General features: G+C 41.5%; 11 protein-coding genes across 14 annotated transcripts in view; 2 read left to right on the top strand and 9 right to left on the bottom strand.

The window, feature by feature from the left end:
• vcana (versican a) overlaps positions 1 to 39,083 on the bottom strand; it is a 40,280-nt gene extending 1,197 nt beyond the window's left edge. Inside the window, exons 1-11 of the mRNA XM_072433875.1 lie at positions 39,074 to 39,083; positions 38,404 to 38,787; positions 37,408 to 37,582; positions 37,207 to 37,334; positions 34,054 to 34,347; positions 9,987 to 10,100; positions 9,797 to 9,910; positions 1,289 to 1,447; positions 1,115 to 1,197; positions 288 to 432; positions 10 to 192 (exon numbers count right to left, since the gene is read on the bottom strand). Coding sequence (XP_072289976.1) covers positions 10 to 192; positions 288 to 432; positions 1,115 to 1,197; positions 1,289 to 1,447; positions 9,797 to 9,910; positions 9,987 to 10,100; positions 34,054 to 34,347; positions 37,207 to 37,334; positions 37,408 to 37,582; positions 38,404 to 38,787; positions 39,074 to 39,083 — 1,789 coding nt within the window. The remainder of the gene's footprint in view (positions 1 to 9; positions 193 to 287; positions 433 to 1,114; positions 1,198 to 1,288; positions 1,448 to 9,796; positions 9,911 to 9,986; positions 10,101 to 34,053; positions 34,348 to 37,206; positions 37,335 to 37,407; positions 37,583 to 38,403; positions 38,788 to 39,073) is intronic.
• A 6,406-nt stretch (positions 39,084 to 45,489) lies between these two features.
• On the bottom strand, positions 45,490 to 64,431 carry LOC140347374 (DNA repair protein XRCC4-like). 2 transcript variants are annotated; one of them, XM_072433800.1, is made up of 8 exons: positions 64,288 to 64,431; positions 63,024 to 63,173; positions 62,139 to 62,323; positions 48,488 to 48,654; positions 47,785 to 47,949; positions 47,617 to 47,693; positions 46,323 to 46,406; positions 45,490 to 46,043 (listed from the first exon to the last, which is right to left on the bottom strand). In XM_072433800.1, the coding sequence occupies exons 2-7, from the start codon at positions 63,160 to 63,162 to the stop codon at positions 46,324 to 46,326; spliced, it is 816 nt and encodes a 271-aa protein (XP_072289901.1). In that variant the 5' UTR covers positions 63,163 to 63,173; positions 64,288 to 64,431; the 3' UTR covers positions 45,490 to 46,043; position 46,323. The 2 variants fall into 2 exon arrangements, with proteins under 2 accessions (XP_072289901.1, XP_072289902.1); XM_072433801.1 differs by lacking the exon at positions 64,288 to 64,431 and adding an exon at positions 63,670 to 63,819.
• A 651-nt stretch (positions 64,432 to 65,082) lies between these two features.
• On the top strand, positions 65,083 to 66,233 carry tmem167a (transmembrane protein 167A). Its single transcript, XM_072433768.1, has 3 exons — positions 65,083 to 65,250; positions 65,396 to 65,430; positions 65,513 to 66,233. Exons 1-3 carry the CDS (start codon positions 65,099 to 65,101, stop codon positions 65,581 to 65,583), a joined length of 258 nt encoding a protein of 85 aa, XP_072289869.1. The 5' UTR covers positions 65,083 to 65,098; the 3' UTR covers positions 65,584 to 66,233.
• Positions 66,234 to 84,321: 18,088 nt separating this feature from the next.
• LOC140347111 (arrestin domain-containing protein 3-like) lies at positions 84,322 to 86,201 on the bottom strand. The gene is made up of 6 exons (XM_072433447.1): positions 85,910 to 86,201; positions 85,779 to 85,839; positions 85,529 to 85,700; positions 85,363 to 85,450; positions 84,794 to 85,050; positions 84,322 to 84,689 (listed from the first exon to the last, which is right to left on the bottom strand). Exons 1-6 carry the CDS (start codon positions 86,166 to 86,168, stop codon positions 84,561 to 84,563), a joined length of 966 nt encoding a protein of 321 aa, XP_072289548.1. The 5' UTR covers positions 86,169 to 86,201; the 3' UTR covers positions 84,322 to 84,560.
• Positions 86,202 to 87,076: 875 nt separating this feature from the next.
• On the bottom strand, positions 87,077 to 93,524 carry LOC140347437 (uncharacterized). The gene is made up of 12 exons (XM_072433874.1): positions 93,189 to 93,524; positions 92,237 to 92,297; positions 92,005 to 92,152; positions 91,736 to 91,826; positions 91,543 to 91,673; positions 91,277 to 91,368; positions 88,797 to 89,086; positions 88,333 to 88,393; positions 88,113 to 88,260; positions 87,703 to 87,796; positions 87,365 to 87,624; positions 87,077 to 87,234 (listed from the first exon to the last, which is right to left on the bottom strand). The coding sequence occupies exons 1-12, from the start codon at positions 93,481 to 93,483 to the stop codon at positions 87,139 to 87,141; spliced, it is 1,767 nt and encodes a 588-aa protein (XP_072289975.1). The 5' UTR covers positions 93,484 to 93,524; the 3' UTR covers positions 87,077 to 87,138.
• Positions 93,525 to 94,163: 639 nt separating this feature from the next.
• LOC140347436 (arrestin domain-containing protein 3-like) lies at positions 94,164 to 96,716 on the bottom strand. The gene is made up of 6 exons (XM_072433873.1): positions 96,463 to 96,716; positions 96,329 to 96,393; positions 96,103 to 96,246; positions 95,827 to 95,917; positions 95,377 to 95,633; positions 94,164 to 94,268 (listed from the first exon to the last, which is right to left on the bottom strand). Exons 1-6 carry the CDS (start codon positions 96,713 to 96,715, stop codon positions 94,164 to 94,166), a joined length of 915 nt encoding a protein of 304 aa, XP_072289974.1. The 5' UTR covers position 96,716.
• Positions 96,717 to 97,767: 1,051 nt separating this feature from the next.
• On the bottom strand, positions 97,768 to 100,816 carry LOC140347281 (arrestin domain-containing protein 3-like). Its single transcript, XM_072433671.1, has 6 exons — positions 100,541 to 100,816; positions 100,414 to 100,474; positions 100,152 to 100,299; positions 99,987 to 100,083; positions 98,580 to 98,836; positions 97,768 to 98,267 (listed from the first exon to the last, which is right to left on the bottom strand). Exons 1-6 carry the CDS (start codon positions 100,797 to 100,799, stop codon positions 97,968 to 97,970), a joined length of 1,122 nt encoding a protein of 373 aa, XP_072289772.1. The 5' UTR covers positions 100,800 to 100,816; the 3' UTR covers positions 97,768 to 97,967.
• Positions 100,817 to 106,058: 5,242 nt separating this feature from the next.
• On the bottom strand, positions 106,059 to 110,218 carry LOC140347051 (arrestin domain-containing protein 3-like). Its single transcript, XM_072433373.1, has 7 exons — positions 109,848 to 110,218; positions 108,831 to 108,875; positions 108,695 to 108,755; positions 108,333 to 108,483; positions 107,915 to 108,011; positions 107,582 to 107,838; positions 106,059 to 106,575 (listed from the first exon to the last, which is right to left on the bottom strand). Exons 1-7 carry the CDS (start codon positions 110,125 to 110,127, stop codon positions 106,261 to 106,263), a joined length of 1,206 nt encoding a protein of 401 aa, XP_072289474.1. The 5' UTR covers positions 110,128 to 110,218; the 3' UTR covers positions 106,059 to 106,260.
• Positions 110,219 to 111,996: 1,778 nt separating this feature from the next.
• On the bottom strand, positions 111,997 to 117,856 carry LOC140347050 (arrestin domain-containing protein 3-like). Its single transcript, XM_072433372.1, has 7 exons — positions 117,562 to 117,856; positions 116,548 to 116,592; positions 116,412 to 116,472; positions 116,050 to 116,200; positions 115,632 to 115,728; positions 113,964 to 114,220; positions 111,997 to 112,473 (listed from the first exon to the last, which is right to left on the bottom strand). Exons 1-7 carry the CDS (start codon positions 117,839 to 117,841, stop codon positions 112,159 to 112,161), a joined length of 1,206 nt encoding a protein of 401 aa, XP_072289473.1. The 5' UTR covers positions 117,842 to 117,856; the 3' UTR covers positions 111,997 to 112,158.
• A 1,054-nt stretch (positions 117,857 to 118,910) lies between these two features.
• LOC140347435 (uncharacterized) lies at positions 118,911 to 133,762 on the bottom strand. Its single transcript, XM_072433871.1, has 19 exons — positions 133,342 to 133,762; positions 133,184 to 133,256; positions 132,703 to 132,847; positions 132,495 to 132,597; positions 132,152 to 132,417; positions 131,974 to 132,068; positions 130,246 to 130,607; positions 129,837 to 129,897; positions 129,614 to 129,764; positions 129,441 to 129,537; positions 128,554 to 128,810; positions 128,274 to 128,489; positions 125,055 to 125,415; positions 124,256 to 124,300; positions 124,120 to 124,180; positions 123,758 to 123,908; positions 123,340 to 123,436; positions 121,672 to 121,928; positions 118,911 to 120,181 (listed from the first exon to the last, which is right to left on the bottom strand). The coding sequence occupies exons 1-19, from the start codon at positions 133,604 to 133,606 to the stop codon at positions 119,867 to 119,869; spliced, it is 3,378 nt and encodes a 1,125-aa protein (XP_072289972.1). The 5' UTR covers positions 133,607 to 133,762; the 3' UTR covers positions 118,911 to 119,866.
• An 8,507-nt stretch (positions 133,763 to 142,269) lies between these two features.
• The window catches only part of LOC140346814 (single-stranded DNA-binding protein 2), a 42,251-nt gene continuing 42,250 nt past the window's right edge, over position 142,270 (top strand). For all 3 annotated transcript variants that reach the window (XM_072433016.1, XM_072433014.1, XM_072433015.1), the window contains exon 1: position 142,270. This exon is cut by the window's right edge and continues 230 nt beyond it. The gene's annotated coding sequence lies outside the window, so the exon portion shown is untranslated.

Raw genomic sequence — 142,270 nt, 5'->3', positions numbered from 1 at the left:
TTTACTTACGATTTATACACGTTATTTTAGGAATATCCCATCGGCCATTTCCGTGGCACCGAATAGTGGGTACATGTCGTTGAATAAAGCCGGCTCGGCACTGGTATCTCACTAAAGAGTTGATCTCATATCTCTCCTGTTTCTTGCCAAAGGTCCTTGCATTTTCCACAAGAGGAGGTTGGCTACATGCCACTTTAAAACAACACATATGAATTGGCCTCCATAAAATATGTGCTATTCTAAGCTAATATTTTCATTTCAGTTCAGTTTATTATTATTATTATTACCTGTGCCTTTCTTGCATGTGTATGTAAGATGATAGTTGCAAGGAACATCATTCCACTGGCCATCCTCATGCCAAATCATCACCACACAGTCCTCACCCGAGGAGAAGAAACTGTCAGGCTGATTGGGCCTCCAATTTTCATATTGCTGAAAAAAGTGTATTTTGACATTGTCATTTTGTATTTAAAATAATCATCCACTAAACCAAAGCAACTTCATTTTACTTTTGATTTAATGGGCAGCCACAAGACGGAGGTATTAGATATGTGACTGGAGTGTTCAGATGGTAATAAGGTTTTATTAATATGTTGTCTATTTAACATGTATTTGATAAGCACAACTGGCATTACTGAAGTGAAATTACATTTCAAACCACAACAGGGTTAGGTTTAATGTAAATCCCTGTGCAGAATAAGCTCTTAATGGTGACTAATTTGTCAACAGATGACGCCTATGACAATTCACTTTGCTTACACATGTACAGTATACACACAGCTGTGCTGTCGTCCACCCACAGGCTTTACTCCATCAGCAGGATTTAAGGTTCAAACGATCTCTGACAAGCTGCGACCGAGGGGAACATGGACACACACACATACTGCATATTCATTCATTTTCTACCGCTTGTTCCTGTTAAGGGTCACAGGTGACTGGAGCCTACCCCAGTGACTTTGGGCCTTAGGCGGGGTACACCGTGGACAGGGTTAACACAGAGATATAGACGCACAGAAAAATATTTACTCTCACATTCATTCACATATATTCACACATATATATATATATATATATATATATATATATATATATACACATGTTCGTGTTTTCTTACCACATGTCTGCCATCAGTCCATCGGAAGTCATTATCAAACATTTTGTCGTTCAGGCCAATCCACTGGTAGTCTTGCCCAAGACCTTGAAACATTTTGAACTTTTTATAGTACATGGTGTATGTATATTTTTGAAAAAGTGAAATAAATAGTTTCATGGTATAGTTTTTACTCACGATTCACAAACTGTTGTTCCTCATGAGCCAGGATGCTTGTGAGGTGAGCGCCATGCATACGACACTCTCTCTCTGCTGTGTCCCAGTTTCTTCTCTGAGGAAAGTACTTATAACAGTGTCCCTGGAACTTGTGCCAGCCGTAGTCGCAAGTTTCTGTATCTGAAGATACATGAGGCCAAAGTTATGTTTCATTTCACCAAACAATGACCAAACCACAAATCAGGGCATAGTGCAATGCCTGGAAAACCCCATAATATTACCATGGAAGTTATTCATGATTATGCTTATTAGGCCCGAGTGCCACAAGCTGGCGAGAGGCCTATTAATCTCGTAAGGCCGTGCGAAGCACGGCTGCGAAAGTGCGCACATAGTGCGCACGAAATCGAGCGCGAAGCGCTCGCCCACTTCCAAACACTCAATAACGCACTCCTTCACTCACGCACGCCCCGTGCATACTAATTAGTAGTAGGAAAATGGAACATTACCGTTGTAAACGGGCGAAGCCCGTGCAAAAGTGCGCACTCGCGGTCGTCATCCCCATATAAAGCACTCATTTGCCCTAAGTAGCTCACAAATACGTTCCCCATCGCTTGCATGTTCCGTGCATATAAGCATGTAATGCAAAAATTGAACATTATTACTGTATAGAGGGCCAAAAACACAAAGTGGGCGGAGCCCACTCAAAATTAACGAAAGTACCCGTCAGTGACCAGGGACCCACACCAAATGTATAGTTTATGATATTTGAAAAATGGGAAACATCGTTTTCGCATCGGAATATTTAGGCCCGAGCCCCAGCAGGGCGGAGGGCCTATTGCTCCCGCAACGCTGCCGAAGGCAGCGTTGCAACTGTCTGACCAAACATGCGGGCTGCGCCCGCATGTTTGGTACCCCGTCGCCCCTGGCAAGTACAGTGAACTAGCCCATGCCGAAGGCATGGATCATGCATACTTACTCCTGCTATGACAGAAATAGTTGACAATGAGTGAATGGGCGTAGCCCATTCACTCATTGTTGACAACAGCAGCGCGAAGCGCTGCATTTCTCCAAAAACCCTCCTGGCACCGTCCTGAACGCGAGAGTCCATGCCGCAGGCATGGGCCATGCTTGTATCTGCTCAAATCAATGGAAGTCTATGGGGAGTGGGCGGGGCATCCCGACGGAATAGGGAGTGACGAGCGCGTAAGCGCTCGTAATGATGATTCCTCCCTATGGCGACATCGGGAAGGCTTAGAGCTTTCAAACGATGTATAATTTGTTGTTATAGTGGAAACGGCTATATTATTTTTGCTAAAAATATTATTATTAGGCCCGAGCGCCACAAGCTGGCGAGAGGCCTATTAATCTCGTAAGGCCGTGCAAAGCACGGCTGCGAAAGTGCGCACATAGTGCGCACGAAATCGAGCGCGAAGCGCTCGCCCACTTCCAAACACTCACTAACGCACTCCTCCACTCATGCACGCCCCGTGCATACTAATTGGTAGTAGGAAAATGGAACATTACTGTTGTAAACGGGCGAAGCCCGTGCAAAAGTGCGCACTAAACGAGCACTTTACATTGAGATGACGACCGCGAAGCGGTCGTCATCCCCATATAAAGCACTCAACAATGGGAAACATTGTTTTCGTATCGGAATATTATTCTTTCTTTCTTTCTTTTGCACACCTCTAAAAATCGTGCCTCTCTACATTCTGGCTATTTCCCTTTTCTAAAATTAAAAAAATTGGCGTGTCAGCGCCCCCAAATGTACCAAAAATGCATTGAGAGATGGGAAATGACCCAAAAAAAATCTGATCGTAGAATCATGAAATTTGGCGCAGAGGTAGATGGTGACAAGAGAAGTAAAAAATATTATTACGGCAACGCCGTCCGCCCAACCAAATGTCGGCCATATTGCTTCAAAAATGGCTAAACATGACTTCGGAGTTTTTCCAAACGTCGTACTTTTACGAACTCCTCCCAGGGCGTTGGCCCTAAAAAGCTGAAATTTGGTGAAAATGCTACTGAGGAGTGGGACATCAAAAGTTATCCAAATTACATTGATACCTGTCACGGTCTGTAGCAAGAATTTCAGAAATCTCCCAAATTTAACATTTCTGCCGTTTGCGCAGATAAAGTCCGAATTGCGTTAAATTAGAATCAGTTGTTAAACTCTTTGCCCTAAACCTACTTGAAGTGAAATAAATTAATTTGGAGCCACAGCGCCCCCTACAGATTATATATGGAGGTTAAATATTTAGTTTTGCGAAATTATATGAAATTTGACACACAACTCAATTTTGGCCCCATCAAAAAAGTCAATGAGACCCATGTCATAATTGTTATGGCTTTGCCGTAACGATGACCGAAACCTTCCATGTTATTCCAATGGGGAAATCGCCAGAACATGTTTACACTTTAGACTTTTACAAACTCCTCTTAGGGCGTTAGACATATTACCTGAAATTTGGTGAGACTCATCTTCAGGGGTGGACCATCAAAAGTTATCCACATTTTTATTCAAAGAGTCACGGTGTCTGTGCAGCAAAGCCGCACATTTTGCCAAGAATTCAAAATAAAATAGCTTTTTGATGGTAAAACAAAGGGGAGAAGATGTGACAGCGTCACAGATTCAGCAGTAGGCGTAATAAAAGGACAATTGGGGCGCGTTAGCGCCCCCTCCTCTTGCGGCGTGGCGGCGGCGTAGCGAGGGCCGATCATTGCCGCTTGCGGCTACATTTTTTATTAGGCCCGAGCCCCAGCAGGGCGGAGGGCCTATTGCTCCCCAGCGTTGCAACTGTCTGACCAAACATGCGGGCGCAGTACCCCGTCGCCCCTGGCAAGTACAGTGAACTAGCCCATGCCGAAGGCATGGATCATGCATACTTACTCCTGCTATGATAGAAATAGTCAACAATGAGTGAATGGGCGTAGCCCATTCACTCATTGTTGACAACAGCAGCGCGAAGCGCTGCATTCCTCCAAAAACACTCCTGGCATCGTCCCGTACGCGAGAATCCATGGCGCAGGCATGGGCCATGCTTGTATCTGCTCAAATCAATGGAAGTCTATGGGGAGTGGGCGGGGCGTCCCGACGGAATAGGGAGTGACGAGCGCGTAAGCGCTCGTAATGATGATTCCACCCCATGACGGCATCGGGAAGGCTTAGAGCTTTCAAACGATGTATAATTTGTTGTTATAGTGGAAACGGCTATATTGTTTTTGCTAAAAATATTATTATTAGGCCCGAGCGCCACAAGCTGGCGAGAGGCCTATTAATCTCGTAAGGCCGGGCGAAGCACGGCTGCGAAAGTGCGCACGTAGTGCGCACGAAATCGAGCGCGAAGCGCTCGCCCACTTCCAAACACTCACTAACGCACAGTCTTCACTCATGCACGCCCCGTGCATACTAATTAGTAGTAGGAAAATGGAACATTACCGTTGTAAACGGGCGAAGCCCGTGCAAAAGTGCGCACTAAACGAGCACTTTACATTGAAATGACGACCCCATATAAAGCACTCATTTGCGCTAAGTAGCTCACGAATACGTTCCCCATCTCTTGCATGTTCCGTGCATATAAGCATGTAATGCAAAAATTGAACATTATTACTGTATAGAGGGCCAAAAACACAAAGTGAGCGGAGCCCACTCAAAATTAACGAAAGTACCCGTCAGTGACCAGGGACCCACACCATGAGGTAGGAAAGCGCGAGCGCTTTCCGAAAATGTATAGTTTATGATATTTGAAAAATGGGAAACATTGTTTTCGCATCGGAATATTATTCTTTCTTTCTTTCTTCTTCTTCTTCTTCTTCTCGGGACCAACCCCCCTATTTTTCACCCAGTGAACATTGACGAAAAGTCACAATAATTTGCACGCCTCTAAAAATCGTGCCTCTCTACATTCTGGCTATTTCCCTTTTCTAAAATTAAAAAAATTGGCGCGTCAGCGCCCCCAAATGAACCAAAAATGCATTGAGAGATGGGAAATGACCCAAAAAAAATCTGATCGTAGAATCATGAAATTTGGCGCAGAGGTAGATGGTGACAAGAGAAGTAAAAAATATTATTACGGCAACGCCGTCCCCCCAACCAAATGTCGGCCATATTGCTTCAAAAATGGCTAAACATGACTTCGGAGTTTTTCCAAACGTCGTACTTTTACGAACTCCTCCCAGGGCGTTGGCCCTAAAAAGCTGAAATTTGGTGAAAATGCTACTGAGGAGTGGGACATCAAAAGTTATCCAAATTACATTGATACCTCTCACGGTCTCTGTGCGGCGAAGCCGCAAACTGTAGCTAGAATTTCAGAAATCTCCCATATTTAAAATTTCTGCCGTTTGCGCAGATAAAGTCCGAATTGCGTCAAATTAGAATCAGTTGTTAAACTCTTTGCCCTAAACCTACTTGAAGTGAAATAAATTCATTTGGCGCCACAGCGCCCCCTACAGATTTTATATGGAGGTTAAATGTTTAGTTATGTTTAGCGTAATAAAAGGACATTTGGGGCGCGTTAGCGCCCCCTCCTCTTGCGGCGTGGCGGCGGTGTGGCGGCGGCGTGGCGAGGGCCGATCATTGCCGCTTGCGGCTATATTTATTATTTTTCTTGTACTTCATCGCTTTGAACTCTAATTTGACCCCCTGAACATGCTCAAAAACTTACCAAACTTTGCCCAAAATTCAGAATCGGCGAAAAATTTTGTTTTTTCTGGGCCATTTTTTTTTTCCTAAAAAAATGGCGCGACAGTGCCACCGACAAAAGTCAAAATACATTGCGCCTATGGGAGACGCCCCGAGGTCAACTTTGGCGTAAAGCTACGAAATTCGGAACACGCATTCCTCTTGTGAGGACAAAAAACAAATATTATTGTGGCCACGCCCCCAGACTTACCCTATGGCCGCCATCTTCCTTTGAAAATGAAAACACGCTGTGTTAGCCATTTTGTTCACGTCAAACTTTGACGAACTCCTCCTAGGGCGTTTTGCCCAACAACTTCAAAATCGGTGTACGTCCTCTGGACAAGTGGGGCATCTAAAGTTATCCAATTTTTTGAGATACCTTTTACGGTCTGTGTGCGGCGCAGCCGCAAAGTTGGACAACTTATTTTGGGATATTGCAGATCTAAAAATTGTTCCCATTTGATCAAAACAAGTCCGATTAGGACCAAATTTGAATCAGTTGTTCAACTTTCTAGTTTGGACCAGTTTAGGCTGACAAAATTGAAATGGACGCGATAGCGCCCCCTACAGAGTGACCTTTAAATTAACATTGAAGGTCAAAAATTAGTTTTACCAAAATTGTCTAAACTTTACCCAAAATTCTATTTTGCCGTCCCGATCACAAAAGCCAATCACAAAAATGCCTACATTTTTACGGCGTAGTCGTAGCGATGACAGAAACCTCGCATGTTATCCCTATGGGAAAACCACAAAATCTCTCAAATTACCACATTTTTATGTTTTACACTTTAACGAACTCCTCCTAGTGCGCTTTGCCCACCAACCTCAAAATCGGTGTACGTCCTCTAGACAAGTGGGGCATCTAAAGTTATCCAAATTTTAAGGATAACTTTTACGGTCTCTGTGCGACGGAGCCGCAAATGTTTCCCTGAATTCTGACTATTTGGCCTTCAGAGTGGCCTATAAACAATAGAGTTTTTCCAAATGACATGACATTTTGCACTAAATTCTAATTTGCCATCCTGATCATACAAGTATGAGAGCCAAAGTCATATTTTGTACGGCGTAACCGTAGCGATGACAGAAACATCCCATGTTATCCTTATGGGAAAATCGCAAAATCGCTCAAATCACCACATTTTTACGCTTCACACTTTAACAAACTCCTCCTAGGGCGATTGGCCGATCAAACTAATATTTGGGGAAAATCATCTACACAAACGGGGCATCAAAACTTATCCATATTTTGATTTTAAGTGGTACGGTCTCTGTGCCGTGGAGCTGCAAATATACTGTCACAAATGGGAAAAACGCCAAATCCTTGAAATGTTCACATTTACGCTTCACACTTTAACAAACTCCTCCTAGTGCGTTTGGCCCACCGACCTCAAAATCGGTGTACCTCCTCTAGACAAGTGGGGCATCTAAAGTTATTCAAATTTTATGGATAACATTTACGGTCTCTGTGCAGCTGAGCCGCAAACTTTTCGCAGAATTTGGACTATTTGGCCTTCAGAGTGGCCTATAAACAAGAGTTTTTCCAAATGACATGACATTTTGCACACAATTCTCATTTGCCATCCCCAAATTAAAAGTCTGGGAGCCAAAGTCATATTTGGTAAAGCGTAGCCGTAGTGATGACAGAAACATCCCATGTTATCCTTATGGGAAAATCGCAAAATCGCTCAAATCACCACATTTTTATGCTTCACACTTTAACAAACTCCTCCTAGGGCGATTGTCCGATCAAGTTCATATTTGGGAAAAATCATCTCCACAAGCGGGGCATCAAAAGTATTCATATTTATATTCTAAGTGGTACAGTCTTTGTGTGGCGGACCCGCAAATAGATGTCACAAATGGGAAAACAGCGAAATCTCTAAAATGTTCACATTTATGCTTCACACTTTAACAAACTCCTCCGTGGGCAATAGCTCGATCAAGCTTAACTTTTGGGAATATCATCTACACAAGCGGGGCATCAAAAGTTATCCATATTTTTATTCCAAGTGCTACGGTCTCTGTGCGGCGGAGCAGCAAATTTGACTGACACTTGTGTTCATTTGCACTGGATTGGCCATGTCCAATGTGTCGCCGTCTGTCAAGTTCTTTTTTAATTCAACACACAATAAGGGCGCCATCTTTATCAAGTCGAAAGCGCAGAGTCGGAAGGCCGGCGGCCCGCGAGGGCCGTTGGATGCCGCTTGCGGCTTTAATATTCTTTCTTTCTTCTTCTTCTCAGGACCAATCCCCCTATTTTTCACCCAGTGAACATTGACGAAAAGTCACAAAAATTTGCACACCTCTAAAAATCGTGCCTCTCTACATTCTGGCTATTTCCCTTTTCTAAAATTAAAAAAATTGGCGCGTCAGCGCCCCCAAATGTACCAAAAATGCATTGAGAGATGGGAAATGACCCAAAGAAAATCTGATCGTAGAATCATGAAATTTGGCGCAGAGGTAGATGGTGACAAGAGAAGTAAAAAATATTATTACGGCAACGCCGTCCGCCCAACCAAATGTCGGCCATATTGCTTCAAAAATGGCTAAACATGACTTCGGAGTTTTTCCAAACGTCGTACTTTTACGAACTCCTCCCAGGGCGTTGGCCCTAAAAATCTGAAATTTGGTGAAAATGCTACTGAGGAGTGGGACATCAAAAGTTATTCAAATTACATTGATACCTCTCACGGTCTCTGTGCGGCAAAGCCGCAAACTGTAGCAAGAATTTCAGAAATCTCCCAAATTCAACATTTCTGCCGTTTGCGCAGATAAAGTCCGAATTGCGTCAAATTAGAATCAGTTGTTAAACTCTTTGCCCTAAACCTACTTGAAGTGAAATAAATTAATTTGGAGCCACAGCGCCCCCTACAGATTTTATATGGAGGTTAAATATTTAGTTTTGCGAAATTATATGAAATTTGACACACAACTCAATTTTGGCATCCCCATCAAAAAAGTCAATGAGACCCATGTCATAATTGTTTGCCGTAACGATGACCGAAACCTTCCATGTTATTCCAATGGGGAAATCGCCAGAACATGTTTACACTTTAGACTTTCACGAACTCCTCTTAGGGCGTTAGACATATTAACCTGAAATTTGGTGAGACTCATCTTCAGGGGTGGACCATCAAAAGTTATCCACATTTTTATTCTAAGAGTCACGGTGTCTAAATAAAATTGCTTTTTGATGGTAAAACAAAGGGGAGAAGATGTGACAGCGTCACAGATTCAGCAGTAGGCGTAATAAAAGGACAATTTGGGCGCGTTAGCGCCCCCTCCTCTTGCGGCGTGGCGAGGGCCGATCATTGCCGCTTGCGGCTATATTTTCATTTATTTTTTCATATCTAGTTGTTAACAGTATTCTAAGTTTTAGATCATTTGTCAAGAATGACTTTATCATGACAGAGACGGTATTGAAGACAAGCAGCTGTGTGTGAGTACACAAGGGTGTGATTAAGGAATGACTGATCTTGACAATATGTGGGGTGTAGACCATGGTCAATATACTTCACTTCAAGCTCTGGTTTTAATATGATGGAACAAATAGGTCAGTAATTCTGACTTTATTGTAATATTAAAATAGCAAAAAAGGCTAAAAGATGCTCATTATAATTTACCAAATGACTTGCATAAGTGTTAAGAACCTTAGTTGACATGGACTGTTAGTTGATAGAATTATTCCGCCTTTGTTTCTGTTACTTAATTATTACATTGTAAGATCTAAAAACATAGTCGAAGAAAATATACCTAGTTTTAAAGTCAGAAAGAACAAATAAGATAAATAACTTTAACTTGTAAAGGAGTTGGAGAAATGTAAAAAAAAAAAACTTTGCAAAACGTACCTTCCTCGCAAGACAGCCCAGAGTAGCTTGGGAGACACACACACGTGAAGCTAGCCACGCCATCAATACATGTGCCTCCATTGCGACAAGGGTTGGAATGGCACTCATCAATTTCTATAATATACAGTGAGAATGAGAATGATGTTGCAAAACCAGACAAGTATAACATGGAATGCAAAATGGAGCCTACCTGTTTCACAGTTAGCACCATTGTAACCCGGGGCACAGCTACATGCACTGATGCTGCCGGTCTTGTAGCAAGTTCCACCATTGAGACAAACATTTTCGGTGCATGAGTAAATCCCTTGGAAAGAAAAACACAAAATCATAGCATGAATGGAATACGATTAACATAATGTGTACTTTAAAAAAAATATGAATATGTAATGTACCTTGAATTTCAACAGGTTCACCAATAACTGTGTGGTGCAAAGCCGGCACTGGTACTGTTGTATCCTCTCCTTTTGATGCTAGTTCACCTCCAGCAAGAGATGTGTTCTTAGTTCCATTGATGTCATCAAGCTCCTCCATGGAGAACAAATGAGTGGTGGGTTCAAATGCAACTGTTGGTTTGGTCTCACCTTCTGTGGTCTGTGATATTGTTATAGACACTAAAGTTGGCACAGAGATTTCTGATTTCTTCAAAATTGTGGTTTGGTCCTTGAATATTGTCTGAATTTCTTTTTGGGATAAAGAGTTATTTTCTAAAGGTGTCCCTATAGTCAAAGCCTGTTGTGTTGCCATATCCAAGACAAATGGTGACTCAGTTGTTTTATTGTCGCCATCCACATCAGAGGTTGTTGCAGTTGCCAAGTTTTCCTCTGAACTACTGCTCTCAGAGCTGGAGGACTCCGTCGTCATAGTAAATGTTTTAGATGCCGTTTTTGCAGTAGCAGGGTGTTCTGGCAGTGCTTCAATCTGGCTATTAGTTCCGTAATCTGGGGCTTCATTAATATCCAACATGTCATATAAAGAAGTGGTGTGAGGATGTGTGTGAGGAGGCTTTGTTGTTTTATATGCATTGTCTGATGTATCTTTCTGAGTAGTTATTTGTTTTGAAGAAGTGGTATGCTCAGTATTGGATTCTATTTTCATAATTCTAGGTGACAATGTTATTGTCTCTTCAGAAACATTACCAATGAGTGTCACTGGTGTTTCAGTGCTGGGAAATTGTGATATGTCTGTGTCTGTTTCAATCGGACTTAAAGAGGACAACTGAAAAGCAACAGCTTCTGTTTTTGTATCTTCTAATCTTTGATCTCTTGACTGTATATAAAGGGTAGAGGGTTGACTGGGCAGAACTGTGCTTTGTATAGACGGATTTGTTTTCTCAGAAGAGCTTTCAAGTGAAGGGTAGTGAGTAGATGCAATTTCTGACCTAGCTTGTTGGAAGGATACAGCTGGTGGTGTTACCTCTAATTCTGGAACAAAAGTAGTTAAAAACTGTATTTCTATCTCATTTGAAGGGGTTTGTTTTGAAGAAACAGCCATTGCAGAAACTGTTTCTGTCGCCACATGATTAGTTGTTAAAGTAGAGAAAGTCTTATGACCTGTGATCTCTGGATATTCTGTGATTGGTAAAAATCCACTGAAAGAAAGACTTTGTGATGAGATTGTCTTACTCTCAACCATGGGCACCTCTGTACTGGACACAGGTGACACTGAGGTAACTACAGATCCATCACTTATATCTGGAGTGACTGTACTTTTCAATGAAATTGTGCTGGAGACAAGTGAAATTGTATCTTTTCCTGCCGTAGCAGTTGATGATTCAGTGATTAGCTGAGAAGTAGTTGCACCCATCTCTTGTTTTTCTGATCGCTCATTAGCTGAATAAACCTCTGTGGTTGTTTTTAGAGTGATGTCATCAATTGGAGATAGTTTACTGGTCAATTTTGGTGAGCTGGATTCAATAAAGGCAGTGGCATGTGATGAAACACTGACTTCAGGTGTTATGGTGCTGACAAGCACATTCTTAGGGCCAGAAAGCTGTTGTGTGGTTACTTCCTCAGATCTGGACTTAGTGGATACAGCAGGGAATGGTGTAACCTGAGCTAATGTGGATTCTCTTTCGTCTTCACTTGAAAGGTCCAGTTTTGTATAATCAACAGCCACAGATTGCAGTGGTGCATTAGGGGTGGAGGATAAATCTGATTTGGTAGTGAAAAAGTTTGTGGCATCAGATGCAGATCCCTCTTCTACTAGAAATGTATGAGTTGTTGTAACTGCTTCAATACCCAGACCTTCCTCTGTTTGGATTGTAGGGTACATGTGGGCAGAGGCACCACCAGAAACTCTATCTGCAATATGAGTTAAAAAAACCTTATCTTCATCTGTACTTTCTTCTGTAAATATTATTGATGTGCTTGTGAACGGATGCAGAACCATCGTAGATGTTTGATCACTTTCGTCATTTTTAACATGGCCACCTTTGGGATTAATTATGACAACTTGCTGGTCTGTGAAACCATGGTATGTAATCGAGGGAATGGGTGAAGACATTGAGACCTCCTGTGTGTGGACAGTGCCGGGTTTTACAGTAGCTATGTCTCTAGTTTTATTATCGGAAATGGTAGAAGCTTGAGTTCCAAGTGAAAATTCCGTTGTGCCCTCAGTTGATGGCTTATTTAAAATACTTTCTATCTCTTGAGAGGAAAATCGCTCTGTTGTTTGTGAAACAAAGGTTTCTGTTTCACCTGTTGCTTCTCCAAATGTCACTGAGATTTCATCTGCTTTGTGGGTAGATGGTAACATGGCATCAGCTGGTGGTTCAAAAATCCCTTGTGTTATTGTTGATTCTTTTGTACTGCTTTGCTCTACTTTTGGAAGGGAGGAAAATATGGAATCCGGGAATATAGTAGAAGGCAGTGTAATTCTATGAGGCTTTGCTTTTATTGTTACAGTACTAGGACTGTGAGATGTCATCTTTGGAAGTGAAGTGTGGTCATCAGATGGTGAAGAACTTAATAATGAAATTGTAGGTATTACAGGACCAGTATATAGTACTGATTTTTCCGTAGTGACAGCAAATGTTGTTGATCCCTCATCATCTTCAGAAGTATTATCATCAGTAAATAAACCACTGCCAATCTCCATTACAGAAGTGGATGGAGATGTGGTGACAGAACTCTTTGTTAGGTGTTTGGGGGGAAGTGTACTTGATGAGAAAATGCCGTTTGAAGTCCTAGTGCTTTTGTCCATTTCAGTTTCGTCTGTAGTCACGGTAAATTTCACAAAAGGATTTGTGCTTGTTTCAACAGAGATATCTCCACCTGAACCGTCTTGACTTGTTTCTAAATCACCATCTTCTTCTGTACTGGTAGAACTCTCCATATCTGTGTCAGTAAAATGGAATTTTGATGTTGATATACTAGGGCTTGGCAAAGGGGTAGAGGTTTGAAGCTCAAATGAACTAGTTGTAAAAGAGGTTGATGATGATTTAAAAGGCTCATGAGTTACAGGAGAAAAAGGTTCCCGAGAGAATTGTTGACTGTTGACTGAGGATTCTGTTCCATGTGTAACTATCATAGTAGTTTGATTTGTAGTTTGCAATAGCTTTGATAGCCCAACAGTTGTCTCATCAGAGTAAACAAGGTCAGGTTGAAGGGTGGCTAATAAAAATGTACTTTTACTTGCATGGTCAGGAGTGACAAGTGTTGATGACTGAACAGTCTCAGGAGAGAACGTCAGTTCAGACTGGGGAGCTGTTTCTGTTACTGATAAATAGACAAGAGAACCTGTAGTGGCAGATTCCTCAGCGATTGTAAATGTGGGTTCCGTTTCTTGTGTTACGGCTGAATCTGTTGTTGATTTTACTGTAGAGTCCTTTGATGACGATGGAGAAGTAATCCCAACAGAAATAGTTGGCCTCGACGAAAACATATCGGGAGTTGAGTTTCCTGATCCAGATACTTCTGATGAAGTGATAGTAGAAGCTACAGATGCCAAAGTTTGTTCACTTTTGGTACCAGTATCAGTTTCTTCAGAAGATGGTGTCGGTTTCTCAGTGCTGTACAGTGAAGACACGGGAGTGACTGTAGGCTGTAATGAAGTCGCTGTTTCAGTTGATGTTATTTTTGCTATTGAGTGGCTAATAGCTCCAGTTGAAATTCCTGCAGCTGTGGATGTGAACAAGCCTGGAGTAGTAGATGCAGTCAGCAGTGACTCTTTTGTTAAGTCATCAGTACTCTCTCCTGAACCCTCTGGCGTCATACCGCTGAGAAATGACGTTCCTTCAGGAAATAATGTTGTGCCGCTTGAAGGTGGGAGGGATTCTACCATTGAAGTTTGTTTGGAAATGTCATCTGTAAGAGTGGAAGTTTTAACGGAGGCCGCACTGAAGGATACAGTCCCATCAGACTCCCTAGAAAAATCCTCACTTGTGTCAACGGTGATTGTGGATTTGGTGGTCTCACCTGTAGTGACACTAACAGTTGGAAACACTGATGTCTTCTCAGAACTCATGACCACTGAACTAGTTGGAGACGCAGTGCCTTTGCTGGAAATATCGCTTGTGCTATCAGGTTGAAGTGTGGACAAAAACATTGTAGTTTTACTTGAACCATCAGCAGTATCAAACGTAGATGAGTGAACTGTTTCGGTCCTTGGAGACACAGTAACTCCAGACTTAGGGGAACTTTTTGGCACTTGAGTATATGATGTCGAGGAAAATGTATCAGGTAAAATAGAAGGGACTGAAACTTGATGTGACAAATCAACATGTTTACTAGTGGGGGAAAACGTAGATTTTTCAGTACTAAACAAAGATGAACCTGTGGGAGTTATTGAGCTTTTGCTTGATGTTTCACTTGTTGACTGGCTGGAAGTCTCATTGTCTGTTACTGAAGAAGAGTCAAAAGAACCTGTAGTGGCAGAATCCTCAGCAATTGTAAATGTGGGTTCCGATTCTTGTGTTACGGCTGAATCTGTTGTTGATTTTACTGTAGAGTCCTTTGATGACGATGGAGAAGTAATCCCAACAGAAATAGTTGGCCTCGACGAAAACATATCGGGAGTTGTGTCTCCTGATCCAGATACTTCTGATGAAGTGATAGTAGAAGCTACAGATGCCAAAGTTTGTTCACTTTTGGTACCAGTATCAGTTTCTTCAGAAGATGGTGTCGGTTTCTCAGTGCTGTACAGTGAAGACACAGGAGTGACTGTAGGCTGTGATGAAGTCGCTGTTTCAGTTGATGTTATTTTTGCTATTGAGTGGCTAATAGCTCCAGTGGAAATTCCTGCAGCTGTGGATGTGAACAAGCCTGGAGTTGTAGATGCAGTCAGCAGTGACTCTTTTGTTAAGTCATCAGTACTCTCTCCTGAACCCTCTGGCGTCATACCGCTGAGAAATGACGTTACTTCAGGAAATAATGTTGTGCCGCTTGAAGGTGGGAGGGATTCTACCATTGAAGTTTGTTTGGAAATGTCATCTGTAAGAGTGGAAGTTTTAACGGAGGCCGCACTGAAGGATACAGTCCCATCAGACTCCCTAGAAAAATCCTCACTTGTGTCAACGGTGATTGTGGATTTGGTGGTCTCACCTGTAGTGACACTAACAGTTGGAAACACTGATGTCTTCTCAGAACTCATGACCACTGAACTAGTTGGAGACGCAGTGCCTTTGCTGGAAATATCGCTTGTGATATCAGGTTGAAGTGTGGACAAAAACATTGTAGTTTTACTTGAACCATCAGCAGTATCAAACGTAGATGAGTGAACTGTTTCGGTCCTTGGAGACACAGTAACTCCAGACTTAGGGGAACTTTTTGGCACTTGAGTATATGATGTCGAGGAAAATGTATCAGGTAAAATAGTAGAGACTGAAGCTTGATGTGACACATCAACATGTTTACTAGTGGGGGAAAACGTAGATTTTTCAGTACTAAACAAAGATGAACTTGTGGGAGTTATTGAGCTTTTGCTTGATGTTTCACTTGTTGACTGGCTGGAAGTCTCATTGTCTGTTACTGAAGAAGAGTCAAAAGAACCTGTAGTGGCAGAATCCTCAGCAATTGTAAACGTGGGTTCCGATTCTTGTGTTACGGCTGAATCTGTTGTTGATTTTACTGTAGAGTCCTTTGATGACGATGGAGAAGTAATCCCAACAGAAATAGTTGGCCTCGACGAAAACATATCGGGAGTTGTGTCTCCTGATCCAGATACTTCTGATGAAGTGATAGTAGAAGCTACAGATGCCAAAGTTTGTTCACTTTTGGTACCAGTATCAGTTTCTTCAGAAGATGGTGTCGGTTTCTCAGTGCTGTACAGTGAAGACACGGGAGTGACTGTAGGCTGTGATGAAGTCGCTTTTTCAGTTGATGTTATTTTTGCTATTGAGTGGCTAATGGCTCCAGTGGAAATTCCTGCAGCTGTGGATGTGAACAAGCCTGGAGTTGTAGATGCAGTCAGCAGTGACTCTTTTGTTAAGTCATCAGTACTCTCTCCTGAACCCTCTGGCGTCATACCGCTGAGAAATGACGTTCCTTCAGGAAATAATGTTGTGCCGCTTGAAGGTGGGAGGGATTCTACCATTGAAGTTTGTTTGGAAATGTCATCTGTAAGAGTGGAAGTTTTAACGGAGGCCGCACTGAAGGATACAGTCCCATCAGACTCCCTAGAAAAATCCTCACTTGTGTCAACGGTGATTGTGGATTTGGTGGTCTCACCTGTAGTGACACTAACAGTTGGAAACACTGATGTCTTCTCAGAATTCATGACCACTGAACTAGTTGGAGACGCAGTGCCTTTGCTGGAAATATCGCTTGTGATATCAGGTTGAAGTGTGGACAAAAACATTGTAGTTTTACTTGAACCATCAGCAGTATCAAACGTAGATGAGTGAACTGTTTCGGTCCTTGGAGACACAGTAACTCCAGACTTAGGGGAACTTTTTGGCACTTGAGTATATGATGTCGAGGAAAATGTATCAGGTAAAATAGTAGAGACTGAAACTTGATGTGACACATCAACATGTTTACTAGTGGGGGAAAATGTAGATTTTTCAGTACTAAACAAAGATGAACCTGTGGGAATTATTGAGCTTTGGCTTGATGTTTCACTTGTTGACTGGCTGGAAGTCTCATTGTCTGTTACTGAAGAAGAGTCAGAAGAACCTGTAGTGGCAGAATCCTCAGCAATTGTAAACGTGGGTTCCGATTCTTGTGTTACGGCTGAATCTGTTGTTGATTTTACTGCAGAGTCCTTTGATGACGATGGAGAAGTAATCCCAACAGAAATAGTTGGCCTTGACGAAAACATATCGGGAGTTGAGTCTCCTGATCCAGATACTTCGGATGAAGTGATAGTAGAAGCTACAGATGCCAAAGTTTGTTCACTTTTGGTACCAGTATCAGTTTCTTCAGAAGATGGTGTCGGTTTCTCAGTGCTGTACAGTGAAGACACGGGAGTGACTGTAGGCTGTAATGAAGTCGCTGTTTCAGTTGATGTTATTTTTGCTATTGAGTGGCTAATAGCTCCAGTGGAAATTCCTGCAGCTGTGGATGTGAACAAGCCTGGAGTTGTAGATGCAGTCAGCAGTGACTCTTTTGTTAAGTCATCAGTACTCTCTCCTGAACCCTCTGGCGTCATACCGCTGAGAAATGACGTTCCTTCAGGAAATAATGTTGTGCCGCTTGAAGGTGGGAGGGATTCTACCATTGAAGTTTGTTTGGAAATGTCATCTGTAAGAGTGGAAGTTTTAACGGAGGCCGCACTGAAGGATACAGTCCCATCAGACTCCCTAGAAAAATCCTCACTTGTGTCAACGGTGATTGTGGATTTGGTGGTCTCACCTGTAGTGACACTAACAGTTGGAAACACTGATGTCTTCTCAGAACTCATGACCACTGAACTAGTTGGAGACACAGTGCCTTTGCTGGAAATATCGCTTGTGCTATCAGGTTGAAGTGTGGACAAAAACATTGTAGTTTTACTTGAACCATCAGCAGTATCAAATGTAGATGAGTGAACTGTTTTGGTCCTTGGAGACACAGTAACTTCAGACTTAGGGGAACTTTTTTGCACTTGAGTATATGATGTCGAGGAAAATGTATCAGGTAAAATAGTAGAGACTGAAACTTGATGTGACACATCAACATGTTTACTAGTGGGGGAAAATGTAGATTTTTCAGTACTAAACAAAGATGAACCTGTGGGAATTATTGAGCTTTGGCTTGATGTTTCACTTGTTGACTGGCTGGAAGTCTCATTGTCTGTGACTGAAGAAGAGTCAGAAGAACCTGTAGTGGCAGAATCCTCAGCAATTGTAAACGTGGGTTCCGATTCTTGTGTAATGGCTGAATCTGTTGTTGATTTTACTGCAGAGTCCTTTGATGACGATGGAGAAGTAATCCCAACAGAAATAGTTGGCCTTGACGAAAACATATCGGGAGTTGAGTCTCCTGATCCAGATACTTCTGATGAAGTGATAGTAGAAGCTACAGATGCCAAAGTTTGTTCACTTTTGGTACCAGTATCAGTTTCTTCAGAAGATGGTGTCGGTTTCTCAGTGCTGTACAGTGAAGACACGGGAGTGACTGTAGGCTGTAATGAAGTTGCTGTTTCAGTAGATGTTATTTTTGCTATTGAGTGGCTAATGGCTCCAGTGGAAATTCCTGCAGCTGTGGATGTGAACAAGCCTGGAGTAGTAGATGCAGTCAGCAGTGACTCTTTTGTTAAGTCATCAGTACTCTCTCCTGAACCCTCTGGCGTCATACCGCTGAGAAATGACGTTCCTTCAGGAAATAATGTTGTGCCGCTTGAAGGTGGGAGGGATTCTACCATTGAAGTTTGTTTGGAAATGTCATCTGTAAGAGTGGAAGTTTTAACGGAGGCCGCACTGAAGGATACAGTCCCATCAGACTCCCTAGAAAAATCCTCACTTGTGTCAACGGTGATTGTGGATTTGGTGGTCTCACCTGTAGTGACACTAACAGTTGGAAACACAGATGTCTTCTCAGAACTCTTGACCACTGAACCAGTTGGAGACGCAGTGCCTTTGCTGGAAATATCGCTTGTGCTATCAGGTTGAAGTGTGGACAAAAACATTGTAGTTTTACTTGAACCATCAGCAGTATCAAACGTAGATGAGTGAACTGTTTCAGTCCTTGGAGACACAGTAACTCCAGACTTAGGGGAACTTTTTGGCACTTGAGTATATGATGTCGAGGAAAATGTATCAGGTAAAATAGTAGAGACTGAAGCTTGATGTGACACATCAACATGTTTACTAGTGGGGGAAAACGTAGATTTTTCAGTACTAAACAAAGATGAACCTGTGGGAGTTATTGAGCTTTTGCTTGATGTTTCACTTGTTGACTGGCTGGAAGTCTCATTGTCTGTTACTGAAGAAGAGTCAAAAGAACCTGTAGTGGCAGAATCCTCAGCAATTGTAAACGTGGGTTCCGATTCTTGTGTTACGGCTGAATCTGTTGTTGATTTTACTGCAGAGTCCTTCGATGACGATGGAGAAGTAATCCCAACAGAAATAGTTGGCCTTGACGAAAACATATCGGGAGTTGAGTCTCCTGATCCAGATACTTCTGATGAAGTGATAGTAGAAGCTACAGATGCCAAAGTTTGTTCACTTTTGGTACCAGTATCAGTTTCTTCAGAAGATGGTGTCGGTTTCTCAGTGCTGTACAGTGAAGACACGGGAGTGACTGTAGGCTGTGATGAAGTCGCTGTTTCAGTAGATGTTATTTTTGCTATTGAGTGGCTAATAGCTCCAGTGGAAATTCCTGCAGCTGTGGATGTGAACAAGCCTGGAGTTGTAGATGCAGTCAGCAGTGACTCTTTTGTTAAGTCATCAGTACTCTCTCCTGAACCCTCTGGCGTCATATCGCTGAGAAATGACGTTCCTTCAGGAAATAATGTTGTGCCGCTTGAAGGTGGGAGGGATTCTACCATTGAAGTTTGTTTGGAAATGTCATCTGTAAGAGTGGAAGTTTTAACGGAGGCCGCACTGAAGGATACAGTCCCATCAGACTCCCTAGAAAAATCCTCACTTGTGTCAACGGTGATTGTGGATTTGGTGGTCTCACCTGTAGTGACACTAACAGTTGGAAACACTGATGTCTTCTCAGAACTCATGACCACTGAACTAGTTGGAGACGCAGTGCCTTTGCTGGAAATATCGCTTGTGCTATCAGGTTGAAGTGTGGACAAAAACATTGTAGTTTTACTTGAACCATCGGCAGTATCAAACGTAGATGAGTGAACTGTTTCGGTCCTTGGAGACACAGTAACTCCAGACTTAGGGGAACTTTTTGGCACTTGAGTATATGATGTCGAGGAAAATGTATCAGGTAAAATAGTAGAGACTGAAGCTTGATGTGACACATCAACATGTTTACTAGTGGGGGAAAACGTAGATTTTTCAGTACTAAACAAAGATGAACCTGTGGGAGTTATTGAGCTTTTGCTTGATGCTTCACTTGTTGACTGGCTGGAAGTCTCATTGTCTGTTACTGAAGAAGAGTCAAAAGAACCTGTAGTGGCAGAATCCTCAGCAATTGTAAACGTGGGTTCCGATTCTTGTGTTACGGCTGAATCTGTTGTTGATTTTACTGCAGAGTCCTTTGATGACGATGGAGAAGTAATCCCAACAGAAATAGTTGGCCTTGACGAAAACATATCGGGAGTTGAGTCTCCTGATCCAGATACTTCTGATGAAGTGATAGTAGAAGCTACAGATGCCAAAGTTTGTTCACTTTTGGTACCAGTATCAGTTTCTTCAGAAGATGGTGTCGGTTTCTCAGTGCTGTACAGTGAAGACACGGGAGTGACTGTAGGCTGTGATGAAGTCGCTGTTTCAGTAGATGTTATTTTTGCTATTGAGTGGCTAATAGCTCCAGTGGAAATTCCTGCAGCTGTGGATGTGAACAAGCCTGGAGTTGTAGATGCAGTCAGCAGTGACTCTTTTGTTAAGTCATCAGTACTCTCTCCTGAACCCTCTGGCGTCATACCGCTGAGAAATGACGTTCCTTCAGGAAATAATGTTGTGCCGCTTGAAGGTGGGAGGGATTCTACCATTGAAGTTTGTTTGGAAATGTCATCTGTAAGAGTGGAAGTTTTAACGGAGGCCGCACTGAAGGATACAGTCCCATCAGACTCCCTAGAAAAATCCTCACTTGTGTCAACGGTGATTGTGGATTTGGTGGTCTCACCTGTAGTGACACTAACAGTTGGAAACACTGATGTCTTCTCAGAACTCATGACCACTGAACTAGTTGGAGACGCAGTGCCTTTGCTGGAAATATCGCTTGTGCTATCAGGTTGAAGTGTGGACAAAAACATTGTAGTTTTACTTGAACCATCGGCAGTATCAAACGTAGATGAGTGAACTGTTTCGGTCCTTGGAGACACAGTAACTCCAGACTTAGGGGAACTTTTTGGCACTTGAGTATATGATGTCGAGGAAAATGTATCAGGTAAAATAGTAGAGACTGAAGCTTGATGTGACACATCAACATGTTTACTAGTGGGGGAAAACGTAGATTTTTCAGTACTAAACAAAGATGAACCTGTGGGAGTTATTGAGCTTTTGCTTGATGTTTCACTTGTTGACTGGCTGGAAGTCTCATTGTCTGTTACTGAAGAAGAGTCAAAAGAACCTGTAGTGGCAGAATCCTCAGCAATTGTAAACGTGGGTTCCGATTCTTGTGTTACGGCTGAATCTGTTGTTGATTTTACTGCAGAGTCCTTCGATGACGATGGAGAAGTAATCCCAACAGAAATAGTTGGCCTTGACGAAAACATATCGGGAGTTGAGTCTCCTGATCCAGATACTTCTGATGAAGTGATAGTAGAAGCTACAGATGCCAAAGTTTGTTCACTTTTGGTACCAGTATCAGTTTCTTCAGAAGATGGTGTCGGTTTCTCAGTGCTGTACAGTGAAGACACGGGAGTGACTGTAGGCTGTGATGAAGTCGCTGTTTCAGTAGATGTTATTTTTGCTATTGAGTGGCTAATAGCTCCAGTGGAAATTCCTGCAGCTGTGGATGTGAACAAGCCTGGAGTTGTAGATGCAGTCAGCAGTGACTCTTTTGTTAAGTCATCAGTACTCTCTCCTGAACCCTCTGGCGTCATATCGCTGAGAAATGACGTTCCTTCAGGAAATAATGTTGTGCCGCTTGAAGGTGGGAGGGATTCTACCATTGAAGTTTGTTTGGAAATGTCATCTGTAAGAGTGGAAGTTTTAACGGAGGCCGCACTGAAGGATACAGTCCCATCAGACTCCCTAGAAAAATCCTCACTTGTGTCAACGGTGATTGTGGATTTGGTGGTCTCACCTGTAGTGACACTAACAGTTGGAAACACTGATGTCTTCTCAGAACTCATGACCACTGAACTAGTTGGAGACGCAGTGCCTTTGCTGGAAATATCGCTTGTGCTATCAGGTTGAAGTGTGGACAAAAACATTGTAGTTTTACTTGAACCATCGGCAGTATCAAACGTAGATGAGTGAACTGTTTCGGTCCTTGGAGACACAGTAACTCCAGACTTAGGGGAACTTTTTGGCACTTGAGTATATGATGTCGAGGAAAATGTATCAGGTAAAATAGTAGAGACTGAAGCTTGATGTGACACATCAACATGTTTACTAGTGGGGGAAAACGTAGATTTTTCAGTACTAAACAAAGATGAACCTGTGGGAGTTATTGAGCTTTTGCTTGATGCTTCACTTGTTGACTGGCTGGAAGTCTCATTGTCTGTTACTGAAGAAGAGTCAAAAGAACCTGTAGTGGCAGAATCCTCAGCAATTGTAAACGTGGGTTCCGATTCTTGTGTTACGGCTGAATCTGTTGTTGATTTTACTGCAGAGTCCTTTGATGACGATGGAGAAGTAATCCCAACAGAAATAGTTGGCCTTGACGAAAACATATCGGGAGTTGAGTCTCCTGATCCAGATACTTCTGATGAAGTGATAGTAGAAGCTACAGATGCCAAAGTTTGTTCACTTTTGGTACCAGTATCAGTTTCTTCAGAAGATGGTGTCGGTTTCTCAGTGCTGTACAGTGAAGACACGGGAGTGACTGTAGGCTGTGATGAAGTCGCTGTTTCAGTAGATGTTATTTTTGCTATTGAGTGGCTAATAGCTCCAGTGGAAATTCCTGCAGCTGTGGATGTGAACAAGCCTGGAGTTGTAGATGCAGTCAGCAGTGACTCTTTTGTTAAGTCATCAGTACTCTCTCCTGAACCCTCTGGCGTCATACCGCTGAGAAATGACGTTCCTTCAGGAAATAATGTTGTGCCGCTTGAAGGTGGGAGGGATTCTACCATTGAAGTTTGTTTGGAAATGTCATCTGTAAGAGTGGAAGTTTTAACGGAGGCCGCACTGAAGGATACAGTCCCATCAGACTCCCTAGAAAAATCCTCACTTGTGTCAACGGTGATTGTGGATTTGGTGGTCTCACCTGTAGTGACACTAACAGTTGGAAACACTGATGTCTTCTCAGAACTCATGACCACTGAACTAGTTGGAGACGCAGTGCCTTTGCTGGAAATATCGCTTGTGCTATCAGGTTGAAGTGTGGACAAAAACATTGTAGTTTTACTTGAACCATCGGCAGTATCAAACGTAGATGAGTGAACTGTTTCGGTCCTTGGAGACACAGTAACTCCAGACTTAGGGGAACTTTTTGACACTTGAGTATATGATGTCGAGGAAAATGTATCAGGTAAAATAGTAGAGACTGAAGCTTGATGTGACACATCAACATGTTTACTAGTGGGGGAAAACGTAGATTTTTCAGTACTAAACAAAGATGAACCTGTGGGAGTTATTGAGCTTTTGCTTGATGTTTCACTTGTTGACTGGCTGGAAGTCTCATTGTCTGTTACTGAAGAGGAGTCAAAAGAACCTGTAGTGGCAGAATCCTCAGCAATTGTAAACGTGGGTTCCGATTCTCGTGTTACGGCTGAATCTGTTGTTGATTTTACTGTAGAGTCCTTTGATGACGATGGAGAAGTAATCCCAACAGAAATAGTTGGCCTTGACGAAAACATATCGGGAGTTGAGTCTCCTGATCCAGATACTTCTGATGAAGTGATAGTAGAAGCTACAGATGCCAAAGTTTGTTCACTTTTGGTACCAGTATCAGTTTCTTCAGAAGATGGTGTCGGTTTCTCAGTGCTGTACAGTGAAGACACGGGAGTGACTGTAGGCTGTAATGAAGTTGCTGTTTCAGTAGATGTTATTTTTGCTATTGAGTGGCTAATGGCTCCAGTGGAAATTCCTGCAGCTGTGGATGTGAACAAGCCTGGAGTTGTAGATGCAGTCAGCAGTGACTCTTTTGTTAAGTCATCAGTACTCTCTCCTGAACCCTCTGGCGTCATACCGCTGAGAAATGACGTTCCTTCAGGAAATAATGTTGTGCCGCTTGAAGGTGGGAGGGATTCTACCATTGAAGTTTGTTTGGAAATGTCATCTGTAAGAGTGGAAGTTTTAACGGAGGCCGCACTGAAGGATACAGTCCCATCAGACTCCCTAGAAAAATCCTCACTTGTGTCAACGGTGATTGTGGATTTGGTGGTCTCACCTGTAGTGACACTAACAGTTGGAAACACTGATGTCTTCTCAGAACTCATGACCACTGAACTAGTTGGAGACGCAGTGCCTTTGCTGGAAATATCGCTTGTGCTATCAGGTTGAAGTGTGGACAAAAACATTGTAGTTTTACTTGAACCATCGGCAGTATCAAACGTAGATGAGTGAACTGTTTCGGTCCTTGGAGACACAGTAACTCCAGACTTAGGGGAACTTTTTGGCACTTGAGTATATGATGTCGAGGAAAATGTATCAGGTAAAATAGTAGAGACTGAAGCTTGATGTGACACATCAACATGTTTACTAGTGGGGGAAAACGTAGATTTTTCAGTACTAAACAAAGATGAACCTGTGGGAGTTATTGAGCTTTTGCTTGATGTTTCACTTGTTGACTGGCTGGAAGTCTCATTGTCTGTTACTGAAGAGGAGTCAAAAGAACCTGTAGTGGCAGAATCCTCAGCAATTGTAAACGTGGGTTCCGATTCTCGTGTTACGGCTGAATCTGTTGTTGATTTTACTGTAGAGTCCTTTGATGACGATGGAGAAGTAATCCCAACAGAAATAGTTGGCCTTGACGAAAACATATCGGGAGTTGAGTCTCCTGATCCAGATACTTCTGATGAAGTGATAGTAGAAGCTACAGATGCCAAAGTTTGTTCACTTTTGGTACCAGTATCAGTTTCTTCAGAAGATGGTGTCGGTTTCTCAGTGCTGTACAGTGAAGACACGGGAGTGACTGTAGGCTGTAATGAAGTTGCTGTTTCAGTAGATGTTATTTTTGCTATTGAGTGGCTAATGGCTCCAGTGGAAATCCCTGCAGCTGTGGATGTGAACAAGCCTGGAGTTGTAGATGCAGTCAGCAGTGACTCTTTTGTTAAGTCATCAGTACTCTCTCCTGAACCCTCTGGCGTCATACCGCTGAGAAATGACGTTCCTTCAGGAAATAATGTTGTGCCGCTTGAAGGTGGGAGGGATTCTACCATTGAAGTTTGTTTGGAAATGTCATCTGTAAGAGTGGAAGTTTTAACGGAGGCCGCACTGAAGGATACAGTCCCATCAGACTCCCTAGAAAAATCCTCACTTGTGTCAACGGTGATTGTGGATTTAGTGGTCTCACCTGTAGTGACACTAACAGTTGGAAACACTGATGTCTTCTCAGAACTCATGACCACTGAACTAGTTGGAGACGCAGTGCCTTTGCTGGAAATATCGCTTGTGCTATCAGGTTGAAGTGTGGACAAAAACATTGTAGTTTTACTTGAACCATCGGCAGTATCAAACGTAGATGAGTGAACTGTTTCGGTCCTTGGAGACACAGTAACTCCAGACTTAGGGGAACTTTTTGGCACTTGAGTATATGATGTCGAGGAAAATGTATCAGGTAAAATAGTAGAGACTGAAGCTTGATGTGACACATCAACATGTTTACTAGTGGGGGAAAACGTAGATTTTTCAGTACTAAACAAAGATGAACCTGTGGGAGTTATTGAGCTTTTGCTTGATGTTTCACTTGTTGACTGGCTGGAAGTCTCATTGTCTGTTACTGAAGAAGAGTCAAAAGAACCTGTAGTGGCAGAATCCTCAGCAATTGTAAACGTGGGTTCCGATTCTTGTGTTACGGCTGAATCTGTTGTTGATTTTACTGCAGAGTCCTTTGATGACGATGGAGAAGTAATCCCAACAGAAATAGTTGGCCTTGACGAAAACATATCGGGAGTTGAGTCTCCTGATCCAGATACTTCTGATGAAGTGATAGTAGAAGCTACAGATGCCAAAGTTTGTTCACTTTTGGTACCAGTATCAGTTTCTTCAGAAGATGGTGTCGGTTTCTCAGTGCTGTACAGTGAAGACACGGGAGTGACTGTAGGCTGTGATGAAGTCGCTGTTTCAGTAGATGTTATTTTTGCTATTGAGTGGCTAATAGCTCCAGTGGAAATTCCTGCAGCTGTGGATGTGAACAAGCCTGGAGTTGTAGATGCAGTCAGCAGTGACTCTTTTGTTAAGTCATCAGTACTCTCTCCTGAACCCTCTGGCGTCATATCGCTGAGAAATGACGTTCCTTCAGGAAATAATGTTGTGCCGCTTGAAGGTGGGAGGGATTCTACCATTGAAGTTTGTTTGGAAATGTCATCTGTAAGAGTGGAAGTTTTAACGGAGGCCGCACTGAAGGATACAGTCCCATCAGACTCCCTAGAAAAATCCTCACTTGTGTCAACGGTGATTGTGGATTTGGTGGTCTCACCTGTAGTGACACTAACAGTTGGAAACACTGATGTCTTCTCAGAACTCATGACCACTGAACTAGTTGGAGACGCAGTGCCTTTGCTGGAAATATCGCTTGTGCTATCAGGTTGAAGTGTGGACAAAAACATTGTAGTTTTACTTGAACCATCGGCAGTATCAAACGTAGATGAGTGAACTGTTTCGGTCCTTGGAGACACAGTAACTCCAGACTTAGGGGAACTTTTTGGCACTTGAGTATATGATGTCGAGGAAAATGTATCAGGTAAAATAGTAGAGACTGAAGCTTGATGTGACACATCAACATGTTTACTAGTGGGGGAAAACGTAGATTTTTCAGTACTAAACAAAGATGAACCTGTGGGAGTTATTGAGCTTTTGCTTGATGCTTCACTTGTTGACTGGCTGGAAGTCTCATTGTCTGTTACTGAAGAAGAGTCAAAAGAACCTGTAGTGGCAGAATCCTCAGCAATTGTAAACGTGGGTTCCGATTCTTGTGTTACGGCTGAATCTGTTGTTGATTTTACTGCAGAGTCCTTTGATGACGATGGAGAAGTAATCCCAACAGAAATAGTTGGCCTTGACGAAAACATATCGGGAGTTGAGTCTCCTGATCCAGATACTTCTGATGAAGTGATAGTAGAAGCTACAGATGCCAAAGTTTGTTCACTTTTGGTACCAGTATCAGTTTCTTCAGAAGATGGTGTCGGTTTCTCAGTGCTGTACAGTGAAGACACGGGAGTGACTGTAGGCTGTGATGAAGTCGCTGTTTCAGTAGATGTTATTTTTGCTATTGAGTGGCTAATAGCTCCAGTGGAAATTCCTGCAGCTGTGGATGTGAACAAGCCTGGAGTTGTAGATGCAGTCAGCAGTGACTCTTTTGTTAAGTCATCAGTACTCTCTCCTGAACCCTCTGGCGTCATACCGCTGAGAAATGACGTTCCTTCAGGAAATAATGTTGTGCCGCTTGAAGGTGGGAGGGATTCTACCATTGAAGTTTGTTTGGAAATGTCATCTGTAAGAGTGGAAGTTTTAACGGAGGCCGCACTGAAGGATACAGTCCCATCAGACTCCCTAGAAAAATCCTCACTTGTGTCAACGGTGATTGTGGATTTGGTGGTCTCACCTGTAGTGACACTAACAGTTGGAAACACTGATGTCTTCTCAGAACTCATGACCACTGAACTAGTTGGAGACGCAGTGCCTTTGCTGGAAATATCGCTTGTGCTATCAGGTTGAAGTGTGGACAAAAACATTGTAGTTTTACTTGAACCATCGGCAGTATCAAACGTAGATGAGTGAACTGTTTCGGTCCTTGGAGACACAGTAACTCCAGACTTAGGGGAACTTTTTGGCACTTGAGTATATGATGTCGAGGAAAATGTATCAGGTAAAATAGTAGAGACTGAAGCTTGATGTGACACATCATCATGTTTACTAGTGGGGGAAAACGTAGATTTTTCAGTACTAAACAAAGATGAACCTGTGGGAGTTATTGAGCTTTTGCTTGATGTTTCACTTGTTGACTGGCTGGAAGTCTCATTGTCTGTTACTGAAGAGGAGTCAAAAGAACCTGTAGTGGCAGAATCCTCAGCAATTGTAAACGTGGGTTCCGATTCTCGTGTTACGGCTGAATCTGTTGTTGATTTTACTGTAGAGTCCTTTGATGACGATGGAGAAGTAATCCCAACAGAAATAGTTGGCCTCGACGAAAACATATCGGGAGTTGAGTCTCCTGATCCAGATACTTCTGATGAAGTGATAGTAGAAGCTACAGATGCCAAAAATTGTTCACTTTTGGTACCAGTATCAGTTTCTTCAGAAGATGGTGTCGGTTTCTCAGTGCTGTACAGTGAAGACACGGGAGTGACTGTAGGCTGTAATGAAGTCGCTGTTTCAGTAGATGTTATTTTTGCTATTGAGCGGCTAATAGCTCCAGTGGAAATTCCTGCAGCTGTGGATGTGAACAAGCCTGGAGTTGTAGATGCAGTCAGCAGTGACTCTTTTGTTAAGTCATCAGTACTCTCTCCTGAACCCTCTGGCGTCATACCGCTGAGAAATGACGTTCCTTCAGGAAATAATGTTGTGCCGCTTGAAGGTGGGAGGGATTCTACCATTGAAGTTTGTTTGGAAATGTCATCTGTAAGAGTGGAAGTTTTAACGGAGGCCGCACTGAAGGATACAGTCCCATCAGACTCCCTAGAAAAATCCTCACTTGTGTCAACGGTGATTGTGGATTTGGTGGTCTCACCTGTAGTGACACTAACAGTTGGAAACACAGATGTCTTCTCAGAACTCATGACCACTGAACTAGTTGGAGACGCAGTGCCTTTGCTGGAAATATCGCTTGTGCTATCAGGTTGAAGTGTGGACAAAAACATTGTAGTTTTACTTGAACCATCGGCAGTATCAAACGTAGATGAGTGAACTGTTTCGGTCCTTGGAGACACAGTAACTCCAGACTTAGGGGAACTTTTTGGCACTTGAGTATATGATGTCGAGGAAAATGTATCAGGTAAAATAGTAGAGACTGAAGCTTGATATGACACATCAACATGTTTACTAGTGGGGGAAAACGTAGATTTTTCAGTACTAAACAAAGATGAACCTGTGGGAGTTATTGAGCTTTTGCTTGATGTTTCACTTGTTGACTGGCTGGAAGTCTCATTGTCTGTTACTGAAGAGGAGTCAAAAGAACCTGTAGTGGCAGAATCCTCAGCAATTGTAAACGTGGGTTCCGATTCTCGTGTTACGGCTGAATCTGTTGTTGATTTTACTGTAGAGTCCTTTGATGACGATGGAGAAGTAATCCCAACAGAAATAGTTGGCCTTGACGAAAACATATCGGGAGTTGAGTCTCCTGATCCAGATACTTCTGATGAAGTGATAGTAGAAGCTACAGATGCCAAAGTTTGTTCACTTTTGGTACCAGTATCAGTTTCTTCAGAAGATGGTGTCGGTTTCTCAGTGCTGTACAGTGAAGACACGGGAGTGACTGTAGGCTGTAATGAAGTCGCTGTTTCAGTAGATGTTATTTTAGCTATTGAGTGGCTAATAGCAGTAGGAGTGACTCCAGCATGTAATGAATGGCTGGATGATGTACTTTCTAGTATACCAGATAAGTTAGGTTTCATAGACAGCCATTGCTCTGTGGATACTGTGAACTGTTTTGAAAAATTTGCAGATATTGTGGTTTTTACACTTGTTTTTATCTCTTCCATTACATTCTGAGTAGTTTTGGAAGAGTCAGTAGTTAGCGACTGTTTTGTAATACTCTCAGAAGATGTGTAGAGAGTCTGTGGAGTAGCTATTTTAATTTCCTCTGCAGCTCTGGGGCCAGGTGTGACTTTCAGGGCTATTGTACTGTCAGCTCTGGCTGTAGAAAACTCCACTACCGAAGACTCAGAGGACACATCTACCTTGTCTTTTAAAGATGTGGCAATGACAGTGGTAGTTTCCTTATCCATCATCACCACTGGAGATGTGGAAACCAGTAATTCAGTTGCTGTTGTGGAAACAGAATCAGGAGAGGTTGCAGTAACATCACTCAATGCCTCTGTGTCAGCCGCGAGAGTAGATTTCAGTGAACTAGATGTAGTGTACAATTGTGTGTGCCCTTCTGTGATTGGCTCGTTCGATTTAAAGGAGGTAGTTGGTTCAACAAATGGTGATGAATGCGAATCATAAACTTCTGTTGATTGCTGTGCTGATACAGTGGATCTTTCAACAATAGCGTCAGTCCAACTAAAATCAATCCTGGTAGATAATGTTCCTAGAGGGGTAACATTGGTCACTATTTGTGTACCTTTGGCTTCCTCGTTTTCTGATGTAGGTTCCAGGGTAATCTCATAGGTGTCATTTATAAAGATTATATTTTCAGTATTAGACACGGCAACTGGGGACATAAACTCTGGTTCTTGACTATCCATAACAGGCTCACCATCGGCTATAGAGGGTGTGCGATGATCAGACACAATTGGTATAGTGTGGGAATGTGGTTGATCAAATACATCTGAAAAAGAGATAAACCAACATGATAGCACACAGAAAAAATACATATTATAACTAATACTTAATTTGACATTTCTCGTAACATGAAAAAAACAATTCTGTTTAAAACGCATAATAAAGGTTGTATTCGAGGCAAACTTTAAAATAGTAGTAAACAGTAGTCAAGTCTAACACGTTCTTTCTTCTCTGTGTAGCTCTCACCACTCCTTCCCTTACCCACAAATTGGGACCTCATAGATTATGGGTTGTGAACTGGAACACCTGTAAATGCTTGCCTCTAGAATTAAGACACCTGTTAACAACCTAAACATGTCCTGGGAACTAAAGTAACTGTCCTAGTTGACCATACACCACACAACATATTGTATCAGGTAACAACAAATTTACAATAAATATTATTACTATTATCATTCAGTAATAGATTTACATTTATTGCAGAGCAGTAAGAACGGCTGACAATTCACCCCGTCACTATTCGCAATGTGTTGAAACCATATGTAACTCGTAAATATAATTTCATTTTGATCCATGGGTTTCAGAATTATGAGAAATTAGGATACTTTCCAAACCAATTACATTACATCAATTGTCAATATGAAAAAGAACTTAAGGAGGGAAAACATTTAGAACAAAATATTGTGTATCGCCTTACCTGAGTGTGTCTGGTGCAGGCCAAATGTGACTTGGCTTGATGACTCTTGACTGACCAGGAAAGGTGGGGATGTTGTCTGGGTTACCTGGGCAGAATACGTCTCTGTAGAGGTTGTGGATTCATCAGCAACAGGAATTCTACTATCAGACGTTATAGGCAAAGTTGTAGACTCAGTGGAAGGAATTCTTTGTGATGATGTAGTTGTTATTATGTGGAAGGGGTCCAGAATAGGAGGATTTTCATTCTCATCAAAGGAAACAGTGGTTGTCAAAGGAACTTCAGAAGATGAAGAAGACGTTTCGATCATCTCACTTGTCACTTCGGCTGATGATGTTATGTTTGCAGGGTCAGAGGTCAGATCTGTGCTATTAGCCGGAATAGCTTTGTCTAATGTGCCCTCAGCAGACATGGGTTCAGTATTATGTGAATCATCTGGCAAGAGGACATCAGGTTGCAATGTGCTTATTTCGATCACTGAGTGGTCATCCAGATCAGACACAGGCTCTGTGATGTCTGTAGTGTGTGAAGTTTCAGGGAATACGTCACCGCGAGGAACAGAGTCCACAAAGATTACCTCTGTAAACTCGTCAATATCAAAATCTGTAAAACTCTCTGTCAATGTCTCAGTCGCCTCCTCATACTCGTCTCTTATGGTGGGGGCAGATGTGGTGAATAACTCTTCTTGTTCTGTGGGAGTGGGACGGGCCGGGGCCATACTGGTCGAAAACATAGACGGTGGAACTGAGCTCTCAGGGGAAGGTGTTTCTTCTGTGGTGGTCACGGTGGTGGTACTTGCCTCCAATAGAGGGATTGAGGTGCTGGCAGTGGTACTGGGTGCCGCAATGAAGACATCGACAAGTGAAGTTTGATTTATAGTTTCACTCCATCCTGTAAAAATAGCAAATAAATCATCATAAACATAAAAAATAATGTTCACCTCCTCAAAAACATTTAAAAAACACTTTAAGTATTTATACTATACTATACTATACTATACTATACTATACTATATTAAATACAATTTCATTAGACTGAACTGGGCGGCTTTAAACATTCAAAACGATGTCTAAGATAAACTTATAAACCAAAATATTAATATATTTTTTTAATATCTCATTATAACAGTATGATTACATATTTGTACATATTATTATCTAAATACATATTATCAAAATCTACCTATTTGTTACCCTGCTGTGATGAACGCAGCACTATGGTAACTTTTAAACTTGTAAATGGTAAATAAAAATGGTCACATTTATATAGCGCTTTTCTACCGTCAAGGTACTCAAAGCGCTTTACATCAAGGAACCAGTCACCCATTCACACACACATTCACACCCCAGATATACGCAGACACTGGGGGGCAAGTTGGGTTAAGTGTCTTGCCCAAGGACACAACGGCAGTATTCACATGAGGCAGCTGCGATCGCACCGCCAACCTGCGGGCCAGTGGATCTGACCGCTCTGACTGAGCGGGGAGTCGAACCGCCGACCTTTGGATCAGAAGACGAGCACTCTACCACTGAGTGCAATATAACAAACACATAAGATGACGGCTGGTTTAGCGGTTCTGAACATCTCACTAAATGTTTCTACTGCTTTCAAATAACAACATGCCAGCTGCTGTAGGTAAGAAAAGCCAACTTGCTTTAAAGATGAATATATATATATATATATATATATATATATATATATATATATATATATATATATATATATATATATATATATATATATATATATATATATATATATATATATATATATATATATATATATATATATATATATATATATATATATATATATATATATATATATATATATATATATATATATACATATACATATACATATACATATACATATACATATACATATACATATACATATACATATACATATACATACATACATACACACTTCTACATTCACCCGTAAAATAAACAGAAAATAGTCACACTTAAATCTGAATTATTTTGAACGTCTTTTTGATACTCATTGCGCACAGGAAAAAGTAGGTAGTTTACCATTAACAACATGTCCTGTGTTCTTGTGGGACAATCCTGTTAAGATGCATTTTGGTGTGGGAAAGCAGAAACTTAAAGAAGGGCATAGTGCTATGCTATGTGTTTAAATACAACACCAGTTGAAGAGCTGACATGGGATACACAAAGCAGGAGGTGAGGTTTGCTGGTTTGTGTGCCCTCTGAACTCCGTGGAGACTTATCACAGTGAGATTGAGCATGGCTTGGGGCAGTAAATGCTGGGGCTTATCTACTCAGTCCCTCATTTGTAAAGATGGAAAGAGCAGGTCAGGGGTCACTAAGGATGACTGAATTTAGAAGTCCAGCAGTAGCTATGGCCATTATCCAAACGTCTGGTCTGATAAGTACAAGTGAGAATGACAGAGGGCAAACACGACAGCGGAAATTAGAGGAGAAAGGGAAGTGAAAAGAACGAGATAGTAACACCACAGGTGTGTTTTAATTAGCCTATTCAGATGAATGTGCATTAAGCAAGGATGTACAGACTTTGCAATCTTAAATCAAGCATGCCAAAAGACAGGGATTCTTTTTCTCTCAACATTTAAATGTTGGAATTATTTGGATTTTTGTACAAATGGAGCAGAGAAGAAAAAAAAATCAAAGGGTGGAGGAGAAAATGAGATGAGATCATAGTTCTCCACAGTTCAGGACTGAAAGAGTTTTCTAACTCCCAATTCACGTCAAACATACATGTGTTATTTCAGAAATAACTGTGCAAATTATAAGCATGATAAAGAAAAAAAAATAGGCTTACCTTTAAAACAGTATGCTCCAAGCCTTGTATTTACGCCTGGGAAACCTGTTTGGTTTCTATGGCGATACATGGTTCTAACACCAAGTAGGCCTCCACCGCACTGTATTCTGGGCACAGAAACAGGGTATCGTGCACTGCCATCAGATAGCCAGCCATAGTCACATTGGTCAAGGCCTTGTCGCCATGCAGCGTGGAGCTGCCCAGGACTTGCAAGAACAGAGTTTCTCTGATTACACTCTTCTTTGGCTTCCTCTAAAGTCATCTTCTTTGTCACAGGGGCATAGAACACTTCACCTAAGTATAAACAACAACAATTGATCAATTCATCGGCAATAAAACTAAATCAATTAAATGGTATCCTTTAAAGGGTCATTTAAGGTTTCAAAAGGCCTGAAAAACTAACTCCCACATTTCAGTGTGCACATTACAAATCTTTTCATAAAATGATTGTGAGGACTGTCTGGAGCACTTATATACATTGGCAATGTATATTAGTGCTCCAGACTGGTTGGTCCATTAGAATGTGCCATGGTTCTTTGTCCAGAACAGCTGTGATGTGAATCTAATACTACTCTAAAACATAACATTCATCTCTGTATTATGCTTGCAAAAACAGAGACAACAACTGATCGAAACAATCCTGTGTGATGAAATTATGACAGCATGTTTTGAGTTGGTCAGGGTGTAACTGTTCAAAATCCCATGCTGTATTTTTAATTCCATAATTTACCCTGGCGCTGAGATTAACAAATGGATCCCAAATATAATTTCTTCCCCATTTCCCGCTTAAATTAAAATTGCTGTGTCACTACAAAGGGCAAATATTGCTCTACAACAGCTGTGGACCTTTTTACATGAAAACTTCTGTTCCAATTATCGGTCTGGGGCATCCTACAGTCTTACACAGTATAATAGCAAAATAATATAAAAAACAGATCATAAAAATAACACAGTAAATACAGTAAATAATGAGTTATGATTCTTAAATCTGGGTGTGCAAATTAAGTATGTAAATTGTAGGGTATTTTGTTTTTTTTATTTCAAATTTCATAGACGTGACCAATATAATATATTGGTCACGTCTATTATGTCCCCACATGTTCAAGTCAAATATGGATTTAGTTATGTGGATTTATTCTTGATTACATTAGAAACATGGATATGATGGCCAAGTTGTATGTGTTGTCATTTGATGTTTTGGTTGTCAAGACAATTATCATCAGAAAGCAGAGTGAGCCTCGCCTAAGGTGACCACCTCGAATGGTAGAAAAAGAGGGAAAAGTAGTTTAATGTGGTGGGACATTGAAGAACGTACTCTATGAATTTAAGGTCATGTATAATAACTGCAATAATAACATATGACTGTAGGTTTTTTTTTTTAAATCGTAACGCACAGAGAGACATTGTATTAGCAATAGGTGCTAATATATCAAGACCCAAAAAGCCAGTAAAAGCCAGATGTATTTTTGTCGGAGAAAAAAGTGGAACATTCTCAATAATAAGTGGAACAAGAGGGACAGGTCACTTCTGGTCCTGTTCTAATACTCTTGTGCATGTCAAATATGCATTCATCAACGAGGATCTGCGCAGGGCATCCCAGTTCTTTAGAATGTTTTGATCTGCACTTCACATCCCATTTCTCTGCGCGCGTCCAACAAGTGTGGAGCGTTGTGGGAGCTTGTACTTTAGCAACTTAGCAGTGAGTGTTAACTGTGTAAAGTAGAAAGGAATGCCTTAATACTTAAACTGATAACTATCTTAATAATTATTTGAAATAAAAACTGTCCAGGTTACACACTGTAAAAATGTCAAACCTTGTTCTTATTTGTTTGTGTACAATTCAGCAAATAATCAAGCCTGGGATAGACTGTGACTTTCTAATTAATTTGAAGTGCCTATGATTTTATTTATACCTGTAAACTATATTTTTACACCAATCAAGTAGGTATTTGTGGAGAAAATGTTGAAAAATCTGTAGAAAATAACCAGTCAAAGTTTATACATAATTTACACAAAGGAAACTTTTTTTTTTGACTCTCTAAACATTGATATAACAAAATAAAGGTGCTGTCATGTATTTGTATTTGTAAAATAATTTGTTTATTTGTTTTAGCCCAGTCTTTGCTGGGTAATTTCCTAGTGTGATATCATGAATTACAAACAGGAAGTGAAATTCTAAACGTAAAAAAAATGCAATTCTTTGATAATTTTTTTTTAAAGATGTAAAAATATATTAATCTTAACTGCATTTTGGTTCATTGAGTAGTCCAACCTGTCAGAGGCCATTTAACTTCAGTTTAGCAACACAGACGGGATGTTTTACCTTGTCCCGCTCATTACGCTCTGGACTGTCCTAAGCGTTTCATGCCAAACATGTCACTAATGTAGATAAATGTAAACTTCAAAGGAAATGTGTAGAAATCCCTGCTGTGAGTTATGCAGCAAATGCAAATGATTAAACAGGTCAAACATAGTGGACTCAAAGAAATCTTCTAACTACTGAAATATGGCTTGTGAATATTTGAAACTTTCTGTGTGTATGGTAATAGTGCTGCACTAAATATGAATGAAGCTTCAGTGGGATGTTGAGCTTTAGGGCTGACATTGGTAGCTCATATTTACCACCCCCTGCCCCCTCGAGCACTCACACGGTTCATGCCCTTTCAGAACATGAACATGGGGTCTCTCTGATCAGAATTCTTTCTACCAAAACAACAACACATGCAGCCAATCATGAACCAGTTTAAGTGCAGCCTCTGCAGCACAGTGAGGGTCAGGAGCTCCACATGAGGCCTGACCACATACTGAGAAGGAGAAAAAGATGTCCTCTATCTGCAGGTTAAGGCACTGGCAGCACAGGTTCAGCTGTGATTGTAGTTCCTTTTTTAATCCAGACAGAGTGCAGGATAACTCCCTCCCTAATTCAAAGAAGTTGAGATATATCTCCAGTGACTAAAGGGAGTGGTGATGCTCTCTGGTTGACACCAGAGCAGACATCTGTTCAAATGCCATAGTTCAGAATATTTGTCTTTGTGCTCTGTAACAGTTACTGTACTGTGAACAATAGATATATCTACAGAGAATTTTAATTGAACATTGTACATTTTTGGCTTTTTTTTTGTATTTGAGAGTAGTGATTTGTGATTAACTTACCATCGAGTTTGTCGACATAACAGTAGACATCGTATCTGTCCGATGGCTTACGCAGCCCATACGTCCTCACGCCAGGTTTAGATTTGAGGTTTCCATAGCAGCCCTTTCTTGGTTGTGTAATTGGGTATCTAAATAAAATGGACCATTAGATTAAGTGTATACATAATTATGATGATATTTGTGATAATCGATTTGACAAACCTTACGGTCTGGTCAGCAATCCATCCAGCATCACACTGATCAAAGCCGTCCTCATAGGCTGCTTTTAGCTGTTCATATGTGGCAATGGAGGCCCCAACGTCCTGACAGGCTTGAATAGCTTTCGGGTAGTCTAGAGTGTACCTGCTTGTGCTCGCACGGTAGTGAAAGACGACACCTAGCAAAAGATGAATAAATAAATGAATACACTTTTGAAAATTAAATAAGAGGGTTTGTGTTCTAAAAAGTCTGGAACTCATTCATTTTTTTCAGTGCTGTAAATTACCATGAACGTCCCATAAAGCACACATCATTCATGAAATAATTGTCACTCTCAGCCTCTTTGGAAAGGAAACTTTGCAATAAACAAAAGGACAAGTGACATACTCAGCACTTACCACAAACGAATAAGATAAGTGCAGCTGATTCCATTCCACTGAAATCCCCATATTTGTGGACACTAAATTGACGTAAAACCTATGATTTATAGACCTAATTAACTTGCAGATATTTGGAAAGCCGTTTTGCAGTGTTAACTAGTGTAAACCAAAAGTATTTCAGAGTTCCCCACCCTGCTTACGTTTTCTACATCCCATACATGAGTTACATCTCCCAGAACACTGTCTCTGTCAAAGCAGCTTGTATCTTAGACTGTAATTACACTAGTTAAAGCTTTATAATAACCAGAAAAAAACTGTATAATTTGTAACTCTGGAATAGTGCTGCACTATCATATCATTTTGAGCACGGACTTATTTTAATGCACAAGGTTAGACAGCACAAGAGTAAGATAAAATTCTTTACAAAGTGAAATTTGTTGATTGGCTCAAAAAATAAACAAAATGTGTGATTATTGTATGTAACTACTAGGTAATGAAGGGGCATCCTGGGCTCATGTTTACTTTTCTATCACCATCTGTACTGTGTTTCAATACTACTCAACAAGCTTGAAACCTCCCATGTAGAGAGAGCCACATGAAGAATAATAAAAGCTCTCACCGCTGACATCCAGGTTAACGGTGTCCCGCGTGTCCTCGATGCCATTCATGACCTCACATCGATATGTGCCGGCATCACTGGCAAGTAGTTTCACCATTGTCAAAGAGGCATCACCAACGTCCTCAGGGTGACTGGGCACTGACACCCGGTTGCGATAGCTGGAGCCAATCTTGATAACCCCATTTTGTGCCACTAGCACAGTGGATTCGGAATATGAATCTATTCTGGTCCATTTGATACGCAGATAATCTCTGTTATAAATGATTGTTTCATTTGGACTGATGATTGGGGCTGAGGTTGGGATTGTGGAAAAGAAGCAGGGAAGCGTCACCTTTCCTGAGAGCAAGCCTTGGACGGGCCTGATTATGGATAGAGCGTTGGTAGCTGTAAGGTATTAAAAAAAAGAATATCACAAATTGTTACATCACTGTTAAATCACTAATTTCTTTATATAAGTAGACATTTGTTTATTCAAGAGTAGAGGAGTTCGTTTGTTGACAGGGTGTGTGAAATACACCCAGACTAATAAAAAAAACATGCATCATGTCCTGAAACACGCTGATGGAAAGTCAAACCTCATCCTGACAACGTTGGGTGTGGGAACCATTTAACACTGCATATGCACAACATGTTTATAGAAAGGTCAAGATCATTTTCGTGTTACACTTACTTCGCCTCATGTTAGAAAAACGTGTGAGATATGGACTGTTGAGTGATTTAATTTACTGTGTAACCACTGAAATATACTAAAAATACTCTGAAAGTGATTCGAGATCAGATTGTTATTTTTTGTTCTCAATGGGTGAGGGGGAAAAGATGTGGACTCTGCTGGAGATGCAGCAGCGGCAGTGGGACAGTGCCCAGGGGTGTGTGAGCTACAAGAGAGGGCTTTATCTAGTCAAGAGCCAGCTGTACAGCCTGCAAGCACACAACGTGTCAATCATAGCCTGAGAGCCACCCAGGCACTAGTGGGATAGGTGTGACACACAAATGGAGCAAGAAATCAGTTTTTCAAGTCACATGATACAAAAGTAATAGTTGTTTTTTACACTTACCTGTGGCAGAGGCAGCTTCACAGAGGCAATATAACCACAGGATATGCTTTATATTTAGTAACATCTGTCAAGATAAAACAAGAACTCTGTCAAAAGTTTATTTTCTGTCAATGACTAACAATAATTAGTGCTGCAAGTAATGCAAGTAAAAGCAGGCAACTTTATTAGGCTACAACATATAGGCTTTTATAATATTACATGATAAGTTCTGGCGCATGATGTCTGGAGCACTTAGAGCTGTGGGTGCCGCACAGACAGAGGGGCCAGACTGTATAAGCACTAAAACTAACAATATCAAAAAGAACACTGTATTAATCAGAAATAATAGACTATATCTGAGGGTGAACTATACATGGAAATAGCCTTCTATTCCCCCCAAATTTGACCTCAAATATCAAATTAGAAATGAAATCTCCTTCAAAGTCGTTCATAGGTGAGTTGGTTAAAATGACGCGCAGGGAAAAAACTCATCGTGGATGTTGACAACCAAATATTTGGTTGGTGAGACTTCAGCGTCTTATGGCCTATCAAATGATCAAAAAGCCTAGCAGGATAGTACAGAAGTCACTTTATGAATATAAGGTATTCAGAAGGCTGAAGTAACAGACAAACTGTGGCGCGGAGATGCGCCTTTGCTCCGACACTTAAAGGTTATGTGAGGACAGCGCGGCATCACCGGCTTCGCTAAACTTACACTATCAGCCACCTAACTACATTTACATTTACTTCTATCAATAAAAGCATTTATTTCAACTTTTCAACATTGACCAACTGTATTTATGCGTACACGAAGAGACTTGTGTAGCCTAATTGTAACTTAAGACGAGTTCAATTCAATTCATTAATGGAGAAAGTAGCCTACTCACCATGAAAGCCGTTTTATTCCATAAGATGAAACGAGACCTAGCTGTAACTATATCCAGTACGTCCCAGTGCGTAAAACAGATCCAACTGTCCGGTCCGAAACACCAGCGCACCTCCTGACGCGCACTTTCCCTTGATTTGATAGTCCGGTGACAGGCTCCTGGCTGTGGCTCCTGGCTGTGGCTCCTGGCTGGAGGACCGACTGCACTGAGACAGAGGGGACAACGTGCTGGAGAGCAACAAGTTGGATTTTGTCTGAAGGCACCCTGTTATTTCGTCAGGGTTAGAGAGGAGGGGCAGCGCACCCATCAAAAAGTGAAGGGGACACCTGGGGGAGGGAGAAAAGTACTCTGCAGCTGGGGTTCAACCACAGCCAATCAGAGAGTCCAAATTAACTGAACAGGTAGGCTAGTGATTAAGTAGAGAAAGTGGGAAATGTGAAATAAGTGGCTGTTACCATGGCTTTAATATGTTGTAATGTAATGTAAAAATTATGATAATAAGTCTAATGTATGGTCCAATTACTTCATTGTGGGTAATGTGTCAGCTGCATGCCTCAAGAGGACAGGTTTTCTAAGGCTCTGCCAGTGCTGCTGATGATATCTATATTATCATATAAGTGGAGGGTCAGTGTGTAAAATGGGAGGCAGAGGCAGTGTGGAGCTGCATTTGTAATCTGTTTTCTGACAATGATACTTCCTCCAAATCAGAATTTTTGAAACACTGTAGTCTTCCAACCATGCAAGCACTTGGCATTTTGTTACAATAATGAATGTTTCTCTAATCTCTAATGTCTCAAGGACAGTCTATCTCATAGTAAGTGATAGAAGTTTGACTTGTTGGTCACTTTTAAATCAGACCTAGTGAAGGTACAGCAGTCACAGACTTGCACTGGACGAGACTAATTGTTGCAAATCATGGGCTGTGCTCTCTGACCGCTCATTCCAGCTGACACCTAAAGCAGGGGTTAGCAGCTTATGACACAGGGACACTTCTAAAAAACCCTGGGCCCTTGTAAAAGTCATGTGTCTTCACCTGTGTGCATTGTAATCATCTCAACACTAGCACCGATTACCAGACTGCTTCTTCCCTGTTTTACCGGAGGCGTCTGGATAACAGGATGGGAAACCTCGGAGATGACAATGAGTATAATCAGAGGTTAGCTAATTCCAAAATCAGGAGGCCATGATTGGAAATTCATGCTATTAGTGTGGCACAAATGATACATGAAAAAGCCAAGGAGACCGTTTAAACCTGAACAATACAGTGACTATTTTAATTTAAAGGTGCACTATGTAACTTTTCTGGTGGTCTCTTTAAGATCTGCCTGTATATGCCACTGTATGGTATTACACTTACCTATCCTGCATTTATTAACGACCTGTAACTTGACATGATGGTTTCTCCATGGCATTAGATAGTTTAATGCCATAGAGTAGGATAGATCAGAGCAAAACGGTAACATCTCCATGGAGACAAGAAGGTGGCGGACAAGAAAAGGGAAGTGAAAGAATACTATTATTGATATTTTTACTGCTCATGATAGTCATATTATTGATATTTAGTTTAAAGTTACAAGCTTTAAAAATTCATCTTCTTTAAGGTCGATTTTTTGGCACCAAATCTGAGTCTCATTTCTTCGTGGCATGGACTGTCGATTAGTCCTGCCACGTATCAATCATAGAACTCACCTACCGCTCACCTGCAGCCTTGTTCTGGCTCGTGCCGCTCGTCTCCAGGAGAGCAGCACGTTTCCCCGTGTCTAAGCGCATGGATCTATCATAATATAGTTCCCTCAGTGTACGGGACAAAACTAAAGACAGAGAAAGACAGTTCGAGCTGACTCAGAAGAGACGGAAATCTATGGGAGACGAGAGATGCGATGCGATCCGTCGCGCTAATAAACCAACGCACTTTGCTTTTTTGTGTGTCCGCACCTTCCGCCTGAGTTCTCAAATCGTGCGTTCTATGACTGGTACTTGGCAGGACTAATCGGCAGTCCACGCCACGAGGAAATGAGACACAGATTTGGGCAAAAAAATCATCCATTACGCCTTTGAGTAAGTCAGTAAAAGTTCAGAGATGCAGGTTACAAACTGCTACGTAAAACCTCCCTACTGTATGTATAACGACGACCTGCAGTTGTTTTTTGGTGCCTATAAATTACTGACTCATGCAGTCAGTTAGCAAGTGTTTGATCCTGGAGAGGCGCCGTGTGGGCCCCACAAGACACCACATATCACATGACCAATAAAGACGTCCTGCGTCCGGTACCATGCCATCGCAGACAGCATAAAACAGTTATGTTTCTGCAACTCAGCTCGATCCTTTGAATTATCTAACCCAAACTTTTCAGGCTGAGACCCTGAAAATACCTATGCAACAGACACAGAATCCCAACATAAAACATGCTGCATTTAGTTTAATGTTGTTTATTGTGTCACTTGCCCGGATTTCACAAAAATATAGTGTTGTATATCAAATAATTGATTAAATACAGTTTCATTATTTTTACTAATGTATTATATGAAATAATCTTGCCACTTCCCGTGACCCCCACTTTGGGAACCACTGATCTATGCACCCAGCTGAGATTTAATACCGTGAACATTTTGTAGGCATTCAACAAACATCAAATAAAGATGCAAACAGCAGCTTGATCAATGTGAAACAAACTGCAGTACTTTCCCAGCATCCAGTGAACAAGTTTGTGGATTTATTTAGCAAGCAAATCCCCAATTTAAGGCATAAAATGTGGTAAAATGAAGTTGCCTCGGTGCAGACAGGGACCTTGATCCTTTGGAGCCGACAGTGGAGGGCCAGACCACTGATGGTGATCTTTCAGCTTTAGCACAGAGGCCACGAGAGGTAGACGACCCCATACAATTATGTTCTTTCAGTAAAAGTACAGTCAGTGTGTGGGGGAAATTACTTATACGACTTTCCATTATTCTCTTATGTATTAAATATACTTGCATAGAAAATAAATGATTATTATTTATGATTAGCTATTTACTATTGTGAGCTATAACTTTATAGTTTAAAGAGTCTGTGGTGTACAATGTCCTTACACGTACAGCCGGAAACAGCTCTAATTTCTTCCCAAATGCAGGGTATGTTCAATGTTCCTCCTCATAGCATCTCTTCTGTAAAATACAGAAATTAGTTGTTACAATTCCTTAGAACACAGTACAAATGTTTCAAACATGTATACCTTACCTTGTAGGCTTTTTATGCTTGTATGTAGCACCTTTAGGACACTCACATTGCATTGCAAGACTGGTAAGTGCAATCTTTGTGAGCACTTACCGATCACTCACGCTCACATGGGATTCATAGACAAGCTGGGTGAAGAGTTTCCACAAGAGCTGCTGCTGCCCTACTGCAGCGCCTGGTTCTCCCAGGGGTCTCTAAAGTTTTAACCAGGTCCAATCAAATGTTTTAAATAGAAATCAGAAATGTTATTTGTAAGTCTCTAGAGGATTGCCCTGCACTGCAGCTCTAATTACTAAACCACATGACAGCAAATTTGTATTTATTTAATTCATTTGTATTATTTGTATCCAATGTTCATCAGAAGTATGCATAAAGATTAATAAAGCAGACAAGTCAAGAGCTTTCAAGTACGGAAAGAGTTTGAGGAGATAGAGGTTGGGGAGAAGTTTGGTAACCAGGAACCGCCCAATTCTACGTCACTAAACTTTGCAAATTAAAGTTAAGATGATACATCTGGTGGGAAACATTTAATTGTATCCCCAGACCCTCCTGTTTACTGGCAAGCAATATTTATGGACAAACAAGGGCATGTGTCATCAAAGTAACATGGTATATGATCTACAACATGTTTCGAAGAATGACGAGTCATTGGTTAAGACCCCAGACCACAGGACATGGGTGTGTAAAGACCAGTCAGATCTGCGGATGAGAACACCGTGCCATAACAGACTCTGTCCAGGATTTGGTTTTGGCACAGATTGCAGTCAGATAATGGTCTCATGCATTTACACCATTTTGGTTTCATTGGTTTTAACAAAGAATTTTGAATGTGTAATAAAAAGTGTTAGTTGGTGTTTAGCCAGTAGTGTTTTTGTTTCTTTTCAGTTTTTTTTTTCATCGAACAAAAGCTCCATCGTAAATTTGAGAACGTACCAAAAAATAAAATATAAATAGGATCCAGTTTAGGTTTAATTTTAGAATTAAGTGCAATGAGGATACAATAGAATCACACTGAGATAATGGGGTATTTGAATCACTATCTGTGTATAACATGTCGCAAATGCTCAGTTTGCTTGTATTGTATTATTTTAAAACTTAATTGGTATGGATCTTTATCTCTATGGATGAATAAATCATTTAAATGTTTGAAGTTGTGCAAGTTGCTACCTACAGGGGTGCTAAGACAAACCCATATAACACTGTATATTTAATCAGCTCGTAAAAGTTGGTTTTACGTTTCGCTAATGAAAACCAGTAGAATTCCCACTGGGATCTAAAGAAACTACAGGTAATGCAAGATGACATGACTAGGCAAATAAAGAGTTTGCGTGCGTGCATGTGCGTGTAAAGAAAGTGAAAATATATTTAAAAAACAAAACTTAAACCCTGTTTCACTCATTTTATAGAGTAACTACAATCAGAAACCTTTTATGATTTACTGCCCATACGCAAATATTTGTTTAAGTACTGGTAATAAGGCCTTAATATTACAGCCTTCACATGCACAAAGGCGATCCTGTGCACTGGAGGTGAAAACGGTGGAAGCCCAGTTAATGAATGGTGGTGTGGATCCTACAGGTGCACACAGTAAGTAAATGATGATGGAAACAGTACCTTCATTAAAACCCTTTAAGCTTTGGTAATGAGGCTCCAAATCACATAGACGTCACAAACTACTAAATGATTAAGAGTGTAGATGAAGATTAGGTTGTCTGCTATATAGTTAGGTTTTTTTTTTGCCATGCTAAACACAGCACATTTTTTTGTTAAATTACAATATTGATCTATAATGACTTGAATTGACGGCATCTTGAATGCTGAAGAATAAAAATGGCTCAAAGTAAGTAATGTAGTAGGAAAATGAGACAAACAAAACAATTATAACATGGTTAAAAGTTTGTAAAAGTCCCCTGACCACAAACACTTAAGGAAAATGTCAGTAGTAAAAGTGCTATATAGATGATAGAGTGAATATGATCAAATGTTTTGGGCTTTACATTTGGACATTTTAAAGTAGTAAACAGCAGTTAGTAGCATTCATCTGATCTAAATCATTTGTATAACTTGCATGTATAACGCCAAAGAACCTACTGAACTTAAATAGAAAAAGTCTTTGATGCAACGATGTCCTGTATGTGAGTGAGACATTCTTATAGGGATTATTAAAGGTGTAAAGCGTGTGTTGTAGGATTATCCCTGCAGCCACCCGTGGTCATCCACTCACATCTAGATAACGATGGACGACACAGTGAGGTCCTGAAGTCAGAGGAGCTGTAGAGGTTCAAGACACTGTGATGACCTCGGGAACAAGAGTAGTTGCAGGAAGAGTGAAATAATAAAGTCCCATTATGATTGGTTTTCAAGAATGAAAAAGGGAAAAACATTAATGCTACAGGTACTTAATAAAACTAAATAAAAAGATCTTGTGAAATTCCATGAAGAGTTTGGTATAAAAGGGTGGTTTGATGACTGGTTGTTGTTAAATCCTGATCCAAATCCAAGGGGCTGAAGGGAAAACATTAAGTCCAATTAATTGCTTCCATACAGCAACTTCAGAAACATGTCCACCAACACAATGTAAGTCACACCACATCCATTGGACATCATAGAAGATACTACAGTCAATAATTTTAGACACATACTAATTATTTTCAAGTGACTTTGAAGTTTAATGGTAAAAGCGTGGCTGAGGAAGCTGTTTTTATTTAAAGATTTAGTCTCAAAAGGACTTGTTGATGGTTTCTGTGGTTATTATGTGAATTCTTCAGTCCAGAGAGTTAATACCTCAGTACTGAGGATCTGGTTGTGAACTTGCTTCAGAAGAAAAACTCTGGCTAACAGGAATCCCATGGCATACCAGATTTCGACCTAAAAACACAAATACAGTACATTTTTGAGTGCCAGTTACATAGCATTATAGATTCACGTTGAAAGTATTCCCATTTCCCAAAAAGTATCGCGTTTATGTAAATGGTGTAATAGATAAACTTTTAACACCTACATACAGGCTTTATCAGAGTAAATCTGGCATTCCTTCCAGTAGATCAGATCCAGGCGTTTGACGCAGCCTTAAGGTACAACCACCTACACACAATCTTATTGAGAAAATTATTTGTCAACAGATTCTTGATGGGAGCATAACTGCTTTTTATAAAAATGTACATCTATAATTGCTCATGTCTCTTCAAGTGTCACTAATCATTTAAGTAACACTTGGAGCCCTCTGCTCCACTCCAGGGTAAAAGTATTGCACTTTGATGGTACAGGTCAAACACTCTAATTCCTCATCATTCCTCTCCTTATCAGTGTTGTGTAGTATGACACAATAGCCTGAAGCAAACGGCTCCACTAGGGTCAATGTAAGCTGACTGGTGAAGTTTACATAGAGTGGACATAAAATAAACCTATACAGACAAACAATACATGTGGCATAAATATCCATGATCAAATTGCTTTGGTTATCTGGATTGTTACAACCTACAAACCAGCAAACAAAGAGAAAGAACCAGGAGTAAGAATGACAAATCCCTCGCTGAAGGTACTAACGCGTGCCATAAGGACAGTTAGTGTGAACTAAAAACATAAACTAGCCCATTTCCTAAATGAATGGTGCTCCTGGGCATAAAGACAGATGCAGCCATTGAGAGAACAATGGAAGCCTTGCACTGACAATTTTAGAGGGGGTCTGAATCAGCTCGTATAACGTCACACTTGTGCCCCATGATGCAAGACCACCTCACTGTAGGTCGTGTTGAAACAATCACTGCTGACGTTGGTCGGCAGGTTTTCGACTCAAAATCAAGAAGATTCCCAGAACTCTGCTTCCACCCGTAATGACTTTGTGTGCTTTTAGTTTGTTTAAATCTCCATCAATTACATCCAACTCTCCTCTTTATTAGACAGTAAAAGCTGTAGTGGAGCAAAGGCCTAAACATTGGCTTCATTACTGAATGGATGACCTATGACATCATGAGGAAGACCAAAATGCAGCCCCACCACACATACAAAACAAAACAGTGCGTACGGATTCATTTTATGTGTAAAATGAGAGAAAACACAAATACAAAACCTCGAGTACCTGTGATAAGAAGGGTTGGATCTTGAAAGTGGCTTGTGTCCAGGCTGTTGTTGTCGTCGTCATCACCAGACGAAGCCCTAAAAGAATCAAAAACTATTTAAAAAAAACTATACGAGAAGTGTTTGTCGCAACGGTCTTTACTGTTGAAGTAGAAATGTTGAAGCGAACCTTTGTCTTCTGACTTTGGCTTTGGGTTGGTCACTTGTCCGTTGCAGGGCTCGGACATTCTCCTGCAGCTCCCTGATCTTGGACTTTTTGTCATTGAGGATCAGCACAAAACGAGAATACATTTGCTTCTCCAGATTGTTCTTATTTTTGACATGAAGGTTCAGCCTGGAAAAACGAATATTTGTTTTATATTTAAAGCAACAGCATGTACATTTCTCGGGGAGGAACATTAACTGGATGATTCCATGGAAATAGAAAGTTTTGAATATTCATTATGGAGATGGATCCTTTTGATGCCATGGAAACAAGCAGGTAAAGCTCCTTCTGGACAAGAAAGAGTCAGGTTTGAGGTTTGCCACTCGCTCACAGTAAGGATGCATGTTTTTGACTTTTAGTGTAATAAAAACATAAAAAATAAAATAAATAAACTTTAAAACGTTACTTACTGGGGCTTTATTGTCTTTGAATCAGCCGTGTTGTATGATTCATAAGCATTAGTCACAAAAATATGTATGTCCAAATTATGACTAATGAAACCGATGTAATACAACTCCCAGAAATCACACGACCAGTGGGTAACTGGGTGGTGCATCCAAACTTTCTACTACTTTCAAATGACTATATCAATACCACTTTCTCCGAACAAAATAGAAAGGAGGAGCTTTTTTATACTTGGTAAAGTTAAAAATATACAGTAGCTTACTCTTTAAGAATGTGTCTGTGTTCCTGTTGGAGTTTGCAATTCTCCTCCAAAAGCTGAGAGTTTGTTGCCTCCAGATCTAAATTGCGCTTTAGGGATTGACTGATCATCTCCTGGTTTAGCTCCAGGGAGTCCGGAGCTGGCTGTAGCTCCACAGAGCCCAACTTTACCTAAGGGAAAGGAGGAACAAAGCTTTACACAGATCAACCAACACAAGATTACATTGATAACATTCACAGATGCAGGGAGTCGCTAAGACAACCATGCAGATAAATACAGTTACAAATTTAGATAGGGAATGGGTTTGAAGTAATCAATCAATCAATCAATCAGTAATGCAGAGTGTAATGCTAAGTGTCCTCCTCAGATTGTGGCTGCTTCAAAACGAGCTTCAGGGGATAACGCAGTTCAGTTGTGCTATAAAAGCGACTTGTTTGAGAACATTCAAATAAAGCTGCTATACATGAGTAAGCACTGGCACTTCAGTGTTGTTTCAAGATCTTCTCCAAAAAAGAAGGTGTCAAAGATGACATCAGAATATGTCTGAAGTCTGACACTTTCAAGAATGATGAGTGTGTTTCTCTGTCTGAGGGAGATCCAGGATGGATTCAGCGTTTAGCTCTGAGTCACTCAAGTTTCCTCTGCTCGGTTCCTCTTTGATGACACATCTGAATCGCAGCTACGTATTAGGTGTAATCAAACATTCCTCTTTTGATTCATTTTGTGGAGGACAGCCAGAGTGGACGCTGAAAAAATGCAAAATATAATTCCAATATTTTGTTGACTCAGATGCTGTGCTCAATCAAACTATTGTTAAACAATATTAGTCATTTTGAAACAACGCTGGGAAACATTATATACTGTGCATTTATACCAAACAGGCGTGTGAAGTAACTAATGGCAAATACCCATGTTACTGTACTGTACTTTCTTTGAGTTGTTTCTTAATCATGTACGGTAATTGTAATAAGAAAATCAAAAGAGTCTATATCCACTGTCATTTCTACAAACACACATAACACCACTTCACTTAACTGAACAGAACAGCACAGACAATGTGGATTCCAGTTTAAACTATTCAGCTTTAAATTGTTAAACGAATCAAGTAATCTCAAAATGATTACCATCTAAACTTACTATGTAAACAGAGAAGTACTTTTAAACATCTGTCCAAAAACTCCAGCTAACTCACTCCATGCCTTCTCCTTCTACTGATGCACACATACATCTTTATCATCTTTATGAACAAAATAGTCGTTAATAATACGTAAGTTTGATCGACTAAGACACCATCGACCAATTAATCGACCAAACGATTAAAGCCCTACAGTCCTACTCAGAGGCTACTAACACTGCACAAAAACTAACCAGGACTTTGAGTATTACAGGCCAGGTACTTCATACTTTTACTTTAATGACATTTTGCCAGCACTACTTGTACTTCTACGTGCTGCTAAATCCTCTTCGGCCCTAATAGAGGTCATAAACCATTAATAATGAAGTCTACGTCTTCAAACAGACCCATAAAATTCCTGTCATTGTGTCCTGACAAGTGTCACAGCTGTTTGCTCCCTGCACATGAGCATGAGCGGACATTCAACTACAGCCCCGCGTGGGTCATAAGTTTCACTTTGTTCAGAATGGGTTTGATTGACGACAAGGATTTACAGAATGCGATTTTTCTGCCCAGCGCTGCAAATGCGAGCGGATTTGTGATTTATATTACAATCAGCATTTGGTTCGGTGCTCATTTTAATCACGTCCATCACCAACACTAACATTTGAGGGCAGACCAAAGTATAAACTTTGGCAGGCATTTCAGACGTTGTGAAGGTCTAAACTACAGGACATTTATTAACAAAATATTAGCAAGCAGTTGGTAGAATTGACTTTTTTTATTTTGTAAAAAAAAACTTCCTTCGCTCACTTAAAGGGGCCCCAGACGTAGTTATAAAAGCAACTCCTGCAATTTACCAATTCAGGTTAAATTCTTTTGCGATTCGTAATCCTTGTATACATTACCTAAAATAATCCATTACATTTATTAGTGTTTAAGTTACGCTCTATAAATATAACAATTAAAAATTACAGAAAAGTTAAATGAACAGAAACGTTTAGTGTAATCTTCTGATATTTCTGCCTTTTTGAGGTTCATTTTATGGGCTATTCATGTTTTGTGCTTGAACCTCAATCATTTACAGGAAACATGATAGCACATTCCTGATGCATTGTGAAAGTAACTTGTAAATATAGCCGCAAGCGGCAATGATCGGCCCTCGCCACGCCGCCGCCACACCGCCGCCACGCCGCAAGAGGAGGGGGCGCTAACGCGCCCCAATTGTCCTTTTATTACGCCTACTGCTGAATCTGTGACGCTGTCACATCTTCTCCCCTTTGTTTTACCATCAAAAAGCAATTTTATTTTTCCGCACAGACACCGTGACTCTTTGAATAAAAATGTGGATAACTTTTGATGGTCCACCCCTGAAGATGAGTCTCACCAAATTTCAGGTTAATATGTCTAACGCCCTGAGAGGAGTTTGTGAAAGTCTAAAGTGTAAACATGTTCTGGCGATTTCCCCATTGGAATAACATGGAAGGTTTCGGTCATCGTTACGGCAACGCCATAACAATTATGACATGGCTCTCATTGACTTTTTTGATGGGGATGCTAAAATTGAGTTGTGTGTCAAATTTCATATAATTTCGCAAAACTAAACATTTAACCTCCATATAAAATCTGTAGGGGGCGCTGTGGCGCCAAATGAATTTATTTCACTTCAAGTGGGTTTAGGGCAAAGAGTTTAACAACTGATTCTAATTTGACGCAATTCGGACTTTATCTGCGCAAACGGCAGAAATTTTAAATATGGGAGATTTCTGAAATTCTAGCTACAGTTTGCGGCTTCGCCGCACAGAGACCGTGAGAGGTATCAATGTAATTTGGATAACTTTTGATGTCCCACTCCTCAGTAGCATTTTCACCAAATTTCAGCTTTTTAGGGCCAACGCCCTGGGAGGAGTTCGTAAAAGTACGACGTTTGGAAAAACTCCAAAATCATGTTTAGCCATTTTTGAAGCAATATGGCCGACATTTGGTTGGGCGGACGGCGTTGCCGTAATAATATTTTTTACTTCTCTTGTCACCATCTACCTCTGCGCCAAATTTCATGATTCTACGATCAGATTTTTTTTGGGTCATTTCCCATCTCTCAATGCATTTTTGGTACATTTGGGGGCGCTGACGCGCCAATTTTTTTTTATTTTAGAAAAGGGAAATAGCCAGAATGTAGAGAGGCACGATTTTTAGAGGTGTGAACATTTTTGTGACTTTTCGTCAATGTTCACTGGGTGAAAAATAGGGGGGTTGGTCCCGAGAAGAAGAAAGAAGAAAGAATTAAAGCCGCAAGCGGCATCCAACGGCCCTCGCGGGCCGCCGGCCTTCCGACTCTGCGCTTTCGACTTGATAAAGATGGCGCCCTTATTGTGTGTTGAATTAAAAAAGAACTTGACAGACGGGGACACATTGGACATGGCCAATCCAGTGCAAATCAACACAAGTGTCAGTCAAATTTGCTGCGCCGCCGCACAGAGACCTTAGCACTTGGAATAAAAATATGGATAACTTTTGATGCCGCGCTTGTGTAGATGATATTTCCCAAAGTAAAGCTTGATCGAGCTATTGCCCACGGAGGAGTTTGTTAAAGTGTGAAGCGTAAATGTGAACATTTCAAGGATTTGGCGTTTTTCCCATTTGTGACAGTATATTTGCAGCTCCACGGCACAGAGACCGTACCACTTAAAATCAAAATATGACTAACTTTTGATGCCCCGTTTGTGTAGATGATTTTCCCCAAATATGAGCTTGATCGGGCAATCGCCCTAGGAGGAGTTCGTTAAAGTGTGAAGCGTAAAAATGTGGTCATTTTAGAGATTTCGCTGTTTTCCCATTTCTGACATATATTTGCGGGTCCGCCACACAGAGACCGTAGCACTTAGAATCAAAATATGGATAAGTTTTGATGCCCCGCTTATGTAGATGATATTCTCCAAATATGAACTTGATCGGACAATCGCCCTAGGAGGAGTTCATTAAAGTGTGAAGCGTAAAAATGTGGTGATTTGAGCGATTCTACGATTTTCCCATAAGGATAACATGGGATGTTTCTGTCAACGCTACGGTTACGCCGTACAAAATATGACTTTGGCTCTCATACTTTTATGATCAGGATGGCAAATTAGAATTTTGTTCAAAATATCATGTCATTTGGAAAAACTCTATTGTTTATAGACCACTCTGAAGGCCAAATAGTCAGAATTCTGGGAAACGTTTGCGGCTCCGTCGCACAGAGACAGTAAAAGTTATCCTTAAAATTTGGATAACTTTAGATGCCCCACTTGTCTAGAGGACGTACACCAATTTTGAGGTTGGTGGGCAAAACGCACTAGGAGGACTTCGTTAAAGTGTAAAACATAAAAACGTGGTAATTTGAGAGATTTTGTGGTTTTCCCATAGGGATAACATGGGAGGTTTCTGTCATCGCTACGACTACGCCGTAAAAAATTAGGCATTTTTGTGATTGGCTTTTGTGATTGGGACGGCAAAGTAGAATTTTGGGTAAAGTTTAGACAATTTTGGTAAAACTAATTTTTGACCTTCAATGTTAATTTAAAGGTCACTCTGTAGGGGGCGCTATCGCGCCCATTTCAATTTTGTCAGCCTAAACTGGTCCAAACTAGAAAGTTTAACAACTGATTCAAATTTGGTCCTAATCGGACTGGTTTTGATCAAATGGGAACAATTTTTAGATCTGCAATATTCCAAAATAAGTTGTCCAACTTTGCGGCTGCGCCGCACACAGACCGTAAAAGGTATCTCAAAAAATTGGATAACTTTAGATGTCCCACTTGTCCAGAGGACGTACGCCGATTTTGAAGTCGGTGGGCAAAACGCCCTAGGAGGAGTTCGTCAAAGTTTGACGTAAACAAAATGGCTAACTCAGCTTGTTTTCATTTTCAAAGGAAGATGGCGGCCATAGGGTAAGTCTGGGGGCGTGGCCACAATAATATTTTTTTTTTGTCCTCGCGAGAGGAATGCGTGTCCCGAATTTCGTAGCTTTACAACAAAGTTGACCTTGGGGCGTCTCCCATAGGCGCAATGTATTTTGACTTTTGTCGGTGGCGCTGTCGCGCCATTTTTTAACGAAAAAAAAAATGGCCCAGAAAAAATCTAATTTTTCGCCGATTCTGAATTTTGGGCAAAGTTTGGTGAGTTTTTGAGCATGTTCAGGGGGTCAAATTAGAGCTCAAAAAGCAGAAGAACAAGAAAAATAAAAATAATTAAAGCCGCAAGCGGCATCCAACGGCCCTCGCGGGCCGCCGGCCTTCCGACTCTGCGCTTTTGACTTGATAAAGATGGCGCCCTTATTGTGTCTTGAATAAAAAAAGAACTTGACAGACGGCGACACATTGGACATGGCCAATCCAGTGCAAATGAACACAAGTGTCAGTCAAATTTGCTGCGCCGCCGCACAGAGACCGTAGCACTTGGAATAAAAATATGGATACCTTTTGATGCCCCGCTTGTGTAGATGATTTTTCCCAAAGTAAAGCTTGATCGAGCTATTGCCCACGGAGGAGTTTGTTAAAGTGTGAAGCGTAAATGTGAACATTTCAAGGATTTGGCGTTTTTCCCATTTGTGACAGTATATTTGCAGCTCCACGGCACAGAGACCGTACCACTTAAAATCAAAATATGGATAACTTTTGATGCCCCGTTTGTGTAGATGATTTTCCCCAAATATGAGCTTGATCGGGCAATCGCCCTAGGAGGAGTTCGTTAAAGTGTGAAGCGTAAAAATGTGGTGATTTTAGAGATTTCGCTGTTTTCCCATTTCTGACATATATTTGCGGGTCCGCCACACAGAGACCGTAGCACTTAGAATCAAAATATGGGTAAGTTTTGATGCCCCGCTTGTGTAGATGATATTCTCCAAATATGAACTTGATCGGACAATCGCCCTAGGAGGAGTTCATTAAAGTGTGAAGCGTAAAAATGTGGTGATTTGAGCGATTCTACGATTTTCCCATAAGGATAACATGGGATGTTTCTGTCAACGCTACGGTTACGCCGTACAAAATATGACTTTGGCTCTCATACTTTTATGATCAGGATGGCAAATTAGAATTTTGTTCAAAATATCATGTCATTTGGAAAAACTCTATTGTTTATAGGCCACTCTGAAGGCCAAATAGTCAGAATTCTGGGAAACGTTTGCGGCTCCGTCGCACAAAGACCGTAAAAGTTATCCTTAAAATTTGGATAACTTTAGATACACCACTTGTCTAGAGGACGTACACCGATTTTGAGGTTGGTGGGCAAAACGCACTAGGAGGACTTCGTTAAAGTGTAAAACATAAAAATGTGGTAATTTGAGAGATTTTGTGGTTTTCCCATAGGGATAACATGGGAGGTTTCTGTCATCGCTACGACTACGGCGTAAAAATTTAGGCATTTTTGTGATTGGCTTTTGTGATCGGGACGGCAAAATAGAATTTTGGGTAAAGTTTAGACAATTTTGGTAAAACTAATTTTTGACCTTCAATGTTAATTTAAAGGTCACTCTGTAGGGGGCGCTATCACTGCCATTTCAATTTTGTCAGCCTAAACTGGTCCAAACTAGAAAGTTTAACAACTGATTCAAATTTGGTCCTAATCGGACTGGTTTTGATCAAATGGGAGCAATTTTTAGACCTGCAATATTCCAAAATAAGTTGTCCAACTTTGCGGCTGCGCCGCACACAGACCGTAAAAGGTATCTCAAAAAATTGAATAACTTTAGATGCCCCACTTGTCCAGAGGACGTACGCCGATTTTGAAGTCGGTGGGCAAAACGCCCTAGGAGGAGTTCGTCAAAGTTTGACGTAAACAAAATGGCTAACTCAGCTTGTTTTCATTTTCAAAGGAAGATGGCGGCCATAGGGTAAGTTTGGGGGCGTGGCCACAATGTTTTTTTTTGTTTATCCTCACGAGAGGAATGCGTGTCCCGAATTTCGTAGCTTTACGCCAAAGTTGACCTCGGGGCGTCTCCCATAGGCGCAATGTATTTTGACTTTTGTCGGTGGCGCTGTCGCGCCATTTTTTAACGAAAAAAAAAATGGCCCAGAAAAAATAAAATTTTTCACCGATTCTGAATTTTGGGCAAAGTTTGGTGAGTTTTTGAGCATGTTCAGGGGGTCAAATTAGAGATCAAAGCGCTGAAGAAGAACAAGAAAAATAATAATAATATTTTTAGCAAAAACAATATAGCCGTTTTTACTATAACAACAAATGATACATCGTTTGAAAGCTCTAAGCCTTCCCGATGCCGCCATGGGGTGGAATTATCATTACGAGCGCTTACGCGCTCGTCACTCCCTATTCCGTCGGGATGCCCCGCCCACTCCCCATAGACTTCCATTGATTTGAGCAGATACAAGCATGGCCCATGCCTGCGGCATGGATTCTCGCATACGGGACGATGCCAGGAGGGTTTTTGGAGGAATGCAGCGCTTCGCGCTGCTGTTGTCAACAATTAGTGAATGGGCTACGCCCATTCACTAATTGTTGACTATTTCTGTCATAGCAGGAGTAAGTATGCATGATCCATGCCTTCGGCATGGGCTAGTTCACTGTACTTGCCAGGGGCGACGGGGCACCAAACATGCGGGCTGCGCCCGCATGTTTGGTAAGACAGTTGCAACGCTGCCTTTGGCAGCGTTGCGGGAGCAATAGGCCCTCCGCCCTGGTGGGGCTCGGGCCTAATAATAATAATAATAATATTTTTAGCAAAAACAATATAGCCGTTTTTACTATAACAACAAATGATACATCGTTTGAAAGCTCTAAGCCTTCCCGATGCCGCCATGGGGTGGAATCATCATTACGAGCGCTTACGCGCTCGTCACTCCCTATTCCGTCGGGATGCCCCGCCCACTCCCCATAGACTTCCATTGATTTGAGCAGATACAAGCATGGCCCATGCCTGCGGCATGGATTCTCGCGTACGGGACGATGCCAGGAGGGTTTTTGGAGGAATGCAGCGCTTCGCGCTGCTGTTGTCAACAATTAGTGAATGGGCTACGCCCATTCACTAATTGTTGACTATTTCTGTCATAGCAGGAGTAAGTATGCATGATCCATGCCTTCGGCATGGGCTAGTTCACTGTACTTGCGCCCGCATGTTTGGTCAGACAGTTGCAACGCTGCCGAAGGCAGCGTTGCGGGAGCAATAGGCCCTCCGCCCTGCTGGGGCTCGGGCCTAATAATATTTTTAGCAAAAACAATATAGCCGTTTCCACTATAACAACAAATTATACATCGTTTGAAAGCTCTAAGCCTTCCCCATGCCGCCATGGGGTGGAATCATCATTACGAGCGCTTACGCGCTCGTCACTCCCCATTCCGTCGGGATGCCCCGCCCACTCCCCATAGACTTCCATTGATTTGAGCAGATACAAGCATGGCCCATGCCTGCGGCATGGATTCTCGCGTACAGGACGATGCCAGGAGGGTTTTTGGAGGAATGCAGCGCTTCGCGCTGCTGTTGTCAACAATTTGTGAATGGGCTACGCCCATTCACAAATTGTTGACTATTTCTGTCATAGCAGGAGTAAGTATGCATGATCCATGCCTTCGGCATGGGCTAGTTCACTGTACTTGCCAGGGGCGACAGGGCACCAAACATGCGGGCTGCGCCCGCATGTTTGGTCAGACAGTTGCAACGCTGCCTTCGGCAGCGTTGCGGGAGCAATAGGCCCTCCGCCCTGCTGGGGCTCGGGCCTAATAATATTCCGATGCGAAAACAATGTTTCCCATTTTTCAAATATCATAAACTATACATTTTCGGAAAGCGCTCGCGCTTTCCTACCTCATGGTGTGGGTCCCTGGTCACTGACGGGTACTTTCGTTAATTTTGAGTGGGCTCCGCCCACTTTGTGTTTTTGGCCCTCTATACAGTAATAATGTTCAATTTTTGCATTACATGCTTATATGCACGGAACATGCAAGAGATGGGGAACGTATTCGTGAGGTACTTAGCGCAAATGAGTGCTTTATATGGGGATGACGACCGCGAATCCCAATCATCCCAATGTAAAGTGCTCGTTTAGTGCGCACTTTTGCACGGGCTTCGCCCGTTTAAAACGGTAATGTTCCATTTTCCTACTACTAATTAGTATGCACGGGGCGTGCATGAGTGAAGGAGTGCGTTAGTGAGTGTTTGGAAGTGGGCGAGCGCTTCGCGCTCGATTTCGTGCGCACTACGTGCGCACTTTCGCAGCCGTGCTTCGCACGGCCTTACGAGATTAATAGGCCTCTCGCCAGCTTGTGGCGCTCGGGCCTAAATATAGTTATATTTGCATAATGCCTATCGAGATATTAATTTTAGTGGATATTGCCCACCCTGTGCTCATTTCACCTCATGGTTTACAGTGGTCTAATAGTCGGGGAGCTTGGGGATGATTGTAGACATTTTGAGCCACTTTTGTGCTTCCAAGTCAAAGCAAACTAGTCATTCACCACATTCAAACAGCTAATGTGAAGCTTTGACACTGAGTTCTGTAATATTTCTACATTTACAGTAGAAAAGTGCCATGCTATAATCACTGGGCCTGACAGTACCTCAGTTAAGCCATTCATCTTTTTGACATTAATATCCCTTCTTTGTCATTAGTCTTTGGGTGCAGCAGAGTCAATGCTTTTTGTCTACTTCAGGGCAAAGCTTAAGCAGTACCACACTGTGTTGTTTAAGGAAAGGATTAAATTGAAGAAAAAACAATCCCTGTTTTCTTTTCATTTGTTGAGTTTAGTTGTATTTTCTTAAGCTGCTGTTTAGCCCACTAGGGTGTGAGCTGAGTGAAAGGTCATCTTGCAGGAGGCTTTAGCAGCGAGTGGGAGGTCACAGCTTCTCCAAAGCTACACCAGAATCTGCATGTTTTTATTTGTTGGTTTTTAAAGCAATATCACTGATATGACATAAGTAGACTAAAGTAGACAGGTCGACATAGAACCCCATTAATTGCTTTAAACAGATATTTTTCAGTTGATCCAAAGAGCTGCTGTGTGTGGTCTGTTTGTTTGTGTATCTTTGGCTGATATCAGTCTTTAGGTCAAGCCCATGGAGAAAGGGAAACGTAGGTGTGCAGCTGAAAAAAACAAACAGGATGCCACACAGGGCACCACACACAAGGCCTTCATCATCATCTGGGCTTTTATTCCAGATTGGACATTTCACAAAGGTTGGGTTTGTAAACCGTTTTGCAGACTTACACAAACAGCAAATATAAGATAATGATAAAGAAACTGTAGTGTTTAAGCCAGAAAGGCTGCAGCTCTTAAGATCTGAAACTACAGTGTATTCATAAAGTAAGTGATTTATTTGGTAGAACATGTTGAATAAAATGACAGTATCAAAAATAAATTGTCACATTGTCCACTCTGAGACAAATAAGGTATTAGACCAACAGTATCTCAGGTTTATATTTTTAGAAACAATAAATCTAAATTCACTTTATTCAAAATACCATTATCTCAGTGAGTATTTATTGTTATTTTTCTATAATGTATTATATTTTATTGTTGATCAGACGTTCTGATCTTTACAATGACCTCTACAAATAAAAGTTGATATAATCATTAGAAAGTAGCTTGTTTCTTTCCAAGCATCACATTGCATGGCTAATGGCCACGGTAAAGACAAGCCATGCTAAACACAGCACATAGACAATTAGCAGCACTTCCCAACAGTAACGACTGGTGGGAAAGTCTAACGCCATAAATCTGTGTCTGGTGCAGAACGCCATATATTATATTGACAGAATTAGGAAAAGGGACAACAACAGGTTAGAGAACTTCATTGCTGTTGAAATATCTGTTACATCAAGTTTTTTAATTAAATATGATAGGAACATTTACGTGAATGTTTTGATAAATATGAGACAGTTCTCCGAATGACTCTAGTAACTCAAGTCTAGTCAAATATTTATTGTATCAATGACAGATTGGTATGTTAATAAGCTCACAGGAGTCAATTGTGTCACTAATGTTCACCTGAAGCATCTGAGGAGCAACAGTTTTACAGCTAAGAACAACCACATTACACTCATCATTACCACCAGGGTCATATTCATAAATTTTGTCACAGTGATATCACCATCTGTTTAGTTTCCACCTCCCTTTCATCAATTGTCAGAGGAAACATGTCTCATTTAAATTGCATGCCACAAAAATATGTTACACATTTAACCTGTGACTGGCTCAAAAGCGAAGGAGAGACAAAATGAGAAGAAAAGAAACAGCTGTGTCGTGGTAGTCTCTTTGCTCCTTATACATTTTTACTGTTGCCACACACATCCTCCTGACAGCGATCAAAGCTCCAAGTCCAGCTGAGAGGAAAGTAGCATCATCAAGTAAAAAGCTGCACTTTACAGAACCTGTTAAGACCTTGTTTAAAGTGCAGTTGTCTAGTTGGTATTCTGTTTTACAAAGGTCTTATTTTCATGCAATCAAAATTATATTATATAAATATATCCATTTGGTCAGCTGTTTTCTTTTGATATATGACTCCCAAAAACAATGCTGATTTACTTATGCATTAAAGGAAAACCATTATGCGAAATCAACTTTAATGAATTTTAAACCATGTTATACCATGTTTCTCATCAATAGCTTATCAAATCTGTTTTAAGATTGATTCATGTTTGAGTAATCCTGTACTGTCCAGCGACTGAGGCTTGAGTACTCTGAACTATGCTCTCCCACAAGTATGTACGTAGTTTTAATTATTTGGAAAAAATAAGACTCAACAATAAAACTATAGAGAAATTCCCTATGAAGAGATGTGGCTTTACAATCCTGCATTTTTACCAGGACATCAACTGTCCCATTTTGATCATTAGGCCGTCATAGGCCAATAGCTTACTGTGAACAAAATGTCACTTAACTATAGTTATGAGCATACTAAAAAAAGCAAGATATGTCTTAAGTGGCTCAATGTGTGAATTTAAACATAAAGAATGTCTGCTCAAACTATTTACAATTATATGTTGGGTGCTCATGCCTTGGCTTTTTCCCTCTGGCCACCTTTAAGTACACCTCAGTCCCAGAACCCTAGTGACCTTCTTCCTCCAGGACGATTCCAGATCCACCCAGAGAGACATGACCTATTCTACACTGAAGCTGTCACTCTGTGGTGTCTTCTTTAGTTCAGACGACTCACAATATGAAGCATTTGGATTCTGCTTCACATTCAAGTCCAGCACTCTCCCTAAATGTTTGGCATTTCATCCAAAAGCAACCTGTCCCAAAGCCTTAACCTTAACCAAAAGACCTGTTCCTAAAGCTGATTGTGATACAACAGCTAGCACAGCCACCAATGCAAAGGAAAATAATGTAATATTCAGTCTCCTGAACTCTTTCAAGTACATTCACAACTGGGCCTGGGTTTCCACTGCCAGTGCCTTAACCTGCATTCAGGCTACACATTATTATCATTCTCGGTCAAAACACAAACGTCCTAACACTTGCTCATTTCTCATCTCTCGGACCACAGATCTCCTTCTTTATCTTGGTTGACAATGATCTTTTGAGTTTTGTAACGGGCCGCTCATTTCTATGTAAAGTCTTTTTATGGATTACAGTCATAACGTGGAAAATCATGTGAGTAGAATGTTTGTACTTACGCACATTTTGTAAAGGAGAACCCAGAACACCCAGAATCCCCTCACTTTTTTTCAAATATTGTTTATAAATCTGTCAAAATGTGTGTTGACAAATTAATAGCAGTTTTCACTGTTCAGGGCAGATGGCCACCAGCGTGATGTCAATGCTGTGGCTGGCGTGGCCCGTGGGGTCGTGGCATGGGCAGGCGTATGTTTTGTAAAACAAACACAAGGCATTTCTTTGATGGCCCATTTTTGTGCCATCTACAACCATCACCTCATGTTGCAGCATGTTGCAAGGCTCCATGTTGCAAGGATCTGTTCACAATTCCTGGGACCTAAAGACATCCCAGCTCTTGCATGGACGGCGCCCTCAGCACACATGTCACCTACTGAGCATGTTTAGACAGTTCCAGTTCCTGCCAATTTCCAGCAACAGCCATTAAAGAGGAGTGGACCAACATTTCACAGGTCACAATCAACTTCCTGATCAACTTTATGTGAAGGAGTGGCCTTTATTGTGGCCAGCCTAAGGCACATCTGTGCAATATTCATACTGTCAGCATCTGGATACACCACACCTGTGAGGTGTGATGGATTATCTCGGCAAAGGAGAAGTGTTCACTAACACACATTTTGACAAATTTGTGAACATTATTTGAGGAGAAATTGGTAATTTGTGCGTATAGACAATGTTTATTTTTTTGAGTTCAGCTCATGAAAAATGGGGGTGTTGTGTGCTACAGCACACGTACAGCACACGTATGCCAGGCTCCGCAGTGTCAAGAGTTTGATTACCGACTCTGACAATTTACTGCATGTTCTCCCTTCTCTCTGACCCTCCCTCAGAACAACCAAGACTCTATAAAGAGTAAATCAACATAAATGTATCATTGGAGCAAAATGAATCACTGTTATATGTAATGAAGTAATTATTAAGAGTAGTATTGCTTACCAAGACGTTGTCAGACATCTTTTGATACGTTAGCTGATCTGAAGAGAATTGGAATGAATATGTGCTCTTCTCTCCGGGTCCCCTTTCTTTTTTATCTTGGATTAAAGTCTTATGCAGTTCTTGGACGTACTCCTCTCTGGAGATTCCAGTGTCCTTGGCACATTTTGTGACTTCTTCTTCAGAAACTAAACAAGATATTATTAAACATTAAAAGAGACAGCTTTTACGTTAATTTTAAATCACTAGGAGGAAGAATCTACAATAGTTTGTAATATTATGATCTAATAATCTAACCTAAACACAATTTCATTATGATGTGAAAGCACTCATAGGCAAGGGCATTTTTCACACCTCACTCATTTAATCTAAGTACGCCAACCAAGTTGAAAATGCCACTGAAAGAAACCCTATGACCCATCATAGAATTGAACTACTAATACCTGTGGCAATGTATGATACATACAAGTACATCTCACATGACACTTGTCGAGGGATTGTCATCAGCTGCGTGCTGCAGCTGATGCACAGCTGCTCACAGAGGGTCACAATTAACACATCAAACACAAAGAGTGACTATTCAGAAGCCTGCACAAAGCACCCACAAGCTGCTTGTCAACTGTGCAGATGGACCTCAATAAGACTAAGGACCTGTTATATTCCAGGTGTCCCATCATAGAAAAGGCACTTCTGTGTGTAGGTAACCAGAAAACGCTGACGGACACCATAAAGGCCAGCCTTGTATAGTTTAATATTGGGTACACCTGCAGATGCCAATCTTTTTTAAGGAAAATAAAAATGTATCTCCAGCTAAAAGTCAGTACATGTCAAGATATACATTTTTCAAAAGAAAAATGAAAAATTTAAAAGGACTAAATTAATCATTACCTTCTCCAATCCAGGCCGCAGAGCCATTGGTCAAAATGAGCGTAAAACCAGCACTAAGATCACCGGACCAGTCCACCCGCAGGAAGTATGGGATGTTTGGGTCACTGGTTATGAAGATCTGGTGAACAGCACTCCTCATGTCTGTCAGACCTGCCAATAAACAAACATACTAATTATCTATAACAGAAAGCCTTTTATTTGCTTTAATAATTTAATACATTATAAATGCATTTAAAAAATAACAGGCAGTGACTGTGATCAATGATCTTAATAAAATAATGGAAATGCATTCTTACTATTCTTGATCTGACATTGGTTATTTAAATAACAGAAATTAAGTACCTAGGAACTATTAATTGATGACGGACAGCTAAGTCACAATAATTCTTGCTTTCTCATGAAGCGAGAGGCGAACGGGACATCGCCGTTAAATACAGGGTGCATGGGGAAGGAGGCAAACGACAGTTTAATTAGAAGTTGGCCAAGTTGAACATGTTAACAAAAAATGAAAATGAACCCCTTTGGACTCTTGAGCATAAGTCACAATGACAAACCTTTCTGAGTTTTCTTCTGTTCCTATGGATCAAATGTTCAAGACAAATAAAACAAGTTTATCTATAAATTCTTCATAGGCAAACAGATGCACCTTCACAATGATGAGGCTAGGTGAATGAGGGGTTGTTGCTGGATGAGGGGGCTGGAAGGGTCAACTTTAACCTCATAAAACAAGCCCAGCTACTCATTAGTTACTGTAACATCTGTTGTGCAGGGATGATGACCCTGTGGTAATGACAGAAGAACAGCCCAATGAAATAAACTGTTGTCAGGAATGGACTACTACTTCTTATGTCTATTCAAAAAGAGAAACCAACTGGTCCAACATTTGTGATTTTTTGGAGATATTTCATGGCAAAGTCCAATGTAATGAATAGGGGAAAGTGGCTCTTGCTCCATCTGAGGTTATGACATCTTCAAAGTGTTCAGGGTATTTCCACAGGGTATTGTGCAAAGCAGGTTTAATTCTACATAAACTGCATTATGTTATGTTAATGCACGTGTAGTTGAGAGCATCAGAGTAAGTATAGTTGGCTTTGTGATAAATAAGAGCACAGTATAAACTGTGGCCAAGGAACCTATTGTTTTCTCGTTCTAATGCGTTATAAATCTAAAACAAGGCTTGAATTAGATGTAATTAAGACACTACACTGGTGTAATACTTCTGTAATAAAAACATAAGCTACTCCCGCACTATAATAATACTCACAGAATGACCTAAACAGAGGCCACAGACCCTCAAAGTGTCTGTGTAAGTGACAGGTTCAGAAGTCCTCGTCCAATGGTCCATGCGCTCTGGTGCCGCTCAGTCTTCACCTTTAACCCCGAGAGGAACCAGCCAATCATGAAGCAGAAACCCGGCGTGCTGACGTGATGTGCGTAGCAGCTTACGCAACGTAAGTTTTCCAAAGGGAAGTGTGATGTGGCTGTGAAACGCGACAAAAAACACTTTGAATACTTATAAGACTTACAACTACAATAGGTAAATGCACCTTTTCAGTTGGCTACAAACCGCCATTAAAAGTAACACAACAACAACAACAGTAGGTGGCGATAAATGCACCTTTTCATTTGGCTGCTAACCGCCATTAAAAGCAACGCAACAACATGGTAAGCTTGTTTCATACTCTTGTCCAAATTAATCCAAATATTAAGTTTGCAAGATGTTTTGTATTGCGTGGAGCCTGCACTCTGCACACTGTTGGGTTTGATAGAATGACAACAAACTGTAATCCTTGTTAGCATTAGCGTTAGCTTCTTTGACTAATTATTGCTTTGAAACCTTTATACCTAAATCATTGTTTGCATATTGTCCTTAATTCAAACATGAATTCGGCTATTTACAGGCACTTCAAATAGTTGAGCTAAGAATGTGTAGTAAGTGTAACTTTTAAGATGGGTGTGCCACGTATGTAAACACTAGTGGCCAGAATATGCTTAAAACTAATGTTGTTAAGCTTACAACATTTAGAAAGATCGTCGACTTCATTTATCATTGTATTTCAGAAATCGAATAAGCGATGTTATGTTCAAATTTACTTATTTCTTTATTTCCCTTTCAGTCAGCCATTTTCAACTTCCAGTCACTTCTTACTGTGATTCTTCTCCTGATCTGTACCTGTGCCTACATCAGAGCTCTGGCCCCCAGCCTTCTGGACAAGAACAAGACTGGGTATGCTCCTCTCCTCCTCACAGAAGAAATATTTTACTAAATGCATCAGAATCATTGTTTTAATGTATCACTGTGATTTATTGTTATTGTATATGGTTAATATATTATAATATGTAATCAAACAAAATGTGTTTTCCTCCTCCAGACTCCTAGGTATTTTCTGGAAATGTGCCAGAATAGGTAAGAATGTGCGTCTTTTTGTGTACATTGTTTTAAGACCATTTAAACGCTGTTTACAGCTGTATTTGTTTTCTATCTGTAGGAGAGCGAAAGAGTCCGTGGGTGGCCTGCTGCTGTGTCATCATGGCATTTAGTATATTGTTTTTGCAGTAACAAAAGAGGAGCTATCCAACGTGGAAATCGGATGACAGTCGATGCAAAGCATCAACGTCCAAATTATAAGTCACACACAAGAACTTTGCTGGCTGGGATTGATATATACAATGTGGCCCTGTCATCACTCCACATCCAACATGTGGTGTGTGTGTTGGCAGAAGAGAAGAGATAGCCCAGTGCAAGTGTGTAATCACCAGACTTCCTGTGTCTACTAATGCAATGCATTACCACTATGTGAACAACAGGGGCCAATTCATTTCTGTTATCTGCTGCTTTTATGCCTTTGTTTGTTATTCATTAACTTTCATAACACAATTATGGGGATCAAGATCTGTTTGTCAGAACATTTCAGTAACATGCCATGCCAATGCTTCCCTTTAACTTCCTTTCAAACTCCTATTAATACATATTTGCAAACATTTACACAATGCTTACAACGTTAAGGTCCATTAATGGATGAAACCTTTGAAATGACCATACTTCACGTTGTTTACCTTGCATGATTGTAGGTACCAGTACTTGGTGATAATTTTCCACAGAAAAGATTATTCCCCCTACATATGTTGAATCGTTTAGTATTTGTTGGAAGGGGTTGTTTTAAAGTCAATTTGTCACTATTTGTTAAAACTTTTTCAAAAACCTGGAAATATTTGCATTTTTACTTTGAATTTTTTTTCAATGGGGGTCTTTTTTAATGGTGAAGAGTTTGGCATAACATCCTTCTCATCATGCAGGCTTGATAGTGAAATAGCTGCCTCAATGACATAAAAGTTTTTAATAAGCAGATGGGTGTAATTTCAATCCAATTTATTTTTGTAACGCCCAAAATCACAACATTAGTTGTCTCGGTGGGGCAACAGTGAAAAACAGAATAAACAATATTCATAGGGACTTTGCAATGTCCCAGCATCCCATGTCCTTTGCTAAAGGTCCCAGTGTCCCCTGTCCTTAGACCCTGGAGGAGTTCCACAGTGAAGGAGAGCTCTGACTCCCTCAGACGGACAGGTGGACGCGAGAGAGACAGTGGAGCTGGACCCACTCAGGAGGAGAACCAGTTCATATAGAGAAGAGACAGTTTCTCCAGGGACTCGAGGAGCATCTGGGTCCACAGGTCATGTATGTGCTGGGGAGTAGGAGAAGAAGAAGAAAAGGCAATAAACAGATAGCAAGTGAAATTAAATATTAAACATGGTTTGATAGAATAAGTAGTCAGAAGCAGAGGATAGTGCTCAAGCTGCCACACTTCCCCCAGCATAGTTGCTTCTAGGGCAGCGTACCTGAAATTGTAGGTTTATATTTCTTTTCCATGGCCTGACCATAAGCAATTTCAAAGGACCATTTCAAGCCTGGATTAAATGAAAAGACTGTGTCGGCCTCTTGAACATGAATAGGAGCTGATTCCATAAACGCTCTACCTCCTACTGTGCTTTTAGAGACTCTTGGGACCACCAGAAGGACAGCATTTTGAGAGCAAAGTGCTCTCAAATATTATTGAATAATTATCAGTGTTTTGATCAGAATATCTACAACTTCCCAGAAAGATGTTTTATCTCCTCCACACCCACACAGACTTCCTTTTATGTGGTCTGTAAGTCGGACAGCTAAATAAAGCAGCGACTTGTTGACATTTCCACTTTCCAATGCTCCGATTACTGAGGAGCGTTTGATTCCTATGTCCCCTCACAGTCCCTTGTCAGGGAACGGACCTCCGGTATTAGCATGCATCCGTTTCGAGTGGAGATAAAGCATCAAGTGAAGTCTGCTGGTAAAGTCATGCTATCAGTGGCCAGTGACGCAGATACAGGAGACTCAGAGGAGCAGGAAGCTCTCAGACTTCTGACTATCTTGAGAAGCATAGATACTGCAGTAACATCTTCCTGGGTGATGTTCAAGAATTAGGGAGAAATATTCTCCCTAAATGCTTCTTGAGCAGCCCAGTTTTTAATGATGTTGATAGGTCAATTTCATAACAGATGTTACGCAGCTTGTAGAGGGATTGAAAAACATATATGTGATGATCTTCATTCCTAAATTGTGGGTGGTCAATCAGTAGTTTAAGATAGTATCGGCATTTCAGTGACATAAGAAATGGGGTTCAAAAAGAATCATGAATCATTTGGTTTATTGCAAATATTTACTACTGGGATATACACATTTTTGCATGATCATTTTTGCATAAATATCACAGACAAATATTATGATTCTGTGGAACATGTCTTACTTCTTTCATTATTTTCATTCTCATTTGCTTTCTTCTTTGGTCAGGTGGTGATTTTTCCGGTCATTTTGAACACAAAAGCTTTTCTCTATTACGTATGAAGCTTCTCCAAGATGTGAAAAAGAATTTGACCCTTTTGAGTATCTGGAGAGGAACTTTGAATCACACTGATTATTCAAAATGCAAAGGGATCGTTGTTACAGACTTTAAATCAATATATGTAGTTGACAATGTTAATCGTTGACTGAGGTTCAGGAGCTGGACCACGCCTCAACCTCCTACTCCTCCAGCAACCACGTCTCCACTCACTTAACATCACCATCTATGGAGGCGGGGTTCTGAATGGGCTGGGCTGAGAGCCCTCATCCTGAGCCTCTACCCAGCCAACTCTCATCCATCCATCATCCATCTATCATCATCCCTATTATCAATCAACTTTCTCTCATATTCCATTGTTGTGGCGTGATCCTTGCTAGTTAATTGTATTTATCTTTAGTCAAAGCTATTTTTGTTTATTTTTTAGATAAAAATGTACAACAACAACAACAGCAAGACAAGACGAGAGAGAACAAATTTTGAAAAAAATATGAAAGTGAGGAATCCAAAGAAACTATGTTAAAGCACACAAAGTACAAAATAATAGCCCCATTTAGTCCAAATTTAGTCAAATGTATCTATTTTCAAATGTGATATTTTTTACATTTTTTGTTTGTCCATTCCAGTTCTAAATTGCAATTTGTGTCATCCATTTTCTTATGTTATTTCTATTACCCTTTTATGCATGCCTTTTATTACATATTTGGCCCACGTTACCTTTCTAAAAGAGATTTAGATCTCAATGGGTTTTTACATAAAGATTAATAAATAATTATGCACTCTCATCTATGTACTACATTGTTTTCTTCAACTTTTACTGATTACTTTATAACATGCGTGGAAAATATTTCTTTATACATCATAAAATTTTTAAACAAAGTAAACTAATTCTGACCCAAAATCTGTGTAATAGTTATTTTTTTCTTTCTTAGGGACTGAAAGCATGAACTGTTGAGCATGTATTGCACATTATTGTTCCGATAATCAGGGAAAATGCTGTGTTGTGACATAAATAATAATCATGTTTAATAATCTAATGCAGAAGCAAATGCCTCATATCCACTTTACTGCACATGTCTTATGACGTCAAAGTGCCTGTATCATTTCTGGGAAGAAGGAAGACCTGGCTCTTCTCCCTGCATGAGCTAAATCATGAACTTTCTCTCTCAGCTGCCGTATGAATCATAATGCTACACACTGCGTCATCAGCCCCTTCGATCGAGGGACAACCCTGACCAGGCCCAGCCCAGTGTATGCACGAAACTAAATAATACTATGGCAGAATGATCTAGGGTTTGTGAATGTTTCCTCTTTGACAGATCAAATGGACTGTTCTTAAAAGTGATATTTAAATTGTTTATTCATTTAGCATAAGCTATTCCATTTTATCAACAGCACTGTAGTCAGTAGTAGTTAGAGCCACTATCGACCTGAAGAGGAACCTGCGGTTTCATCCCTCCAGGAGCATATTGCTGTGTGAGTCATGGATTGGTATTGGCATAGATTGGCTGTGTCATTTTGTCAGTCTATACCTCATTGCAACTGTAGCTATAGAAGTACCACCAAGTTTATTGACTGATTGAAATTTGCATTATTCATGCTGTTAAGCCATAATTTAAACAAGGGATCATGCCAATGCTTGGGCAAATTCTTTAATTACAACAACATCCACTTTGACCAATAATTTCTGACAATGCTCATCGATAAACACTAGATTACAGTTCCAAGAGAACAGCTTTCCTACTTTGCAAATACTATGACCCTCACAACCATTTATTTGTGTGTTGGAAAAAAACACCATGAGCCACTCCCAACACACATGCAGGAGGGGCTGATAGCTACAGTTCAAACATTGGATCTGTATTTCCTATATTCATTGTTTCATACTGTTGTATTCATATTGTTTATTGTGATAGAGGACAAACGTTTTACACAGTAACCTGCATTTGAAACCAAATTTGTGCCTCGACTTGAGGCTGAAAAAAATATATATTGGAAAATCAGGGTATTGTTATATGAGAATGAAACATTCCATATCTTGTAGTGGATGTTATTGTATAATATGAAGATGTTTCATGTAGATTAGCCAATATTGTAGGGGTAGCAGTATACTTGCAGAGAAGGGAAAAAAAGGAAACCATTTTAAACCATTTTACCAAAGCAATAGGGCCGAGGCCTCGCTTTTGATGTTGGATGCTTAATTAGACTAGCCTTGGGAGATCCCTGGGTTAATCTGCTGTGTGTTGAATAAATATTTTTCTCCAATGAGACTTGTTTTTCAGTTGTGGTGGGAGAGGAGTGCGCCACAATGGCTCCTCTGTCCGGCCCTCAGACATGACTCAGGCGCAGACAGGGAGAGGATGGCTCATGTACTGCAGCCCTGCACAGCTGCCGACACATAGCAACAGCAGCATCAGTAAATTCAACATCATCATGTCTGGGCTTTAAATACCAAATATGACATAAACTAAGGCTAAACTACATGAGGGAAAAACATTCTGTGATAAATAGACTGCATCCAATGTTTGACATTAAACTTATCTATCTCCATAAGACAAGCAGGTGACGCCATTAGTTACAGGTCAGATCTGTTGAGAAGCGACCCAGCTCAAAGTAACAATGCATGGTTTCAATTACCGTATTTTATGCACTATAGGGCACACTGGACTATGAGAAGCACTGTCAATGAATTATCTATTTTTGATAATTTTTCATATATAAGGCGCACCAGACTATAAGGCGCATTAAGCGAAACAAAACGTGTACCAGACAAACTCGCTTCAAAGCACAGCCAGAATTCATCCATATATAAGGCACACTGGATTATAAGGCGCACTGTCATTTTAAGTAGATTTTTTCCTGGCCGAGAAGGAGGGTCCAAGCGTTCCTCATCCCTCTGGACATTGTTTAATCCGTTCTTTACTATCGCCCTCCGAGACAACTGCTGCTGTCATTTTGGGCGTTACAAAAATACATATTTTTTAGCAATAAACATTTTCTTTTCTTTTTTTTAGCCCAGTTTTTAACATATCACTAAGAAGTGAGGCCTGTGAAGTTCAAAGGACAGAACTTAGGGGAATTGTCCGTCTCGTCACCGACTGATGCAACAAAGCAGAATATTAGAGATGCTGGCTGTGATGCCCGGGGTATAGAGGAGCCATTTACCCTGAAGACTGTTACTCTCCTCAAACTGCCCAACACACATTCTGCTGACCCCTGATAAATTCTTTGCCTGAGACACAAAGACGACGTAGCTCAGGGGTGTCCAAACTTTATTCACAGAGGGCCGCATTTTCAAACTTATACAGGGCAGAGGGCCATAGACAACCCAACAATGAAGTGAACCATTCGAAATTTAGCATTTGACATAATTTCCATGCGCCTCCACACCTTTAATATTTATATTAGGTTTGTTTAACGTTAAAAAGTTTTACAGTAAAAAGTACTACTTTTTGTTGTTTGGGCCAACTTAGCAAGAAGCCTGAGGGCCAACAAAAATGTGTCAGAGGGCCGTATTTGGCCCCATAGTTTGGATTCCCCTGCTGTAGCTGAATGTGATTTTCTTTCGGGATCTTTCCTTGAACCGACACCTTAACGTGGTGGAGGGGTTTGAGTGCCCGAATGATCCCGGGAGCTATGTTGTCGGGGGCTTCATGCCCCTGGTAGGGTCTCCCAAGGCAAACAGGTCCTAGGTGACGGGTCAGACAAAGATCGGTTCAGAAGCCTCTTATGACGACGACACGAACAAGGCCGTTTACGTCGCCCGGATCGGCGTCACCGGGGCCCCATCCTGGAGCCAGGCCTGGGATGGGTGCTCCATGGCGAGCGCCTGGTGGCCGGGTCTTACCCCACGGGGCCCGGCCGGGCACAGCCCGAAAGAGCGACGTGGGGCCGCCCTCCCGTGGGCCCACCACCCGCAGGAGGATCCATAAGGGGCCGGTGCAGAGAGATCTGGGCGGCAGTCGACGGCAGGGGCCTCGGCGACCAGATCTCCAGACACAGAGACTAACTCTGGGGACATGGAATGTCACCTCGCTGGGGGGGAATGAGCCTGAGCTTGTGCGGGAGGTTGAGCGATACCGACTAGATATAGTCGGCCTCACCTCCACGCACAGTTTGGGCTCTGGAACCCATCTCCTCGAGAGGGGCTGGACGCTCCACTTCTCTGGTGTTGCCCGCGGGGAGAGGCGGCGGGCTGGTGTGGGCTTGCTGATAGCCCCTCAGCTCAGCCGCCACGTGTTGGAGTTTACCCCGGTGAACGAGAGGGTCGCGTCCCTCCGCCTTCGGGTGGGGGACAGGTCTCTCACTGTTGTGGCGGCCTACGGGCCGAACAGCAGTGCAGAGTACCCGGCCTTCTTGGAGTCCTTGGGAGGGGAACTGGACAGTGCACCGACCGGGGACTCCGTTGTTCTACTGGGGGACTTCAACGCCCACGTGGGCAATGACAGTGACACCTGGAGAGGGGTGATCGGGAAGAACGGCTTCCCCGATCTGAACCCGAGCGGTGTTCAGTTATTGGACTTCTGTGCTAGCCACGGATTGTCCATAACGAACACCATGTTCAAGCACAAGGGTGTCCATCAGTGCACATGGCACCAGGACACCCTAGGCCGGAGGTCAATGATCGACTTTGTTGTCGTGTCATCAGACCTCCGGCCGCGTGTCTTGGACACTCGGGTGAAGAGAGGGGCAGAGTTGTCAACCGATCACCACCTGGTGGTGAGTTGGATCCGCTGGCGGAGGAGGAAGCCGGACAGACTTGGCAGACCCAAGCGCATTGTGAGGGTCTGTTGGGAACGTCTAGTGGAGCCCTCTGTCAGTAGGGTATTCAACTCGCACCTCCGGGAGAGCTTCTCCCATGTCCCGGGGGAGGTTGGGGACATTGAGTCCGAGTGGACCATGTTCTCCGCCTCCATTGTTGATGCGGCTGCTCAGAGCTGTGGTCGCAAGGTCTCCGGTGCCTGTCGTGGCGGCAACCCCCGAACCCGGTGGTGGACACCGGAAGTAAGGGATGCCGTCAGACTGAAGAAGGAGGCCTATCAGGCCACTCTGGCTTGTAGGTCTCCGGAGGTCATCGACGGGTATCGGCAGGCCAAGCGAGCCGCGGCTCGTGCTGTCGCAGAGGCAAAAACCCGGGCCTGGGAGGAGTTCGGGGAGGCCATGGAGGAGGACTATCGGTCGGCACCAAAGAAATTCTGGCAAACCGTCCGGCGCCTCAGGAGGGGGAAGCAGTGTCTCACCAACACCGTTTACGGTGCGGGTGGAGGCCTGCTGACCTCAACTGGGGATGTCGTCGGACGGTGGAAGGAATACTTTGAGGATCTCCTTAATCCCTCAGTCACGTCTTCCGAAGAGGAAGTGGAGACCGGGGACTCGGTGGCTGGCTCATCCATCACCCAAGCTGAAGTCACTGAGGTTGTTCGCAAACTCCTCGGTGGCAGGGCTCCGGGGGTGGATGAGATCCGCCCTGAGTACCTAAAGTATCTGGATGTTGTAGGACTGTCTTGGTTGACACGTCTCTGCAACATCGCGTGGCGTTCGGGGACCGTGCCTCCGGACTGGCAGACCGGGGTGGTGGTCCCTCTGTTCAAGAAGGGGGACCGGAGGGTGTGTTCCAACTACAGAGGGATCACACTCCTCAGCCTCCCGGGTAAGGTCTATTCCAAGGTACTGGAGAGGAGAATCCGACCGATAGTTGAACCTCGGATTCAGGAGGAGCAGAGTGGTTTTCGTCCCGGTCGTGGAACACTGGACCAGCTCTATACCCTCCATCGGGTGCTCGAGGGCTCATGGGAGTTTGCCCAACCAGTCCATATGTGTTTTGTGGATCTGGAGAAGGCTTTCGACCGTGTCCCTCGGGGTGTCCTTTGGGGGGTGCTCCGGGAGTACGGGGTCCGGGGCCCTTTGCTCAGGGCTGTCCGGTCCCTGTATGACCGGAGCAGGAGCTGTGTTCGCATTGCCGGCAGTAAGTCAGACCTGTTCCCAGTGCATGTTGGACTCCGCCAGGGCTGCCCTTTGTCACCGGTTCTGTTCATAATTTTTATGGACAGAATTTCTAGGCGCAGTCAGGGGTCGGAGGGTGTCCGGTTTGGGGACCACAGGATCTCATCTCTGCTGTTTGCAGACGATGTTGTCCTGATGGCTCCATCAAACCCGGACCTGCAACATGCACTGGGACGGTTTGCAGCCGAGTGTGAAGCGGCTGGGATGAGAATCAGCACCTCCAAATCCGAGGCCATGGTTCTCGACCGGAAAAAGGTGGCTTGCCCTCTCCAGGTGGGTGGGGTGTCCTTGCCCCAAGTGGAGGAGTTCAAGTATCTCGGGGTCTTGTTCACGAGTGAGGGAAGGATGGAGCGTGAGATCGACAGGCGGATCGGTGCAGCGGCTGCAGTGATGCAGTCGCTGCATCGGACCGTTGTGGTAAAGAGGGAGCTGAGCCGAAAGGCAAAGCTCTCTATTTACCGGTCGGTCTACGTTCCTACCCTCACCTATGGTCATGAGCTTTGGGTAGTGACCGAAAGAACAAGATCGCGGATACAAGCGGTCGAAATGAGTTTCCTCCGCCGTGTGGCTGGGCGCTCCCTTAGAGATAAGGTGAGGAGCTCGGCCACACGGGGGGAGCTCGGAGTAGAGCCGCTGCTCCTCCACGTCGAGAGGAGCTAGCTGAGGTGGCTCGGGCTTCTGTTCCGGATGCCTCCTGGGCGCCTCCCTCGGGAGGTGTTTCAGGCATGTCCCACCGGGAAGAGGCCCCGGGGAAGACCCAGGACACGCTGGAGAGACTATGTCTCTCGGCTGGCCTGGGAACGCCTCGGGATCCCCCCGGAGGAGTTAGAGGAAGTGTCTGGGGAGAAGGAAGTCTGGGAGTCCCTGCTCAGACTGCTGCCCCCGCGACCCGGCCCCGGATAAAGCGGCAGAAGATGGATGGATGGATCTTTGAAGTATCTATCGATATATCTATTTATCTATCTATCTTGAGTAATTTCTAAGTTTCGATGCAGTGCAAAGCAAAAACATTGCAGACCTCAGTAAAGTTGCATAGTGCACCTTTAAATTTGAAATATCTGATCAGTGCCAATTTGCCTTTGAAACAACAATTGATTATTAATAATCTGTGGCTTAAACTGTGACGCAGAATTTAAATAGAGCTGGATTTGAAGTGGTCCTAAATACAATCAAAAATGTAAAGATTTTTAAAAGAAGTCTTAGTTTGACATTTTTAGCCTTTTTTTGTCATTGTGTTGGGCAATTTGATGGACTATGGAGCAGTAGCAAGTGAAGGGCTGTACGTTGATACTTTGTAATGCTGTCACACACCCATCTGACCCTAGACTTTTAAACAGCTCAAGTGGAAACATCCTCTTTCCATTGAAATAACATTGGAAAGAGGATGTTATTTCTATCATGCTGAAATATATCTGTTTATGTTTTAATTATCTAGAGGTTGTTTACAGGGACCAAATCTTTTTTTTCAGATGAGGTAATATGCATGCTTAGCCAAACTGTTTGCAAAAGAAAGACTTAATGACTGACTAAACATTCTTTAAAAAAATGAAATTTATTCAGCCATAATTTGTTTGTCAAGCTACCTTTCTACCTTTCTACCTTTCTTTGTACTTAAGATATGGTCTACATAGATGAGAAATGTGCAAAGAAATAGTTGACCAATATTGAACAAAATAACCCAATAAGCAGACCGGGTATAGTTCAAGACGTTAAATAATTGAACTTAACATGATTTTGAAGAAGTCTCTGTGCAATATTAGTGTGCACACAGGCTACAACCACTGATGGGTTTCTTCCCGTGGTGTTCATTTGGTTCTGATTAGGCAACATGTAAACATTTCTTGTAACAGCGAAGAGTCGACGCAAACAGCAGATTTACTGTTTTTAATAAAGTCAGAGCCACGTAATAAAGTTGAGAGGACAATGATCAATAATGTGCATCGCTGTCCACTGTGCAAAAGACTCATTATGTTTACTTTTCTCTTGTCCCATTATGGCAAACAAAGGCTTTGGGAAATCATTCACATATGTTCACTGATACATTTAAAAAACAATTGTTTGTTTATGATGCTTTGAATAAAGTACTGGTCATTCTGTGAATGGAGCAGACAAAACATGTTCCCAAGTGTGTTGTATTTTGTGGCATTGCTGCGTCATTGTGGGAATCTGCCTATGATGTGTTGCATGACAACAATAACAGCTGGGTAAAGGGTTCCCCAGAACACTCTCCCAAACTGTGCACCATACAAAGTCAAGGATACATTTCACAACACGGGATCAAAAATCTGAAGCAATTTCTGTGAAACTGGCAGGTTTCCAGCTGAGAAAGTGAAGTTATGGTCAGTTTGGTCTGGCTTTAAAATACACCCATGATTCATATACTCATATACTGAAGAGCATATTTAATGCTTTCGAATGTTTGAAGTTGCACTTACTACTTACTTAACTATGTAGCCCTATGCTGAATGTCAAAAGAAGAGATATAGAATTATAGAATTATAGAATCCGTTCAGATTCTTTCTATTGGCATAGTTTGTAACGGACACAAGATAAAATATGACTTGTTTTGTTGCTTGCCCATGACCAACTATTAAATGCATTCTATATAAAACATGGCACATCATTCAAACAAACATTTTAAACACAATGCTGTCTGTTGTGAATGTTTGCATAAACTTGTCAGAGACCAACGTGAGATGAGGCCCTGCAGTGAGAGAGCCAAGAGCAGCAAGTCCTCCAAGTAGGTCCAGGCCCATCCCAGACCAGCATAGGCCTAATGAGGAACACATGGACCCACCGTCCAAGGCAGAACTGGGACAGTCAAGGCTGAAAAAGAGGGATGAACTCTGACTAAAAGCTTTAAATCAAAAACCAGTCACACATCCACTTTTTAACATTGTGGCCTTTAACTCCCTCTAGTGGTCTCTGAATTCAAATCCAATGATCCAAAGGCACTGACCATTCGACATTTGATTTATATATATATATATATATATATATATATATATATATTATATGTATATATATATACATATAAAATATTATGTTTTTCTGCATATGTATAAAAAATCCCTTCTTGCGGGTGGTATTGTACCTTTTTCTAAGCTCGGGTCCTCCAGGGAGCGTGAGGGTTCTGCGCAGTATCTTTGCTGTTTCTGTTCCTGCACTGCACTTTTCTGGACTGAGATGTCTCTCCAGGTGGGTGGGAGTCCTTGTCCGAAGTGGAGGAGTTCAAGTATTTCAGGGTCTTGTTCACAAATGAGGGAAGACAGACGGATCGGTGCAGCATCTGCAGTGGTGGGAGAAGAAGCTCTCGATTTACCGGTCAATCTACGTTCCTACCCTCACCTATGGTCATGAGCTTTGGGTAATGACCGAAAGGACAAGATCGTGGATACAAGCGGTGGAAATGAGCTTCCTCCGCCGGGTGGCTGGGCGCTCCCTTAGAGATAGGGTGAGGAGCTCAGTCACACAGGAAGAGCTCATAGTAGAGCCGTTGCTCAAACACGTGGAGAGGAGCCAGCTGAGGTGGCTCGGGCATCTGTTCCGGATGCCTCCTGGGCGCCTCTCTGGGGAAGTGTTTCGGGCATATGTCCCACTGGGAAGAGGCCCCGGGGAAGACCCACGACATGCTGGACGGACTATGTCTCTCGGCTGGCCTGGGAACGCCTTGGGATCCCCCAAGGAGTTCCAAGGAGTTGGAAGAAGTGTCTGGGGAGAGGAAAGTCTTGGAGTCCCTGTTTAGACTGCTGTCCCCGCGACCCGGCCCCAGATAAGCGGAAGAAAATGAATGGATGGATGGAGATGGCTGATGTTTTTCCAGGGATCTTCTGTAGCCACTCCTCCAGTTTGGGAGTCACTGCCCTGAATGTTCTGATGACCACGGGCACCACTTCCACCTTCACCTTCCACGCCTCCTCCAGCTCTTATCTGAGCCCTTGGTATTTCTCTAGTTTCTCGAGTTGTTTTCTTATGTTGCCATCACTTGGTATTGTCACGTCAACCACAGCGGCTTTCCACTACTTTTTATCCACCACCGCAATGTCTGGATCAGAATCAGAAAAGGTTTATTGCCATTGCCAATTAACAGATGTCACACAAAAAGGAACATACCATGGTGATTCTGTGCAACATAAAACAATGAAGAATGATAAAACAACCTATATTAAATCAAGAAGGAAATTTAAGCAATTTAAATCTGCTAAAAATAAATATAGGCTTACTATGTATTCACAAATTTACAGTTAAATGTACAGATCTAGTACAGAACGTGAACAGTGCAGTGAGTGATTGAATTAGTTAAAGTGACAGTGTTTAATAAGTGTTCATGAGTCCAGAGGGAAAGAAACTGTTCTTGTGGTGGGAGGTTCTGGTCCGGATGGACCGTAGCCTCCTGCCATCCGACCTGCACGTCCAAGAGCCCTGGAGACATACAGGTCCTGCAGAGATGGAAGTCTGCAGCCGATCACCTTCTCAGCAGAGGCACAATGCGCTGTAGTCTCTGTTTGTCCCTGGCTGTGGCTCCAGCGTACCACACGGTGATGGAGGAGGTGAGGATGGACTCAATGATGGCCGTGTAAAACTGCACCTTCATTTAAATCATGGCTTGGTTGGTTAACAGTCTATCAGTCTGTATCTGGAAGTCCCACAGGATCTTGGCTCGGACATTCTACCAGTTTTGAGGGTGTTTCCTGTTTTTTATTAACTTAAATCAACATTAAGACACATCTCAATATAGCTAACATTTGATCCTAATACACATAAATCTTAGGCCTTAGCAGTTGCTGTGTCACTGCTCTCTGAGATGTGGCTGTGACTGTCACTGAGCTTCTGAGGCTGAACTGTTAACATTTGAATATTTTAGGTCACGCGACGCCTCAAAATTCCCGCTCTTTTTGCACCGGGTCATAAATGTTGAATCAATGTTGGCATTTTAACCCTAAAATATGATGTTAAATAAATTAATCATTGGATATATATATATATATATTTTTATATATATATATATATATATATATATATATATATATATATATATATATATATATATATATATATATATAATTTATATGAGGCAATTCCTCAATTCACTCCCCCACTGCTCCTCCAGTGAGCAGTTGACTGTGTCCTCCTAGTCCATTTGCGCACATGGCAGCACACACACACACACATCTCTTAAGTCAACCGCGAGAGACGCAGCGAGCAGGAAGGAGCTGTGAGCCGCCATTGGCCAGCGTTTCTCCACCCCACCGCCTTTGAGTCTCAGAGGGGTCTTCTGCAGTGCTCTGCTTCAGGAGCCTGAAAACACAAGAATGGCCCCCTTTCTGAGTGCTATTTTTGGGCCTCATATCAGCAACTGCTTCCCCCGTTTTCCACAGTTTGCAGCATACTGGCTCCAACTGAGTCTGAGAATCAATGCAAACAGCAAAGAAACATGATACCCCACTGACTAGGACAAGAATCTGCACTAAGAATGAGGGAGAATGCATATTCAGAGCTCTCCTCTTCTGCAGGGCAGGGCCCAGGGGAGAGAGCTCCGCATCCACATATGAGCGAAAACAAAAACAGATATTTTTTGTCACGTTAACAGTTCACAGTTAGGCTGCTTCAAAACAATTGTAGACAATTAAATATGTCTGGAAATTCATGTGTTTGGGGTATCAATAGCTCAGTGGTGGATTTGCCCTAAAACCTGGGATTAGGACAACGCGCAATCTATTTATTGTCTATTTGTGTGATGTTAGTATTTATTGTAAACAATAACATGAAGTCATACATGAATACACAAACAGAAGGAGACCTACTTAGACCTTAAATGAAAGTAACAGTAGTATTTGTTACATAGGCTTTCGAAAGGTGCATTTTAGTCTATGCAGCAAATAGGCCTGGTGCTCTTTTTGCATGTGTTTTTGGCCTGCTTTAGTTTGACTTCCTGCACACTGGCTTTCATCTCCCCAGGACCTCAGGCTGTAACATCAGGAGTCCCTGGAGGCTGATCATGAGCCCATCCCCTCAGTTGGATTTATTACATTTTGATGCACGACTCACACACATTCTTTACCTTTTTATTCTGAAAAGTAAAGGAAACATAACAACAGGGTTTTGCACTCATTTTGATTAACAAAACTATCTTTCCCCGTCTTTAGGAGCAGGCATCAGTGTCTGGCTACATTCATAAAATAGAGGGAGGTCCCTAATTCTACAATGGCCTATAGGGCTTCAGATTCATGTGGAACCTGTCAGGGGGAAGAGGCATGTTTATGAATGGACACGCTGCTCGTCTGAGATCAGTGTGGTGTGCAGCACGGTAGAGCACACACAAGTGCATTGTACATATGTTATCATGCACATTATGAGCCTGGGACAGCACCACAGCCTGCCCTCTTCACACACCCCACTGCCCCGCTGTCCCTAAACACTCCCCACGTGCACGAGACATTGCAAAGTGTAAACTATTACTTTTTTGTTGCAACTTGTTTGTGCGGCCTGGAGAGAGAGAGACATGGCCATTGGGCTTATTGATGGTGGTGAATGCCAGCGGGCATTACAACAGCGAGCGGCCATCTGCCAGCCGAGCGAACTAGCAACCCCACCAGCTGCAGTCGCAAAACGCCCTATAAAGCAGGACATGCATGCAGCTTCTGACGTCTGCGGCCACACTGCGCTACAAAGCCCAGAAAAAGCCAGCAGCGGAAACAATGAGAATCGCGCTTATAAACGGCGCATAGCCTCGGAACGGGCAGTTTGATCGCCTTTGAGAGCGCCTGAAGTGCACATCAGGTCGTTTCGGAGGTTCTGCGATGGAAATATTGACATAAAAAGGACTCATGCAGGGCCACTTTAATACCCCGACATGGCGACGGCAAGAAAAGGGAGAGAGCTTTTTACTATTTTGGAAACAAGCGCGGACGCAGAAAGTAGCTCGCCGTGCGTTAGTCAGGACGCTCCGCTTAATCTTTCGGCCGATGTGAAGTGGTTTGAGATTCCGTATAAAAAGCCGGACTCGGAGGAGGACGAGGCGTGCGAGGCGGAGGAGGACGGCGAGGGGCAGAATGGATTCACAACAGCCGCCGCCGCCGCCACAGCCGCGCACGACGCGGCGGACGCGGACGGTGGAGTCCCCTGCAACATCATCGTGGTGACGGGCAGTAACGGGCTCAAGCACGAGGAGGAGGACTATGTCGAGGACTGTTTCTACTCTACCTCCACTAACTGCTCCGACAACACCTACAACGACTCGGATATTGATTTCTCCGATTTGGAGGAGGAGCAGGAGCGCAGAAGTTTTTTCAGCCTGGAAGACGACCTGGACTCGGACAGCGCCGCCGCGGACTTCTGGGGAGAGCCGGACCAGGTCATCTCTATAGAACCTTTCACGGCTCCCTGTGGCCCGCAGCACGCGCTGAGGGACGATGCCGACACCCGTGACTATTTCCGGATACTCTTCCCAGATTCTCTTTTTGAACACATGGTAGAACAAACAAACAGTTACGCCCTCTATCGGCAAAGGAGGAGCGGGAAGACAGACCCCCACTGGCACCCCACTGATGTGAGAGAGATGCAAGCCTATGTGGGCTTGAACATTCTTATGGGCATCAATCAGCTTCCAGACACTGGCATGTACTGGGCCAGTGACCTTTTCATAGGGAATGCAGGATTTAAGAAAACAATGACGGCCAGGCGCTTTGAGAAGCTCAGTCAGTACCTGCAGCTGTGTGAGCGGGAGTCTGAGCCGGAGCGAGGAGAGCGTGGCTATGATGGCCTCTTTAAGATCAGGCCTCTGCTGGACATGCTGGAGAACACCATGTGGGACGCGTACATGCCCAATCGCTGTTTGACAGTGGACAAATGTGCCATTGTGGTTAAGGGACGGTTCTCCCCTTCACAATACATGCCCTCCAAGCCTCTGAAGAAGGGACTGACCGTGTGGATGCTCTGTGATTCTAGATCAGGGTACTGCCATCGGGCCAAGATTTCTGTAGGAAAGCCAAGGGACGATGAGGCGGCAACATGCATTAGCCAGAGGGTGGTGACCTCCCTGGTGCGGGGCCTGGAGGGTCAGTACCACCACCTTTTCATGGACAGCTTCTTTACCTCTGTGCCACTGCTCCAGAGGTTGCTGCAGGATGGACTGTATGCCTGTGGGCCCACCCATCCAGGCCGTAAAGGCTACCCTGAGGTTCTCAGACCACGCAATGTTGGAAAACTGTCTCAGGGTGAGTTCTACCAGTGCCAGCGAGGGAACCTGGTTGCTACGGTAACGCGTGATGTTAAAGTGGTCAGCTGTTTGTCCACCAACTCTGCACCCGGTATAGTTGGCATCAGCCCGGGAAAACCACAGAGCGATGCAGAAGGTGAGGGTGACAGCGACAGTGGCGACAGCTCTGGGTTTGGTGCGCCTCGACCATTGCCCCTGCTTCTCTATCAAGAAAACATGAGAGGCGTAGATCTTTGTGACCAGCTGAGAGAGTGCTATCTTGTGGGTCGGCCGTGCAAAAAGTGGTGGCGCTACTTTCTGTGGTTCTACATCAACCTCTGTATAGTCAATGCCTACATCATTCAGAAAGAGAGCAGAGGGGGGACCCCACCCACAGGCTTCAATGGAAAACAGTTCACTCAGCGCCACTTTCGGGTCCGTCTGGCACAGCAGCTGATTGGAGACTATCAGGGGGCCCGGGGCATGGAGCGGGCAGCACGCAAGAGGCACGCTGACTCGCCCATAGAGTATGGACACAGGCTGGAGCGTATGTCCGAGCGCTCCCGCCGCTGTAGGAACTGCACTAACAAAGGACTGAGACACGAGAGTGTGTTTGGCTGCAAGATATGCAATGTGCACCTATGCAGAGGCGGCTGCTTCTCCGAATTTCACAAATAACATCTGGTTGATTTTTATATTCTTTGTGTTAGCAAACCTGTGTCTAAAAGGTTTTATACAAAAGATGTAATTCCAAAGGTTACCACATCAGATGCACAGTATAGTTACACTTTCAGTGAGTTAGATTTAGGTTTGAGTAATTATTGCACGTATACGAGAAATAAGCTGTAGAGTGTTGGAATCAGATAGAACGTTCTGACATAGCTCCTGCCTTCCATATGGACAGAAATGCCTTGTCACTTTTTTATGTAAAATATAGCCTAAGCATTTTTGAGATCAACTTTTCAGCACTTGCATTAAAATTGGAAATGTTTACTATGAAAACCTTATTCCTCCCCTTTTCTTAAATAAAGTAACTAAAACATTCTCATTGGAATCTCACTGCAGACAATTTGTATTTGTGTAACAGTTACTAGTGTCTGACCGATAAAAGACACACTTTTGAAGGACATGAGACGCTACATGGGCCCTGCAAGGACACAGCTTGGAGCAATTATAGAGCAGAAAATGTCCCTGCGTGCTGAGTGGCCACAGGAGCCATGATGCCACTTCTTTCCCCAACCACACAACACACAGCCATCTGTAGCCCTTTTACGTCTAATCCCCAGAAAGTCGACTAATCACCCACCAACACAGTTCAAATCATGTTCCTTTATTCATTTATCAAAACACATTTAACTGAACTGTGTTGTTTGACATGAGCCGGCCAGACTTGTGTGTCCTCAGTGTTCCTCTGGGTCTCTCCTACCCCCTGGTTTGTCTTCAGGCTGTTCTGTGCGCGCACACACGCGCGCACACACGCACGCGCATGCGCGCGCACACGCACACACACACACACACACACCTTCCCAGTTGGTGGAGGGTTTGTCGACTGGACGCCCATCCCGCTGATTTCGGGAGCCCCCGTGGGGCGTATCCATAGTAACCACAGCAGATGAAGATGAGGAGTTGTCGGGAGGCCTAGATGTTGTCATGGCAGCCACACTACAAAGTTGTGATGTACCACAGGCCACTCCCCCTTACCCCATTACACTCCAAATTCAGGCAAATCAGGCCGTGGGTAGGTTGCTGGAGAAGCATAGCTGGTTACCAGGCAGGGTCTGCAACAACTTCACATCAAATGCTAATGCTAAACTATGAATTTGTTGGAAAGGGGAAAAACACCGCAAACTCTTATTTAGACATCATTTTGAATATTTAACAACCACGAAACACAGCAGGGTACATTCTGCTTAAAAGGGAACCAATTACACGTGATCCTAATAAAAATAAGCAAAATATGATGAATGTGTAAAAAGACCAATTTGCTCTTATAATTAGTGTACCTTGCCCAGTTTTGTTTGTAAAAAGCAAAGGACACCTTCATTTAAATACTGATTTGTGTCAATAGGGGCACTTTGCTCTGTGTGCACTGTGGTATCATGAGTGTCACAATCATTGTGCTACACCATAAAACACTCAATTATAAAACACTCAATTATAAGTTGGCACAGCCAAAACATGGGACTGGTTCCATTTATAAGCACTGGTTCCACTCACACTGCAGTTGGGCAACACATGTTTGTTTGTTCCATTTGCAAAAAGAGCTCCTTGAGGAGGATGAGTGTGAGAAACCCGCCCTGTAATTCCCTTCTATCACTGTATCTTTGTTTGGCTTGGTATTTCAAAGGTGTCTGTATTAAATATTAAACTCTTACAACATTGGATAGCCTAAACTGAACATTTGTAAGTTAGTCTTATTGCTTTTACAAACACCAGCACTGTCCCTCTAAATGGCTTATTTTAACCAATAAGTTTTCTAAACCAAATGGACCGTTTGGGTTTCTGCTGCGGTGGTTTTGGAGAACCCAAAAGAATGATCAGAGGGAGCTTGATCTCAGAGTCTCGTTCCTGTGGCACATCAAGAGTCACCTGGGGAAAAAAAGTACATCATATGTACACAGTATACACACAGTATATATATATATATATATATGTGTATGTATGTATGTATGTGCGTGCGTGCGTGTGTGCACCTTTAGCCTGTATTCCAGCTTCATCATGGAGCAGTTGAAGAAGGTCGGAGACAGAAGAGGTGCAATGCTCAGGACTTTGGTCACCGTGTGGCTGCTGTGAGGGGAAACTGGGTCGCCCGTCCCAAACAGGACATCGTCAGCGTGGACCATGTGCTTGGACTGGGCTACAAAAGTTTGCTTCTCACACAGGTACAGCTTGGGGGTGACTGTTCTCGATGATTCATTGATAACCTCAACTGTCACTCCCATGGCCTCACCTATGGTCACAGTTGGTTTCATGCTTAAATATTTTGATAAAATTAAATGATTTGAATTAAAGGTCATTTACAACTGTTTCCCAGGGGGTACTTGGAGGGATTTTAGATTCAAAAGAGATGTGGAATTGAATAGTATTTGCATATAAAACATAATTAAAACAATAATGCATATGAGTTATATTTGGCGATACACTAGTAAATGGATTTATGATGACAAAAGAAACAGTGATACGATATAGGTGGAGGACTCAGAGTGTGAGACAACGCTTAGGGGCTACATAAGATGAAAAAGATTGGGAACCACTGATTTACCTTGTCTGATTCCCATTTTTTCAGAGACAAACTTCATGGTGACTTTTCCGATGCCACAAAAGGAAATGCGTGTTGCTTGTTGCTGTTCCTTCACAATAAAAAATAATAGAAAATAAATCCAACCATAATAGATGAGCACGTTCAAGTCATGTGTAACTATACATACCTTAAGCCCAATTATGACCATCTCAGTTTTAGATGCAAATGGGTACTCTGCCGTGGTCCGAAAGGGAAACTCGGTCTTGGTTTTGTGTACAACCCAGATAGACTGAGTCAGCTGGGCCCGCAAACTGTAGGTAATTCTGCCCCATTTTCCCTGATAGGATGAAGGCATATCCCTGCAATCAAAAGCATAACAAAGACATGTATTGTATTATTTTATTGTTCAGAAAACGTTTGGACATAAAGATACGTACGTGTTTGGTATGTTAAATGTAAAAGGAAACACATTTCTCCCAGCGCCAATGATTTCAGAACCTGTAAAAGGATTCAACGTGCATTTTAGCATAACATATAAACATAAAGATAGGATTTATTTTTAACAAACCATCTCCTTTGTTCTTGTCCTGAAGGATGATGTGTTCAAAGTAGAAATATTTCCTCTTGTCTTGGTGCACCACAGTGTTGGCTCCGTTTCCCTCGCACCAACTCACTTTGGCCTTGCCTTTCGCTTGCACATAGAAACACTGCACTTTGGTCTCCTTTGTGGTCACTACGACGACCCGTCCAGTCAGGGTGTCTCCTGGAGAGTATGTTCCCTCATTGTTCAGTTTGCTGTATTCCACATGGAAGTGCTTCACTGTCATACCCAGCCTCTGTCTGTGCACTGTCCATGCGACCACTTGTCATCTGTAGTGGGTTAGAAGTGGAGGATTTGCGTCTCCAGTCATGTGATCAACCAGCACATGAGCCACCTGATCCTCGTGGGTCGCATTACAACACACAAAGGCGAGCAAAGGCACTGCACTGATGCACAATGGCAATGCAACAATATCATTTCAAAACTATCACTGTTTGGAATAGCTTCATAAAGGAATCACTTTTGCAGCTCAAAGCATAAAAGGGCTCCAACTGACTATTACAATAATATAATATAACTGCTTATTTTAGTGGTCAACTTGTCAGCAATCCATTTTTAGATTAGTCAACAAGTATTATAGTATATTGAGACTTTTTATTACACACATATACTGTAGATATCTTTGCTATAAAACGGTCTTTCTGCATGTTTTTTGTCCAGATAATTTATTACGACTATCAAAACACAACTATGATTCATTTCTGTAGTAATTTCTGTAATTTCACACTGGTTTGAGCTCAGTTTAGCCTCGGTGTGGCCTTGGTTTGGTCCTTTAGGCTTAGTTTAGTTCTATTTAGTCCAATTTACTTCCAGGTTTAGTCCCAGTTTAGTTTGAATTTTTAATGAGGACTGTACGACTACACAATAATACTATCAACTCACTTCACTACATGATAACTCGAGCAATATGTTTGGGACTCAATGTTTTGTGTACATTGTTTTTTCACTGGTAAGTTGTTATGGTCAGATTTTACCCATAGAGACTCCAGAAATATGTAACTTATATGACTAATTACAGATAATAACTAACTATAAATGTGGGTTGCTGCTAAGGTCTCGTGGCGTGTGTTCAGCTAGTAATCAACAATAACACGTTTATCTTTTTTACATTTATTACAAAAGCTGATGGGCAGTTTAAGAATACATTATTAACAGAGATGCATACATATTTGTTTATAATTGAGTCTTTTTGACCCTCAGTTTTCTATATGAAGTATATGTCTCCCAGACTCTGGCTGCACAATGATTGGCAACTTGACCACAGGGGAATACAGGGGACCATCAAGACAGATCTGCAAACACAAAACTCTTAACTTAGTCCAATAAATGTCATATTAATGTTGAGTACAAAAACAGTCAAAAGTACTAAAATGTTACTTTCTAATTTTGACATCCTCGCCAAAATATCCATAAATATCATACCTCCAGTCGGTACTCCTGTTTGAGGATGTTGCAGTTGAGAAACGTTGAATCGAGCAGCTTAGGTATTTTCAGAACTTTAGTTTGTGTCACTTGTTCTCCGGCCTCTACAGGTTCACCCTTCTCCTCCACAATGTGTTTAGTGTGAACCTTTCTCTTATTTTTGACAAAGAAAGACTGCTTCTCATAGAAAACATATTTGGGAGTTGCCTTTGTGTCTTTTGAGTTGTTGGTGATTTGAGTTGTGATTTCTAGGCCTTCACCTGCAAAATATTCATAAATTGTATTTATGTATTTATTAGGACTATATTTAAACAAATATTAAATGGATTGACTTTTACCTGGAACATAACCCGTCCTTTCAGTGCTAACACTCAATGCCATTTTCCCAGAAGAAAACATTCCTTTTCTCTCATCCTGCCCTTGTTGAGGTTTCTGTAAAAGACAAATACAAGGCCATATATTGTGGTTAAAAATATATTGGCCTATAATATATAGGCTTATATATGTTTAAGTACTGGGGGAACAGGAGGTTTTGAGAGTCAAAGCAACAACACTAGTAATCATGGTAGCAGAAGGGTTGGAACTGTCTTTGAACAGTGGCTGTTGCAATGATTGTTTTACAAGCAGCTATAATAGCAGTGTTCAAACTCAGAATTTTAACTTTTATACGTGCAAATTTAGACTACTTATTCTGAACTCATATTAACAACACATATATTCACCGCTGTATACATTAGGGATACATTACCATTATATCAAGCTCAGAATAGTTTTTGGGCTCAGCCATGAAGATTGGGCTTTGTTCTTTGCGGTCCATCCTCATGAAGCGGCTCGCTCTGGCTTCCAGTGAATAACTGATGTGTCCGTGGCGTCCCACCCAGGGTTGTGGCAAGTTACTACAACAGATTATTACCCATCACACAGATTAGTAGATAAAGACAAGGTGTTGTAATGAATAGTATACATACATGTCAGGGATGTCAAAAGCAAAAGGGAAAACATGGCTCCCTGCAGGGAGAACCTTAGACTCTGTAACAGACAAAGAAGATGTTTCATTTCAAGAATGGAAGGACCTTATAGTATTGTGTACAGTACTCTAAACTATTTAACTGTAGCTAATTGCTGTTGTGTCCAAATCATTTAATATTGTCAACATAAAGCCTTTGTCACTTGTAGAGTAGGAAAAGAAAACACAATATCAACTCAAGTAAGAGTACAGTTACATGATGAATACATGACTCAGGGAGTAAAATCCTATTACTAGGAAAACTAGAAGTACAGTTTCTACTCAAGTAAATGTTACTGTGAATATAACTGAGACTGAGTCGTACACATATAGTTAGTGTTCCCATATTTTATTCCTTTATCCTACACTAGATTAGATGGTACTGCACAGCGATACAAACCACTTTCAAGGGAAAATACAACTCACCAGGTCCTGATGGTTCCAGGAGAATTCTGGTTGTGGAAAAAAAGTACTCCTTGGCTTTGTTCGAAACAATAGCATAGATATAATTCTCTGTCCAAAACACAGATGCTTTCCCTTTGGCTCTCACTGAAAGACACTTGATTTTAGTGTCTTTAGCCAACTCCAGAACCACTCTGCCTGTGAGCGTTTCTCCTCTAGAGAACACGCTCCCTTCCCTTGATGGGTCACGTTCAATTGTGAGATTTTTGATGCTCATGTTTCCCTGAAGATGTCCTGGACTGAAGCTGTGAGAGCTCTCATATTTATCCCAGTGTTATGGCCGTGACGTGTGCTTTTACAACATTTGCTTGAAGCACATGGCTTACGAGAAGCTGATAAGAAACACATCGTGGTAATGTTGCCAGTATGTGCTGTTCCCGTCACTGTAAACTCAGCCCTATATGTCATGAATGAGGAACGCACTGGGATAAAACCCTTGAATTATTGGCAATTTCCCGTAGCAGCAACATTTTTGTGCTGGAAAATAGCGAATTGTGTAAGGTACTAAAGATGATTTGTCTACATAAGAAGAAAAGTTTTATACTTTACACATTCCTGGCACAGCAACAGCATCTTCATGATGACAATCAAGTGGTAGACTTTTTTTTTTTTAACATAAAACAGAAAATCTATGTCTGTATTTAAGTATTTTTAATGGTAAAGGGAGATTACATTCATTACTACCGGTAACTACAATGTTATGGTCCTTAGAAACATGCCTTTAAAAGGTAACTTCCTATACGGCTAAGAGTTAACCATTGTCCCAATAGGTAATAAAAACAAAGACACTTAACTTGAGAAATCGATGTGAGGAATTTGTCATACTATAAATTAGGGGTAAGTCCAGGTGGTTAGGTAATCTGAGAAGTTTGTAAAATAGTATTTCCTGTTAGAAAATAATAACAAAACAATATTCTTGGATGAATAATTTGAAATTGGTTATTTAAATCAGGGGTTCCCAAAATTACCATATAACCAACTTTGTGTGTGTGTGTGTGTGTGTGTGTGTGTGTGTGTGTGTGTGTGTGTGTGGGTGTGTGTGTGTGTGTGTGTGTGCGTGTGCGTGTGTGTGTGACAACACACCTGTCCAAAATCAGACTGCTTTTCAAACTTTGGCCACACTGTGGGGCTGCTGATCAACTCAAAGTAAACAGGTCAGACTATCACATAACTTTCAAATGTGTTAAATAGCTTGCCTTATATACATACGTTTGGGAATATTGGTTAAGTTATACCTTTACAGATGATAATTAGTAATATAGTAATAGTAATTCCATGTGTTACCTAGCAACCAGGGGTGAAAACTCTCCTAATTTACACACATGGTGAAAAAAAATATACGACTGCACCTTTCTTCATATAGTAGTGTTTCTTGCACATAAACTGTGATGACAGAGGGATTCATTTTTAGAACCCACTTGACTTATGTCAAACTTTGATAAATATTTACCACAGGTATTATCTAAATACCAAACGAGCAATCATTTAAAAAACCTGTCATGCCGTTTTGTGTGCCTCATGTTCAGTGTAGAAGTCAGTCTCCAGTATGTACAATCATATCATCAATATAGCTTTTGCTAATAGCAATTGTAATGCTGTGTTATGTTTTTTCATGTATGGTTCTCAGTACAATCATCCAATAAGAAAGCAGAAGGAGTCTCATAGGAGTTATAACGAGTTATGAGCTGAAATCTCATTTAAAACCAAAAAGCACCTAAAATTCTGCACCTGCACCAGTCATGAATCAGTGCTAGTGCAGCCTCTGCAGTTCAGTGAGGCTGGAATTCTGGAGGAGAAGGACATGAACATGAACATGATTTAAGCAGTATAGAGTACAAAGCTTTGTGCTTTATATTGCCTGGACTTTCTTAATTAAGAAAAGACAGTGACAAGATCCCCAAAGTTAAGAATGTAACACTGGATTATGAAAGAACACATACTAAAGCTAAAGGGATGCCCGGACCAAAGATTACATTATGGCGGATGAACAGACATTAAATTAATAGTTGAAAGAACAGAATCTGCAGAAAATGGAAATGAAGACCAAACTGACTTTCTGTAATTAAGCATTCTACTAAAATCATATCCAATAACAAAAGGAACTAGATACTAATACTCTGAGAAGAATTTTCCATGTGTACTTTTTACTTTTACTTAAGTACAATTTTGGCAGCAGTACTTATAATTTAATAAATTATTAGCAATGTAACTAATTTGCTCTATCCACCACTGACAACTGCAGCAGATTTGTGGATAGTAAATCCTGCAGGAGGAGAAGTGTTTACATAGTGTCAGACCTTTGACACTTAACCATGAAGTAGTAATTTATCCACATAACACATCACACATGTATGATACAGTATTTTACTAACTTTATTCCTCTTCACTAACTTTAGACAAAACAAATCATTCTTTGGATGGATTATCCAAACAAACTTTCACACTGGTTTTGCTCTTGCAGCATCTTGGACTCCTTCATCACGATGATCGGGAGCTTAATCTCTGGGTTTCCCATTAACGACACATCCAGGGCCACCTAGAAAAACACACTTTTTAAACCCTGGGAATAAGGCGTTACATAATCATAGATAATCTTGATAATTTTGCTTATTTACTTCACCATTAAAACCATAATGTGGAATATTTAGGGTTACTTTACACGAGAAACTAAAAGCTAAATTACCCAACTTTCCTCTTATAAATTATTGTGTTGTTCGTCTTTGGTGTTGACCTTTCTCTTTAACTTTGTATAGAAACTTTGCTTCTCATACAAGTAGTACTTGGGCGTGACCATTTTGTTTGAGTTGTTGACGATTTCAACTCGGACATCAATTTTATCTCCTTTAAAACAATAAAAAAGGGGGGGCAAAATTGCGGACTTTGTGTTATTTATTTATTTTTACCTTGAAGGTGTCCCATCCGTTTAGTGTGCACGTTCAAAGTTACATTTCCAGATGAGAGCAACTTCTTGTTACTGCATGTGTATTGAGGTTTCTGTCCAACATAAGACACCAGCATTTATCATTTAGAAATAATAAATAAACGTTATTACTATAAATGCATGGACTGTTATTATTCTACTAAAATATGATTAAATATTCCAAAGTAGTTCAAATATTCCTATAACAATAAAAGTCGGTTCTGCATTTAGTAAACTGAGATACAGTAATACCATTATGTCAGGCGTTGACAAGTCTTCGTCGAAAAGAATAAAGAAGTCTTCTTTAGCTTTGCGATCCAGCCTCATAGACCTGCTCGCTCTGGCTTCCAGGCGGTACAATATTTTGCCATGTTTACCCTTGAATGAAGATGGCAGCTCCCTGCAAAGAGGAAGAGACAAAATCATTTTCCCAATGTTCTTTACTTTTTTTAAAATAATGTAATGTATTGTAAAATTCACATACATATTTGGTATTTCAAAAGTAAAAGGGAAGACATGTCTCCCTGCAGCTATCACTTTAGAGCCTGAAATATAAACACAGTAGTCAAAAAATGCATAATAGAGAAGAAACAAACATATATAAGTTGCACTGGAGTATGAAATAAGGTGTGAAAATAACAAATAATATCACATATAAGTCGCTCCTTATAAGTGTGGCAGGATAGCCTGCAGGCGGGCCCCTGCCACTGCTTAGACGCCCCTGATGGGTGAATCGATCAAGCGTCCGTCCATAAATTGCTGTCTGGTGACGTCAGTCGGCCTCTGACCTCACACACTTCCTGGTTGCTGGGTGCTCCACCTCGCTCCTCAGTCCAGGTATTTTGAGTTGTATGTGAATAAGAAAATATTGTATGTCTAACAAGTGTCATTATTCAGTGTGCCGCGGTGCTGCCATGGGCCTGTGTGGTGTGAGACCTCCGGGATGTGCGGCGTGCGGTTATGCGGCGTAAAGCCTCACGCGCTGGCTGCGCCGTGCTGCAGCCATCCTGTTCCAGGTGCCCTGTCTTGCCTTTTGTTGGGAACGCTTTAACTGAACGCTTTTTGTGAACGCTCGTATGACAACCTGTCTCCTATGAAGACAACGGACTGTGAAGATCGACGATTTGTATTAATAAATGTATCAATAACTTAAACCATGCCTCTGTTGTTCCAACGACGAACTTGCGTGCCTTCGATTAGATTGGTCCTGAGCCAGAATCTCAGGTGGCGTTGTTGGAAATGTGAGTGTAAACTGTGAACATGGAGTAAAATAGTGGACGCATTGGTCCACTCTGCCACATAAGTATATAAGTATAAATATAAGTAAGTCGCACTTCGTCCAAAACTATGAAAAAAGGTGCGACTTATAGTCTGGAAAATATGGTATATAAGACACTATAACAAAGGCCACATAAAAATTACCAGATACAACTTACTACGTTTCGAATCATCCAAAAGGGGATTTTCAATGCAAAAGTACTTTTCCTTGGAAGTGTATGTTATGTGTAATCTGGGTCCATAATGTTCCGTCCACCTCACTGACGCTTTCCCCTTCGCCTTTACGGAGAGACCTTGAATTTTGGTTTCTTTGGACAGCTCCAGGACCACCCTCCCCGTGATGGTGTCTCCTCTTGAAAACACATTGTCTTTGTTGTTGGCATCGTACTCAACGGAGAAGCTCTCGATGGTCATGTTCCTCACCACCAACTCAAGTGCTCTTTGACAATGCATTCAAGCCCTTTATACCACTGTCACACTCGTTATCAATAAGTTGTCAAATGTGCAACCATTGCCATGGTGACATACGCAGATAGCTTCACCATTTAGCCTATAATATCAGGATAAATGTTACTGTTGCTGACAATTAATTTAGGTACTTTTGACCTGTAGCTTTGAAAATAAAATGAATGTCCTCGTTCTAACAGTCGACTCACGGCGGGCTCGTCTCAGTGCCTTTGGAAATTGCGTGTCTGTATAGTATAGTTGACTTTTTTTTACAAGGCATTTAGTGAAATCTGATTTCCCAAAACCCCTCCTTAAGACTATTGCCACAACAGATGCAGCAAGAAAAACTAATTTGCTGTAAAAAGCAGTGGTGGTTCTTTGAGCTGGAGGTGTGCGACTGCATTGTAGTGTCAGACTTTGGACTCTTATCTTAACCATGAAGCCAGGAGGAGCCACATATCAATCACAATGCTAAAGTCTAATTTGTTGATATGATACTTTTAATTTTACCAACTTTCCCTGTACTGTATGGTCTATAAATTTATGACACAATGAGACGAAGGTATTGTTTAACTTATATCTGAATTTATTGCTTCACAACAGTTTGTTTACCTGTGTAGCTTTTAAATGATTGGTACATGCCACGAAACAACAAAACATCCTTTGGAGCAACTTTCCAAACGAGCTCAAGCAAAGCTCTGACTTGGTTCTTGCAGCATCTTGGACTCTCTCATCACAACGATTGGAAGCTTTGCTTCTTCGTTTCCCAATAGTGATGTATTCAGGACCACCTGCGAAGACAGTGTTTTACAGTGTTGAACATTACGACCAGCAGAGACAATCAATCCTCACTAAACATCAAGTTTAAATAGAATACCAACGTGTGGCATTTAAACATGTGGAAACTCTTCTAATGGAGATTAATTTAAGACAGATATGTTTAATGCCATACTGTGGACTGTGGAGAATTTGAGGCAATAAAATAACATCTCCATGGAGACAAGCAGGTGGCAGATGCATCTGAAAAGTTACATTATGTGCTTTTACTGACAGGGTTGTTTGCTGTTTTGAAAATTTGTCACAAAGATTATACACATATTATTAACAGTAACTTTGAGGAGATTTACTAAAGAACAGATGGATTCAAATGTTTATATAAGATAGCGTTGGCTTCCAAAAACACAGTATAAATGTTTTTCATTAGATTGTAAATGATAATGACATGAAAAGATATTTACAGATTCTCTGAAATGGTGCAGAAAGTGAACAGTGCATGAATAATATTGGTTATTATAAGTGGCAGATGTTTAGTGTTCATGAGTCCAACAGCAAAGGGAAAGAAACTGTTCCTGAGGCGTGAGGTTCTGGGCCTCAAAACTCCTGCCATGGACACAGTAGATGGATACCTTTGGAATGTGGCAGTAGAAAAGACCTTGACAAAGAAATGGATGACACAAACCTCACAGACGATCAAAAACTGGACTGACATTATGACAGACATCAGACAAATAAAAAAAGTGACATATAAATTTGACAGACTTTGGACCAGGCGGGACTCTTATTTTCATGTGAATGTTGTTGGTGTTGTTGTTGTTGTTGTTGTTGTTGTGTTTTAATGGAGGTTGGCTGTAAACTGAAAAGGTGCATTTACCACCACCTACTGTAGTTGTACATCTTCAAATTAAGTGTTTTAAGCTATACCATTAAAAAAGGAGAGAGAAAGAGAGAGAAGGAGAGAGAGATGTTGTTTATTTTACTGTTTAGTGCTACTTGTGCTACTTTTATGTTGTTTTTTGCTCTCTGGCCACGAGCGATTATGCTTAATCGATCGTGGCCAGAGTAAATTGTTTTCCTACAATATTTCTCCTTCTTCATACTTGTGTTACTCCCTGATGTTACCTTGAGTCTGTACTCCAGTTTGAGTATGGAGCAGCCGAGGAGAGTTGGAGGGAGGAGGTTTGGGATGTGCAGGACTTTGGTGTCGGTCAGCTCTGTTTGTGCCTCTACTGGTTTTCCCGGCTCCTTTATTAGGTCTTTGGTGTAGACTCTCCTCTTTAATTTAGTGAAGAAACACTGCTTCTCGTACAGATAGTACTTGGGCGTGACTGTGTTGTTTGAGTTGTTGATGATTACAGTTTGGACTTCAATGTTGTCCCCTTTAAAAACACAAGATTTTTTAGATTGATTAAACTTACATGTCATTTTTTTCCCTCCTTAAATCAAGCCAATACATAAAATACAGCACAAAGTAAAATATCTTGAGTAGTTTTTATGCAATAAAGTAGTCTGAGATGATCCTATTTATCATATTTTTTCTTCCACTTTTTTCTTCACATCATATATTTTTACCTTGTTGGTATCCCATCTGCTTAGTGTGCACGTTCAAAATCACGTTTCCAGGGGAGAGCAACTTCTTGTCGCTGCGCGTGTGTTGAGGTTTCTATTCAACATAAGAAATGAGTTGCTCTGTTTCATGTAAAAAGCACTCAATTACTGTCAATACAAAGTGACTTAATTGTTGCTTTTCTTCATTTAAAAAAAAACTCTACTACTGCCATACGAATGTTATTACTAATACATTTGTAATACATGTTAGTAAGTGAACTGTTAGATTTGTGGCCATACGTTTATGTCTGGGGTGGACGGGTCTTCATTGGAAACAATAAAGAATTCTTCTTTCGTTTTCTGATCCAGTCTCATAGATCTGTTCACTCTTGCTTCCAGAGAATAAGTGATTTTGCCATGTTCACCTTTGAAAGACGGTGGTAACTGCCTGCAAAGACAAGAAAAAATAGGCATATTTGTGTTATTTTGAAAACAAACAAATGCGCAACAATTAAATGAAGTTCACGTGCATGTTTGGTATCTCAAAGGTAAAAGGGAAGATGTGTCTCCCTACGGCTATCACCTTAGAACCTGATAAAACAACAGTAAAAATACATGCATTAAACAGCAATAGAAAAGTCAGGTTTAAATAGAACTCACCACGTGTTGAATCAAGTACATTTTTGTCAATGGTGAAGTACTTTTCTTTTGAAGTGTACACCATGTGATGTACAGGACTGTAATATTCAGTCCACAGTACAGACGCTTTCCCCTTCGCCTTTACGGTGAGACGGTCGATTTTGGTCTCTTTGGACAGCTCCAGGACCACCCTCCCCCTGATGGTGTCTCCTCTTGAGAACACGTTGTCTGTGTTGTTGGCATCGTACTCAATAGAGAAGCTCTCGATAGTCATTTTCTCCGAGTGCTCATTGGTAAAGCGTTCACTCCTTTTATATCATTGGTTTACAGCTCTCACATGCCCAGTTTGCACAACCTTTGCCACGATGATGACTAACAACCCTTCAAGAATGATAACACGGCCGTTGATATCTGGTCAATATTTATATAGGTCATGCACATACATTCTTTTATTTGAAAAATTCTAAAAAATAAAATTCCTTTCTATCTGAGTGGCAGAATTACGGAAAGCACAACTGTTAAAAAAATTTATATAATACAATGTAAACTGAAAGTAGTTAATATGTCATTTTGCACGGGCCCAAAACAAGTCGCTCTGGAATATGGTTCAAACTACGAGCAAAACATGAGCCATTATTCTGAACAGTCTGCAAGACAAGACGTACTTATCTCAAGCTAAAGACAAGCAGCCACTCTGCAGTGAATTTGAGCTACTTCAAAGCTACAGATGGCTTCACCGAAACAGGAGTCATTTGTTCCTCTGGTAATTGAGCAACTATAAACTTCAACATTTGATGTACTGGTAAATCATTAGCTGGTCTAAGCAGGACAATCTATTTACTATTAGTGCAACCTTTTAATGTAATATGATAATGCCAAGGTTTTATTCTATTCTATGATTCATTGTATTTGTGGTTTCTGATTGTGTTTTCTCTTTTATTTTAATTGTTTTTCATGTTGGATGTCATTTATATTGTGTGTCATCAACTTGATTGACTCTCATGCATTTTTGCCTCTGCTAGATTCAGAATGCTGAGAGTTATGCATAACTCGGATATCCCAGCATTCCACAGTCTCTATATGTTTACAGAGTATTTATTTATTTATTGACCTTTATTTAAACAGGAAAGTCCAGATGAAAACATTGTACGTACGTACATACATACATACATACATACATACATACAATATACACACACAATATACATACACACACACAAATACATATTTAATTTAAAGACAGTGCCGATTTGCTTTTATTGTATTTAGTTGGTGCTTTCAAGACAAATAAAATAACACGACAATGACAAAACAATTAAAAAAATGTTATGTTCAGTTTTACTGTATATACATAGGGTTAGGTATTGGGGTATTTTTTACTTTGTTTAGTTAGTCATTTGGAGAAGTGTGTGTTTGAGTGTGTGTAACAGTTAAAAGTGGCTCCTGTGCTGCTCTGTAACAGTTAAAAGTGGCTCCTGTGCTGCTCTGTAACCGTTAAAAGTGGCTCCTGTGCTGCTCTGTAACCGTTAAAACTGGCTCCTGTGCTGCTCTGTGTGGTGGTAGGAGGGGTACAAGGCTCCATATGCAGGAGGGTCATCTGACTGGGCCGCAGCAGCTGCTTGAGGCTCTGCTGCCCTCTGAGGGGGCTCGGCAAAGGCCTGGACAGGTGGATAATAAATGCTGTGTGGACTGGGTTGGGCTGAAGCCTCAAATTCCTTTGATTTAGCAGATTGTTTTTCCATTGCAGTGTGGTCGCTTTGTTCAGGTAAAACAATAATGGGTAACTTAATCTCAGGGTTACTCGTACATTTGATGTCCAGCAGGACCTGTAAAGACAGAGAACAGTCACGTGTTTACATCTAAAATAAGAAAATGGCTTACAATGGATACAACATTATACATTTAAAGTAAAAAGTAAATGTAATAATTATGTAATGGTGTGTACAGTAGTTGGTAAAATTTGGAATGCAGTGGGAGTGAAATTAGTTGATGTTTTGTTTTTTTGAAAGGATTTTTTGGATTGCAGGACAACGTGGCATGCATAGGGTTGAGCGAGGGGGGGACACAGCGCAGTGGATTCAAAGTCATTTAATACTTTTATTAAATTACAAATAAACATTGTGGATGGACACTATTACCTTTATCCTGTACTCCAGTCTGATGATGCTGCAGTTCAGTATAGAAGGAGGCAGTTCCTTTGGGATAGTGATGGTCTTGGTCACAGTTTTGTTACAGCCAGACTCCACTGGATCACATTTCTCCTTCAGAATTTCTGATGTGTTCATTTTCCTCTTTCCCTGGGCAAAATGACTCTTCTTTTTATACAAGACAAATTTAGGCTTGACCGCTCGGGATGACTGGTTTTTAATTTCGGCTGTGACCTTTAGCGCCTCACCTGAAAAACATTTGTTTTTGTGTAAAAGACCAAAACACTTTGGATACTTGAATTGTAAAAAAAATACTAAAACAATTCAAATAATGACAGGGAATTGGCTGAAATCACCTAAAAATATCATTAACGATTAAACATGATCTTTCGATTAATTGTCCGGCCCTAATTTAAAAGGGGCACTATTTAACTTTCCTGGCGGCGAATATTTTTTTCGTAGTTGACTTCGGAACAGTGCAGATTTCTCAGCCAATCAGAAGGCGAGCAGCTTCTGGGTGGGAGTTGACTTGTTCTGGTCTCAGGAGATCTCCCAGGAGATCGCAGCGCCACAGAACCTGAACTAACGCGTGAATGAACTAAATAGAGAATAACAATGGACATGCTAGCTAGTGTTTGACCATACAATAAATAACCCTAACCCCTAGCCCCTAACCCCTAAAGCTAAACCTAACCCTAACCCCTAACCCCTAACCCCTAACCCCTAAACCTAACCCTAACCCTAACCCTAACCCCTAACCCCTAACCCCTAATCCTAAACCTAAACCTAAACCTAAACCTAACACCAACCCGAACCCCAAACCCAAACCTAAACCTAACCCTAAATCTAACCCTAAATCTAACCCTAAACCTAACCCTAATCCCTAACCCTAACCTCTAACCCTAAGTTTTTGTAGTAGTTAGGAGATGAAGGGGGAAAAAAATCAATTAATTCTAGGTGGGAGCGGGAGTCAAACTTGGGACTTCGGGGGGCACACACCGTGTCTTTAACCACTGGGCCAACAAAGTTGAAATTTTTTCCTGCGAGCCTTCTAATTGGCTGAGATCTGCACTGTTCCGAAGTCAACTACGAAAAAAATATTCGCTTCCTGGCGATAGGTCCACTTCCTGTTTCTCTCTTAAGACGTTATTGCTTTGCCTGGCTAAAAAGTGTGTCTATTTGTGTCACCAAATATATTGAAAAAATATATCCAGCTGTGAGCGGGGGGGTCTCCTCTCCACAGATCTGACTTGTAACTTTGGCCGACTGGGGTCATCTGCTTGTCTCCAGGGAGATAAATGTGTTGAATGCCATACTGTTGAACATTCCAGGCAAAGCAGTAACATCTCCATCAGACGGAGGAGCGTACATCTGAAGGTCACAGTGGGATTGTCTCACCTTGCCAGTATCCCATTCTCTCTGTGCGGATGTCCAGGGCAACAGTGCCAGATCCAAACACACTGATTGTTTTGTCTTGACAGCCGTGTTGAGGGTCCTAAAAACACATTTCACATGACTTCACTGGCAGGAGTAGCTGTGTGCGTAAGCTCGGAGCACTCATACCAGAAGTCCAGGTGTGGCCATGTCTGCTTGTGAGACAAATGTGAAGTGTGTTTTGGCAGTTTTGGTCATCTTCATAGATTGCCTCAGCTCTGCTTTTAACTTGTGCACAATTTTGCCAACCGAGGATGTAAACGTTGATGGAATATTTCTGAAATTTTAACACATCCACTTGAAAACTTTGTGGATTTCTTTTTCAAACAACAAATAACTAAATGATAAAGTTTCAGTCAAGCTCAATACAGTGGTTGAGTTTTTCACTTGCCTCTCAGGAACCGTGAATGAAAAGGGGAACACATGTCTCCCTGGGCCAATAAACTCAGTGCCTAGAAAAGAAACAAAAAGTAGTTATTAATCTCTGTCAAATGATTGTTGTATTCATTCAACATTACCATCTTGTCTTGTCTCTCTCATGATGTAATGTTCCACGTCGTAGTACTTGTCTTTAGATGAGTACACCACATGCACATATTGCCCGTATTGTTCGTGCCAGCAGACGCGAGCCTGTCCCTGTGCTCTGAAAACAAGCGCTTGCACCTTTATCTTCTTTGAGATCTCCAAAATAATTCTTCCATTTATGGTATCTCCACTTGAGAAGATGTTGTTGCTGTTGATGGCATCGTATTCAATAGAGAAATGTTTAATTGTCATTTTGTCGCTCGAGCTCACACTGTAAATGAGTAAATGAACGTAGTGCTACAGGTGTAAGGTGTGAATGTTGTTCAGCCAGTTTTTCCCTTACGTAATATGAGGAAAAAGGGGCGGCCCGACTTTATTTGCTTTACTCAGAGTCACATGTGTTTGTGTATATCAGATCACACACAATAACCTGAAATATGATACATCTGGCTGTACAAAGGTAAACTGTTGGAAAATTACTGAGTAGACTGGACTATGATTCTCTTGAACTCCAATAAAAGAATAAATCTACTTAATAAAGCACCATAGTCATTTATTCATCAAGTGGACTGGCCATAATGTGAAGTTCCACTAAAAACATTACAATAATAAGATAAGATAAGATATTCCTTTATTGTCCCACATGGGGAAATTTCATTGGTGCAACGCAGGAAGATACAGAGGTAGATACAGAAGAACAGATCACTTATAGGAAGTCTGAAAAACACTTTCATATTATATAATTTTTTATATTATATTTATACATTAAAACCAGAATAGGAAAAGGTTCAGTTGTTGTCATCTGGACTCAGATGACAACTGAACCTTTTTCTACAATCGAACTCTGATGCACGAATGACGGATTACACCAACATTAAAACCAGACTATCCGGTCACATGACGCATGAAAAGATAAACACACATTCTTTTCCAAGCGCCACTGTTTCTGAGATAACGTCACTCCTTCCAAATATTATGGCTAAGCATGGAGGAGCTAAACAGCTGATTGTGCACGTGGGTGCAGTGGACATGCGGCGGGAACAGACTGAAGTTTTGAAAAAAGACTTCTTGAAGTTATTCGACGTGCTTGATAAAATGGAAATCAAAACTTTCATAAGTGGACCTCTTCCAAACATCGACAGGAGGATAAACAAGTTTAGCCGGCTTCTTCAGCTGAACACATGGCTGTCCAAAGAGTGCTCCCCGAGAGGACTACACTACATTGAGAACTTCTATCTATTCTGGAAACGAGAGGACCTGTTTAAGAGAAATGGCCCCCACCTATGCAGAGGTGGAGTGAGGGTGCTGACAGAGAACCTGTTCCACGCTCTGAGGCATTGGACTGGGCCTGGACAGGGTCCTGAGCAGATAGTTAGAGAAGAGAGGAATGAGAGAAGAATTCCTGCTCCCTCAGCCAGAGACCGAGCCAATGTTTCAACATCAAAAGCACCACAACCTCAGCCTCCACCAAAGGATTCATCAGCAGCTGCTCCACCACCACCAGCAAAAGATTCAGCTCCAGCTGCTCCACATTCACCTCCACCGCCTCCAGCAAAGGAACAATCTTCAAAGGCCTTGGACCCATCTGTGACAAGCCCAACAACATCCCTGTCATCGCCCCTGCCTTCACACCAGCCCTGGGTTCCCCCTGCAACATCTACTCCCACTAAAGATTCATCATTCTCCTTCTCATCTCCACTCTCACCCATGGGCCTTCCCAGCCATTTTGAAAGTCTGATCAAATCAGGCATTAAGATGGCTCCACTCACGCCCAATATAGCAAGGGCTATGCCGACTACACCAACAAAAGCCCCACCACCCATCCCCCCTCGCCTCTCACCTGGTCCCAAACTCTCCTTGGCTACAAAAGCCCCACCACCCATCCAACCTCGCCTTTTACCTGGTATCTCCCATAGCTAGGATGCACTGGGTCTCAGCGTTGCCAGGACTTATTGTCACATTAAAAATCAAACCAACCCGGGGCCCTATGTAAAAAGAGCCCCCCCTAGTGCTATTTCTGTAGTCACATCATCACACAGATGGAAAAACAAAATGCGAGTCAGGCCCAATCTGAGAAATGTGATTCATATTCCCTGTGAAAAGATAAAGCCCAGTCCCACTGAAACTAGTCTGAAACTTGCTGTGCTAAATGTCAGATCCTTATGTAACAAATCTCTCTTAATTAATAATTTTATTTTTTCTTATAATCTTGATTTTATGTTTTTAACTGAAACATGGCTTGACAAAAACACAGGAAATGTAGTTCTGATAGAATCTGCTCCACCCAACTTTAAGTTTGAATCTGAAACACGAGAAAACAAAAAAGGGGGTGGAGTCTGTGCTGTCTTTAGAGATGAAATAATTACCCGCAGGTTGTCTTTTGGGGTGTTTTCATCATTTGAGTATGTATCCTTTAAAATGGAGCTAAAACGGTCTCCATCCATTCTCTTCATTGTTTTATACAAGCCTCCCCAGCACTGCCAAAGTTTTATTGATGATTTTACTGAGATGCTTTCAGTCATATGCACAGACTTTGATGGTTTGGTCATTACAGGTGATTTCAACGTGCATGTTGATAATGTTTGTGACAGAAACGCTAAAGAGCTTGATGCTGTCCTTGAAACCTTCAGTCTTACTCAGCATGTGAGAGGCCCCACCCACAGCAAAGGACACACTCTAGATCTCATAATTACAAAGGGGGTAAATATTTCAAATGTTAATGTGATCGATGTTGCTCTGTCTGATCATTTCTGTGTCTTCTTTGACCTGTCTGTTTCTCCCCAACCTCCGGTTGGTCCTGCAGTTGTTCAGAGGAGACACATAAGTGATGGCACAGGTGCACTGTTTATGGAAATGATAAACTTTGAAAATGTCTCATGTTCTAATGTAAATGATTTGTTGAACTCTGTTACATCTAGTGTTTTGAATGTTCTGGACACCATCGCCCCTATAAAGGCTAAAATGTTTAAAAATAAGCAGAAGGCGCCGTGGAGAAATGATGATTCGGTCAGGGCACAGAAAAGGGAGTGCCGCAGGGCCGAACGGAAATGGCGCAAGTCAAAGCTCCAGGTTCAAAAAGAGATTTACAAAGAAAAGCTGAACATGTACAACCTAATCTTATGTAGAACTAGGGAAAGATATTTTTCTGAAATAATTGGAAGCTGCAGTAACAACTCGCGTGTCCTGTTTGCCACAGTAAACAGATTAACAAACCCTCCAGCTCAGCTGCCGTTAGAACTCATTTCCACATCCAAGTGTAATGAGTTTGCATTATTCTTTAATGACAAAGTTCAGGGCATTAAAAATGCTATAAATCCCACAATGCAAAAAATTACCCTAAAACCACCAAGACACTTAGAGCTAACTCACTTTGCACCAGTAACTGACAAAACTGTCCATGAGATCATCACCAGTCTGAGTTCATCTACATGCTGCCTTGATGTGTTACCCACCAGATTTCTAAAGTCTGTGCTGAACAGTTTGTTAGCACCATTCACTCACATAGTTAACATGTCGCTTCAATCTGGAACATTCCCAATGTCTTTGAAAACTGCGGTCATAAAGCCTCTCCTAAAGAAGAGCAGTCTTGATGCCGCAGTACTGAGTCATTACCGGCCCATCTCTAATCTGCCATTTTTGGGCAAAGTCCTTGAAAAGGTTGTTTACCAATAGCTCACAGATTTCCTCTTAATAAACAACTCATTTGATGTTTTTCAGTCAGGTTTTAGACCTCATCACAGCACTGAGACTGCTCTTGTCAAGGTGACAAATGACATCCGCCTGAACACTGACACGGGCAAAGCCTCAGTCTTAATTCTGTTAGATCTGAGTGCTGCTTTTGACACTGTCGATCATGGGATCCTCTTACAGAGACTAGAGGACTGGGTGGGCATCACTGGCACTGCCCTAAACTGGTTAAGGTCCTATCTGGAAGACAGGAAGTACTTTGTTGAAATTGGTAGCTGTGTCTCAGACCACATGACCCTGACCTGTGGAGTGCCCCAAGGGTCAGTCCTGGGTCCCCTTCTGTTCAACCTCTACATGCTGCCGTTAGGTCAGTTGATACGCAGTGAAAATGTGTCCTATCACAATTATGCAGACGACACTCAGATCTATGTTTCACTATCGGCAGGTGACTATGGACCAGTAGATTCACTCTGTCACTGCATCCAACAGATCAGTTTGTGGATGCAAAACAACTTTCTCCAGCTGAACTCAGACAAGACTGAAATAATCGTTTTTGGCCCACAGAAACAAAGAGAAAGTGTTAGCGGTCACCTCCAGAGTCTCGCTCTAAAACCTACAAACCAAATTAGAAATCTGGGGGTAATAATGGACTCAGACTTGAACTTTAATAGCCACGTCAAATCAATAACATCAGCAGCTTTTTACCATCTAAAAAACATTGCCAAAATCAAAAATATAGTGTCAAAACCAGATTTAGAGAGACTTATCCATGCGTTTGTCTCCAGTAGATCAGACTACTGTAACGGCCTGCTCACTGGTCTCTCCAAACGAGTTGTAAAACAGCTGCAGTACATCCAGAACGCTGCTGCTCGGGTCCTGACTAGAACCAGGAAGTATGATCACATTAGTCCTGTTCTCAGGTCTCTGCACTGGCTCCCTGTGGCTCAGAGAATAGACTTTAAAGCAGCTCTGCTTGTGTACAAATCTCTCCATGGCCTAGCACCAAAGTACATCTTGGATATGTTAGTGCCATATGAACCATCTCGGACTCTGAGGACCTCGGGGACCGGCCTCCTGCTGGTGTCCAGAGTCAGGACAAAACATGGGGAATCTGCATTTCAGTTTTATGCAGCTAAAATCTGGAACAGTCTTCCTGAAGATGTGAGACAGGCTTCTACTCTGACAATGTTCAAATCTAAGCTAAAAACAGTTTTGTTTAGCTGCGCATATGACTGAAAGGATTTTTTCTTTGCACTCTTCTCTTTTGTTTGTGATTTTATTAGTTTAGAAAATCAGTTGGATTGATAATTTTTAATTTAGTTAATTTTATTGTATTTCTGTTTCTGTAATTTCTTTGTGATTTGAATGCATTTTTCCTGCTGTGAAGCACTTTGAATTGCCTTGTGTATGAAATGTGCTCTACAAATAAACTTGCCTTGCCTTGCCTTGCCTTATGAATTTTGGCCAAACAGGTTCTTAAAAGGTCATTCAAATCAGATCTAACACAATTAACAGTTACAATGACTTTTTCTTAATCTGTTAAGTTTTTGTCTACATCTGATAGAAGCTGATCGACATGCTAAATATAAAAAGAAAGCTGTAACATTTTTTTATTTTCAGTCAAATCAAACATTCTGGTATGAATCAGGCTCAGTTTGTACTCCAAACCAACAAATACACAAATTACCTTAAAATTCAAAGAAATGTAGTAGGACTTTTATATGGGTTATTTCTTACAAGTCCCTAAAAAACACATTTTAATCAAACTAGCTTTTGAATCAAAGTGAATCAGACGTCAGAATACAAACTACAGACTTGAACCCTTTGGAGCACACACATCTTCACAGATGTGTGTGCTCCAAAGGGTTCAAGAACAACTTCAGTTTGAAATGGGGCTCAGTTCAGTCGGATGGGTTGAGATGAAGGGATTATGGTCATGTGTCAAGTTAAACAGAACTAATATGTAAATAATATGTAACATGCAAAGTTGACCTGAAACATTGACAAAAGACAAAGACATATCGTGCTATGGCTTGGAGTCATATTGTGGAAGAGAAGGGTACATTCCATAGGCGGTGTAAGGAGGCGGGGGGACTGAGGGGTTTACTGGCAGAGCTGGAGGTGGAGCCGTGGCCCCTGGCAGTGGAAGGAGGTCGCTTGGTCCAGGTTGTGATGCAAAGGGCGTGGGGTTGTAAACCAGAGGGTTCACATTCCCATAGGCTTCGAACCCAAAGCCTGAAGCAGCAGGAGGCGGTCCACTGGCAGTGAACTGGTGAGCGCGTAGAATCACAATGGGGAATTTGATTTCTGGGTCGGAGGCATATTTAACATCCAAATAGACCTGCAAAATACATTATTTTAGCTTTTGGTTGGTAGGATTCATTTCTGCACTAAACATGTGGAGGAACAAATTTAGGCCTGTGAAGCTTTTACACTATTTTCATCATCAGTTTGTAAGCCGTAGTACTTGTGATAAAATGTGAATATATGATTATATTTCTGTGATGTATTTTATCTGCATAATAGTGATATTTTATCTGCATCATTAGTCTAAGAGAAGAACGGGTGTGTGACAAACTGCATTTGTGAAGGGGTCGTAAAGATGGGCCCAGAGGAGTCTGGGTAATGTTTACCCAAGGCTTGATCTCTACGGAAAAATACCAAGTGCCTTGATGTGAGGCTGACAAATGAGAAATGTGACCCGCCTATTCCAGAATATCTAATAAAACCAACCAGCATGGGAAAAAACGGAGTGAGACGCAGGAGGATCACGCAGGCTGCGTACCATAGCTTGCATGATCAGTCCCCGCGTTTTCTCCCATGCATGCCATACAAATGTCTGATATTTCTGTGTCGTTTCATATTCTAAGTTGAATTGTGTTCTCTATGTGTTACGGAATAGCATCGGTGTATGTCTAATTCCATGACAGTACTTGAACCAGTTTCTCACCGATTCCTGTAATAATACCGTAATTTTCTAGAATAGATCAAAACTTGTCATCAAAAGAAATCAGATTTTGATACCATAATATTTTCAGTATCGGTGGGATCTGGACTTAATACCTAAACATGTTCTCATCAGAAGTACCACTACCACATATACAGCAGTCACAATATCAAAATGTAGAGTTTCTAGTATTGACTTGAAAGATACCGTATTTTACGGACTTTAAGTCACACCTTTTTTCATAGATTTGGCCGGGGTGCGACTTATACTTATATTTATACTTATATACTTGTACTTATACTCCGGAGTGACTTGCATGTGATATTATTTGTTATTTTCACACATGCAACCTTATTTCATACTCCAGCGCAACTTTGAGTGATTGACCCATGTGTCTTACCCTAAGCCTGTGTTCCACTTTGAGGATGTCACAGTTGTGGATGGACGGTTCCATGTCGAGGGGGATTTTGATGAGCTGGGTGACCTTCTGGCTGCTGGAGGGCAGGATGGGCGCCCCCACCCCTTTGATCAGGTCATTGGTATAAAGTCGTTTCTTGCCTCGAGCAAAAAAGCTGTGTTTGCTGTACACACAAAACTTGGGCCGGATTTCTCGAGAGGAGTTGTTCTGAATGGCAGTGAACACCTTTATGTTCTCTCCTGTGAATGTAAAAGCAGTGTGAAATATACAAAATGTCAAAATATAATCAATAGCACCCATTCAGCCATTACTCACCTTGGTAAAACCCAACTTTTTCCAGATTCACATCCATGGAGACAGTTCCTGAGTTAAAAAGTTTTAGTTTCTTGTCTTTAGAGTCATGTTGTGGCTCCTGAAAATGGTGGAATACGTGGTTGAAATGCTGGATTTATTTACCGTCATCATACAAATCTCATGTAGAGAAAGAAGAAGTTTGTATCTTTTGTCAAGCATTTTCACAGCTGGCACATTTCCATTCTTATAAACTTGAGCGCTTACAGTATACACACTCAAACATGACTTGATGTAATTCATGATTCATGCAAATCTAGAACTTTGCACGTGGGGCCAGACCTTCACACAAGTTGGTACAAGTAACTATATCAAGAAGAAGAGTGGTGCAGTTGTGTCTTTTCCTGTTGGAATGTGAGGAATGTCCATATAAAAAGCCTACCCTGAGCTCTGGGTTGTTGTCCATAGTGTCTTGTGTCACATAGTTGAGCTTTGTTGTATCTTTCTTGGGGATCCTGAGTGATCGACTCAACTTGGCTTGGAGCAAATAGACGACTTTACCAGTGTCAGCATGAAAGGAGGAGGGCGTGTACCTAAGAAAATTGGTCGAAAATAACGTATAAGGATTTAAAAGAACATTATCTAATACAAAATATATTGTTCAAGATGTAAACATTCAGAAATGCTATCAGCCAAGAGTGCTTGAATAATAAGTTAGCCAGAAATATGGATTGTCCTGTTTTCATTTCATCTCATCTTCTGATTTATATAAAGGGTTTACAGTACAACTGTATTTCCACTTACGCCATAGGAAACTTAAAGGTAAATGGGAAGATATGGCGTCCAGGAGGAAGATCTCTATCATCTGAAATGAAATATCATAATTTTAGCTTCTATAATGTGTAAAATGATGTCTGAGGCAACAACATCAAGGACTTACATGTTGGAGCAGTGTCTTGGGTCAGAAGTCTGTCACTGTCATTGTCTTCGGGAATAAAAACACATACATTAAGTGAGCATAGGCTGTATTAAGAGGTGCAATATCTCTGTCAGGTTACAGTGTATGTACAGTGCTATGTCTTTAACTCATGTTTGCTCTGCAGAACTTGTAACTTGTACTTGTTTGAATTACACCTTTTGCATCAATTTGCAAAGTGTGATGGGATTTAATAAAGCTTACTCCGAAGCCTTGGACCACTGTGAACTGTGAAAATATCATCACATCATACACCGTCTTATGAGGCCTAAATTGATCATTTTAGCTTCTGAACGGCCGAGAAAGTAAAAAACAACTAATAAACTTGACTTTGGTTTGAACACTGTTCCTATGTTTAAATACAAAAACACATCAAGTTTTGATTTAAATATAGTACGGTAATAGCATAGATTAGTTTTTTCTATGTTATTGAGTGTCTGCGTCATAAAGCAGACACTATTAGTTCTGCTTTTTCCTGATTTTTGGTGCGTTTCAACTCCTGAACACAAGTTATACCTCTTTACGATCGGCTTCGCCGTCTAACGTCTGCTATTGCTTTTGACATTTGAACATCATGTACTTTTTGCAGTATTTCCAAAAGTACTTTTTCCCATTGAAATGAATGGGGCTAAAGAATGAAGTCTAAAGAATAAAGTCTAAAGAATAAAGTCACACGTACTACATGATGTAGTTAGTACTTTTATGCAAGAACAAGACAATGTGCAATTACTTGTTATTCTATGTTTTTTCTTAGCAATAATTATATCACACTTCAACATTAATTATGATGAAGTGCCCTCAAACAAAACATGCCAATATGTCAAACATGCTTTAAACTTCTGGAAATAAAAACCCTATAAGCCTTTATTAATCATCATCAGTCATGACGTTCTAATTATGGGAGCTGATGTTTTATTGCCTTTTCACTTTCCCTGCAGCAGGAAAACACAGAGTGATACAAAAGTTCCCAATAGTCTTTACCCGTGAGGTCTTTATCCTTAATGAAGTGGTGCAGGAAGCTGAAATACTTGTTCTTGGAGTGGTACGTGACGGTGACTTGTCCGTGTCGCTCGATCCACAAAACTTCTGCCTTTCCCTTGAACTTGATGGACAAAGATTGGACCTCGCACTCTTTGGCCAGCTCCAGCTCCACTTGGCCGGACACAAGGTCTCCACTGGTAAAAGTGTTGCCTTCATTGTTCGCGGGATTATAACAAACTTTAAAGTCCTTTACGGTGCTGGGTATCATGTTCATGTTCATGTTGTTCTTGTTGTTGTTGTTATTGTTTTATGGCAGTTGGCATCCAAGTGTTGTTGTTGTTGTTGTTTTATGGCGGTTGGCATCCAAGTGTTGTTGTTGTTGTTGTTGTTGTTGTTGTTTTATGGCGGTTGGCATCCAAGTGTTGCATTACCGCCAGACTTTATTCCTCAGACTTTGTCGTAGTCCGTAAAAGTATTCCTTCCGTTGCTTTGGTGTTAAAAGCCCATGAGGTCATGATATGTCTTTGTGACTAGAATAGTTGTTGTTGTTTCAGAGACCAACCGGCTTTATTCCAGGGAGACTCTTCTTCATCTTCCTCTCCTTCTTTGACGTTCGGTGCTTCCACCGTACAGCTTTATTCTTTAGGCTTCATTCTATAGGCTTTAATATGTCCACTGATGTCGCTGCTTGGTAGCCGTGCGTCTACGAGACTGGACGAGGACAGGAGACCACCCCCACCCCCATCTCGTCACTCTGACTCCCCACAAGCAGACCCCCATCACTCCGACTCCCATTTAGCGCCTTTAGCCTGTTTTCTATATCTGCCCAATCAAGCTCCTTTGTTCCAAGGAATCTCCCTGCAGCTTTAGCAATGATCCTGATCCTTTCAGTTCTGCTTTGAGTCTGAGCAGCACAGTTTACAACATCCACCATAAAGAGTACAAAATCCTCTCTATCCACAAACAGGGTATTCTCATTAATTCTGGAACCTGCACACTTGGGACCTCCACTCTTGAAACCTTCACACTTCTTGGGAGCCACGCTGGCCTTTCTCATTTCGCCCTGGCTGGGAGCAGCGCTGGCTCCCCTCTCTGTATTTACTCTAAACTCGTTACTTGAAACTTTCTTGACTGCATCTGCATAGGATATGCCTTGAGAGACCTTTATTTTCTGCACCTCAGCAGCTCTTTTGCTAAACCTGCATCCCCCGAAGGCAGAGCTATGTTCTTCCCCACAGTTACAGCACTTCAGTTTTGCACCCACGTCACACTTCCCATACTCGTGGTCTCCTGCACATTTACCACATCTTTGCTTCCCTCTACAGACCGCTGCAATATGCCCAAAGCGCTGGCACTTAAAGCAACGCAGGGGCGGCGGAACATATGGCCTGACGCTATAGCACATGTACCTTACTAGGCAGGCACCTCCCTTCAAGTGTTACCATTACCGACAAGCTGTCACATCTTACCCCAAACCGGGTCACCTTCAAACGCCTAGCGTCCACCACCGTAACTCCAGTCAAATTCTCCTTAACTTCATCCACAGACGTCGCCGTAGGGACACCTACGATAACTCCTCTGACCGTGTTTCTTTCAGCATCAGACACAAGAATGTCCTTTCCACCCAGACGTTTAGTTCCAATCACCTTCCGTTGGCATCCAAGTGTTGCATTACCGCCAGACTTTATTCTTCAGACTTTGTTGTATTCTTTAGAAGTTCTTCTTCCATTGGTTTGGTGTTTCAAAGCCCATGAGTTCAAAGCAGTGCAGCTCTGTTTTCCTTCCGCGAGTCAGTCTGTGGTGCGTCAGGCTCAGTTTGTACTCTAAACCAACAAATACACAAATTACACTAAAATTCAAAGAAATGTAGTAGGTCTTTTATATGGGTTATTTCTTACAAGTCCCTAAAAAACACATTTTAATCAAAATAGCTTTTGAAAGAGGAATGGTCAAAACCAAACTAATGCCCATCAGAACATCCTTTAGACACCAGCTTTACTGCTCTTCATATTTACCAAAGAAAATCGAGGCAGAATTTAAAATCTGACATTCCTCCCTGCAGAGCTTGTTCACACTTATAATCAAAGTGAATCAGACGTCAGAATACAAACTACTGAGGGTCAGCTTCACAGATGTGTGTGCTCCAAAGGGTTCAAGAACAACTTCAGTTTGAAATGGGGCTCAGTTCAGTCGGATGGGTTGAGATGAAGGGATTATGGTCATGTGTCAAGTTAAACAGAACTAATATGTAAATAATATGTAACATGCAAAGTTGACCTGAAACATTGACAAAAGACAAAGACATATCGTGCTATGGCTTGGAGTCATATTGTGGAAGAGAAGGGTACATTCCATAGGCGGTGTAAGGAGGCGGGGGGACTGAGGGGTTTACTGGCAGAGCTGGAGGTGGAGCCGTGGCCCCTGGCAGTGGAAGGAGGTTGCTTGGTCCAGGTTGTGATGCAAAGGGCGTGGGGTTGTAAACCAGAGGGTTCACATTCCCATAGGCTTCGAACCCAAAGCCTGAAGCAGCAGGAGGCGGTCCACTGGCAGTGAACTGGTGAGCGCGTAGAATCACAATGGGGAATTTGATTTCTGGGTCGGAGGCATATTTAACATCCAAATAGACCTGCAAAATACATTATTTTAGCTTTTGGTTGGTAGGATTCATTTCTGCACTAAACATGTGGAGGAACAAATTTAGGCCTGTGAAGCTTTTACACTATTTTCATCATCAGTTTGTAAGCCGTAGTACTTGAACCAGTTTCTCACCGATTCCTGCAATAATACCGTAATTTTCTAGAATAGATCAAAACTTGTCATCAAAAGAAATCAGATTTTGATACCATAATATATTCAGTATCAGTGGGATCTGGACTTAATACCTAAACATGTTCTCATCAGAAGTACCACTACCACATATACAGCAGTCACAATATCAAAATGTAGAGTTTCTAGTATTGACGTGAAAGATACCGTATTTTACGGACTTTAAGTCACACCTTTTTTTATAGATTTGGCCGGGGTGCGATTTATACTTATATTTATACTTATATACTTGTACTTATACTCCGGAGTGACTTGTATGTGATATTGTTCTGCCTTCAGTAAAAGTCTTTTAGTTAAGGGTTTAAGATAATTATTTGCTCTCAGATTGGGTTTCCTGTATTTTATTTTGAAGGCCTAGTTATTCATCACAATGCATCTTGGGTAACAGGAACCAGTCAGATGAAGAAAAACTTGTTTCTTCAAGCTTGCTTATCTATGTTCAAACTGCTCCTCCTGTGTGTCAAATCTTATCTACACTTACGAAAGCAATGGCTGTAAGTTTAATAAGTGTTTTAAATGTTTTATTACCTTTATAAACTCTGTTTTAGAGATCGTTTTTGTACATGTTGTTACCAGGAATTAGACCATGCCCAGATCTTGCTAGCTCAGAGGACTGTGTATTAGCATAGCAATAACTTTATTCACACGTATTTAAGACCTAATTAACATACGAAAAGATCGCGAATTTGTAATGAGGGCTGTTTAGCTCATGTTTAGCAATTTGTGGCGCTGGCTACTTCCTGGTGTATTTGTCCAAACTAATGTAAAGCTAATGTAGATTTTATTTCTGTTTTCTTTTCAGTTTCACTCAAGCTTTTCACACCACAATTGTAAACAGTTGTAAATTGTCTATAAGACTGCATTAAAGGGAGCAAGACGCTCTGTTCCTGGCTCGTGAAAACCAAGTTTGGCTTGCTGTTTATCTGCGTTCACATACACGACATATTCAACACGTAGAGAGAGCAGTACAGATATTATTTGTTATTTTCACACATGCAACCTTATTTCATACTCCAGTGCAACTTATGTTTTTTTCCCTCTCTATTATGCATTTTTTGGCTTGATGCGACTTATAGTCCGGAAAATACGGTAAATTGATGTGACATAAACAGCCAGATACAAAGCCCTTTGCACCTTTTTTATCAATATGTATTGAAATGAAATTACTTACTTTTTCATCTAAAGTTGTCCCGATAGTTATCTTTAATTTGTTAAATGAATAATACAATTGCTGACTAATTGAATAATCTTGACATTGCCACATTTGAGTGATTGACCCATGTGTCTTACCCTAAGCCTGTGTTCCACTTTGAGGATGTCACAGTTGTGGATGGACGGTTCCATGTCGAGGGGGATTTTGATGAGCTGGGTGACCTTCTGGCTGCTGGAGGGCGGGATGGGCGCCCCCACCTCTTTGATCAGGTCATTGGTATAAAGTCGTCTACTGCCTCGAGCAAAAAAGCTGTGTTTGCTGTACACACAAAACTTGGGCCGGATTTCTCGAGAGGAGTTGTTCTGAATGGCAGCGAACACCTTTATGTTCTCTCCTGTGAATGTAAAAGCAGTGTGAAATATACAAAATGTCAAAATATAATCAATATTAAAGCCGCAAGCGGCATCCAACGGCCCTTACAGGCCGCCGGCCTTCGTACTTCGTGTGCTTTCGACTTGATAAAGATGGCGCTGACGCGCCCTCATTGTGTGTTGAATTAAAAAGAACTAAACAGACGGCGACACATTGGACATGGCCAATCCAGTGCAAATTAACACAAGTGTCAGTCAAATTTGCGGCTCTGCCACAAAGAAACCGTAGCACCTGGAAGTTTTGATGCTCCACTCCTGAAGATGATATTCCCCAAATTTGAACTTGATCGGGATATCGCCCATGGAGGAGTTCTTTAAAGTGTGAAGCGTAAATGTAAACATTTCAGAGATTTTGCGATTTTCCCATTAGTGACGGTCAACTTTGCGGCTTTGTCGCACAGACATCGTAGCACTTGTCCATACAATTTGGATAACTTTTGATACTCCACCTGTGTAGATAATTTCCCCCAAAGTTAAGCTTGATCGGGCTATTGCCCACGGAGGAGTTTGTTGAACTGTGAGTCGTAAAAATGTGGTCATTTGAGATTTTCTCATTGGGATAACATAGGAGGTTTCTGTCATCACTACGGCTACGCCGTAAAAATGAGGGCATTGGTCTGATTGGCTTTTTTGATCTGGAAGCCGGCAAAGTTTTGAAGATTTCCGTAAAACAAATTTTTGTCTGTCCATGTTAATTTAAAGGTCACTCTGTAGGGGGCGCTATCGTGCCCATTAAAAGGTTTTCACCTTAAACTAGTTCAAACTTGAAAGTTTAACAACTGAATCAAATTTGGTCCTAATGGGACTCGTTTTGCTGAAATGGGAGCAATTTTTAGACTTGCAATATCTCAAAATGCATTGTCCAAATTTGCAGCTGCGCCGCACACAGACCGTAAAAGTTAATCCCAAAAATTTGGATAACTTTAAACGCCCCACTTGTCCAGAGGACGTACACCGATTTTGAGGTCGGTGGGCGAAACGCCCTAGGAGGAGTTCGTTAAAGTTCGACGTGAACAAAATTGCTGACTCATTTTCAAAGGAAGATGGGTTTGTCTGGGGTCGTGGCCACAATAATATTTTTTTGTCCTCACGAGTGGAATGCGTGTCCCAAATTTCGTAGCTCTACGTCAAAGTTGACGTCGGGGCATCTCCCATAGGCGCAATGTATTTTGACTTTTGTTGGTGGCTGCACCCATTCACTCATTGTTGACTATTTGTGTCATAGCAGGAGTAAGTATGCATGATCCATGCCTTTGGCATGGAATAGTTCACTGTATGTGCCAGGGGCGACGGGGTCCCAAACATGCGGGCGACCAGTTAGGCCCTACGCCCTGCTGGGGCTCGGGCCTAAATACCCATTCAGCCATTACTCACCTTGGTAAAACCCAACTTTTTCCAGATTCACATCCATGGAGACAGTTCCTGAGTTAAAAAGTTTTAGTTTCTTGTCTTTAGAGTCATGTTGTGGCTCCTGAAAATGGTGGAATACGTGGTTGAAATGCTGGATTTATTTACCGTCATCATACAAATCTCATGTAGAGAAAGAAGAAGTTTGTATCTTTTGTCAAGCATTTTCACAGCTGGCACATTTCCATTCTTATAAACTTGAGCGCTTACAGTATACACACTCAAACATGACTTGATGTAATTCATGATTCATGCAAATCTAGAACTTTGCACGTGGGGCCAGACCTTCACACAAGTTGGTACAAGTAACTATATCAAGAAGAAGAGTGGTGCAGTTGTGTCTTTTCCTGTTGGAATGTGAGGAATGTCCATATAAAAAGCCTACCCTGAGCTCTGGGTTGTTGTCCATAGTGTCTTGTGTCACATAGTTGAGCTTTGTTGTATCTTTCTTGGGGATCCTGAGTGATCGACTCAACTTGGCTTGGAGCAAATAGACGACTTTACCAGTGTCAGCATGAAAGGAGGAGGGCGTGTACCTAAGAAAATTGGTCGAAAATAACGTATAAGGATTTAAAAGAACATTATCTAATACAAAATATATTGTTCAAGATGTAAACATTCAGAAATGCTATCAGCCAAGAGTGCTTGAATAATAAGTTAGCCAGAAATATGGATTGTCCTGTTTTCATTTCATCTCATCTTCTGATTTATATAAAGGGTTTACAGTACAACTGTATTTCCACTTACGCCATAGGAAACTTAAAGGTAAATGGGAAGATATGGCGTCCAGGAGGAAGATCTCTATCATCTGAAATGAAATATCATAATTTTAGCTTCTATAATGTGTAAAATGATGTCTGAGGCAACAACATCAAGGACTTACATGTTGGAGCAGTGTCTTGGGTCAGAAGTCTGTCACTGTCATTGTCTTCGGGAATAAAAACACATACATTAAGTGAGCATAGGCTGTATTAAGAGGTGCAATACTCTGTCAGGTTACAGTGTATGTACAGTGCTATGTCTTTAACTCATGTTTGCTCTGCAGAACTTGTAACTTGTACTTGTTTGAATTACACCTTTTGCATCAATTTGCAAAGTGTGATGGGATTTAATAAAGCTTACTCCGAAGCCTTGGACCACTGTGAACTGTGAAAATATCATCACATCATACACCGTCTTATGAGGCCTAAATTGATCATTTTAGCTTCTGAACGGCCGAGAAAGTAAAAAACAACTAATAAACTTGACTTTGGTTTGAACACTGTTCCTATGTTTAAATACAAAAACACATCAAGTTTTGATTTAAATATAGTACGGTAATAGCATAGATTAGTTTTTTCTATGTTATTGAGTGTCTGCGTCATAAAGCAGACACTATTAGTTCTGCTTTTTCCTGATTTTTGGTGCGTTTCAACTCCTGAACACAAGTTATACCTCTTTACGATCGGCTTCGCCGTCTAACGTCTGCTATTGCTTTTGACATTTGAACATCATGTACTTTTTGCAGTATTTCCAAAAGTACTTTTTCCCATTGAAATGAATGGGGCTAAAGAATGAAGTCTAAAGAATAAAGTCTAAAGAATAAAGTCACACGTACTACATGATGTAGTTAGTACTTTTATGCAAGAACAAGACAATGTGCAATTACTTGTTATTCTATGTTTTTTCTTAGCAATAATTATATCACACTTCAACATTAATTATGATGAAGTGCCCTCAAACAAAACATGCCAATATGTCAAACATGCTTTAAACTTCTGGAAATAAAAACCCTATAAGCCTTTATTAATCATCATCAGTCATGACGTTCTAATTATGGGAGCTGATGTTTTATTGCCTTTTCACTTTCCCTGCAGCAGGAAAACACAGTGATACAAAAGTTCCCAATAGTCTTTACCCGTGAGGTCTTTATCCTTAATGAAGTGGTGCAGGAAGCTGAAATACTTGTTCTTGGAGTGGTACGTGACGGTGACTTGTCCGTGTCGCTCGATCCACAAAACTTCTGCCTTTCCCTTGAACTTGATGGACAAAGATTGGACCTCGCACTCTTTGGCCAGCTCCAGCTCCACTTGGCCGGACACAAGGTCTCCACTGGTAAAAGTGTTGCCTTCATTGTTCGCGGGATTATAACAAACTTTAAAGTCCTTTACGGTGCTGGGTATCATGTTCATGTTCATGTTGTTCTTGTTGTTATTGTTTTATGGCAGTTGGCATCCAAGTGTTGTTGTTGTTGTTGTTTTATGGCGGTTGGCATCCAAGTGTTGTTGTTGTTGTTGTTGTTGTTGTTGTTTTATGGCGGTTGGCATCCAAGTGTTGCATTACCGCCAGACTTTATTCCTCAGACTTTGTCGTAGTCCGTAAAAGTATTCCTTCCGTTGCTTTGGTGTTAAAAGCCCATGAGGTCATGATATGTCTTTGTGACTAGAATAGTTGTTGTTGTTTCAGAGACCAACCGGCTTTATTCCAGGGAGACTCTTCTTCATCTTCCTCTCCTTCTTTGACGTTCGGTGCTTCCACCGTACAGCTTTATTCTTTAGGCTTCATTCTATAGGCTTTAATATGTCCACTGATGTCGCTGCTTGGTAGCCGTGCGTCTACGAGACTGGACGAGGACAGGAGACCACCCCCACCCCCATCTCGTCACTCTGACTCCCCACAAGCAGACCCCCATCACTCCGACTCCCATTTAGCGCCTTTAGCCTGTTTTCTATATCTGCCCAATCAAGCTCCTTTGTTCCAAGGAATCTCCCTGCAGCTTTAGCAATGATCCTGATCCTTTCAGTTCTGCTTTGAGTCTGAGCAGCACAGTTTACAACATCCACCATAAAGAGTACAAAATCCTCTCTATCCACAAACAGGGTATTCTCATTAATTCTGGAACCTGCACACTTGGGACCTCCACTCTTGAAACCTTCACACTTCTTGGGAGCCACGCTGGCCTTTCTCATTTCGCCCTGGCTGGGAGCAGCGCTGGCTCCCCTCTCTGTATTTACTCTAAACTCGTTACTTGAAACTTTCTTGACTGCATCTGCATAGGATATGCCTTGAGAGACCTTTATTTTCTGCACCTCAGCAGCTCTTTTGCTAAACCTGCATCCCCCGAAGGCAGAGCTATGTTCTTCCCCACAGTTACAGCACTTCAGTTTTGCACCCACGTCACACTTCCCATACTCGTGGTCTCCTGCACATTTACCACATTTTTGCTTCCCTCTACAGACCGCTGCAATATGCCCAAAGCGCTGGCACTTAAAGCAACGCAGGGGCGGCGGAACATATGGCCTGACGCTATAGCACATGTACCTTACTAGGCAGGCACCTCCCTTCAAGTGTTACCATTACCGACAAGCTGTCACATCTTACCCCAAACCGGGTCACCTTCAAACGCCTAGCGTCCACCACCGTAACTCCAGTCAAATTCTCCTTAACTTCATCCACAGACGTCGCCGTAGGGACACCTACGATAACTCCTCTGACCGTGTTTCTTTCAGCATCAGACACAAGAATGTCCTTTCCACCCAGACGTTTAGTTCCAATCACCTTCCGTTGGCATCCAAGTGTTGCATTACCGCCAGACTTTATTCTTCAGACTTTGTTGTATTCTTTAGAAGTTCTTCTTCCATTGGTTTGGTGTTTCAAAGCCCATGAGTTCAAAGCAGTGCAGCTCTGTTTTCCTTCCGCGAGTCAGTCTGTGGTGCGTCAGGCTCAGTTTGTACTCTAAACCAACAAATACACAAATTACACTAAAATTCAAAGAAATGTAGTAGGTCTTTTATATGGGTTATTTCTTACAAGTCCCTAAAAAACACATTTTAATCAAAATAGCTTTTGAAAGAGGAATGGTCAAAACCAAACTAATGCCCATCAGAACATCCTTTAGACACCAGCTTTACTGCTCTTCATATTTACCAAAGAAAATCGAGGCAGAATTTAAAATCTGACATTCCTCCCTGCAGAGCTTGTTCACACTTATAATCAAAGTGAATCAGACGTCAGAATACAAACTACTGAGGGTCAGCTTCACAGATGTGTGTGCTCCAAAGGGTTCAAGAACAACTTCAGTTTGAAATGGGGCTCAGTTCAGTCGGATGGGTTGAGATGAAGGGATTATGGTCATGTGTCAAGTTAAACAGAACTAATATGTAAATAATATGTAACATGCAAAGTTGACCTGAAACATTGACAAAAGACAAAGACATATCGTGCTATGGCTTGGAGTCATATTGTGGAAGAGAAGGGTACATTCCATAGGCGGTGTAAGGAGGCGGGGGGACTGAGGGGTTTACTGGCAGAGCTGGAGGTGGAGCCGTGGCCCCTGGCAGTGGAAGGAGGTTGCTTGGTCCAGGTTGTGATGCAAAGGGCGTGGGGTTGTAAACCAGAGGGTTCACATTCCCATAGGCTTCGAACCCAAAGCCTGAAGCAGCAGGAGGCGGTCCACTGGCAGTGAACTGGTGAGCGCGTAGAATCACAATGGGGAATTTGATTTCTGGGTCGGAGGCATATTTAACATCCAAATAGACCTGCAAAATACATTATTTTAGCTTTTGGTTGGTAGGATTCATTTCTGCACTAAACATGTGGAGGAACAAATTTAGGCCTGTGAAGCTTTTACACTATTTTCATCATCAGTTTGTAAGCCGTAGTACTTGAACCAGTTTCTCACCGATTCCTGCAATAATACCGTAATTTTCTAGAATAGATCAAAACTTGTCATCAAAAGAAATCAGATTTTGATACCATAATATATTCAGTATCAGTGGGATCTGGACTTAATACCTAAACATGTTCTCATCAGAAGTACCACTACCACATATACAGCAGTCACAATATCAAAATGTAGAGTTTCTAGTATTGACGTGAAAGATACCGTATTTTACGGACTTTAAGTCACACCTTTTTTTATAGATTTGGCCGGGGTGCGATTTATACTTATATTTATACTTATATACTTGTACTTATACTCCGGAGTGACTTGTATGTGATATTGTTCTGCCTTCAGTAAAAGTCTTTTAGTTAAGGGTTTAAGATAATTATTTGCTCTCAGATTGGGTTTCCTGTATTTTATTTTGAAGGCCTAGTTATTCATCACAATGCATCTTGGGTAACAGGAACCAGTCAGATGAAGAAAAACTTGTTTCTTCAAGCTTGCTTATCTATGTTCAAACTGCTCCTCCTGTGTGTCAAATCTTATCTACACTTACGAAAGCAATGGCTGTAAGTTTAATAAGTGTTTTAAATGTTTTATTACCTTTATAAACTCTGTTTTAGAGATCGTTTTTGTACATGTTGTTACCAGGAATTAGACCATGCCCAGATCTTGCTAGCTCAGAGGACTGTGTATTAGCATAGCAATAACTTTATTCACACGTATTTAAGACCTAATTAACATACGAAAAGATCGCGAATTTGTAATGAGGGCTGTTTAGCTCATGTTTAGCAATTTGTGGCGCTGGCTACTTCCTGGTGTATTTGTCCAAACTAATGTAAAGCTAATGTAGATTTTATTTCTGTTTTCTTTTCAGTTTCACTCAAGCTTTTCACACCACAATTGTAAACAGTTGTAAATTGTCTATAAGACTGCATTAAAGGGAGCAAGACGCTCTGTTCCTGGCTCGTGAAAACCAAGTTTGGCTTGCTGTTTATCTGCGTTCACATACACGACATATTCAACACGTAGAGAGAGCAGTACAGATATTATTTGTTATTTTCACACATGCAACCTTATTTCATACTCCAGTGCAACTTATGTTTTTTTCCCTCTCTATTATGCATTTTTTGGCTTGATGCGACTTATAGTCCGGAAAATACGGTAAATTGATGTGACATAAACAGCCAGATACAAAGCCCTTTGCACCTTTTTTATCAATATGTATTGAAATGAAATTACTTACTTTTTCATCTAAAGTTGTCCCGATAGTTATCTTTAATTTGTTAAATGAATAATACAATTGCTGACTAATTGAATAATCTTGACATTGCCACATTTGAGTGATTGACCCATGTGTCTTACCCTAAGCCTGTGTTCCACTTTGAGGATGTCACAGTTGTGGATGGACGGTTCCATGTCGAGGGGGATTTTGATGAGCTGGGTGACCTTCTGGCTGCTGGAGGGCGGGATGGGCGCCCCCACCTCTTTGATCAGGTCATTGGTATAAAGTCGTCTACTGCCTCGAGCAAAAAAGCTGTGTTTGCTGTACACACAAAACTTGGGCCGGATTTCTCGAGAGGAGTTGTTCTGAATGGCAGCGAACACCTTTATGTTCTCTCCTGTGAATGTAAAAGCAGTGTGAAATATACAAAATGTCAAAATATAATCAATATTAAAGCCGCAAGCGGCATCCAACGGCCCTTACAGGCCGCCGGCCTTCGTACTTCGTGTGCTTTCGACTTGATAAAGATGGCGCTGACGCGCCCTCATTGTGTGTTGAATTAAAAAGAACTAAACAGACGGCGACACATTGGACATGGCCAATCCAGTGCAAATTAACACAAGTGTCAGTCAAATTTGCGGCTCTGCCACAAAGAAACCGTAGCACCTGGAAGTTTTGATGCTCCACTCCTGAAGATGATATTCCCCAAATTTGAACTTGATCGGGATATCGCCCATGGAGGAGTTCTTTAAAGTGTGAAGCGTAAATGTAAACATTTCAGAGATTTTGCGATTTTCCCATTAGTGACGGTCAACTTTGCGGCTTTGTCGCACAGACATCGTAGCACTTGTCCATACAATTTGGATAACTTTTGATACTCCACCTGTGTAGATAATTTCCCCCAAAGTTAAGCTTGATCGGGCTATTGCCCACGGAGGAGTTTGTTGAACTGTGAGTCGTAAAAATGTGGTCATTTGAGATTTTCTCATTGGGATAACATAGGAGGTTTCTGTCATCACTACGGCTACGCCGTAAAAATGAGGGCATTGGTCTGATTGGCTTTTTTGATCTGGAAGCCGGCAAAGTTTTGAAGATTTCCGTAAAACAAATTTTTGTCTGTCCATGTTAATTTAAAGGTCACTCTGTAGGGGGCGCTATCGTGCCCATTAAAAGGTTTTCACCTTAAACTAGTTCAAACTTGAAAGTTTAACAACTGAATCAAATTTGGTCCTAATGGGACTCGTTTTGCTGAAATGGGAGCAATTTTTAGACTTGCAATATCTCAAAATGCATTGTCCAAATTTGCAGCTGCGCCGCACACAGACCGTAAAAGTTAATCCCAAAAATTTGGATAACTTTAAACGCCCCACTTGTCCAGAGGACGTACACCGATTTTGAGGTCGGTGGGCGAAACGCCCTAGGAGGAGTTCGTTAAAGTTCGACGTGAACAAAATTGCTGACTCATTTTCAAAGGAAGATGGGTTTGTCTGGGGTCGTGGCCACAATAATATTTTTTTGTCCTCACGAGTGGAATGCGTGTCCCAAATTTCGTAGCTCTACGTCAAAGTTGACGTCGGGGCATCTCCCATAGGCGCAATGTATTTTGACTTTTGTTGGTGGCTGCACCCATTCACTCATTGTTGACTATTTGTGTCATAGCAGGAGTAAGTATGCATGATCCATGCCTTTGGCATGGAATAGTTCACTGTATGTGCCAGGGGCGACGGGGTCCCAAACATGCGGGCGACCAGTTAGGCCCTACGCCCTGCTGGGGCTCGGGCCTAAATACCCATTCAGCCATTACTCACCTTGGTAAAACCCAACTTTTTCCAGATTCACATCCATGGAGACAGTTCCTGAGTTAAAAAGTTTTAGTTTCTTGTCTTTAGAGTCATGTTGTGGCTCCTGAAAATGGTGGAATACGTGGTTGAAATGCTGGATTTATTTACCGTCATCATACAAATCTCATGTAGAGAAAGAAGAAGTTTGTATCTTTTGTCAAGCATTTTCACAGCTGGCACATTTCCATTCTTATAAACTTGAGCGCTTACAGTATACACACTCAAACATGACTTGATGTAATTCATGATTCATGCAAATCTAGAACTTTGCACGTGGGGCCAGACCTTCACACAAGTTGGTACAAGTAACTATATCAAGAAGAAGAGTGGTGCAGTTGTGTCTTTTCCTGTTGGAATGTGAGGAATGTCCATATAAAAAGCCTACCCTGAGCTCTGGGTTGTTGTCCATAGTGTCTTGTGTCACATAGTTGAGCTTTGTTGTATCTTTCTTGGGGATCCTGAGTGATCGACTCAACTTGGCTTGGAGCAAATAGACGACTTTACCAGTGTCAGCATGAAAGGAGGAGGGCGTGTACCTAAGAAAATTGGTCGAAAATAACGTATAAGGATTTAAAAGAACATTATCTAATACAAAATATATTGTTCAAGATGTAAACATTCAGAAATGCTATCAGCCAAGAGTGCTTGAATAATAAGTTAGCCAGAAATATGGATTGTCCTGTTTTCATTTCATCTCATCTTCTGATTTATATAAAGGGTTTACAGTACAACTGTATTTCCACTTACGCCATAGGAAACTTAAAGGTAAATGGGAAGATATGGCGTCCAGGAGGAAGATCTCTATCATCTGAAATGAAATATCATAATTTTAGCTTCTATAATGTGTAAAATGATGTCTGAGGCAACAACATCAAGGACTTACATGTTGGAGCAGTGTCTTGGGTCAGAAGTCTGTCACTGTCATTGTCTTCGGGAATAAAAACACATACATTAAGTGAGCATAGGCTGTATTAAGAGGTGCAATACTCTGTCAGGTTACAGTGTATGTACAGTGCTATGTCTTTAACTCATGTTTGCTCTGCAGAACTTGTAACTTGTACTTGTTTGAATTACACCTTTTGCATCAATTTGCAAAGTGTGATGGGATTTAATAAAGCTTACTCCGAAGCCTTGGACCACTGTGAACTGTGAAAATACCATCACATCATACACCGTCTTATGAGGCCTAAATTGATCATTTTAGCTTCTGAACGGCTGAGAAAGTAAAAAACAACTAATAAACTTGACTTTGGTTTGAACACTGTTCCTATGTTTAAATACAAAAACACATCAAGTTTTGATTTAAATATAGTACGGTAATAGCATAGATTAGTTTTTTCTATGTTATTGAGTGTCTGCGTCATAAAGCAGACACTATTAGTTCTGCTTTTTCCTGATTTTTGGCGCGTTTCAACTCCTGAACACAAGTTATACCTCTTTACGATCGGCTTCGCCGTCTAACGTCTGCTATTGCTTTTGACATTTGAACATCATGTACTTTTTGCAGTATTTCCAAAAGAATACATTTTTAAATAATAAAGTCTTTACTACACGCATGTAGTACTTTTACGCAAGAATGCAGACACTCTGTCTAGTTCTTGTTATTCTATGTTTTTTCATAGCAATAATTATATCACAGCAGGAAAACACAGAGTGATACAAAAGTTCCCAATAGTCTTTACCCGTGAGGTCTTTATCCTTAATGAAGTGGTGCAGGAAGCTGAAATACTTGTTCTTGGAGTGGTACGTGACGGTGACTTGTCCGTGTCGCTCGATCCACAAAACTTCTGCCTTTCCCTTGAACTTGATGGACAAAGATTGGACCTCGCACTCTTTGGCCAGCTCCAGCTCCACTTGGCCGGACACAAGGTCTCCACTGGTAAAAGTGTTGCCTTCATTGTTCGCAGGAGTATAACAAACTTTAAAGTCCTTTACGGTGCTGGGCATGTTGTTCTGCAGTTGTTTTCCTGGGTCTGTTTGTGGTGTCCCCCTCACGCGGGGGCGCGCCCAGACGCGCACGGGAGAGGGAACCAGGGAACGCGCCTACGACTAATAACGTGCCAAATTCTGTCCGTTGATTGGACCAGATACGATAACTTTCCACTGAACGTCGTGCCCCCCTCCCCCCTGACCCACCCTTTTTTCATACGACATCCATTTTCTATTCTCGACTAAATGTTTGAAAAGAAACAGCAGTGTTCCAACTGAAGCTACAACACGGGACTCCACATAAGGGTTTATAAACCAGAGGGTCAATTACATAGAAACGTTTTAGAACAAAGAGGCAAACATGAGAAGGGGCGGGGACGGGGGCGGGGAGCACCCAAGGGACCGGCCCCTCCTTCTGACGCTGCGCCTGTTTTTGCGGATGTGGCTAAAGACCGAATCACTGTGGGAGTCATGGATGTAGATCCATGGTCAGTACCACAACCCCATGGATCGACCCATAGGGTAGTATCACAAAATGCTGCAAAAGGAGGTAATTCATTTGTTCAAACACAGTTAGCTATAGCTTTCTGTATCTTTGGGAATCATTACTATAACTATTCTAAAAATAAATAAAGAGCCTACATCTTATATATTGTAAGAATAGGAGGCCCCTGGACCTAACCTGGAACCTGGGTAGTTTTCTGTTTGTTTCCTAGTTATTGTCAAGTTGTGACAATATTATACATTGTGTCCATTATCAGGATTGTGGGATACAAAATTGAGAGCTATGGTCTATTAAAACCTCCTCAGTCAGCTCAGACTCACTGAGGCCTTTTGGATTTTTCCATTCTAAAGTCAGAAGTCAAAGTAACAATGCTACTTTCATTTTGCCCCGTGCGTGATCACAGCTGTGTGATGACGAGGATGAGGATCTTCAGCACATTTGAGCTAAGATGATAAACCTCTGAATGTGAGATGCAGACCACACTAAACCAATACAAATGATACAAATGCAATGTTGACAAATTGTATCTTTTCTTTCAGACTTCTGAGTCCAGAGCAACGGACCAGTCTCTGTCAAGTATTTCAAATACAACAAACATGTATTTGAAATGCTCAATGAAGTCAGGATGTTCTATACCTCCTAACTTTAAGTTAAAACTTTAAATAATACATTAAGATAAATAATTTGAATGTATTGTTTACAGTTCTTTGAACTGACATTTCTCAAATAAATAAACTAAACTGAAAACATATTACACTTAGATAAGGTACCACTCTCCTCATTTCCAGACTTTTCAGATTTCATGCCTGCAGATTTCAAAAACTGTCCTGTGAAATCTTTTCCCCAAATATTTGTTTCCTGGGGCTCTGCCATCGTCACCCCTATGTTTAAATCAGGTGACAAACATGATGTTGGCATCTTTCCATGCACACTCAAAACTGGATAAGGTCTTTTAAGGACCAGCAACAATATGTCTCTGTTTAAAGTTAAGGTACTCTTTATTGAAAAGTGTCACATCCATTAGAGTGCCCCAGGGGTCCATTCATGGATTGCCTGGTCCCAGGCATGTAAAACATCTCTAAAACCAAATCGTATAAAAGGGCCCAAAAATCCATGATATAAAATCTTGTCTGCACCATCACATCCTTGTTCTTGCCAAATGTAAAATGGAACATTTTGAAAATGTGCTTAAATTAAACAAAATCTCCCCTGTATTTAAAATCATTAATAATTAAATTTGTTGCACTCAACGTTGAGTCACGCGTTCGACCGCCAGAGCAGAGTTACAAGATGAACTCACATGAACTCATACCATGCACAAAATATGAAACAGTTACACGCTCGACCAAACAATGGCTTCTAACTGAACAAATAAGGGTTAGGATCACACACTGAACTGTTATGAATGCAGCAAAAAGTGTGTGCGTGTCTGTATGTGTGTGTGTGTCTGTATGTGTGTGTGTGTGTGTGTCTGTATGTGTGTGTGTGTCTGTATGTGTGTGTGTCTGTGTGTGTGCGTGCGTGTCTGTGTGTGTGTGTGTGTGTCTGTGTGTCTGTGTGCGTGTCTGTGTGTGTGTGTGTCTGTATGTGTGTGTGTCTGTGTGTCTGTGTGCGTGTGTGTGTGTGTGTGCGTGTCTGTATGTGTGTGTCAATCAGTAATTATTGTGAGCTAATTAGCGTATTGTCGTTCTAGTTCTTGTTTTACCCAAACTGTGAGAAGCCAAAACCCGATGCACCGTTTTAAATATAGAAACGGAAATTCCACTTACTATTAACATCCTTAATACATTTTAACCCATATCTGAACTTTAAGCCATGTTGTTGTTATACTAGTAGTGATGGATGTCATGGAAACCAGATTTCTGTCCCATTGGAGGCAGGTGCTCATTAGTTTATACAGATTTTACTCCCCACAATGTGACAAAATCCCGCTACACCCAACACAGACTCTCAAAAGTAACCAAAATATATTGTTTATGAATTATCATCGTAGTTACATGAATTGTTTTAAGAAGATGATTACATGACATTTTTTTATCTTAAATGACACCTGACAATCCAAAATGCTACGTACAGTACTGTAACACACTAACCACTGAAATGAACAACTGTTTTATCTTGTGTGACATCGCAATCACAATATAACATCATTCCTCACACAATTCCTGACACAAATTACAATTAAAGCACACAAATTATGACTCACCTCACAGTTATCATAATAAGGGAAGAGTGCTGATGAAATACTAAAAAATCATTATTATATATGAAATAAGACTTATATATATTTTCTATATAAGTCTTATTTTAGCACCTTTTAAGCCACCAGCAGAAAACGTTATACATAAAGCCTTTATTTTACACGTTGCAATAAACCGGCTGAAAAACATGTCCTTTCAAACCGGTTTAAAGTAGATGAATTTGAAGCTGACAAAAAAAATGGAAAAGAAAAAGCTCAGTATTTGGCCTCATAACTGGGCAAGTGTGGATAGATCCCATATGTTTCATAAGGAGGTGGAGCTGAAGGCTCTGCTCCTGAGTACAGAGGGGGGTCAGTCCCAAAGGGGAAAGAGTTGAATCCATAAGTGGGACAAACGTTTGGATTAAGGCCCTGCGCAGTGGGGAGTATTACAATGGGGAACTTTATCTCTGGGTCAGAAGCGTACTTCACATCCAAATAGACCTGCAAAAACATGACATTACGTGTGGTTTTGCTGTTGAGGACACTGAACGGCGGTTGTACATACCCTGAGCCTGTACTCCGCCTTGAGAATGTTGCAGTTGAGGATAGATGGGTAAATGGTGGTGGGGATAGTGACGACTTTGGTGACAGTTTGACCAGCAGAGGGTGGGACAGCCTCTCCCACCTCTTTCAGTACATCTTTAATTTCCAGCCTTCGTTTCCCTTTTGCAAAAAAACTGTACTTCCTGTACAAACAATACTTAGGCCGCACCTCCCGGGATGACTTATTGTGAATAGACACCATTACTTTTATTCCTTCTCCTGCAGATTAAAACAGTAGCCTGTTATTAACTGCACATAATGCAATTGTACATCATTTTAGTACTTGGAAGAATATGCAGTTTCTGGTCTTGGACTTTGATACTACCGGTACTTGTATGAAAATAAAGGCTATCTACATATAATAAACTTGGTGAGTAACAGGGGACTTTGAGCTCATTAAAATGGATGAAGGGATCAATCAATTTAAAATCTTATCATAAATATAAAAAGTAAAATGTTTCCTTTTTATAGGAAATAATGTCAACTCAAAATATTCAGTACCATTGTATTTTATAGGAAACATGACTTCACTAAGAACATGGCCAGATTTGTTGTTGTTTTATGTATTTTTCAACCTCTAACAGAAAAAGTGACAGAAGTGTGAACACAATTCCACACAATGAAGGTAGAATAATACAAGAGTTTATAAAATGGCTTTAAGAGGAAGAGTGCAAATACAAATATAATCATTCTAGCATTAGAGATGACAAAATAACAGCAAAAAGAATTGTGGCAGTGAGGCCTAAGCCTATTTCAAAATTGTATTTTACATTATAAGCCAACAATCTCCTCAACGTCTTCAGATTAATTATACTTTACATTTATATTCATTTCAAAAATGACATTTACCTTGTTGGAATCCAGTTTTGTCAATATTCACATCCATTGCTACATATCCAGAGTTGAAAAGCTTCATTTCCTTATCTGTAACACCACGCTGTGGAGCCTATAACAAAGAGTACAGTAAATGTCTTTTATTTCACCAACAACAGCGTTATGGAGGTTGTGTAGTGGCTGGATACCATTAGGGTTGAATCAATGCCCATGGTACTTTTTGAAGCCAGGTTGAACTCTGCTTTAGCTTTAGTGTCCAGTCTCATCGATCTGCTCAGATTGGCTTCCAGCGTGTACAGAATTTTACCCCATGTACCTTTAAACGTCACAGGCAAGTCTCTGCAAACGGACACGCGCGTTTATTCATCCACTATTTCTGTTCGAGATGAGTTTTGATTACATGAGTCTTACTGTGCAGGGATCTGAAAGGTGAACGGGTAGACGGAGCGGCCCTGGCTCACATGGTTGTTCCCTGAAATCAGTTATAGAGTCGATATAATGTTATTCCTATTTCGATTAGTATTCAGCAGCAATGAGTGAACCAAAACATGTTATGCCACCCATTACTTAAAATTATTCTAACTCATAGTCAAGAAAGAAAAGGCCCCACATGTATTTATTGAACTTGGAAATAGCAAAAACATTGAGTTACATTACTTGGACGTGCAAATAATGCATTGAATTGGTACACGAAACACAAATAACTAAACTGGCCACATATCTGAAAGTAAGGTCCAGGAAATGCTCCCAATTCTGCTCAAAACTATTCTGAGAAGTCACATTTCTTCAAAGTTAGCACCCCTGGTTTCCCGACACTTACCGTGGCCTTCCTGAAGGAGAAACTGCTTGATACTGAAATACTTTTCCTTGCTGTGGTATGTCACTGTAGTCTTCCCATGGCGCTCAGTCCATCTCACGTCCGCTTTACCTTTTAGTTTCACGCTTAAGGCGTTCACGTCTGTGTCATTGGAGAGCTCCAGTGTGACCTGTCCCGTAATGAAGTCTCCACTAGAAAAAACATTGTGTTGATTGATGGGATTATAGCCCACTGAAAAGCCCTTCACTGTACTAATCATAATGCTACCTTCTACTGCTAACCACCTGCACTGAGCAGGCACGGAGGATTCTCTTATCTTCAGCAGCAATAAGCAAGGAGAGCGAAGCCTTGTAATGATTAAACCACTGTCAGGGGCGTCAAAAAAGTGTTAGAGAATGTGGCTGTCCCTTTGTCATAACTTACAGCTTACTACCAGAAAATAATAATGGCTGAAAAGAAAATACTATTATTGACAGACCAAAGTATTACTGATGCGGACAGTTTTGCTCTTTATTTGTCCAATCATTCACAGTAAATGTAACAGCAACAGCATATTTAATTAGAATGCAATTCTCCAGAATATTACACACTGTTAGTTAAAACAAGCGTTGTCTGGCTTACACATATTTTATAATGTGAAAACTGACAGAAAATAATGGCTTCAACAAATAAATATAGTTTAATGTAAGGGCACTTTACCAGGTTCATGAAATGTAACATGGAATATTGAGGCTACATGTTGTTCACAGAACAAAAGTCCCCAGTCTTCTCCTTTCTGTGTTCCTACTGAAGAATACATACAACTGAAGGCAAAACAAGCCTCTGGAAAAACATAGATATAGACTTTTAATCTGTAACAAAGGTTCCACTACACAGTGATTCAGTTTGGTGTATGGAGAGGTGCATTGTGGGGAAACACCTGATGGTACATGGTTTTCAAAAAACCAATTAGTCTGGATAAATACAAGTTTTGTTTTAAAAAATGTAATAGCAACAACTTTACAATCAAGTAGTCACACTTTCTATGCGTTAAACAACTGAGATGTGTAACATGTTGTCTTACGTGCCCAGGCAAATGGTGTTTAAGACACACAATGTACAAACGTGTGTTTGTCTGTCTGTAATCAACCTAAATACTGATTTAAGAGCAACCAAACTGCTGCAGTCACGGTATAATAAAAACATTCATATCAATATATTAACTTGACACACAGGAACAGATGATGGATTTAGGCCCTAACAACACAATCTTTGAGTTTGAGTGCAGCCGGTCTGGTCAGATGTTTTCATCTCTAATGGCACTTTCCTTTTTCAAGGATTTTTGGCCGATAGTCTTTATTGGACAGGACAAGCAGCACGACGCTGCGGCCGGTCCACATCCGGCCCACATGGCAGGCATGTGTGCTATTCACTCAACCACAGAGCGGCTCTAAATAGCACTTTTCTCTGTCCTTGAGGCACTCACTGGCCCATTCACTGGAGGCAATGCAGCGTCTTGAACCAAGGGCAAAACAACAGTTTTAACTGATTAACTGGTGGATCAAACTGACGGTGCAGTCGGAGCACCACATCTTTTTCACTGTACAACATGATCAGTGCCTCAGCAGAGATCTACACTTCATTAAATATAGATTCCGGTCCATGGCTAGTATGGAGAGGATTTTGGTTTCGTGGGTAGAGACATATTAGATACTGTCCAAAATTACCTGAGATGACGATGAAGCACAAATCTAAGACTGGGGAAGCGTATTATAAATGTTATTATCATAGATGATAATGGGGCAGCGCACAATGACTTCAGAAGAACCTCTTACATCCAAAGAAACCTGTAAAAGCAACACTTATATAAATAAATGACATCGGGCGAGTAAATACTTCAAACACTACATTTTAGAACAGGGAACTTTACCTCAATCATGTAGTCCACTTCTAATATGGGGCAGTTAGAGATGGTGAGGTGCGTGTTGGAGGGAATCGTGAGCAGGAGTTCTTTGTGGACATCTGGAGTGTTGGGTTTTATGGGTTCTCCGTTCTGAGAGACAAGGTTCCGTGTGCCTGAATTGCGGTTGTGTCGTCCGTGTGTGTAGTACGTTTGCCTTTCCTTCAGCCTAGCTTTGGGGGTAACTGTCCGAGATGAGGCATTGTTGATCTTACAAATGACTTTCACAGTTTCACCTGGCAAAGACACAACGCTGACATTTAAGCAAAATAAAGGACAAATGAACACAGCAGGCGGCTGAGCGTGCACCTACCCCGCAAGAACGCTTTTCTCTCTAAAGTTGCGGTCAGTTCCACTGGACCTGAGGCCCAGCACAGGCAGCACACCTCCATGCTGTTGCATCCTGAAAGAGGGGCCTAGAGAAGAGCACATTTAGAGATTATGTAAGACAAACACGGGGAGAAATGCAATGGTGAACGATTTATAACAGTATGTTGGATTGTAAGGCAAGGCGGTCTTACCCACAGTTCAGGTCGGTTGCTGATTCTATTTAAAAACTGTAACTCTGTCTCAAAGGTTTTTGCAAAATGCCACGGTCGGTCAATGCTCACAGTCAAAAGGTATTGTACTTTTCCATGAACACCATGGAAAGTGGAGGGGAAATCTCTGTGAAAAAACGTTTACAGATGTAAGCACAGGTTGGACTCTCATTGAAGGCCTACTTCCTTCCTCTAACTTTCATATTCACACGGATGGGTCAAATGCAGAGCTGGTCAATAAAGTCTATCTTAACTTTGCTGCAACCTGTTTAAGTCGTGTTCCATTGTAGACAAAGATTCAGTTTTCACTTTCACTTTTTAGAAAACTGTGTCCAGGTGACAACTGAACATTTAGCTGTTTATTAAGTTACTGTGAAAGGAAAACGTCACCCCTGAAGGGTGCTCTAGAGTCCAGTCCCTTTGCTGCATTACTCAGTAATAAGAATGTAATAATGAGTCGTACCCGTGCGGGATGTTGCAGGTGAAGGGGTACACATGCGTGCCCGGGGGAACTTTGGGTGGTCCACCCCCAAGACCTGATAAAACAAGGAGAGAAAACACATGGTAGATGACATGGCAGCGCTGTTATGTTCTCCATCGTGAGTGGCTCAGAATACACACTGTTTTCTTGCAGAATGACGCTTTTTAAGTGGAATAAGTTGATTTTTGCAGAGAAATGTCTCCGACGTCGCTTCTTCCCCCCGCTCCCAGTTGACCAGTGCACATTTACATTTCCCGTCAGTGCGATTATAATGGAAGTGATTTTAGTCTCCTTCGTGAGGTCAAACGATAAAGTCCCAGTGACGATGTCTCCGCACGAGAATCTGTGCCTCGGATTTGCCGAGGTGAGATTTATGTTGAAATTCTTGAAGCCAGACTCGAACATTGTGTAGATGTCCGCTTCCTCCACCTGTCGCTTTGAAATGTGGACGAGCTCCTGACTTTCATCAATCTGTAAAGTGTTTATATCAGACCCGGACACCACAACACGACGTAAAGACAAAACACAGCAAGTCTCACATACTGCGCATGCGCAAAGGATCCGCCCGATAACGGCGGCGCGCACACAAACTATAGTTTCATCACTGCAGGATGTGACACCCATGTATGTGTGTGACACCCATGTATGTATGTATGTATGTGTGTGACACCCATGTATGTGCGTGACACCCATGTATGTGTGTGACACCCATGTATGTATGTATGTATGTGTGTGACACCCATGTATGTGCGTGACACCCATGTATGTGTGTGACACCCATGTATGTATGTATGTATGTGTGTGACACCCATGTATGTGTGTGACACCCATATATGTGTGTGACACCCATATATGTGTGTGACACCCATGTATGGTGTGACACCCATATATGTGTGTGACACCCATGTATGGTGTGACACCCATATATCTATGTATGTATGTATGTATGTATGTATGTGTGTGACACCCATGTATGTGTGTGACACCCATGTATGTATGTATGTATGTGTGTGACACCCATGTATGTGACACCCATGTATGTGTGTGACACCCATGTATGCGACACCCATGTATGTGTGTGACACCCATGTATGTGACACCCATGTATGTGTGTGACACCCATGTATGTATGTATGTATGTGTGTGACACCCATGTATGTGACACCCATGTATGTGTGTGACACACATGTATGTGACACCCATGTATGTGTGTGACACCCATGTATGTATGTATGTATGTGTGTGACACCCATGTATGTGACACCCATGTATGTGTGTGACACCCATGTATGTGACACCCATGTATGTGTGTGACACCCATGTATGTGACACCCATGAATGTGTGTGACACCCATGTATGTATGTATGTATGTGTGTGACACCATGTATGTGACACCCATGTATGTGTGTGACACCCATGTATGTGTGTGACACCCATGTATTATGTGTGTGACACCCATGTATGTGTGTGACACCTATGTATGTGTGTGACACCCATGTATTATGTGTGTGACACCCATGTATGTGTGTGACACCCATGTATGTGACACCCATGTATGTGTGTGACACCCATGTATTATGTGTGTGACACCCATGTATGTGTGTGACACCCATGTATGTATGTATGTGTGTGACACCATGTATGTGACACCCATGTATGTGTGTGACACCCATGTATTATGTGTGTGACACCCATGTATGTGTGTGACACCCATGTATGTGACACCCATGTATGTGTGTGACACCCATGTATTATGTGTGTGACACCCATGTATGTGTGTGACACCTATGTATGTGACACCCATGTATGTGTGTGACACCTATGTATGTGACACCCATGTATTATGTGTGTGACACCCATGTATGTGTGTGACACCTATGTATGTGACACCCATGTATGTGTGTGACACCATGTATGTGACACCCATGTATGTGTGTGACACCCATGTATGTGTGTGACACCCATGTATGTGTGTGACACCCATGTATTATGTGTGTGACACCCATGTATGTGTGTGACACCCATGTATGTGTGTGACACCCATGTATTATGTGTGTGACACCCATGTATGTGTGTGACACCTATGTATGTGACACCCATGTATGTGTGTGACACCTATGTATGTGACACCCATGTATGTGTGTGACACCCATGTATGTGACACGTATGTGTGGGTGTGACACCCATGTATGTGACACCTATGTATGTGTGTGACACCCATGTATGTGACACCCATGTATGTGTGTGACACTCATATATGTGTGTGTGACACCCATGTGTGTGACACCTATGTATGTGACACCCATGTATGTGTGTGACACCCATGTATGTGACACCCATGTATGTGTGTGACACTCATATATGTGTGTGTGACACCAATGTGTGTGACACCTATGTATGTGTGTGTGACACCTATGTATGTGTGTGTGACACCCATATATGTGTGTGTGACACCCATATATGTGTGTGACATCCATGTGTGTGTGACACTCGCGTGTGACACTGAAGGACTCATGATCCAGCTCATGATCCAGCTGGCAAAGCAAGACAAAACTGCTAGGGTTTTCTTGCTACATTTTTCAACAAGTCTCGTATAAAATTCTTCCAATCACGCAGTCTTTGCGCGTTTATAAAAAAACATGTTGCCTACCAAACTTGTAAACACCATTTTGTTGTGTTGTATCGCCTTTAACGCACTGAAAGAGAGACTCAAATATTTACATTTACCACCAAGAAAGCTAATAGATCACACACAAATCATGTTTGCTGTGTAATCTTCTCTTATTATAGCCAAGAGTGGCATCAATGAAATCCTAACAAGTGGGACGAGGGACAGGGGCTTAAATGGTTGTGCAGGGCAAGGAAATTATTATAGTTATAACCAGTAGATGGCGCCACCTCCAAGTAATTCAAAGCACAAGGCACGGCTCAACAGGCTACACAGACTCAGCTTATGAAGTATATTTGTATATAAATAAAAGAATATCCGAGCCAAGATCCTGTGGGACTTCAGATACAGACTGACTGAATGGTAATGGAAAACCAAGCAGACGTTGTGGTGGTGGATAAACAGCAGAGGAAAGTCGTTGTATTTGAAGTGGCAACACCAAATGATGGCAACATCAGGAAAAAGGAACACAAGATACTGGACAAGGGCTCAGAAAGGAGCTGGAGGAGGCGTGGAAGGTGAAGGCAAAAGTGGTGCCCGTGGTCATCGGAGCACTCGGGGCAGTGACCCCCAAACTGGAGGAGTGGCTACAGTGGATTCCTGGAAAAACATCAGACGTCTCAGTCCATAAAAGTGCAGTGCAGGAACAGCAAAGATACTGCAAAGAACACTCAAGATCCCAGGCCTCTGGTAGAGGACCTGATCTTAGACTTGACTTTACCTTCACCTTTTAAAATTGTAAAAACCCAACACATTCTCAATCTTGTGTCAAACAGACATCCCTCCAACACAAACTTTACTCATTCATATGTCTAAAACCTAGACCAAATTTAAACTCTGATATTCCTCTGTTTAGACTCTAAACAGAGGAATATCATAGTTTAAATGTGGCAGAAACAAGCTCTAAACTTTAGAGCTTGTTTCTGCTTATAATTAGACTAGATGAAACATCAGAACACAAAACTACAGAGACTCTACTTCACAAATACGCCGGCCAATTGTCTGTATTCCAAAGGGTTCAGAAACGGCTTCAATTTGAATTTGGGCTCATTTTTTTCATACGTTTTAGAGAAAATATGTCTTCCAGCACCAAAATCATACAGACATATTGTAAAACTCGACAATTGCACTTGAGTTCTTTATTGTTTCTAATTTGAGACCAAATTTCTGTACAGCCCAAATAGTAGCTAAGTCAAACTGATGGTTGTAACATATTTCTAAGCTTGATTGTGAAATGTTTAGTTTTTTTACTCCAGACCACTGTGTGACTGCTGTTTACCTCAGGGCTTTAGGGACGCAGAAGGCTCGACAGTCTATTGGGGAAATAGAGTCGTTAATGTGGGCACACCACCTCTGTCCTGACCTTCATGTGGGCCCAGCCATCATGCGTGCTTTGAGGGCGAAGGGGGGATCAGGGTGGAGGACATTTCAACCTCAACAGGCCGTACTGTTCTGTTCTGGGACAAAAAATTTAAAATTCAAGGAAGTCGAACTCGTCAAATTTGTGTATATATTTGGAACAGAAATCTGAAAAGCCACGTTCAAACATATTATATACGAACTTAATACAGAAGGGATTGTGGATATCTTGTTTATGTCTTATTTAGTATTTGAGGAAACAATATTTGATTCGAAAATCTGTAAAGAAAATTGTAAAAAGTGTAAATTTGTTTCATTAAAACTTTAATAAATCAGGCTTAGAATGTCATATCAACAAATCCTTCTGCAAGATCTGTAACATTGTGTGAAGTACAAGATGGTAACGTGTGAAGTGTATTTAATGCCCCACATGGGAGAAAAATGCAGAAAATGGCCTTTGAAGTTACACTTTCCTAATGATGCAAGTTGATGAAACTAAATAATGAAGCATCTTTAGGTTCAGATTGGACGATGTAGTTGTTCCACAAGAGTAAACTAACCAAAAACTGAAAATTGCAACAACACACACATTTGGTGTTAGTAAATTGGAATCACTGATGTGAACATCTGCTGTGGCAGTGTCCGTGTTAGTAATACAACATTAGAAACATCTGTCATATTTCAGTTTGAATCTGTGTAAAATGACTCACAATGTGCAGATTGATGCCTGTTGTTTCAACTCCTTAAATTTCCATTAGGTATTTTCTTACCTGTTTGACTATTTCTGCAATTATTTATTACAGTTTGTCTCCACTAGCACATCCGATAAAAAAAGAAGCTCCTTGGAAGATAAAATATAAACAGGAAGTTATAACCCACTTATTTTCAGTCAAATAAATCATTCTGGGAAGAATCGGGGTCAGTTTGTTCTCCAAACTCGGTCAGTTTGTTCTCCAAACTGTGTCTCAGCTTCACAAAGATTGCAGCCATTTGTTTGTACGCCAACGGGTTCAAGAGCAGCTTCAGTTTGATTTGGGAGACATTTTAGTCTTAGTGAAAATCAGCCGTAATAATTAGGACTTTTACCTGTAATTTCATTGTGATGTAAAAATTTAGATGTCAAATTTCCCCTTTTTGCTGATGTCAGTCGGCAATAGCGCAATTTCTCATGTACAGAATAAAATAAATTTGCTAGAAGACTAGGGCGACTCACTGAAAATACCCCCAAAAATGTAATAATGATTTAAAAATGATGAACTGTCACTGTTAACTATGATGAATTTTGTTTAGAGTCGTTACTTGACACTCAATTGTAGTTATGTCATAAAGCCGTGAACTTATGGTTGTATGTAGTGGAATTACGATGTGACACAGTGGCTTCAGAACAGGGCTCACCCTTCTAATCTAAACTGCTATCTCAGTGTCCCGCCTTTTCCCACCCTCAACTGCTCCTGCCCCATTGATCTGCTCATGATGTCAGAGAGAAACTGTACCGCACGTAAGCACTACTGTCATTTAAACAACAAAAATACGTTTCACTCATTTGTAAAGTTTACTTCATGATTACAAAGAATCATCAACAGATCATTATTTTACACTTTGTACATTTTAAACCATAGTATTGGTCTAAAACGGCCTGAGAATAGAAACGGACTGACTTAAGATAAGATAAGCTTTTATTTGTCCCACAATGGGGAAATTCAAGTGTTGCAACACAGTGTAGGTGTAGAAGTATAATAATAAAAAACAGATAAAAAAAAAACACTCTTGTAGAAAAAGTCTTATAAAAAAAACTCTCATATTCTTAATAAAAATAATAATAAATATAGCCGCAAGCGGCAATGATCGGCCCTCGCCACGCCGCCGCCACACCGCCGCCACACCGCCGCGATGCCGCAAGAGGAGGGGGCGCTAACGCGCCCCAATTGTCCTTTTATTACGCCTACTGCTGAATCTGTGACGCTGTCACATCTTCTCCCCTTTGTTTTACCATCAAAAAGCTATTTTATTTTGAATTCTTGGCAAAATGTGCGGCAAAGCCGCACAGACACCGTAACTCTTTGAATAAAAATGTGAATAACTTTTGACGGTTCACCCCTGAAGATGAGTCTCACCAAATTTCAGGTTAATAGGGCTAATGCCCTGGGAGGAGTTTGTGAAAGTCTAAAGTGTAAACATGTTCTGGCGATTTCCCCATTGGAATAACATGGGAGGTTTTGGTCATCGCTACGGCAACGCCATAACAATTATGACATGGGTCTCATTGACTTTTTTGATGGGGATGCCAAAATTGAGTTGTGTGTCAAATTTCATAAAATTTCGCAAAACTAAACATTTAACCTCCATATAAAATCTGTAGGGGGCGCTGTGGTGCCAAGTTCATTTATTTCACTTCAAGTACGTTTAGCGCAAAGAGTTTAACAACTGATTCTAATTTGACGCAATTCGGACTTTATCTGCGCAAACGGCAGAAATGTTAAATTTGGGAGATTTCTGAAATTCTAGCTAAAGTTTGCGGCTTCGCCGCACAGAGACCGTGACAGGTATCAATGTAATTTGAATAACTTTTGATGTCCCACTCCTCAGTAGCATTTTCACCAAATTTCAGCTTTTTAGAGCCAACGCCCTGGGAGGAGTTCGTAAAAGTACAACGTTTGGAAAAACTCCCGAGTCCTGCTTAGCCATTTTTGAACCAATATGGCCGACATATGGTTGGGTGGACGGCGTTGTCGTAATAATATTTTTTACTTCTCTTGTCACCATCTACCTCTGCGCCAAATTTCATGATTCTGCGATCAGATTTTTTTGGGGTCATTTCCTATCTCTCAATGCATTTTTGGTACATTTGGGGGCGCTGACACGCCAATTTTTTTTATTTTAGAAAATGGAAATAGCCAGAATGTAGAGAGGCACGATTTTTAGAGGTGTGCAAATTTTTGTGACTTTCCGTCAATGTTCACTGGGTGAAAAATAGGGGGGTTGGTCCCGAGAAGAAAGAAAGAAGAAAGAAAGAAAGAATAATATTCCGATGCGAAAACAATGTTTCCCATTTTTCAAATATCATAAACTATACATTTTCGGAAAGCGCTTTCCTACCTCATGGTGTGGGTCCCTGGTCACTGACGGGTACTTTCGTTAATTTTGAGTGGGCTCCGCCCACTTTGTGTTTTTGGCCCTCTTTACAGTAATAATGTTCAATTTTTGCATTACATGCTTATATGCACGGAACATGCAAGAGATGGGGAACGTATTCGTGAGCTACTTAGGGCAAATGAGTGCTTTATATGGGGATGACGACCGCTTCGCATCTCAATGTAAAGTGCTCGTTTAGTGCGCACTTTTGCACGGGCTTCGCCCGTTTACAACGGTAATGTTCCATTTTCCTACTACTAATTAGTATGCACGGGGCGTGCGTGAGTGAAGGAGTGCGTTAGTGAGTGTTTGGAAGTAGGCGAGCGCTTCGCGTTTTCGCAGCCGTGCTTCGCACGGCTTTACGAGATTAATAGGCCTCTCGCCAGCTTGTGGCGCTCGGGCCTAATAATAATATTTTTAGCAAAAACAATATAGCCGTTTCCACTATAACAACAAATTATACATTGTTTGAAAGCTCTAAGCCTTCCCCATGCCGCCATGGGGTGGAATCATCATTACGAGCGCTTACGCGCTCGTCATTCCCTTTCCTGTCGGGGTGCCCCACCCACTCCCCATAGACTTCCATTGATTTGAGCAGATACAAGCATGGCCCATGCCTGCGGCATGGATTATCGCGTACAGGACGATGCCAGGAAGGTTTTTGGAGGAATGCAGCGCTTCGCGCTGCTGTTGTCAACAATGAGTGAATGGGCGTTGTTGACTATTTCTGTCATAGCAGGAGTAAGTATGCATGATCCGTGCCTTCGGCATGGGCTAGTTCACTGTACTTGCCAGGGGCGACAGTACAGTGAACTAGCTCCCGCAAAGTTGCCTTCGGCAGCGTTGCGGGAGCAATAGGCCCTCCGCCCTGCTAGGGCTCGGGCCTAATAAAAATAATAAAAAATAATAATAATATTTTTAGCAAAAACAATAGCCGTTTCCACTATAACAACAAATTATACATCGTTTGAAAGCTCTAAGCCTTCCCCATGCCGCCATGGGGTGACATTACGCGCTCGTCACTCCCTATTCCATTAGGAGGATGGAGAGGAAGAGTGGTGTGGAGTGCTGAGGTAAAGTAGACATGGGAGTGAGAGCGAGGGAGTGCCAAATGGGTCACATCAGCGGCACATTGCATAAGCACCAACACTGCTGCCCCTGTGATCATGTTCAGATGATTACATATCATAATACATGTAATGCAAGTCACTGTCAATGGATCAAACATATGTGGACATTTAGGATGAGAGTTCAGAGGCTGCATTACATAGATATGATTGAGTATGTGGAGGTTTGCTGTTGTCTACTGTAGGAAGTGGTGGTGACAATGCAATGAGCTCCTTTTTTATCTGCCAGTTTGGACAGCAACATGACATAGCACTTTTTCTCTGCTGCACACTGTGACCTCGAATACAAAATTAGGGGGGTTGCTGTAAATCTGTCTCCTGAACAGCCTACTTCTTGTGTGGAATAAAATATACACCACGGAAAGGTTAAGATAAGGTCATAGCCTAATGCACCTGACCACACTGTTTTGGGAGAGGCTTCCAGGGAGCAATGGCAAAGATTTTCTCCCCCAAACTACGATTTTCAGCTTCTCAAACATAGACTATAAGGGCCAATGTAAAGGCCAATAAACTCCACTTGAAATGGACTTGTTTTCACCGCCCATACTCTGAAGTCATCGGTAGAGGGTGTCATTGTCTACAAAATGAACCACCGAAGACAGTTGATAAAAAAACATTTGTTGGACGGTTTCAAATGGCCGTATGCACAAAAGAGATGAGAATGAAGAGAGACGTCGTGCTTGTGTCCTGTCAGTCTGTCAGGAGGAGTGCGCACAGCCACGCGCTCGGACTGACGCGCGGCGATACACGGGGCTGGCGAAGGGGGCGGGGTTACGCTCGTT

Source organism: Eucyclogobius newberryi, unplaced genomic scaffold (assembly GCF_026437365.1).
Source record: "Eucyclogobius newberryi isolate DKJ021-1_F unplaced genomic scaffold, fEucNew1.0.hap1 SCAF_6, whole genome shotgun sequence".
NCBI lineage: Eukaryota > Metazoa > Chordata > Actinopteri > Gobiiformes > Gobiidae > Eucyclogobius > Eucyclogobius newberryi.
The sequence above is the reverse complement of the archived record's forward strand: the minus strand, read 5'-3'. Positions and strand labels throughout refer to the sequence as shown.

Bases quoted from the DNA above. Each gene is read 5' to 3' on its own strand.
- LOC140347374 (XM_072433800.1), bottom strand. From the start codon at position 63,162: ATGAGGAGTGCTGTTCACCAGATCTTCATAACCAGTGACCCAAACATC. The intron at 48,655-62,138 runs GTAAGCAATACT...CCTTTCCCTTAG, and splicing joins AGATGTCTGACAACGTCTTG to GTAAAGTTGGGCTCTGTGGA. The intron at 47,950-48,487 runs GTAAGCTACTGT...TCGTTTTTCCAG, and splicing joins CACAGACACATTCTTAAAGA to GCTGAACCTTCATGTCAAAA.
- LOC140347436 (XM_072433873.1), bottom strand. From the start codon at position 96,715: ATGACTATCGAGAGCTTCTCTATTGAGTACGATGCCAACAACACAGAC. The intron at 96,247-96,328 runs GTGAACTTCATT...CTTTGCAGGCAG, and splicing joins TTGAGATACCAAACATGCAC to TTACCACCGTCTTTCAAAGG. The intron at 95,918-96,102 runs GTATGGCCACAA...TATGTTGAATAG, and splicing joins CGTCCACCCCAGACATAAAC to AAACCTCAACACACGCGCAG.
- LOC140347050 (XM_072433372.1), bottom strand. From the start codon at position 117,841: ATGAACATGAACATGATACCCAGCACCGTAAAGGACTTTAAAGTTTGT. The intron at 114,221-115,631 runs GTGAGTAATGGC...TTACATTCACAG, and splicing joins AAAAGTTGGGTTTTACCAAG to GAGAGAACATAAAGGTGTTC. The intron at 112,474-113,963 runs GTAAGACACATG...TGTATTTTGCAG, and splicing joins AAGTGGAACACAGGCTTAGG to GTCTATTTGGATGTTAAATA.
- LOC140347051 (XM_072433373.1), bottom strand. From the start codon at position 110,127: ATGAACATGAACATGATACCCAGCACCGTAAAGGACTTTAAAGTTTGT. The intron at 108,876-109,847 runs GTAAAGACTATT...TTATTCCCGAAG, and splicing joins TAAGGATAAAGACCTCACGG to ACAATGACAGTGACAGACTT. The intron at 107,839-107,914 runs GTGAGTAATGGC...TTACATTCACAG, and splicing joins AAAAGTTGGGTTTTACCAAG to GAGAGAACATAAAGGTGTTC.
- LOC140347281 (XM_072433671.1), bottom strand. From the start codon at position 100,799: ATGACAATTAAACATTTCTCTATTGAATACGATGCCATCAACAGCAAC. The intron at 98,837-99,986 runs GTGAGACAATCC...AATGTTTTTCAG, and splicing joins GAGAATGGGATACTGGCAAG to GTGAGGCGCTAAAGGTCACA. The intron at 98,268-98,579 runs GTAATAGTGTCC...CTGTCTTTACAG, and splicing joins GACTGGAGTACAGGATAAAG to GTCCTGCTGGACATCAAATG.
- LOC140347437 (XM_072433874.1), bottom strand. From the start codon at position 93,483: ATGCATTGTCAAAGAGCACTTGAGTTGGTGGTGAGGAACATGACCATC. The intron at 92,153-92,236 runs GTATGTGAATTT...TCCTCTTTGCAG, and splicing joins ACTTTTGAAATACCAAATAT to GGAGCTGCCATCTTCATTCA. The intron at 87,235-87,364 runs GTATGATATTTA...TTGTGTTTGCAG, and splicing joins AACAGGAGTACCGACTGGAG to ATCTGTCTTGATGGTCCCCT.
- tmem167a (XM_072433768.1), top strand. From the start codon at position 65,099: ATGTTATGTTCAAATTTACTTATTTCTTTATTTCCCTTTCAGTCAGCC. The intron at 65,251-65,395 runs GTATGCTCCTCT...TTCCTCCTCCAG, and splicing joins CTGGACAAGAACAAGACTGG to ACTCCTAGGTATTTTCTGGA. The intron at 65,431-65,512 runs GTAAGAATGTGC...TTCTATCTGTAG, and splicing joins CTGGAAATGTGCCAGAATAG to GAGAGCGAAAGAGTCCGTGG.
- LOC140347111 (XM_072433447.1), bottom strand. From the start codon at position 86,168: ATGACAGTGAAGCACTTCCATGTGGAATACAGCAAACTGAACAATGAG. The intron at 85,840-85,909 runs GTTTGTTAAAAA...ATCCTTTTACAG, and splicing joins GGACAAGAACAAAGGAGATG to GTTCTGAAATCATTGGCGCT. The intron at 85,451-85,528 runs GTATGTATAGTT...TTTATTGTGAAG, and splicing joins TGGTCATAATTGGGCTTAAG to GAACAGCAACAAGCAACACG.
- LOC140347435 (XM_072433871.1), bottom strand. From the start codon at position 133,606: ATGTTCGAGTCTGGCTTCAAGAATTTCAACATAAATCTCACCTCGGCA. The intron at 132,848-133,183 runs GTACGACTCATT...GTTTTTTCACAG, and splicing joins ACCTGCAACATCCCGCACGG to AGATTTCCCCTCCACTTTCC. The intron at 128,490-128,553 runs GTATGTACAACC...ATGTTTTTGCAG, and splicing joins AGGCGGAGTACAGGCTCAGG to GTCTATTTGGATGTGAAGTA.